We start from the raw sequence: 144,179 nt of genomic DNA, 5'->3' as shown, positions 1-144,179 counted from the left end.
TCTGCATGTGTAAGTCTCAGGTTTGATTCCTGGTCAGGGCACACAGGAGAAGTAACCATCTGCTTCTCCACCCTCCTCCTTTTCCCTCTCTCTCTCTCTCTCTCTCTCTCTCTCTCTCTCTCTCTTCCCTTCCTGCAGCCATGGCTGGAATGGTAGCAATTTGGCCCCAGGCACAGAGGATGGCTCCATGGCCTCCCCTCAGGCGCTGAAACAGCTCGGTTTCCCAGCAACAGAGCAGCAGTTCCCAATGAGCAGAGCATTGCCCCGGAGGGGGCTCGCCGGGTGGATCCCGGTTAGGGCACATGCCGGAGTCTGTCTCTCTGCCTCCCTGTCTCCCCACCTCTCACTTAATAAAATAAAAAATAATTCGACCTTTTTTTCCCATCTTGAAGATTTTTTTCTAAACTTCCTCCTTGAAAGGACACGTTTTCCCAGCCAGCCCTCGTGCTGTGTATGCCAAATATCACACACTAAGCTGCCATTGGTCAGCACGCCAGCTGTCTGTTAACCCTTCTTAAGTGTCTCTGCTTCCTTCAACATCAGGTTCTTAGAGCAGTACATTCTCACTGTCCCCATCTCCTCATGAGCCCCCTCACTTCTCCCTTTGCATTCTGAATATTTTTCCATCACAGGAAACTACTTGCTTGAGGGAGCAATATTTTCTAAATTTCCGCAGCCCTCTCCTCTGATTTCTACAGCATTCGGCGTGTTTGACTCTATTTTTTGAGGTTCCTAGGTTCCCCCAGGGCTGTGCTGGTTCAAATCCTCCCTCCCCCTGGCTGTGCCCCCACCCTGCAGATTCCGCCCACCCCGCCCACCAGGGAGGCCACCCCACTTCAGTCCTGGCTCTTTCGCTTTGCTGATTTCTGTGTCTCGGAAGCCACAGCTCTGTTTGGGGAGCCAGGCAGATGACAACAGTGAGAAAGAAGTTCCAAATCCAAGCTCACAGGCCCCAGAGAGGCAATCTCTCCTTCAGAGTCGCCCTTCTTGCCCAGGAGTTAGGCCTGGTGGTGAGAGGTGGACTGTGGCCTTCACGGGTCTGGAAAGGTTATGGTACGTGGGACGATCGTCATTTACTCTTTTTTTTTTTTCTTTTTTTACAGAAAGTGAGTCAGAGAGAGGGATAGACAGGGACAGACAGACAGGAACGGAGAGAGATGAAAAGCATCAATCATTAGTTTTTCATTGCGCGTTGCAACACCTTAGTTGTTCATTGATTGCTTTCTCATACGTGCCTTGACTGCGGGCCTTCAGCAGACCGAGTAACCCCTTGCTGGAGCCAGCGACCTTGGATTCAAGCTGGTGAGCTTTTTTGCTCAAACCAGATGAGCCCGCGCTCAAGCTGGCAACCTCGGGGTCTCAAACCTGGGTTCTCTGCATCCCAGTCCGACGCTCTATCCACTGCGCCTCCGCCTAGTCCGTGGGACGATCTTCAGACAAGTGAGCAGGCTCCCCATGGCACCTGTCACCCTCACAGCAGAAACCTGCCCGCCAACCCTAACACCAGCGGTTCCTTCTCCCCTGCGCTGTGCTATCCTGCAGCCTTTAGGTCTGCCCCCTGGCCTCCCCTTGCACCCCTTCACTTTGTGGAGTGGAAAGAATAAGGAAATCAAGGCCAGGAATTCTAGCTCAGGATCAACCCCCAGCTAACCGCCCCCGCGGGTCTGTCAGCGACCTGTGGTAGAAGAGGGGGCTGTCATCACTAAGGCACATTAGCTCACGGTAAGGGTCCTCATTGTCACCTTACCCGCCTGAGGGGTGGTGAGATGTCAGGGCAGACCACCAGCAGCTCATGGGCAAAGGATGGTGGAACTCTGTGAAGGTCCTCAAGGGAGGACATCATAAAGCTGCTGGGCAGAGAAGCTCTAGTAGAGGCACTTAGAAATCAAGAGTCTCAGGTTAACCCGAAGAGCTATGGGACCCAGAGAAAAGCCTGGCTCAGCAGGGCCAGCACAGTGCACCCGTGGAAGCAGGGGGAACAGCTGAGCAAACATAATTACAATAACTTCTAAAGTTCATAAGATAATCATTTATAAAAAGGAAACAGCCCACACCCCTGGAGTCCCTGTGGGTAGAATCTGTGCCTCAGAATTTGATCCTGGATTTTATTAAAGAACAACTGTTATATCAAAGTTTTTGCCAGTTCTTTGTATTTTTCTTTCTTTCTTTCTTTCTTTCTTTCTTTCTTTCTTTCTTTCTTTCTTTCTTTCTTTCTTTCTTTCTTTCTTTCTTTCTTTCTTTCTTTCTTTCTTCTTTCTTTCTTTCTCTTTCTCTCTCTTCTTTCTTTCTTTCTTTCTTTCTTTCTTTCTTTCTTTCTTTCTTTCTTTCTTTCTTTCTTTCTTTCTTTCTTTCTTTCTTTCTTTCTTTCTTTCTTTCTTTTCATGATAAAGCCATAAAACAAATAATTCCTCGTGAGCCTAAACTGAATTTTTTGTATATGCCGAGGCAGGACAAAACCTCATAGGAATAAGGGAGACAGCTGCAGTGCTTCAGGTGAATTTGAAAGGCCATCACCCTCAGAGAACAGGGTAGAAGGCCGGAAGGAATAGTTCAGGCAATGTGCAGAAATGAGCAAGTTTTCTTCTGTTCTCTTTATTACTGTTTGTCTTGAAGGGCTTTTTCTTTTCTTCCTGTTTTAATATTTTTTATAGAGTCTTTCCTCAAATGTTTGGGGAGTTTTGCCTGACTCTACATTCAAGACAAGACTTGAAAAGCTAACTGCAGACTGTGTGGGTGGGGTGGGGCTTATCAACTGACTGACTTTGCTGGCAGCTAATTGGTTGACAAACACCCACAAATATCAATGTCTAAACATTGTTTATCCAGAGAACAGACCCTCCCTTTTTTCCTGAGGAGGAAGGGCATAGGCCTGACTCACAGAAGGCAGGCAAGGGAAGAGGGCTGCTTGTGGAGGTGGTCTATGTGTTGGGGGGCAGGGAGGAGGGTCCCACTGTTTAATATGTGAACTTTGACCTAACTCCACCCCACTTTATAAAAAAAGTTTTGTTCCTCACTCCTCTACTCTTCTATACCTGGAATTTCCGGTTCTGTAGTCTTTCTTTCTACACATCACAACAAAGAAAATAAATGTCTAAAACCCTGAGGGTAGGCGGAAAAAGAGGCAGGAAGGGGGGGGCCATGATTCCCACGGCAGGGCGAGTGGAGACCAGGGGATTGGTTGCCTCATATACACTTAGCGCTCTTTCTTGTTGTCAGCCTCCCATGTCACCGCCACCTTCTGCAATACTGCAGGTGTCTCCAAGTGCTGAATCTTTCCAGGAATCCATGGGGCTACGTGACTGGCCCCCCTCAGGTAGCAAATTCCTCTGCGTCGCTGTAGAGGTCGCCTCTCCACAATCATTCCCGTTTCCCATGCTCTGTTTTCTAGTCTTCAGATCTCTTTAGCAACATGTTGAAGTTGATTCTCAGCTTTGCTATTTATCAAAATCTACTATTTGGCTTTAGCTCTGGCCTTTGAAAACTCAAAAATCCAAACATCTACTTCAACACAATTTCAGTCCTCTCAGCCTGTGTACCATCAAGGACCAGGTGACTGAATGAGTTACCTCATCATCTCAATGAGGTTAACCATGTCAGTAACATGATTCTAGTCATTAAGATGTATTGCTGGCCCTGGCCAGTTGGCTCAGCGGTAGAGCGTCAGCCTGGCGTGCAGGAGTCCCGGGTTCGATTCCCGGCCAGGGCACACAGGAGAGGCGCCCATTTGCTTCTCTGCCCCTCCCCCTCTCTTTCCTCTCTGTCTCTCTCTTCCCCTCCCACAGCGAGGCTCCATTGAAGCAAAGATGGCCCGGGCGCTGGGGATGGCTCTGTGGCCTCTGCCTCAGGTGCTAGAATGGCTCTGGACGCAACAGAGCGACGCCCCAAAGGGGCAAAGCATCGCCCCCTGGTGGGCATGCCAGGTGGATCCCGGTCGGGCGCATGCGGGAGTCTGTCTGACTGCCTCCCCGTTTCCAGCTTCGGAAAAATGAAGAAAAAAAAAAGATGTATTGCTGATATCTGAATATTCACTTTAAAATAGGTAGATGTAACTTGAAGTACAAAATGTCCCCTGAATTATGATGTGTTGGCTTATGATATTTTGTGAAAGCATTCAAGAGAAACCATATTTTGTTGTGAACCGTAAATGGCAAAAAGCCATTGTTAGATTCGAGGCTTAGCAAAAGGCTAAGTTCTCCCCCATATAATTCACCTCCATATTGGCTATGATGCTGATTATTTGCACCCATTCCACTTGCTTCCTGGGGTTGCTGGAAGCAATGTACATGCCCTTCCTCTGACTCTTTGTTTGTTTTCCGATGTTGGTAGATTTCACTAATGCATCCTGTTTATGCTTTGGGAGAGTTCCTGTCTTAGCCTTGGATGTGCAACTTTGTAACAGGATCCTTGATTTGCATATGGCTATATAATAAAGCAAACTGGGGCTATGGGGCACTCAGATACTGCCAGGCATTTTGAAGAGTCCTCCCGGTCCCATCGTTTTTGTTTTGATAAGTGTGTTTCCTTAATTCCACACTGTTATTAGGAACCGTGCTGGTCCACGGCAAGAGGTGCCCAAACAGATGACTTGAGTACGAGGAAACTAAAACTGAAGGAAGGTGACGGAACTCCCCAAAGTGAAGTGCGCACAGTGAGTAAAGAAAGTTTTTGGGGAAAGCACAGTCGGGAGTAAAAGATTATGGGACAGATAGGGTAAAAAATAAGGGAGCTTTATGTAGAAATGTTTCCATATGAAGACAAATCGTTGTCTGAAGAGTATCAGGGTGAGCTGGAAACAGAGGGATGTGAATATGAGGATAACTTGGAGTCTGAGGATGACAGGGGGGATGAGAAATTCGTGGCTATGGCTGCCTTAGCAGCAGGGCCTCTGCTGCCCTCAGCTCCTTCCTACATTCAACCCTCTGCTCCTCCGTTCCCTTATCGGGCTGATTGCAGAGTCTATAGCTCAAAATCTGGGAAATCTCCTCTCCAAAAATCTATAGACCAGGCTCAAAATGTAAGGGAAACAATAAATGATGGCTTTACCCATTTTCCTGTTGTAGAAAGACAGGATGATACAGGGAGACTAGTGCGAGAACATGAACCTGTACCTTTTAGAACTCTGAAAGAGCTTAAACTTCCTTGTGTTCAGTATGGGCCTACTGCCCCCTTTTCACTTGGTTTATCAGATACTATTAGTGCAAAGGATCTTCCCCCAAATGGCTGGAAGGCGATTGCTTGTGCTTGTCTCTCTGGGGGTGATTATTTGCTGTGGAAGTTGGACTTTCTTGAGAATGGAAAGGAGACTCAGGTATTAGGAAGATTACAGCTTTTCCTGTCATGATCTGATTTTCTTTAATGTTTTAACTATGATCTTCTGAACTATCATTTTGTTTCTTTCTTATTCTTTGCCTGGAAATTGAGGCAGGGGACCTGTGTTGGATCTGACTATAGAAAATATTCCAGCAGCTGCTGAGAGCAAATTTTCTCGGGGAGATTTTGTTTAGTCACATCCTTCAGTCCCTCTGTCAGAAAATGCCCTGACTAATATCAGGCAGGCATCTTTTTAATCTGGATGTGCTCTGAAATCCCAGGTTTCTCTCTGGTTTGTCTGGTTCGTCTAATTCTTGTCTCTGTTTAGTCTTTTTTTAATGTTGTCTAAATGTGTCTGTTTTTAAGGCCTGAATTAAGTTTTTTTGCATGCAAAAATTAGAAATGCTGGCTCTAATATTTAGAAAAAATAAAATGTTTTTAGAACTTGTAAGGAGCACTCATTTAAATTTAAATAGAATAGAATGTAGATCCTTAAGACTTACTAATTTGGTTAGCGCATTGTGAGTGTGTTCAGAGTTAGGAGCCAAATAGCAACTTAAGTATTAGGATTGATCAAAGTTATATGTTATACTTGTGTTTTTTGTGTGTAAATTGTCTTGTTTATGTGTAAGGTTATACTCAGTTAGGCAAAACAAAGGAATTCAGCAAAATTAAGCAAAAATAAGTCATTTCAAGAATTTGTCTCATGGCTAATTCAGGCACTTAGAAGAATAGTATAAGGATGCTAATTCTGCTTCTCAGGCCACATCCTGCAAAGGAGGCTCCAAGGAAATTGGTGATTTGGCTCCTCTGATTTTGCCAATTGGATTAAAAAAATAGGTCAGGAGCTCCCTTTAATGGAACTAACAATACAAGGGCATAAATTTAAAGGACTATTAGATACTAGAGCTGATGTATCTGTTGTTGCTAAGCTACATTGGCCTCCTTCCTGGCCCACTCATGCAGCAGCCACAGAATTACAAGGTATAGGGCAGAGTAAATCCCCTCAACAAAGTTCTAGTTTTTTACAATGGGAAGATAAAGAAGGTCATTCTGGATTTTTTCAGCCTTATGTGCTCCCTGGATTGCCAGTTAATTTGTGGGGTAGAGTTGTTTTGAAAAATATGGGGGCGTTGCTTGTCAGTCCTAATAGTTTAGTTAGCACTGAAATGCTTGATCAGGGATTTTTGCCCACCAAGGGTCTAGGAAAAGAACAGCGAGGAATTCTCACCCTCATAGAAGTGGCACCCAATACCAGAAGGCGTGGATTAGAATATCAAAATTTAGCATAGGGGCCTTGGTAGCTCTTGCTACCCCAATAATGCATTGTGCAGACCCAATTACGTGAAAATCAGATAATCCTGTGTGGGTAGACCAATGGCCCCTTTCTCAGGAGAAACTTAGGGCAGCTGCTCAATTGGTACAAGAGCAGTTACAGCTTGGGCACATTGAGCCATCTAATAGTCCATGAAATACACCTATATTTCTCATTAAAAAGAAATCAGAAACTGTTAGGAGACATTAATTCGCTTAGACCAGGGGTCCCCAAACTACGGCCCGTGGGCCACATGTGGCCCCCTGAGGCCATTTATCCGGCCCCCGCTGCACTTCCGGAAGGGGCACCTCTTTCATTGGTGGTCAATGAAAGGAGCATATTGACCATCTCATTAGCCAAAAGCAGGCCCATAGTTCCCATTGAAATACTGGTCAGTTTCTTGATTTAAATTTACTTGTTTTTTATTTTAAATATTGTATTTGTTCTCGTTTTGTTTTTTTACTTTAAAATAAGATATGTGCAGTGTGCGTAGGGATTTGTTCATAGTTTTTTTTATAGTCCAGCCCTCCAACGGTCTGAGGGTCAGTGAACTGGCCCCCTGTGTAAAAAGTTTGGGGACCCCTGGCTTAGACCTTCCTTGAAATTAACTACCGGGGAACTGAAACCACTCTTTTATATTCTTAGAGGCTCAACTGAACCAGCTTCTCCTCGGCTACTTATACCTGCAGGACAACAAGCTTTAAAGCTTGTTAAAAAAAAAGCCTTGCAGGCCCTGGCCGGCCGGTTTGCTCAGTGGTAGAGCGTCGGCCTGGCGTGCAGAAGTCTCGGGTTCGATTCCCGGCCAGGGCACACAGGAGAAGCGCCCATCTGCTTCTCCACCCCTCCCCCTCTCCTTCCTCTCTGTCTCTCTCTTCCCCTCCCGCAGCCAAGGCTCCATTGGAGCAAAGATGGCCCGGGTGCTGGGGATGGCTCCTTGGCCTCTGCCCCAGGTGCTAGAATGGCTCTGGTCGCAACAGAGCGACGCCCCGGAGGGGCAGAGCATCGCCCCCTGGTGGGCAGAGCGTCGCCTCCTGGTGGGCGTGCCGGGTGGATCCCGGTCGGGCGCATGTGGGAGTCTGTCTGACTGTCTCTCCCCATTTCCAGCTTCAGAAAAATACAAAAAAAAAAAAAAAAGCCTTGCAACAAGCACAAATAAAACGCATAAATCCTGAAGAATCAATTGCCTTACTAATGTGTCCCTCAACTTACACTCCTAATGGGACTATTGTGGCAAGCTTCAGGTCCTACTGAATAGATTCATTTGGCTGTCACTTCTAAAAAAGGTTTATCTTCGTATTTTGATCTTGTCGCCTCCTTGATTATCAAGGGGTGTAGGCGACTCTTACAGCTTATAGGTTTTGAGCCTCAAATTATTATTGTTCCTTTTTCAAGGGATCAACAACAATGGCTCTGGGAAACTTTCACTAAATGGCAAATTGCTTTTACAAATTTTAGAGGCCAAATTGATTCTCACTACCCAGCTGATAAAATAGTTCAATTTTCATTAATTACTACATTTGTATTTCCTAAAACAATTGTTAATGAGCCCATTCCTGAAGCACCTGCAGTCTTTACTGATGGGTCTAGCTCAGGAATAGCAGGCTTAAAATCAATGGACAAATTTATACTAAAATAATTCGCCTTGAAATCAACTCAAAGACTAGAATTACATGCCATTATCATGGCTTTTAGCATCTGCCATATTCCTCCTTTAACCTATATACAGACAGCAAATATTTACTTATGGTTGTTTCCACTATAGAGACTGCTGTCTTAGGGACAACTGCTGATGAACTATTTCAGCAATTTCTCCTTCTTCAAAGACTTGTACGTCAACTTAGAGCTCCATGTTTTATAGGACATATTTGAGCTCACTCCATGCTCCCTGGAGCTTTAGCACAAGGGAATGCCCTTGTTGATCAAGCTACCCAAAAGAAAATTATTTGGAGCAACCACGACAGATCGAGCAATTCAGTCCCATACTATTCATCATCAGAACGCTGCAGCCCTATGTAAACAGTTTCAACTTTCTCGGGAAGCAGCACAGCAGATTGGTAAATCCTGTCCAAGGTGTCCTATACTACAATCTGTCCCTGCATTTGGAGTTAACCCTCAAGGACTCCTACCAGGACAACTTTGGCAAATGGATGTTACTCATATACCTTCATTTGGCAAACAGTCCTATGTCCACGTTACAGTGGATACTTATTTTGGATTTATGGTAGCCTCTGCTAGGACAGGAGAGGCTGCTAAGCATGTTATAGCTCATTGTCTGTATGCATTTTCTACTATTGGACTTCTTGATGTGATTAAAACTGACAATGTTCCTGCATATGTAGCAAAAGCATTTACTGTATTTTATCAAACCTTTCAAATTACGAGTATTTCTTACAATCTTTAAAGTCAAGGTATTATTAAAGTGCACCCAGCAAATATTTAAGGTCAATTTTAAAAATATAAAAGGGGGAGTCATATCCTGGAATTCCTGCAAACCTACCTTATCTTTTAAAAAATTTTCTTTTGAATGTTGATGAACAGGAGACACCAAATCCTTTTCTCCTGCAAACTTCTACCCTCTTTTATTTGATTCAGCTAATAACACTGTTTTGTCTTTTTCCAAATAGCTCCAGATATACGGAAAAGGTTTATATAGGCGGATGGGGATCCTCAAACCCCTCAGCGAGATCTGAGCATGGCTTTTAAGGTATCAAGAGGCAGAAAAAGCCCAAAAGAGATCAGGTGAAATACTAGCTCTTGGCATACACCCTCAAAAGGCTCTAACGCCCCAACAGGGCCTCATAGGACTCCATCTGGGCCCTGCTTCAATAGTGGAAAGGATGGTCATTTAAGCCAAAGCCTGCCAGGCTTATATGCCTTTGCTGTGAGGAAGAAGGGACACTGGAAGGTAGGCTTCCTCCTTGCTCCTCTAAGGGAGGGTTCAGTCTCTTCCAGCCCTGTTCCAGCCAACTGTGACCTAACCCTGCCCAGAATGCTGGGATTTGCCACTGAAGGCTGAAGGTGACCAGGGCCATCGGCCCCATCTACGACAAAGTGGGTGAGCCTAGGGTCTTTCTTCCAAGTAGCAGGTAAACTGATCTCATTTACACAAGGGCCACTTAACTATGTCTTGCCTGAATATTCAGGTTTTTTATTCTTCCCTCGAAGATCTCTGTTGTAGGTGTTGATAGTCCTACTTTCTGCTGCTTTGTTTAATATATAGTTTTCCTTTATTCCTCCTGCCTCAATGCCCCATTCATATTTTAGGCTGGGACCTACTCCTAATTTAGAGCTCCTTTTTTCCTTTTTTGCCAACTTACAAATTTACCTCTGCCACCTAGCTTAGTGTATCCCAAGGTTTTCCTTACCACTCCATGACTGTAAAGCTCCAGTATAAGGCCCCCTAGGTTCATCTTTCCAGTTTAAAGAAAACGGAAGAGGCCCTGGCCGGTTCGCTCAGTGGTAGAGTGTCGGCCTGGCGTGCAGGAGTCCCAGGTTCAATTCCCGGCCAGGGCACACAGGAGAAGCGCCCATCTGCTTCTCCACCCCTCCCCCTCTCCTTCCTCTCTGTCTCTCTCTTCCCCTCCCACAGCCAAGGCTCCATTGGAGCAAAGTTTGCCCGGGCGCTGAGGATGACTCTGTGGCCTCTGCCTCAGGCGCTAGAATGGCTCTGATTGCGGCAGAGCGACGCCCCAGATGGGCAGAGCATCATCCCCTGGTGGGCATGCCGGGTGGATCCCGGTCGGGCGCATGCGGGAGTCTGTCTGACTGCCTCCCCGTTTCCAACTTCAGAAAAATACCAAAAAAAAAAAAAAAAAAGAAAAGAAAAAAGAAAGAAAATGGAAGTTCCGTCTTCATGCGTGCTGCGGATGGCTTTTCCAGTCTACCTGGGTCATTGCCAGATGGGAGCAGTGGTCATTGGGACTTTGATGCTAGCTGCAGAGTGTGGAAGTATGACAGCAATTCCAGTGCCATGTGGACTTTTCCTGGACTCCTGCTCCTGTAACAGCTTTTGATGGACTGAACTGGGGTGGGTTGCATTTGCAGAGATTTGGAATGGTGTTGGTGCCAACTTGGACTTAGTGAACAGATTAAGGACACTACTCTTTTATGGATTCTTGTTGTATTGGCCAAGAGTTTGCTTAAAGGCTTTAATCACTGTAATGTATGAGAATGTTTGTTTGGGTATCTGTTAGCATTGACTATACTAATTTTGTGTTAGTTCTGTATTTTTTTAGTCTGCTTCCAAATTAGAATCTGGGAAACTAGGAAATCAGATAAGTGCACACAAATTAAAAAGAAAAAAGAAAAGGGGGATATGTTGTGGACCATAAATAGCAAAAAGTCATTGTTAGATTTGAGGCTTAGCAAAAGGCTAAGTTCTCCTCCCTTCACCTCCATATTGGCTATGATGCTGAGTATTTGCACCCACTCCACTTGCTTCCTTGGGTTGCTGGAAGCAATGTATTAATACATGCCCTTCCTCTGACTCTTTGTTTGTTTTCGGATGTTGGTAGATTTCACCAATGCATCCTGTTTATGCTTTGGGAGAGTTCCTGTCTTAGCCTTGGATGTGCAACTTTGTATCAGGGTCCTTTATTTGCATATGGCTATATAATAAAGTGAACTGGGGCTATAGGGAACTCGGATACTGCCAAGCATTTTGAAGAGTCCTCCCGGTCCCATCGTTTTTGTTTTGATAAGTGTGTTTCCTTAATTCCGCACCGTTATTAGGAGCCACACTGGTCCGCGGCAATATTTGGAAATTTGAATTTGATATTTTCCTAGGCTAGCGACCTGCAGTGCGATACTCTCTCAGGATTCTGGGCAGAGGCTCAAAGATGATTTTGCCCAATTGTTGGCTAATGGAAGTGTTCTGAGCACGCTTAAAGTAGCCTAGGCTAAACTATGGTGTTTGGTAGGTTAAGTGTATTAAGTTCATTTTCAACTTGCAATATTTTCAACTTACAATGGGCTTATCGTGAGAGAACCCCACCATAAGTTGAGGAGCATCTGTATATTGTAATATATACAGTATATATGTATGTTTATTATTGTAAAAGCAAAATGCTACAATAATTGATGATTATGAAAGCTTTTTTTTTTTTTTTTTTATAGAGATAGAGAGAGAGTCAGAGAGAGGGATAGAGACAGACAGACAGGAATGGAGAGATGAGAAGCATCAATCATCAGTTTTTCGTTTGGACACCTTAGTTGTTCATTGATTGCTTTCTCATATGTGCCTTGACTCCGGGCCTTCAGCAGACCGAGTAACCCTTTGCTCGAGCCAGCGGCCTTGGGTACAAGCTGGTGAGCTTTTGCTCAAACCAGATGAGCCTGCGCTCAAGCTGGCAACCTCGGGGTCTCGAACCTGGGTCCTCGGCATCCCAGTCCGATGCTTTATCCACTGCGCCACCGCCTGGTTAGGCTCATTTTAAGTACAAAATGATTAAGAATTTTCAAAAAGTTAAATAAACTGGGAACTAGATTAACAGTGAATATAAATATTAAGAGGAAATGCATTAGCTGCAGAATTTTATGAAGTAAAATATGTCCTTTTAGAAACAACAAATATTTATGAAGATTTCAGTACTAATGTAATGCTGAATAATAGAAGTTTATAGTTCCAAACTTTGGAGACTTGTTTGGCACACATTAATGTGCAAAATTAGACAAAATAACTTAGAAAAATTATATTTAATTTTTAGTCATTTAATTCCATATAGGCCATGAGTCTTTCAAGAAAATGTTCTATTTGTGAATTTCACATGTTGTAAAAATGAACAGGAAGCAGAATATTAACTCTGCCACTTAAAATATTTATAAGGAAGGAAAAAGACTAGAAACTCTGAATTATAGCTTGCATAATGAGTCATCTCTTATCTGATCATAATAAAGAGAAAAGAAGCACGTGTAGAGGAGAATATTTCTAGTAATCAAACTTCAAAACAGCAGAATTTTCAAAACTGCCTTAAGAAGACAACACTATAATTCTGAGTCAATCAAGGCCAGAACTGTGTCAAAATGGAAATTTGACAAAATTTTGTACTGACAAAATATTTCATAGCTGAATACAAAATACTGTACTTTCTCCAATTTGCTTAAGCTATGGATGCTAGGTGCAAAGTTCCTCCTAGAAAAGCCAGGCATATCAGTTTAGTGAATTTTGGTACAGTTGGGCTGAAAATGTTACACATAAAGGTAGTATTAAGACTGCATTTGTTCAAACTGCTGCTTTAACATTGACTAGCTTTTATTTCAATCTTAAATCACCAAGAAGGATGGGTACATGGCATGGCAGCTCCTAATGCCCTTACATTGAGGTGGACTGATTGGAGGAAGATCAGCAGGAGAGCCCACTTTCTTCCTGTTCACACTGCTAAGGTGCCTGTTACCTTACTCTGGGTTATAACCTCCCTTTGAAGGCTATAAACGGAAGCATATATGCCTGTGGTTCCTGAAACATCCGTAGCCTCCACTGTGGTTATCACATTGTCAATGACAACTGCCTGACACTTTACTTCACCGATTTTCCATTACATAAATATTTCTACTGTGATTCACTGTGGTTTTAGCCATGTAAGACCTAAAACTCTCGTGGCAGTGAAGTAAAGTGGAAGCAAAGTTCAACAATAATCAGCACTCGTCCACCAAGCAGTCACATGGGACATGTCCAAGTATCTGATATAAAATGCAGAATCAGCACATTGTAAAATAACACAGAGCAGAATATAACTCAGGATTTTTTTTTTCAGCTTAGCAGGACCAAAATGCAATAGCTGCTTACAGAGAAGGTAGTTAGCATACTGAGTATGCTAAAGAGGACGTCAAACAAACATGCCTGGACAGGGAAGTATCTTTTATATGATACATGTTGTAAACAGCCTCCTATACTTCTGTCCAGGGTACATATCGAGGGCATGCAATGAAAGTCAAGATACAAAGAACAACTTTAAAGATCTTTAAAAACTTTCAGAGCCAATAATGTCAACCTATTGCCACATTTCCAGATAAGGATTTATGGACACATTTTTTTCAGGTGATAAACCATCAAATGCCTGCTGGCCTCCCAGAAGAGAAAGAGAAGGAGAGAGAGACATGAGGGCAGCAATATAAAGTCTTTTTCTAAAAATATTTCAGCATCTTTTTCAGAAAGTGATTTGCGTCAATAAAATTAAGTGTTAATGTGCAGAAACTAAAGAGGAGATAATTGCTTTAGGCAGCTCTGTTACAGAGTAGCAAAGACTTGATAACTTAGTGATAAGATCACACTGGTAGAGTTAATCAAATGACTACTCCTATGACTACTGCTAAGTCCTGCTACTCTCTCCACCTCAGTAACAAGTCAGCGACCTCATTAGCATTGCCAGTGTGTAGTGTAGTGACCCCAGGGGCCCTTTACAGATGAGTGTTGAGGGACTGTTTTTCTGCACAATAGTGTCAAATTTCTCATATTTGATTGCCAACATTTTTCATAATATCGTATAAAATTGAAATAATAAAAATTTGATAAAACTAGAGATTTGTTTTTGTATCCTAGAAATTCAATCAATGATGAAGTTTTTTGGTGTTGGTTTTGACTTTGGACAAATACTGATTTGGACAATCATGTACCATTTTCTTTGTGTCCCTTGTAGACTTTTACTTTTTTTTTTTTATAATTTTTTTTTTTTTTGTATTTTTCTGAAGCTAGAAACGGGGAGAGACAGTCAGACAGACTCCCGCATGCGCCCGACCAGGATCCACCCGGCACGCCCACCAGGGGGCGACGCTCTGCCCCTCTGGGGCGTCGTTCTGCTGCGACCAGAGCCACTCTAGCGCCTGGGGCAGGGGCCAAGGAGCCATCCCCAGCGCCCGGGCCATCTTTGCTCCAATGGAGCCTCGGCTGCAGGAGGGGAAGAGAGAGACAGAGAGGAAGGAGAGGGGGAGGGGTGGAGAAACAGATGGGCGCTTCTCCTGTGTGCCCGGCGCCTTGACCAGGCAAGCCCAGGGTTTCAAACCGGTGACCTCAACATTTCCAGGTCGACGCTTTATCCACTGCGTCACCACAGGTCAGGTGACTTTTACTTTTTAAAATCCCTTTGCTTAGAGGGGTTTTTTTGAAAGGGAGCAAAAATAAATACACATGATTATTTAGGGTATTCTATGTTTTTAAATCTCATCAATTTCCTAGAGAGTATGATCATAATAATAGTTGATATGTGCATGTTTCAGAAACTCTTCCATGAGCTTTACGTATAATAACTTTCAATCTCTTGTATGAAAAACTTGCCTACTCTTACTGAATTAGTCAGCAGCAGAGCCGAGGCTCAAACAAAACATTTTGGTTCCGGAGTCTACCCCTTTAACCCATAGGCTATACTGCTTCCCGATCAGCTTTCCTTATTGTGCTCTGCTTTTCAATAATATGCATGTAATCATTTGATTTATTTATTTTGTTACATACATTTTATTGTCTATAAATTATGAAAGTAACACAATCGTTTTAAAATGTAAACAATGAAAAATTAAATGTAAAAAATACAAACAAGTGTAAACAAGATAAATAAATAACCATGATAGTTTACATCCAATACACAGTGGAAGGTCCTATATAAAAGCATTTTCTTCTGGTTCATTAACAAAGGATGATATGCTAGGACGAATGTCCTTCTCAAGCAGGATAGTGACGTTTTGCACACTGCTGTATCTCCAGTGTTTACACATATTTGGCACTCGATAAACGATTCTTGCCTTAATTAACAAGTGGTTCTAAGTTGAGATAATGTGGTATTTGTAGATTTGCATTTCCCTTAATGTAGTATGTATAGATTTGTATTTCTCTTTATTTACCTATGTCATATAACAAACTATTTTCATGTGACTAAATATTTTCTAAAACATTTCATGTTCTGTTAGTCATTTATTTAACTATTTCTCTCTTGCTGCAAAGTTAATTTTTTCTAAAATCTCATTTTTATAAATGTTTAAGGAATAGCCTTGTGCATTAACCTACCTGCATATCCATGTCTGATTATTTCCTCAGAAGAATCTAAAATGTAGACTTACTTGATCAATGAGCATGAATATTTTTAAAGTAGCATTTAGTAGTTTATAATAATAATAATAATTGTAAAATTACAACCTATATTTATTGAGTGCTTTCTCTATATCAGACATTTTACTAAGAACTTCACTTACATGGTCCCTTTGACCTATTACAGAGACTTAGAATATTAGTACTGTTGTGATTCCCATTTTACAGATAAGAAAACCTAAGAGAGAGAGAGTAACTTTTCTGAAGTCACACAATTAATAAATGGTGAAAGCAGGTTTGGAAACAACCAAGATGACCCCAGGACCTAACTCCATCCTCAAAAGTGAAGGTTGGGAGATAAATTTGCTGTGTTTGTATTTCATGTCCATCATTTACTTAGTGGCCCTGAGGATAATGTTTTTAGCATCAAGTTGAGGTCTGGCCTGAAAAGAACCTGAATTTCTTTGTATCAGCTAGCGCCCTTAGTCACTGAGTTACCTGAGCCTTGCCTAGCTAGTTAGAGCAGGAAGAGTATTATAAAAGAGTATTTGGTAGCTCACAGATATGCAAGTTACTGTGCTTATTTGTGAGATGTATGCCAGTTACTTAATCTCTTTGGTTTTGGTCTTCTGTAAAATGAAGTTAACAAGTACCTTCTATTGAATGAATATTAAATGAGGTCACGTAAATAAAAATTTTACTAGTCCTGATACATAAGAGCTCAACACAAGTTAGCTACCAGATTGCTATCTAATTATATAAAACCCTGAGTATACCTTGCATATTTTCTATAAAATCCTTACAAATGACATTCTCGACAGTAGTGTTGTTGACAGATTATGTAGCTGCAGATTATGCTGGGTTCCAAGCATGCCAAGAAAAATAACACACCAAAGAGGTGACCTCCCTGTAACAGATGCACTTCCAGCTGTTTATACTCATATCTGCATCCTCAAGGTCTTACTTTGGATCCCTCCCCCAAGCTTTCTTCCTTTCTTTGCCATAGTATTTGTTTTGGAAAGAAGAATGTCAGTAAGTGAAGTGGAGAATTGACAGAATAATTTTGGAAAATCAAACTCTGAAAGTTAATTTGATATGAAACCTCTGGTTAATGGGGGCAAAACAGACTGCTTATTATCTTATGATTTTTTTTCCCTAAGCATATGAGATACTAGGGGAAGAGAAAAGAGAAATAACCAGGTACATTTGAGAATCTGGGAGATGTTTGTGTCACTGATAAAATAGAGACATTTAATTTATACATGTTATTGTTTCATTTCATTTTGATCATGTTCTTCTGTAACACCGTGGTTAGGTACTACTTAGCATTCTACTGCATGGATAAATAATACTTCATTTAATAACTCTCTTATCAGTGGGCATCTAGAGCATTTCCATTTTCCCCTATTAAGCAGTATTGAGCTGATTGTAATTATAGCCTATCTTTGTGCCATCTGATGAGTTCCTTAAATTAAGGATGTGCATTTTAACTGTAGGCACTTAGAACTGTCATAAAACATAGCACTACCCTCCCTCTAGGGCAGGCCCCACCCCAAACAAAGCTGCAGCTCCACTGGTGATGGCCAAGCTGTTCAGTTTCCTGTCCTGAGGTTTCACAGCACACCCTTGAAATTGTCACAGTGCTCCTTCCTCACGGCACTCACTACTGAACAGCACACATGTACACACACAGAGCTATTTGCCTTACTTCAACAACCTTCTAATTTAGCACTGAGAGAAGCTGGGTCAACAAACCAGGTCAATCACATTGCTAACTGATGCTGGCTTTCCCGAGCACATCTTGTTGCATCTCCTCCAGATGCCTTTCCATGTCCTGCCCGGAAACTGACACTGCCTTTTCTATTAGGTTCAACCACAAAGACCCACTGATAGTCAACCATTTTTGACCTACAAAAATGAAAATGTCACCTAGTTTAACCTAAAGAGTCTGAGATGTTTTCTTACCCACTGGGGAACATGGCAACCATCTGTCATGCTGTGAAGCCATTCAAACCTGTGTAAACCTTTTCTGTATTGGTGGAAATTTCATCTTTTAAATCCTGGTCTCCTTAATAGAATGGTCAAAAACTCAGTTTCCCAGACTTTCTTAAGGCTAGAATACATAAGTGAGTCACCAGTTTCCTCCTATCAGACACAGGAGTTTTGACTCAGAAGAAATGGACAGGAAGAGCTATGGTGCTTCTGAGGAGAGGTAGGGAGTGGAGGGGGAGGGAATTATAGGGTACTTTAAAGTTCTATGTCTTGACCTGGGTGGTGGTTATATAGTGGCTATGAGATAATTATTTTATGTTTTGTACATTGTTTGCATGTGTGTTAGTCTTTATTTTTTAAAAGTTTTAAAAATTCAATTTTGGCAAAGAGAGGGGAGAGAGGTGGAGCTTCCAGAAGGAGACAGACAGAGGTCCTAGTAGTTCTCAATCCTGTGTCAGCAGAGTGAGCTACAGCCTAGTGTTCAGTATGCTTGGTGGGAGGAGTCCTACAGGCAATTTGGACATAGTTCTTGGCATATTGGCTCCAAAACTGTTTCACTGGCTCCCCTAACATTCTGCGAGCTACCAAATACTCTTTTATAATACTCTTCCTGCTCTGACTGGCTAGAGAAAGTCCTTGGTTGGTGACTTAAGAGTTCTGGTGGATACAAAGAAATTCAGGTTCTTTTCAGGTCAGACCATGACTTGATGCTAAAAACATTGACTCCAGGGCCATTAGGATGCTGGCTTTGCAGAACCTCTAGACGGGTCTAGTCAGAGCACACAGAGCAAAACACATGTTTTGCTGCTTTCTATGAAAGTCATACATTTTTCTACATTAACCTCAACTATGATATTTTTTCTTTTTCCACTGCTCCCCAGAAAATACATGTAGACACACGCTGCCATCACACCACCAGCACCACCACCACAACCGCCACCACCATCACAACCTGGATACCCAGGAATGTATCAGAGTCATGGCAAACTTAAATCACTAGGTGAGCTTCTTGGGCAGAGATGTTTGTCTATTTAGTTCAGTACTCCATCACAGCATTCAGAATGGAGCCTAGCACATTTTGGGTACTCAATAAATACTTATTAAATGAAGAAATATCCAATAAAAACAATTGCTTGTGGAGACTGACATGTTGGTGAAGGCACCGGCCTGGCTGTTGGGTTGTCAAGGTGATTTAGACACGACTCTGCCCATGAGCCATTCAGAATGAGCAGCTTATTCCAGAATCATTGCTAACAACCCGTAGAATATATTTTGTCATCTCTTTAAGCCCATTTGGAGCTTCTCTTTAAGGGAAAAATAAAGCAGAGCAAATAAGATATATATATATTTTTAATTTATTATTATTTTTTAAATCAAGAAGCGATGCCTTCCCCTCTATTGATTTCAGTTTCAACGCAGAGTGGCAGGCAAGATACTCAGCTATGTGCCCACATCTTTTGTCCAGGCTAGCGCCCTGACTCAGTGGTAATGAACCAACTTTGACCATGAATAAGGCAATGTTAGGGTGGTGGACAGCAATCAGATACTATCAGTCCCCAATGCCTTCTCCTCAGACTGAGAATGAAGCCCACGCTCCTCACCCTACAGAGTCTGGGCTCGCCTGCCCCTGACCACCCTGCAGCTGCCCCCTCTGCTACAGCCCCGCTGGCCTCCAGCACACCAAGCCTGTCCCCACCCTCAGGCCCTCTAAGAATCATCCCTCTTCTAAGAATGTTCCCCCATTAATCGTGTTCTCATTGGTTCCTTTTTCATCCTGGCAATTCAATTTAAATGTCGCCTCCTCACAAAGACTTTGTTAGCCACCTAAACAAAGGTAATCCTTCTACCATTTCTTTCCCATTACCTTGTTTAATACGTAGCAGTATAGGACACATCTGCAGCTGCCCTTATTTATTGTGATTAATATTCTTCTTCTTTTATCCTTTCCCTTCATTCTCTCCCTCCCTCCTTCCTCCATTCCTTCCTTCTTTCTTTTTTGTCTACCTTTTCTACATGGTCTTAGCTCCATGAAAGCAGGGGCTTGTCTATCTTATTCACATATATCAGATGTGCAACACACATTTGCTTGAAGAACACATCAGTCCTGACCCTCTAGGGTTAACTATTGCCTGCCACGTGTTGAGCAACTTGGACCAAATTTCTACAATTTTAGAGAAACTATGTGCAATGTAAAAACTGAGCTTCCTGAGAAAAGTCACGTTGGCGTTATGGTCCGGGAGACTGCTGGCAGAAAGAACGTGAGAACAGGAAGTGGCCTGAACAAGGTAACAGCTAAAATTCACATTAATGTATCTATACTGCTCTCAAAAATTAGGGGACATTTCAAAATTAATATGAAACAACAAAAAAAGAAGCATTTGATTTTTTTTTATTAAACAAGAACATCAGAAAAGCAAATGACAAGTCAAAGAAAGTTGTTTGATTATGCAAATGAGATGCAAGACCAACTTTTTTTTCATTGGTGAAAATGCACTATACAAAAGGCTAAAAGTACTGGAGTGTCTGCACGTTCCCTGATCCCCTAATTTTTGTGGCCAAGAAGAAAATAAGCATTGCATTGCCTACTACATCAACTCAATCCCTTTTTAATGTGAAAATTAGAAAAACTCAATGTTTTTCATACACAGCTCCAGGGACAATCATCCAAACAAACATACTATCTTCCCTGAGAACCAACACATGCATTACTGCACTCAACCCTAGTAGCAGCCCTACGAGGAGGCCCTATTGCTATCCCCATTTTCAGATGGAGAAACTGAAATCAAGCAATGTGCTCAAATATGCAGAGCCAGGTCTGCCTTCAGAGTAATTAGGAATTCTTACTGGGCTCCGAAATGAACAGCAATAATAACTGTATGTGGGGATAAGGGCCCTGAGGTATATTTTTTCTTGCTTGCTTTTGTTATTGCTGTTCACAGCACAACTCCAGAAAAAAACTCCTAGCCACTCCAAGGCAGGAAATTTATGACTCTGTTCCTGGTTCTGCAGAGACCAGCTGTGACAGATTATAGATAAGAAATACCAGAAACAATAGGAAAGAATCTATTTGGCTCAAGATTTTTTTTAAGCAAAATGGTCAGAATATAAAAGTTCTTGGTCCATTCCTGGTTGATATTGAAAAGACCAGCCTAATCAAACAGACAGTGGCTTAGAGATTGGAAAAGAGAGTCTGAAATACCTAAGAATACAAGAAACATTTAGCAACTCTCTGGCAGAAAAATAGACTGTATCAGGCACCACCAAGAACGCGTTTCCCGTGTACCAGAGGTGGATTTACCATGACTGGAATGGAGTTTAAGCTCCAGGGGCCCTCGCTAACACAGGCACCTTCCAAGTCTCTAAACCTAGTTTTGTATATTTTCTATACTTTACCTCAAAGAAAGGCCCAAGGCTATAAGCGTCAAGTTCCACAAAATCCAGTCAGCTCAAACATGTCCCGAAAGAATAAGAACTAAAATTATATAACCCTAAGAAAGCTAACAGAAAATTAGCCCTGCTGAGGGACTGTGCCTTTATATCTCAAGTCTGCTTAGCCAGCTGTGTTGGTGGATTGGTTGGCGTGTTTATTAATCAAACATAACACAAAAAATGAAAATGTAAGTAAATTTTTGTTAGTCATTTAAGACAAAAATCACACAGTATTTTCATTTCAGATGTGAAAGCAGTGAACTTGAGTGTGCTGTCAAGTCTCAGTTCATACCCCAGATCTGATGGTTTGAATTGGCTCTCACACAAAACAGATTCCATTTCTTCTTCACTTTGTGTTCTACAATAAGTAATGGAGAAGACCTAGAATAAACTATTTTGTATAATCAAAGTGAATCTAACCTAGCTCATGTTGTATTAAATTTTTAAAACATTAACTAATGTCCATACCCAGTTATAAAGGCAGTGGGTAGGGAACATTCACATTCTAATTGTGCCCCAAATGACGAGTACAATATTGGATAGGAAAGGCGCGTGTGCGAGAGAACATTTGCCTCTCCAGTCAGATGAAAAGAACCAGCAGGGCAAATGTTACATGCAGAGGATCACCATATCCATCAAATTATGAGCATTCGTAACTTTAAAGTCTATATTTTCTGTATGCAAGTCAGACAGTCACCAGAGCTTTATGCCCTGAACAATGGAACAGGGAGCTTTGCTTTCCTTCTGGCCAGTCTAAATTGTGGGGGGGTGGGGGGGGGCGTGGGGTTCTCACAATCTTAGATTCACAAGTTATATTTTAGAAGTTTGAAAAAGTTGAAGATATACCATGTGTTCCCAGTACCTTTATCCATTTATGTTGAAACCTCAGTGTGTGTGTGTGTGTGTGTGTGAGAGAGAGAGAGAGAGAGAAAGAGAGAGAGAGAGAGAGAGAGAGAGAGAGAGTGTGTGCATAGGCTGAGTGGTCTATTTGAAAACTAATTTAACCCAGGCCTCAGTACCAACTGCCTTATCTCCATCTAATCACGATCTACATCACACTGCTCCCCACCCTTCACTTCCCACAAACTCAACAGCCCCTCCCACCCATGTCTCACAGTGGCTGTGGTTTCTCTCTTCTGACCAGGCGTGAATCCTAAGGAGGGAGGGGGCGGGAGAGAGAAATACACAAGGAATGCTATCACCATGACCATCGCCACCAACAGGGGCCACTTGCAGATTACACCTGGGAAGCAGCTCCCAAGAAAGTTGCAGACCAATAGGGTTAGGACTTCCCAATATGAATTTTAGGAAGGCACAATCCAATCCAGCTCAGAAGTTGGTACAGCTTTGGAATGAGGAGAAAGATAAGAATTTGGAGCTTCAGGGAAAGGAGGTGGGATGGGTTCAAGTGGGTGGGGTGGGTGCATATTCAGGGAGGACTGAAGAGAATGAGACAGGGAAAGGGGACAGTGGGGAGGGAATTTCCAGAAAGAGGAAGGGGAGTTGTACGGCCCCACCTTCTCCCACTTGTTTCCCTGTACACCATGAGCATGAGCCAGGGTGGGAGGGGGAACGTGCCCAGCCACCGAGCAGTCTGCAGACGCAGTGGAAGAAACAAGAGATGGGAGGCAGCCAATTTCCAGTTCCAACGAGGGGACAACAGTGGGGCAGGACAGCTGCTGCTCCCGACAATAATTCACCTCTTTAGGACAGCCGGAAACTCCCTGAATTTTGCTTTTAATATCATGACATTTTTATTTAATTTTTTAAAAAGTCAAACAAGTTTTAAAATGTTAATAAAATAACAAGAAGCCAATTGCTTTTTAATATTCTTTTACCATGGTAAATTTACTATGATAAGAAGAAAACTAATAAATCTACTTTAATTAGACATTTTTAGGGGTCTGGTTGAAAAGTGCATGTTGCATAATTATAGGGAATAAGATTTAAGACTAGCTGTACTTACTTTTTATCTAACTAGGACATTTTTTTCTGAAAGGCTCAAATAACTGTCATGTGTTCCCTCTTCTAGGCCGATCATACATAAAGATAAACAATATTAGTACCAAGTTTTATAGGTCCCCAGAAAGATCAAGCTGCCTGCCTAACTCATTAAGTCCCTCTGAAAGCTGTAATTCAAACATGCTGGGTGCTTTCTGTTACTCAAATAGATCTTTTATTTCTTTGCTATGTTTGTTTAAGTGGATGGAAGGATCTGAGATCCAAATGAAAATTCTAAGCAATTTAGGTCTGTTGGGCAGATAAAATGTATTATGCTCACTTTGTTAAAAATGGCGCTGCCCACGTGAGGCCGTCACCCAGGTGATATTAATGTATGTTGAGAATCCTTATAGCCTGGGGCTTGGTTTTGGGATTAAGCCTTTCCCACCCGTTTTGATGTGGGGTGGTACAATCCAATCATGCCTCAGAGAAGTGACTTTGTATTAGAGACTTCCCTATTTTGTATATTGGATTAGAGGTTGTGAAGCTACAATATAAAATGGGGGCAGAACGAGAGTTTGCTCTCTTGGTTCCTGGGATGATTAGCATGAGAGAGCAGAGGGAGCAGAGCAGAGAACAGAAAGAGGCCATGTGGCCAGGAGAAGCAGCCAAGATGGCGGAGTGCTGAGTGAGATGCCAGTTTGTGCAGTTTGTATCTGGGATAAGGAAGGAGATGGGGAACTGAGGAGAATAAGGCAGGTGAGCTAGAAACCTTTGATTCTAGGAAAACTCGGATAAGTCAGTAGCTTTGTGAGCACTGGATGTGAGTGGGTTTTGGAGCCCAGTGTGTGTTTTTTGCTTGCTCGCCAGTGCAAGCTAGGATTAAAGACTATGGCCCACCAGTTTTTGGCTCCGTTGTTTCTTTACCGACTGTCCGCATCCAATGCGAACCTGCATGGCCCTGGCCTTGGATACTGGCTTTACAAGGTCTTAGTTTCCATAAGCGATCAAGACATCAGTATAACTCCCTCAGAAAGATGGGAATATCCTTATATAATGGATTGGATAAAAAAATATACGGTTAGGAAAAACTGTGGAGTAATCAACAAGTATATATAAAAAGGCCTGTTTTCAGCTACTCTCCCTATTCTTTGGCCCGTCTTTTTTTTAAATTTTCTTTTCTTTTTTATTTGAGAAAGAGGGAGAGACAGGGAGGGGGAGAGAGAGAGAGAGGAGAGGGATGAGAAGCATCAACTTGTAGTTGCTTCACTTTTTTGTTCATTGATTGCTTTCTCATAGGCACCTTGACTGGGGGCTCAAACCAGGCCAGTGACCCCTTGCTCAATACAGCAACCTTTGGATCACATTGATGATCCCACATTCAGGCCAGTGACCCAGTGCTCAAACCGGCGACCTCAGGGTTTCAAACCAGGGACCTTAGCATTCCAGGTCAATGCTCTATCCGCTGTGCCACCATGGTGCTTCTATGAAGGATACTCAAGATGCTCACTGGTTTGGTTCTCAATGTAAGTATTCTAGCCATGTCGAGAGAGCCCAGTTATACAAAATATTTTTCTTCTATGAATACATATTTGATCTAGTGTTATTTTTTTTTGTTTGTTTTTTTGTTTGTTTGTTTGTTTTTGTCTGAAGTTGGAAACGGGGAGGCAGCCAGACAGATTCCCGCATGCGCCCAACCGGGATGCGCCCGGCATGCCCACCAGGGGGTGATGCTCTGCCCATCTGGGGCGTTGCTCTGTTGCAACCAGAGCCATTCTAGTGCCTGAGGCAGAGGCCATGGAGCCATCCTCAGCGCCCAGGCCAACTTTTTGCTCCAATGGAGTCTTGGCTGCGGGAGGGGAAGAGAGAGACAGAGAGGAAGGAGAGGGGGAGGGGTGGAGAAGCAGATGGGCACTTCTCCTGTGTGCCCTGGCTGGGAATCGAACCTGGGACTCCTGCACGCCAGGCCGATGCTCTACCACTGAGCCAACCAGCCAGGGCTAGTGTTATTCTTTATTGAGCCTTAAATTTTTGCACACTGCATGATGTTCGTTGATTATAAAAAAAAAATTGGCACTTCAAAATAAACCCAACTGTCTTTCTTAAAAGAAGAATTTAAATGATTAATTTGGGGTATTTTCTGTGATTTTTATTTGACTTCAGTAAGTTCCTACATTTCTTGATAAATAAATTAAACTTTTTAGGAGAAAAGATACTTTTAGATTACAAAAGGATTGTTTACAAGTGTCGTGGCAGCTCATGTTTGGGGAAGTGTTTTTTCCTGTGAAAATTCATTTTATGGTGCTCTGAGTGCTTTGAGTTTGGTCAGTACCAAGACTTTTCCTACAATAGGTGAATTCATTCAAGTCTAGATTTTTGTAAACACGTTACAAAAGATCTCCTAAAATTCTCTTTATCAGAAGGTTTCTAACTTGAACATGAGGATCACCTTTCTTGTGGCAACCTCTGTTTAAGGAAAGTAATTTTTAGCTGAGCATTTGTGGGTTCAAAGTTGTTAAAATTGGTTCAATATTCTGTTTCAATTCTTGTGGCAGGTGTCAGAGTAGAACAAACCTGTCATGAGTCATCCTTAGAACAGTGATTTTCAACTTTTCTCGTGTCCTGGCACACACTAACTAATTAAAATCCTGTGGCACACCAAAAAATATATTTTTTGCCAATACGACAAAAAAAAATAGGTATAATTTTGATTCGTTCACATCAGATGGCTATTGTGTTGACTGCTGTCATTTTCTTAAATTTGACAATCTAAGGGCAAAGAGGTCAGTGCCCCAACTAAATAGTCAGGTATTGCATGTTTTAAAAATTCTTGTGGCACACCAGTTAAAAATCGCTACTCTAGACGGATGAAATAGTAGAGTGAATGTTGAGTCAATATGCAGTAAACCTTGGTTTTGATACATACCATTCAGTCATTTGTAAAACATGAAATGTAATACAGCTCATCAAAGATAAGATTTGTACATGTGCATCTTTTTATTAAATGTGTTTGTTATTTTGGTTGAAACTACCTAAAGTAAAATTTCTCATGCTATGCATGCTCAGATACTAAACAGCTAGACAAGGCAAAGGTTCAATATCCACTTGAAAACTCTACAGGAAATTAAGCTGTTAAATTTTTCCAAACTAGATCTTGGTAACAAGAGAACTAGGCATGGAATCCACAGCAGCTCACAAAGGTAATACTACTTAGAGAATGTTTCTCACAATCTTAATCAGAGGCAGATTTAATAGTGAGTGCATGAGGCATGCGCCCTGGGCCCCAACTTCTGAAGGGCTCTGCAAAACCCCAACTTTACATTTTTTTCTAATGACACCAAGTTTGTTCCATATGTGCAATTTTAACATTAATAATACAATATATTTTTTGCCTGACCAGGCGGTGGCACAGTGAATAGAGCACCGGACTGGGACGCGGAGGACCCAGGTTCGAGACCCTGAGGTCGCCAGCTTGAGTGCAGGTTGATCAGGTTTGAGCAAGGCTCACCAGCTTGAGCCCAGGGTCGCTGGCTCGAGCAAGGGATCACTCAATTTGCTGTAGCCCCCTAGTCAAGGCACATATAAGAAATCAATCTATGGACAACTAAGAAACCGCAATGAAGAACTGATGTTTCTCATCTCTCTCCCTTCCTGTCTGTCTATCCCTATCTGTCCCTCTTTCTGACTCTCTCTGTCTCTGCCACAAAAAAAGTATATTTTTTATTTATTTAAAAATATGGTTAACATGTATTTTTATTTTCTCTGTCTCTCTCTTTTTTTTAAGGGGCCCAGTATTTTCTTCTGCACCGGAGCCTCAACTGACCTTAATCCACCTCTGATTTTAATTGATATGAATTTCTATAAAAGATATTAAGCAATCACTTAGTATTATGAGCAAGGTAGCCTTGTGCTAGGAATCTTCTTAATTTTTCTAATTTTTTACTAGTTGTTTTGGCATTCACTTATTCAGTACCACTAACTTATACAAACTTTATTTTATGAGATCTCGCACCACTGTGATTTTTGCTGTCTCTGCCCGAATGTGTACTTTAGTGAGGACTTTATCTTAACTATTGGTTCCATCTACCAGCATCTAGGAAAAATGTATTGACCAAATCATGTTTTTCCCTTATTTAAAAATGGGAAATGAAGTCATGATGTTTCTCCCATGTCTGTCCACTGAAAAGGTCTAGGAGTAATGGTCAATCCATTGAAATGAGAATACAGTGGTACCTTGACACACGAGCACTTTAAATCATGAGCAATTTGAGAGATGAACAGTCACTCGTGGGATTTTTTGCTTTAAGTCACAAGTGGATATTTGAATCACGAGCTTCTGCCACCCTCCACTAGGTAGCCTGCCGAATGTTCTGAAAGGGAGGAAGAAACAAACTTCCATGGAAAGGTTTTTGTTAAAATGGCCTCTAAGTGAAAGTGAGAAAAGTGTGGTGAAAAAGCTAAAAGTCAGTAAAGAAAATGATGATTTGGGGGCAAATGAGTTTATAAAATTTGTATTTTCTGAGTTTGCTCACTTTTATTGTTAAAAATGGTGCTGGGCAGCTGTCTGTGAAATTGCTAATTACCTTCCTGCTTGGGAAGGGCCATTGTTATGCTAATGTTTCTGGAAGAGAGCATTTTGTGCCAAAAAGTTTTGAAAAGAGCAGGAAAGGACAAGGGAAAGGAGAAGGAAGCCATACATGATGATTAAGCAAAGTAAAAAAATAGCAATTAAGTTTAGCGATAAAGTTACATATCATACATAATGTGTAAGTTAAATTTTGCAATTAAATGTAGCATTAAGTGTATAGAGAGTAAGTTATGTTAAGCAATAGTGCACAAAATGAAAACCTCCTCTGCCAGTTTCTGCCCCCTCTGCCAGCATCTTTGCCTGAACTTGAAAGTAAATACACTTCATAAACTAGTTTATTTCTTTACATTCTCTCTTATTATGTATATATAATGTATTTGTTATTTATAAAGTACATTTTATTATTTAAAAGCATATAAAAGAAAAAAATCTATGTGGTTTTTTGGGGGCCAGAACAAATTAATTGCATTCCCATTACTTAAATGGGGAAATTCGATTTGACACACGAGCAAATTGAGTCACGAGCTCAGCCATGAAATGAATTAAACTCGTGTGTCCATGTACCACTGCAGTTAGCACTCTCACTTTCCCATAAAAGTAATCAGTTCCCCTTGAATAAATAAATGCAGGTTCCAGTTCCTAGGCGAGAAATGTACAAGATGAATCTAGACCAGTGGTTCTCAACCTTTCCAATGCTATGACCCCGCAATACAGTTCCTCATGTTGCGGTGACCCCAAACCAAAAAATAATTTTGGTGGCTACTTCATAACTGTAATTTTGCTACAGTTATGATTCGGAATGTAAATACCTGATATGCATTATGTATTTTCCGATGGCTTTAGGCGACCCCACTGGGGTTGGGACCCACAGGTTGAGAACCGGTGATCTAGACTAGAAAGAAACACATCACATCAAGAAAGAAACAAAGAATATTAGAGATAGATTGAAAAGTTTCTTACTGGTTAAAAATGGGCCAATTTAAGCATCAAAAATAATGCAAGGTTTGAAATGTATCATGTGAGAATCCAGGAACCTATAATAATTTTTTTTAAAAACCCAGTGGTCACCTTTGGAGGTTGCTAAGACACTAATTCATTGATAAGAAAAAAATAAAAATATCAAAGCAAGCATTTGCACTGTCTTTCCTACATTAACTGAATGCCAGCTAATAGAGACAGAAGGAATCGTTCAGGTTCTTGTTCTCGTTCAGGTTCACATTCACAGTCACGGTCATATTCACCTTCAAGTTGCAGCTCAGAGTCAAGCTGCAGTTCCAGCTGATGCTGCAGGTGTGGCTCTGGCTCCGGCTCCAGTTCCGGTTCCGGTTCTGGCTCAGAATCAGGCTCAGGCTCAGGTTCTTATAATGAACATTTGACATCTGTTTAAGGGTCTGTCAATTTCACTTTATGGGTGAAACCCAGACTTCGCAGTACTGTTGCTAAGGCCACAAGTAATGTTACCATGACTTTGAACCTGACAGTGACTGTGAACTTGATCGTGGCTGTGATCACCAGCAGTTGAACAGGAGCTGCATGAAGATGCTGAGTATGCCCATCCTCAGAGCCATTTTGAGTATAATAAAATTAGAGAAAATAAGACTATGTTTTAATAGGTTGGCTTTTAAGGAAAATGGCCTTGTGGCTATAGTAAACAAAAGAAAGTCCTTGTCTTTTTTGTTTTGTTTCTCACTCCCTTTGATCACACTTTTATTCAAAATCAGCTGTCCAAAGTGATTTGACCTTTATGGAATAAACAGATTTAAGTTTATGCTGCAGGATTTTCTTCTGTGATGGGTTTCTTTTCTGCGGGCTTCTTCTCAGCTTCTAATTTTTTGGTAACTGCAGCCTTTTTTTTCCACTAAAGGCTTCTTTTGCATCGTAACACCAAGAGCCTTCTTTCCTTTCTTCCCCACCCCAGGCTTCTTGCCTGGAACTCCTTCTCATCTGATTCGGCTTCTAGCGCTGTTTCTCCCACTGCTGCTTGATCCACCGGAGCCCACGGTTTTTGGTCTGGAGAAGAATGGTGTTCCGGCGCATGGTCTCTGCGTGTGGGTTTAGCTTCCATGTGATTCTCGGGTTTTTCAGTGGATTCTTCTTCAGGACTCTGCGGTGAATCTTCTTGCATGGTGTTTGGAAGGCTCTTTGGATCTCTGGGCTTTTCAAGGTTCTGCTCAGGTCTGTTTTGAGCATCTTGTGCCTGGGGAGGTTGTAATTACTCTTGAGGGAGGCAGCTTTATGCCAAGAGCCATACAGATCATCTAACTTGCAAAAAGCACTTTCAGTCCAAATGCAGAAATGGCCCACATGCCCACCAGGAGCATGTTTTAAAATGTTCAGTTTGCTTACATTAAGCAGAGTAATTCCAGGGATGTTTCTGAAGGCTTTGATGATACTGTTATCTTCGTTATAGATGATCCACGGCCCCCTGACCTGGATACGATGACTGGTTTCTCATTTTGTGCTTGCCAGCTCTCACGAGCGAAGAAAAATAGACCTTTTTGATATCACTCCAGGCCTTAAGTTTCTTAAGAAGAAAACAATCTTCTTGGTTTTCTTGTAGCCTTCAACTTTATCTTCAACCACCAAAGGAAGTTCCAGGACTTCCTCAACACGACGACCTTTAGACATGACCAGTGCTGGTAAGGCCGAGGCTGCCAGGACAGAGCAGATCCCATATCGCTTCTGTGTTGTGTTTACTTTGTGAGCCAACGGCATTGGGTTTTGGGTGTTCCAAACATGTGGCCCCCACAACACATATTTTCAAAAGCACCCAGGCCAGAACAATGAGGCCCACCACCTCGAATTCTGGGAATTTGAGCCACAGCTCTGACAGCACCCCAAGACTCAGTGCTGGTTTGATGACCTGCCAATTCACTGACAGCACAGGGCTGTCTATTGTTTTTGCACAAGTTGTGGTGAGCAAAGTTCACACTACCTGGTTGAATGGGAACCTTGAACACGGCAGGCAAAGTGACATTTTTGCCAGATGATTCCCCCATTTCAGAGATCAGTGGACAAGCACACGCATGGTGTGGAGAGAAGGCCACACTCTTCTCAACCCAAGTGGCTCCCACGGGAAAAGGTGAACATTCTTGTCTTAATGGAGTTATAGATCGATGTGTTAATGGAAAAAATGTTTTAATATCTGAGATTTGCTTAAAATAATCTAGTTGAATAGGGAGAGTGTGAAGTTAGTTGTTAGATAACATGAGATGTATTATACTGCTTTCTCCTTGTTACTAAGAATGTTTAAAAATTCTATAATAAAAGTTTCTGAAGATGGACAAAATACTAATTCATTTACTCCTTCCTTTGACAAATACTTAAGGGCTGCCTTGTGTGTAAGGTTATAAACAAGATGCTGGGCATACTAACAAGATAAAGGCTCTTGGCATATTGCCTTTTTTTAAGTAACTCACATTTATTTTTTTTTGTGGGAGGAGAAGAATGGTAAAAGCAGATAAAAGTGAAGTGCTAAAGAGACATAGAGCAAGCAAGTCATTATGAAGGGGGATGGCTCATGTGCATTGGAAAATGTTTCCTAAGGGAGATAGCATTTGAACGGGGCCATGGAAGAGCAGCAGAGCTTGAACTGTCAAATCTTGTTTGGAGACATTGAAGAGCCGTTCCAGGCAGTTTCTCTTTATCTTTCTTTATTAACATACAATAAAATTTATTTTTTTTATGTCCTGGTCCATGAATTTTGCCAGTGTATAAAATTATGCAACTACTATACCATCAAAATACAAAATAGTTTCATCACCTTAAAAAAATTTTGCCATGCCACCCCTTCATAGTAAAGTCCTCCCCAATGTTTTATCACTGCCTAGCACCAATCTGTTCACATCACAATCATTTTGTCTTCACCATAATGTCATGCAAATAGAGTCATACAGTGTGGAACCTTTTGAGTCTGGCTTCTCTCACTTAGCACTGAGATTCATCCGTGTTATTGAAAATATCAATAATTCATTCCTTTTTCTTTTTTTCTTTTTTTTTTTCTGAAGCTGGAAACGGGGAGAGACAGACAGACTCCCGCATGCGCCCGACCGGGATCCACCCGGCATGCCCACCAGGGGCGACGCTCTGCCCACCAGGGGGCGATGCTCTGCCCCTCCGGGGCGTCACTCTGCCGCGACCAGAGCCACTCTAGCACCTGGGGCAAAGGCCAAGGAGCCATCCCCAGCGCCCAGACATCTTTGCTCCAATGGAGCCTTGGCTGCGGGAGGGGAAGAGAGAGACAGAGAGGAAGGAGGTGGGGGGTGGAGAAGCAAATGGGCACCTCTCCTGTGTGCCCTGGCCAGGAATCGAACCCGGGTCCTCCGCACGCCAGGCCGACGCTCTACCACTGAGCCAACTGGCCAGGGCCTTCCTTTTTCTTGCTGAAGACACTGCCATTATATGAATGTACCACACTTTGTTTATCCATTCCTTGGTTGATAGGTTTGGGTTGTTTTCTGTTTAGGGCTATTATACATAGATATAATAAATAGAGTGCTAGAAACATTCATTTGCAGGTTGTGGTGTGAATATAGGTTTTGGTTTGAATATAGGTTTTGGTTTCACGTGGCTAAATACGTAGGAGTGGAATTCCTAGGTTGTATTATAAATATACGTTTCACTTTTAAAAAGCTGCCAAACCATTTTCCAAAGTGGCTGCACTATTTTGCATTCCAAATTATCAATGTATGAGAGTTGCTCGCAGTCTTGCCAACATTTGGTATACAATTTTGTTTTGTTTATTTTAGCCATTATGATAGGCAAGTAGTGGTATCCATCTGTGAATTAATTTGTAGTTTTAATTTGCATTTCTTTGAGGATTATTGAGGCTGAGCCAGGCAAATTTTGCTCTTATCTATTTCTCCCGCTAGTTGTTTTTTGAAGGTCTACATTGGTTATTCCACAAGCTTCCAACTCCACGCTATTGCCCATCTACTCACCTGTTTCTCCAAAAACATTGAGGTGGTTAATTACAAAAGACTTAATTTTTCTCCCTTAGAATCCAAACTTTAAAAAAAAAATTCATCCCCAAATCTTTTTCAGAGAGGGTGATGTCTCTCCCTCCCCAGACCAGCCTGTCCTCTCTCATGCCTGAATGCTTCCCAGAACCCATCCCTAGGGCTCTTACTACTAACGTCCTTTCTGTCAGTCTCTCTGCTCTCTCCTGGCTCCTTGCCTATGGCTCACTTCCTCTGATGAGCCTTTTTTTTCTGTTGATATCAGTGATTCTCAAACTTTGCATACACAGAATCACCTGGTGAAGTTGTTAAACACAGATTAGTGCCCCTCCCCAATAGGACTGAGGTGGTGCCCTAATCTGCATCTCTAACAAGTTACGGTGATGCCGATGCTGTCAGGGGACCACAGTTGGGGAACCCTGCTGTACGGTGAGCAATGAGGTAGGAGATAAGTCAAAGGTCTCCCGACTGTCCCTGTTATCTCCACCTAAGACTACACTAACTGCAGCTCACTACCAGCAAGATGAGGATATTTGGGCTGTCTGTCACAGACACAGATGGCTTTGCCTGCAATACAGTCTCCAAGAGTGAAACCAAGTGGGAGGCCTTCTGACACTTTCTGTCACCTCCCAATCATAACTCCATCAATTTATTTGAGGCTGACTCAGTGGGGCAATACCTTGAGTACCTTAAATCAGGAAAAGGCCACATAGCTCACGGTCATTTCTCAAGCCTTTGTTTTTCTCTCCTCGTTACAATATGTATAATTTGTCTTTGGAGAAAAATGCACACAGATTTGTGTGTGTCCTTAAAAAAACAAACAAACCAATGGCCATATCTGGCTCATCTCATTTGTTTTCCAAAAGAAAGGAGAAAGAAATTGATTTCATCGTGAATATTAAGGCAGATTCCAGCTTATGAAGAAATATTTAGGCAAGGATCTCCCAACATAAACATGCTCAAAATTCAGAAGTATTTTGCTCAATATTCAGGAAAAAACATATCTATTTTATACTTGTATTGTTGAATTTACTGACATTTATTTTTTATAAATGCTATATATATACATATATATACATATATATATGTATATATATATATATATATTTATGACAGAGACAGAGTCAGAGAGAGGGACAGATAGGGACAGACAGATAGGAACAGAGAGAGATGAGAAGCATCAGTTCTTCGTTGCAGCATCTTAGTTGTTCATTGATTGCTTTCTCATATGTGCCTTGACCAGTATTTGGGGGGGTGGCTACAGCAGAGTGAGTGACTCCTTGCTCAAGCCAGTGACCTCTGGGCCCAAGCCAGCAAACATGGGGTCATGTCTATGATCCCATGCTCAAGCCAGTGACCCCATGCTCAATCTGGTAAGTTCATGCTCAAGCCAGATGAGCCTGCATTTCAAGCTGGTGACCTTAGGGTTTCAAACCTGTGTCCTCGGCATCCCAGTCCGATGCTCTATCCACTGCGCCACTGCCTGGTCAGGCCATAGATATTATTAAAGGAAGTCTAGAAAGGAGAAGCATACATGTTTTTACCTAAGCTCTTTTTGTAATTTGAGTTACAGGCAAATATATTTTTATTGTTTTAATAACACTGTACATGTGATTTTTGTATCCCTCATTTTTACTTGAAACTAAATGATACTATTTTATATATCTGTATAATAGTCTATGCTATAGCTTCTATTCTTTTATTCTTTCTTCAAGAGCTTTATTATAATTTGGGTACTTTGGCTGAAGAGTTGGTGATTTTAAAAAATAACTCTGTCTTTACATATATTTGGTTTTATTTCTGCTTGTGTGAATTATCTTTTCCTGATCTAAGGTTGGGTCTTATAACATCTCATTTGCAGCTGAAAAATCACTCACATCACAGAGGATTATTTTCTCAACTTTCCCCTTTTTCTACCTTCTGCATCCTACCCCCAAAATATGTAATCTCACCCATCCTTCAGGATCCAATCCAAATCTTATGCTCTTGATTTAACTTCACCAACACTTCTTCTGTGATCCTCAGGAGTACAGGATACACAGTGATGTTCAATAACTATGTAGGTTTGTTAACTTACAGTGAAATAGAACATGGGATTTGTCATTTTTAACTCAATACAAATTAGTTTAATAATGCATTATTGGAAGTTGTGAAGGCTTGGAAAAAATGTTAATGATTTCACCAATTAAATTAACCTTATTTTCCTTTTTATGAATGCAAAAGTGTATTTTATATAAAATAATTTGAATCTAATTCAAAATGATTGAAATTTTTTAATGATAAAATATTGTGATATAATTTCATTGACATCATTTTTATAGTAATAAAATAATAATGATACATTTTATCATTGATGGCATCTTGAATTTAATAAATAGGTACTTGAGGTCAGGTGTGGTAGGAAGAAGACAGTATACCCTGAGTGCCTAGGAAATTAGAAAGGAAGAGACAGGGAGGACCAGAAAATTAGAGAAATAAGGGCTTAAAAGATGTCAAAAGCAAATATCAAAATCTTGTGTCTGGGCCCTGGCTAGTTGGCTCAGTGGTAGAACATCAGCCTGGTGTGTGGATGTCCTGGGTTCAATTTCCAGTCAGGGCAGACAGGAGAGGCACCCATCTGCTTCTCTACCCCTCCCCTTCTCACTTCTCTTTCTCTCTCTCTCTCCCGCAGCCATGGCTTGATTGGAGCAAGTTGACCTTGGGCTGAGGATGGCTCCATGGGCTCTGCCTCAGGTGCTAAGAAAAGCTCAGTTGGAGCTATGGCCCCAGATGGGCAAAGCATCTCCCCCTAGTGGGTTCGCCAGGTGGATCCTGGTCAGGGCACATGCAGAAGTCTGTCTCTGCCTCCTCTTACTGAATTAAAAAAAAAAATCTTGTGTCTGGAAACACAAATAGAGGTCAGTCCCCAGCTCACTCAGGCAAGGGGAGGACCCTCATTCTCAATGAAAGCTGTTCTATATATATGTTCCACAGAGTTAACGCTGAATAGCACCCTCCCTTGCACGATTCCCTCCTGCCCCTTGTGTGCTAGTTCCATCTTCTCAAATAAATCAGAGTTTTGCAAATGGAAAAATGACATTTTCTCCCCTCAAAGAGTTAGCAGAACACACAAGCAGCAAGGGTCCAGTTGGTGATCAGTGACTGTGCATTGTCTCACTTAGGCACTAGAAAGATATTTCTGTTTTGGATTCTAATTGGAAAACCAAATTATCTTTTCAAATTTCTGATCTTCTGAGTTAATATAAATCAGTTGTGTTAGCATATAAAAGACATTGCTTTTTATTTAGGACCTCTCTGCTAACTGAACATCCCATGGACTAGCCTCTCCTGCCCCTTGATGGATATTTGAATATCACCCAAAGAAGCCCACACAACTTTGCTAATGAAGACATAGGAACTAATGCTGAAAAAGAGGAATGGATAGCTTTAAGTTTATCCCCAATTAGCTTATCATATGCTATATAGATTTGTTTTTAAGTTTTTTATAGATTTGTAAAAAATTCAACATATAAATGGGAAAAATAAACAGGAGAAACGGGAAGGAAGAGCAGTACAGGTAAAGAAAGCAAAGAGAGGATCTAGCCTCAGATCTGGTGATACCAGACCAAGGTCACATGCGGATTTGCTCACACTGACAGTTGCGGCCACACTAGAACATTCTGCGCTGTACAGAATGAGATTTCGGAGGAAAGGTCAGTCCCCAGCTCACTCAGGCAATGGGAGGACCCTCATTCTCAATGAAAGCTGTAGGCATATTCTGGGAATTACACTGTTTTCATTACTCCGTGTACTTTAAAACATACATGTGACTCAGGAAACAGATGCTATTAAGATATTTAGTTATCTGTGTTAAAAATGTCCATGCACTGCTGGATCTTATTTTTAAGTCAATATCCTCTTTGTAACAAAATATTTCTATCAATTTATAAGTATCTTTAAAATACAGTATTTGCTTTGGACACATGTTAAAAGTTGTTGGTAAAATCTAAATACATGAATTGTATTGACCAGTTCTTTGTCTACATTTCTAATTATTGCCTCCTAGAAGGGTAATAAAATTTTACTAAATCTTCAACACTATAAAAAATGGAATCTGAAGTAGGAGCAAGAAAGCAGGACAAACATTCCAGTTCTGAGTTCAGAAGCCCCACCTAAAGTCATTACCTTTCATTGACAACCACTGTGTTATTTCCCTTGAAGCTGTCCGTAAATGCACAAGACAAAAATTATGATTTTAGGTAGGGGATATTGAATGGGTGGGGGAGAACTTTGCAAATAATTACATCCCTTTTTAATAACATATGTATTTTATATATATGTACATATGTATATAAAAATGATACAACATAAATACCTTCTATACATAATAAATATATTGGTGTGTATGTATGTATGTATTTACAATGTGTGCATATCTTACGTGTGTGTGTATATATATATATATATATCAAGTGTGTGTATAATAATTGCGAGTTCACATAGGGAAGGGCTGGAGGCAGAGAAGAGGGTTGGGAAAAGGATCTGAGCGTGTTCAGGAAAGAGGGGGAATATGTGCAATGACATGGAGGGAAGAAATGACTTGTTTTCTGTGAACCTCAATTCAAAATGCCCTCCAAATGGACTAATCATCCACTGCTACTCCAGTGGGAGGATGGAAAGAAAATAACATTTTGGAAAGATATTTAGAAAACAAAATGACCAGGACTTGGAAGAAAGCATTAACACAGTGGCGAGAGTGCAACTTAGAGAATTACGCCTGGCCTTGAAGCCCAGCTCTGCCATTGAGCAGCCGTGCGACCCTGGGCAACTTAACTTCTTGAAGCCTTCATTTCTTATCTGTAAAATGTGTGCAATAATCACTCCTATCTCATTTGGCTGATGGAAATATTAAAAAGTCCCCACTAGATTCTACTGATTATCTCTTACCTGTGACTTTCATCTCTTCCTCTCTTTAGGCCCCTTCCACTTGCCTATAAACATGCTCAATCTTCTCCCATCCTCTATTTAAAAAAAAATAAAATTAAAAATAAAGACTCTCGTGAGCCTTGATATTTTCCTAGCTTTATGCCTCTCTTTGTTTTATGGTCCATTACTTCACTGTGGTAACTTGATACCATATGTTGATCAGCACTTTCCCAAATGGTTTTCTTGGAGAACAGTTTCCATAGATGTGAATGGAATAGGATTACTTAAGGAAAAGTGGGCCCTGTGGTCACATCAATTTAAGCAATGCTGGATGAAAAAAATTAATGGTTTTTTATTAGATTTCTCAGAGACTTTAAAATCCTAGTGGGCATTTTAAGTCTCCAAGAGAGGTGAATAGTATGAAATTTTTCACAAACTTAATTGACCTTATGGCTCTTTTTCCTGAAGAATAATATAACATATATAGTATTCCCTCAAGATATTTTTTGGAGAGGGACACAATGGCTCACACTCTGACTTATGGTTACCACATCCTTTCTCTGCCCTACTCCCTACCTTTTGGGAAATCCTAGTCTGGGGTTCCTGACTTTCTCCAAATGCCCCCTCATAATAGTCAGCTGGGCTATAACTGGCTGGGTTAAAAGATGTTTATTTAGTAGAAGAAGTCTTCCGTTAATATAAGAAAGTAAAATGAAGGTTGTCAATGATTCTTAACAAGAATGGAATAAAGATAGTTCTACTAGATGACAAAGGCTTTAAAAGATCAAACCTTGTTGATTCATAGTCTTGGGAGGCAGCAGGGAAACGGGACACGCACCACGCTGGTGGGGGACGCCGCTAACGCAGAGCTGTGCGTGCGGGGGCGGGGCGAGGGTGTGTGGGAAACGTGAGCCTTCCACTCAATTTTGCTGTGACCCGAAAGTCGCTCTAAAAAAATAAAGTCTATTTTTTCATTGAAAAATAATCCACAAAAACAAACAGAAGGAGAATTCTGACATTCTAATAAACAAGGACCACTGATGTTAGTAAATGTTAAGCAAACAAAAGCTCTTCGTGGATTATTTTTATTTTATTATTTATTTTTTTTAATTTTTTTTTATTATTTTTAAATCATTTTAAGGTTCCCGTAATTGCCAAGAACTGACATCATTTCAGAGTTCTTCATCATGACAATTTATTCTAGCCACAGGATTACTAATTGCTACCAGATCGTCAGTTAGAATTTTGAAATCTTAAGTCTTGAGGACTTGGGATATCTGCTGGTAGAACTGTTCAAGTCTTTAAAACGAGATCCCGGGAGGACATGGAGGAATAACTTTTATATTTTAAAACTGACTTTACTTATCTTGATGTGCTTTTATGATGAATGATTTATATATATAAACATGTTTAACAAGTTATAGCTAATTTGTTTCACTGACATTTACATAGGAGAATGGAAGATTTGGTCAATGACTTTCTCAACCCTTTTTAATAAGTAGAGTTTAACTCAAACCCAAACTCATGACATTATTTACTTTTTCTCTCAATGTCTCCATAAGAGTATTCTAGTTTCGCTGTCCTGTGGATTTCTGGGCTGGTTTGGGGGAAAATATCTTTTTTTTAATTCATTTTAGAAAGGAGAGAGAGAGAGAGAAGGGGGGAGGAGCAGGAAGCATCAACTCCCATATGTGCCTTGACCAGGCAAACCCAGGGTTTCGAACCGGCAACCTCAGCATTTCCAGGTCGACGCTTTATCCACTGTGCCACCACAGGTCAGGCCGGGGAAAAATATTTTTAACTCTACCATTGCAGCAGGTGTGTAGCCTTGACAGAAAGCTGAGGTCCTAACTCACCAGGATCTGGGTACTGGTGACACTTCTCAGTGCAGCTGGCCTGGGTGGGGAGGTACGCACAAAGCTCCCCCCTTCTCCGAGTCCCTCTTGCCCGTGCTTTGTATCCAGGGAGAATGAATTTCCATCTGCTCTGGCAGTTGTCAGGTACTGTTTCAACCAAATTTTCTAGTTGGTTCTGTCCACAGGGTTTAGAAGCCATAAAAATAATGCTCTCTTTCTTTCAACTCCTCTTTACTCTGGGCTGCAGGCCTACTCCAGGGTCTGTTCCCAGGGGCAAGGAGATCTACTTATCCTCCCCTTTCATGTGTGTGGGCCAGGAGTCGGCCCCAGCTGTGGCCTCAGCCAGCTCCATGCTAGGGACAATCACATCCACACCATTTCTCTCTGTGCTATCATCTGGCCAGGTGTTGGCAGGTGTTTATCGGTTATAGTCTTCAATCAGAGTTGAGATTGGAGTTAAAAGGTAACATTGAAGATGTCCAAGGGTGTTTGGGGAATGGTGGAAGAGGAAGTAATTGGTAAAGAAAGATCTGGTTCATAGCTTGCTTAGTTTGAGGCCATCCTGCCTGAGAGCTTACAGAAAAGGAGAGCTCCACAGAGCAGCCCAAACCCTGAAGAATGTATCAGAGGTCCTGGTGGCCGACAAAGACTGGCGTGAGTCTGTTCCTCAGCTGACACTAGACGGGGGAAGAATTCTCTGACTAGTCAATGACCCTCAGTTAATTGGGGTCTGACTGCAGATTTGGACTATTTTGGTTCTCAAGCCTGCATTCTAACATACTAGAGAATTCTGACAAGGTAAGCAGTCAACTAAACAAACTGGTGACCCCTGGGTACATTTAAATCACATATTAATTTTGAATGCCTCTCAGTCCCTTATCATAGAATGCATGAAAAAAGATCACAATTATAGTTTATTATTTCTTTTGCTCTCGGAACTGTTCTTTTGTTGCTAAAAAAAATTAAATGGGTATTAAGATGTTCATTAGCATTGCTTATAATGGTGAAAAGTTGGAAAACAATACAAATCATAAAAGGAATGAGTAAATAAAACATGATACGCTATATGATGGAATACTACACAATAGTTAATAGGAACAAACTCAGTCAATATACTGAACGTGTTAGAGCTAAAAAAAGATGTTCAGTGACAAAAGCAAGTTGTCCATCAATATGTATGGTGTGCCATATTTAATCCATTTAAAAACCACACAATACAATGTATCATATTGTTTGTGGAGAAATAAATCTATAGTAAAAAAAAGATTTAAATGTGGACTAGAAGAATCCACACCAACCTCATGATAGTAGATGTGCTTGGGCAGAGGCAAATTAAGGTTGGTTGAAGCCCCGGGTGCAGAATATATTGAGCCCCTTAAAAAAAAAAAAGAAACAGGAGAAATAAAAATACATGTTAACCATATTTTTAAATAAATAAAAAATATTATGTACATTTAGTGTTAAAGTTGCACATATGAAACCAAAGTTGGTGTCATTAGAAAAAAAAAGTGTAAAGTCGGTTTTGTGGGGCCCTTCAGGAGTCGGGGCCCAGGGCGCGCACCCCGTGCACCCACCGTTCAATTCGCCTCTGTGCTTTGGCAGGGAAGGAGGTGAAGGGACTGAGGAGAGGGGAGAGGGACTTTATTTGTAATACTTGAGTTTTGGGCTTAAAATATTTGAAGCCAATATGATAAAATATTAACATATGGCCTAGGTGGTAGGCCATATATAAAGTGTTCTCCAGATGAAAGAGACTATAGGAAAGAGAGAAAGAGATGAGAAAGGAAAAGACGGAAAGGGGCAGAAGAGATAGATCTCAATTTCCAAATAGAAAGATAAGGGAGTTGGCCACTTAAGAGGAAATTCGTCCCAGATGGCCTGTGTGTATAGAACTCCTTTAAGCCCTCACAGTCAGCTCAACCACACAATTCCTACCTGAGCGGAAACTCCCACCCAAACTCATCCTCAACAGCCTTGCTTTTTTTTTTTTCTTTTTTTTTTTTTACAGAGACAGAGAGTGAGTCAGAGAGAGGGACAGACAGACAGGAACGGAGATGAGAAGCATCAATCATAGTTTTTCATTGCGCGTTGCAACACCTTAGTTGTTCATTGATTGCTTTCTCATATGTGCCTTGACCGCGGGCCTTCAGCAGACCGAGTAACCCCTTGCTGGAGGCAGCGACCTTGGGTTCAAGCTGGTGGGCTTTTTCCTCAAACCAGATGAGCCCGCACTCAAGCTGGCAACCTCGTGGTCTCGAACCTGGGTCCTCCGCATCCCAGTCCGACGCTCTATCCACTGTGCCACCGCCTGGTCAGGCAACAGCCTTGCTTTTGAACAACTTAATTTCTCTATGCTTCGGAGCTGTCAGCCCTGCTCATCCTTGCCAGTGGCCCGTGCTGCTTTGCCCTCAGAGCCTATCATTTTCCTGGATCTTTTTTTTTTTTTTAATATTTTATTTATTCATTTTAGAGAGGAGAGAGAGAGAGAAAGGGAGGAGGAGCAGAAAGCATCAACTCCCATATGTGCTTTTGACCAGGGAAACCAGGGTTTTGAACCGGAGACCTCAGAGTTCCAGGTCGACGCTTTATCCACTGTGCCACCACAGTTCAGGCTGCCTGGATCTTCTTGATGAAATCCTGTTTTCCTCCCCAGCAGTGCTCTCTGCTGCTTCCGCCCAACCCCTTCCCCAGCACCCCAGCTTCCCGGGTGGGGCTTCCACCCTTCTCCCATCACACCTGCTTGGCCCTGAGAGGGACTGAGCTGCAGTCAGTCACCCAGGAAGTGGGACTTGGGGCACAGTTTTCCTGATATTTCTCTTTGTGCCCCCCAAAATCTGTTGGGAGATTCTGGCTTTGAATGAAAATTTTCTGGCACTGAGAAAAATCCATTTAGAAAAATATAATTATGGTACATTTGGATTTAGAATGAGTTGTATGGTTTGTGCAAACAGAAGAGGTTATTAAGTACTCTGAGAGTAAGGGAAATTTAAAACACCAGCTAATTTAGTATTTTCCTTTTTTCAGTTAAAGTAGATCTCTGTTGAGGCTGATGTTATCTTAATAATCCTAGCAACAAAGCAAAACAAAAAGAACACATATGTTTGCCTTATATTTGTTATACTATAATTGTCTTTCACTTAGGCAGCAACAAGGGTTAAAGTGGGAGTTTGTGGCTTAGGTGGGGAAGATAATCAAATCACTGATTAAAAATTTTTATGGAAAACATTTTCAGATTCTAGGGAAAGTGAATCACCAAATTATTACTAAACATACTTTTAATTATTATCCAATGCTCAATGATAAAGAAAGCCCCGGTTCTCAAGAAACCAATTTCCGTGCCAAAAAAAGCAAAAATGGAATTATTTTCTTAAGTATTTTTGAAATGAGATTGTTTTCTTGCTTGGGGCATTTTAAATGAAGACTTCCCGGATTTAAATTAACCATGTTTCTGAGCAGCCCGTGTGCGATGAGCTCATGAATGGGTAGATGAAAAACATTAGGGACGATCCCAGCCAGAGGAACACTTTAAAAACATTGTTGCTATCAGGCATACAGAAATAGAGATGGCAAATAAAATAAAAACCTAGCTTAAAAAATAAAATAGATAACACTGAAGTTCCTGCCACTCCTCTTTGAGCCCATTTCCTTCTCTCCATCTTCAAAAGAAATCCTATCTAGAATTCTGTGTTCATCATCCCCATGCACATTTCCACAAATCTGTAATACATGTGCCCGTCCACAGACAGATGCATGTATTCGCCGGTGACTTTCTTTCCTCTTTCACATTGCTGTGCAATTTAGCCATGTGAATACATTCATTGTACTGCTGGAGTCCACTGCTATTACTGCCACTGCTGTTACTACTACTATCGCTGCTGCCTTCAGTAGATTTCGTTTTGTGCTTGACACTGGCTTAGGTAATTTACAGTACAGACTCACTTTATCCTCACAAAAATCTTGTCTTATCAGATAGATACTATTGTGACCTTCATCATTAAGTAAGAAACAAAGACACAGAAGATTAAGCTTTAGATCACATGGCCAAAACATTAGTAGAAAGACACCACTATTATTTATTCATTCTTCTGTTAACGGACATCAATGTGATTGCCAGTTATTTGCCATTATAAATTATGCTGCACTGAGCATCCTGCATGGGCCTCTTTGTGCACTTGTGAAAGAGTTTCTAGGGTATACACCTTGAAGCGGAATTCTCAAGTCTTCTAACTTACACTTCCTGCTCCCACCCCAGCAGTGCTGTCTGCACTTACCAAGGTGGTCAGACTTTTATATTTTTACCAATAGGATTGGTGTGAAGTGGTATCTCAACTGTGATTCTCATTTGCATTTCCTTTATTTCTCCATGAATTGTCTGCCCATATCCTTTGTTCTTTTTATATTGTGTTATCTTTTCCTTGTTTTCTTTTTAGGAATGTTTTACATATTAAATACTAATCCATTGTCTATCACCTACACTGTAAATATTTTCTCCCAGTCTGTGACTAATCATTTCCTCCATGTTCTCTTTTATAGTAACAGAATTTTTTTAAAATCTTGTCAAATTTACCAATCTTTTTTTAATGGTTTAGACTTACTTTGTCTTTTTTTAAAAAAAAAATTTTTTTTTTTATGTCCTGACATAAAGAAATTCTCTGTGTAGGTGAGATGGGAGCTGTAGTTTTATTTTTCTTTTTTTTTTTCCTCTTTTTTTTTTTTTTTTTATAATAAATTTTATTAATGGTAATGGGATGACATTAATAAATCAGGGTACATATATTCAAAGAAAACATGTCTAGGTTATTTTGTCATTAAATTATGTTGCAAACCCCTCGCCCAAAGTCAGACTGTCCTCCGCCACCCTCTATCTAGTTCTCTGTGCCCCTCCCCCTCCCCCTAACTCTCTCCCTCCCTCCCTCCCATGTCCTCCCTCCCCCCACCCTTGGTAACCACCACACTCTTGTCCATGTCTCTTAGTCTCATTTTTATGTTCCACCAATGTATGGAATCATGTAGTTCTTGTTTTTTTCTGATTTACTTATTTCACTCCTTGTTATCAAGATCCCACCATTTTGCTGTAAATGATCTGATGTCATCATTTCTTATGGCTGAGTAGTATTCCATAGTGTATATGTGCCACATCTTCTTTATCCAGTCTTCTATTGAAGGGCTTTTTGGTTGTTTCCATGTCTTGGCCACTGTGAACAGTGCTGCAATGAACATGGGGCTACATGTGTCTTCACGTATCAGTGTTTCTGAGGTTTTGGGGTATATACCCAGTAGAGGGATTGCTGGGTCATAAGGTAGTTCTATTTGCAGTTTTTTGAGGAACCACCATACTTTCCTCCATAATGGTTGTACTACTTTACAGTCCCACCAACAGTGAATGAGGGTTCCTTTTTCTCCACAGCCTCTCCAACATTTGCTATTACCCGTCTTGTTGATAATAGCTAATCTAACAGGAGTGAGGTGGTATCTCATTGTAGTTTTGATTTGCATTTCTCTAATAACTAATGAAGTTGAGCATCTTTTCATATATCTGTTGGCCATTTGTATCTCTTCCTGGGAGAAGTGTCTGTTCATGTCCTCTTCCCATTTTTTTATTGGATTGTTTGTTTGTTTGTTGTTGAGTTTTATGAGTTCTTTGTAAATTTTGGATATTAGGCCCTTATCTGAGCTGTTGTTTGAAAATATCATTTCCCATTTAGTTGGCTGTCTGTTTATTTTTATATCAGTTTCTCTTGCTGAGCAAAAACTTTTTATTCTGATGTAGTCCCATTCATTTATCTTTGCCTTCACTTCTCTTGCCATTGGAGTCAAGTTCATAAAATGTTCTTTAAAACCCAGGTCCATGATTTTAGTACCTATGTCTTCTTCTATGTACTTTATTGTTTCAGGTCTTATATTTAGGTCTTTGATCCATTTTGAATTAATTTTAGTACACGTAGTTTTATTTTTCCTCCTTTCCCAAGGACTCTTTATCACAGGACCATCCTTCTCCTGCTGATTCGTATTGCATTTCTCTTACTTATTTAGCAAGTTGTCTTAAATGGATGGTACTCTAGGTACTCTAATCTGTTCTGTTACTGCCCTTGTCCATCTCTACTTACATCACACTGTGATAATTTATTTAAAACTTCATTATAATTTTTGATATCTGCTAAGGCATTTTTCCCTGCTTGCTCTCTTTAAAATTTCTCAATTGTTCTTGGCCTTTTGCTCTTTTATATAAATTTTAGAGACAGCCTATTAACTTTTACAAAAATTGATTTTTTGTTGTATTAACATTTATTAATTCAAAATTTATTGTAGTAACATTATTGATTTGCTAAAAATCAACCTTTTTATATTGAGTCTACCTATCCAAAAAAAAGGAATATTTCCATTTATTTAGGTCTCCTTTAATATCTTTAGATAAAAATTTAAGAACACTTCAAAGGCCTTACACATATTTGGTTAGATTTATTTCTCAGTGCTTTATGTTTCTTATTACTCTTAAAAACTATGTTTTCAAAAAATTGCATTGACCTACTTGGGGTAAAGGACTATAACTACTGCTTGGATAAGGATCTTTTATCAAGTAACTGTGATAAATTCCACTATTAATTACAGTAATGTGTTTGTCAATTCCCCTGGATTCTCTTTGTATAGAATTGTTTAATTTGCAAGTAACAACAGCTTTTTTCTGTTTTTATTTCTAATTCTTATATATTTCATTTGATTGACTGACTTACTGCAATGGCCAAATCTATTAGATGGCAACAGAATAATGGTAATGTGATCATCCCTGGTTTTTTTGTTTCTTCATCTAATAAAGAAATGTATTTAACTTTTCTCCATTTGGGAAGATAATTACCATTAGTTTTTGGCATATAGACTTCATGAAATTAACGGAGCTCTAATCTACTTCTTTTTTTAAATTTTTATTTATTGACTTTAGTGAGAGAGGCAGGAAGAGAGAGAGGGACAGGAACATCAGCCTGCTCCTGTATGTCCCCTGACCGGGGATTGAACCAGCAACTTCTGCATTTCAGGACGATGTTCCAAGCAACTGAGCTATCCAGCCAGGGCTCTCATCTATTTCTAGTTTCCTTAGAGTTTATTTGTTTGGTTTTTTAGGGTTGAACTTTATCAAACGCTTCTTCTATATCAATTAAAACAGTCATGTGATTCTCTTTTATTCCATTGAAGTGATGAATTATATTAATAGATTTTTTTATGTTAGACCATCCTTGCATTCTTGGCAGAACTACTACTTAATCACTATACACCTAAATACATTGTTGGTTTGACTAACTAAAGGTTTACTTAGGATTTTTGTGTATATATTAATAAGTGAAAATGGGCCTATAACTTTCTTTGCTTTTCCTTTCTTTACGCTGTTTTGAAAACAAGGTTAGCTAGAATGGCTCTGGATGCAACAGAGTGACGCCCCAGAGGGGCAGAACATCGCCCCCTGGTGGGCATGCCTGGTGGATCCCGGTCAGGCGCATGCGGGAGTCTGTCTGACTGCCTCCCCGTTTCCAGCTTCAGAAAAATGAAAAGAAAAAAAAAAGAAAACAAGGTTAAATTAGCCTCATAAAAATAGTTGGAGCATCTTTTTCTTTTTTCTTTTCTCTTTTGAAACAACTGGCATTAAATAGGTATTATCTATTCCCTAAAAGTTTAGTGGACTTCTCTATAGAACTGTGTGGGCCTGGAAGATTTAGGGTGATTGAGGCAGATCACTGATGACTACTATTTTAATTTCATGAATGATTATTAGTCTATTCAATTTATCTTTTTGTGACAATATCAGTATTTTATCTTTTTCTCAAAAATTCACTTTTAGAGATTTTAAATACATTAACATATAGTTGTTAAAAAAATTTTTGCCATATGGATGCATTTGTCTGCAAAGGAGACTGAGAAATATGATTTTTATTCAGGGCAATCATGTGTCTAGCTAAAAGATAAATTTTTTTTTTCTTCAGCTTAGAAAGCATTGAGAATGAATACAAGTAGACAACTAGCCGTTTCCAGAACTGCCTTCATTTAAAGTCTGCTCCACCGGATGGGCTGATGTCGGGGCCTCAGTGCGTGCCCCAGGCAGGTTAAGAGGCAGGCGTGAGGGCAGACCTCAGAGCCGATGGAGCCACAGATGGGCATTTCCACTCCTATTATTCCCCTTCACCGGACAGTTGGGCCCCTCAACAAACTCCACTTACCTCTTCTATCCCAAAGCTGTTCTATTTAAAGTTTTCTCCCTCGCTATACTTTCCTGGGCCCCCAGGAATGGAGGGAGAAGAGGGATATTCAGGGTTGAATGTCTGCCTGCTTTCTGTCCTTGCCCCACACCCAAGTTACATTCCCCTGAAACTCTGCCTTAGGGTTTCCCTCAAATCTTCTCTCTTTTTTTGTCAACTTCACGCATTTCTGCCTCCCTCTGAGCCCCGACAGAGATAGGTGTGGAAAGAAGTCAACAGCCCAAGCTTGTACATGCTCAGGGATCAGAAGTACCTCGTGTCTGTTTTACTTTAAGGGACTGAGAGGCCCCAGAGAAGGCTCTTTATGTCCCTCAGGGTGACGAGTGAGTGAGAAGATCAGAGCTGTTTACCCTCCCAAAAGAAGATGAGGATTCAACCAGCAGCTGAAAAGGGAGATCGCTGGGAAAAGCACATGAGCCGAGACGGAGCCCCAGTGTTGTAGGGCTGATGAGAACTTTGTGGTAAGTTTGAGGGACTCCAGAGCAGGAGAGAGTTGTTCCTCCCTTCCCAGCTGTGGCCTAAGGAAAGTGAGGGAAGGGCCCCTAGAGAAGCTTGGTGCATGGCCAAGCCCAGAGGGAAGAGGCCAGTTAGGACCTGGCCAGCCTGTCTACAGGGTCAGGACACTGTGCCAGTTCACCCAGGGAGAAGGAGAGCAAAAGAGGGGGAGGGAGAGTGACAGAAGAACAGAGCTACTGAACAAAAGTAATTAGGCTTTAAACCAGAAGTCACTGAATTAAAACTGAACTGGCAAGCTGAAGTTTTCTATCATTAGTAAAGCCTGAATTGAGCCTAGGTATACCTTTTTTTTCCCCCTCCAAACCCAGAGTGAGAGAGAATGTTACGTCTGTAATAACCTTCCAATTTGATTTTTATCTTTTTGGTTTAAACACTTCTTTACCATTTAAACTTTTTCATTCTGTTTTGTTCAGGTTATTGATCACTAAATTATTTCCTTGTTAAGCTTTCTGCCTTTTCCATTATATCCTCTCTTCTATTATTGGTTCATTTTTATCTTTTCTTTGGTTAAATGTTTATCAAACTACTGTCTACTTGTTTTTTTAGAGTTACATAGATTTGCATGAGGTGTAAATACTATATAGATCTGTAAGGTAATATCTTCCACTTATCAGTTCAATACTTTTTGTTGTTGTTGTATTTTTCCAAAGCTGGAAACGGGGAGGCAGTCAGACAGACTCCCGCAAGCACCCGACCAGGATCCACCCGGCATGCCCACCAGGGGGCCATGCTCTGCCCATCTGGGACATCGCTCTGTTGCAACCAGAGCCATTCTAGCACCTGAGGCAGAGGCCACAGAGCCATCTTCAGCACCCGGGCAAACCTTGCTCCAGTGGCGCCTTGGCTGCAGGAGGGGAAGAGAGAGACAGAGAGGAAGGAGAGGGGGAGGGGTGGAGAAGCAGATAGGCGCTTCTCCTGTGTGCCCTGGCCGGGAATCGAACCCAGGACTCCTGCACACCAGGCCAATGCTCCACCACTGAGCCAACTGGCCAGGGCCTCAATACTTTTAAAAAGAAAATAGTATAAAAAATATTTTAAATAAAAGACAAGACAATTCAAGATAGATCTGTATAGCTTAACTAGCAAATAGTTTTACCCTTTCCTTTTTTATAACCAAATTTATATATCAATATAAAATTTAATGTACAACAGTAACATTTGATATTTAAATGTTAATATATAGATAGATACTGCATTTTATAAACAAGAGATTATTTATTATTTAAAATTTATATAATAGAGTCATTTTTTATTTTATTTGCAAACTACCAGATCAGCGAGGTCATAGTCAGCTGTTAGTGAGTCAAACTCGTATGGTTTACAACTTTAAGTGAACAAACATAGTTTACAACTTTGAGTGAACAAACCCAGTTTTTTACAGCGCATATTTTTAACAACTCTCAACAGTCCTTAAAACTGTCAACACAAACTTTCAATATCAAATGAAGCTCTTTGCCCTTTTTGTACACAGACTTAAATGAAACTGAAAATTTATGATGATAATCAGACTAATTATAGGCTTAATTTATATTTTATGGCAAATTAGATTGTAAATATTCACTCATCACCTTTCTTCTCCACCTAAACAAATGCCAATTGGTAATCCAGTGACTTTAATTTACAAAAAGCACTTAAATCAATGGCTTTCTAAAGTTTTCTTACAATTTCTTGTTTCAGAACAATTAGTTCTCTGATACTACCTGTATTTTAAATCCAGGCTGAGTCAAAAACATGGCAGTGGTGTGGGTGGAGGGACTGAGCAAAAGAGAAAAAAGAAGAGAATAAACTCATGGACACAAGATAACAGTGTGGTGATTGTAGGGAGGTGTGGAGGAGGTTTTAGGGGGAATAAATGGTGATGGACAGAGACTTGACTTGGAGTGGTGACCACTCAATATAGTGTACAGATGATGTGTTATGGAATTTTGCACCTGAAACCTGTATATGATAATTTTGTTAGCTAGTGTCACTCCAATAAATTCAATGAAAAGGAAAAAGTTAAAAACATAATAAATGTTTTTTAAGTGAGAGGAGGTGAGGCAATAAGACAGACTATCACATGTGCACCAACTGGGATCCAACCAGCAACCCTATCAGGGGTGGGTGCTCTAATCAACCTAGCTATTTTTAGCGCCTGGGGCCAATGCTTGACCCAATTGAGCCACTGGCTTTGAGAAGGGAAGAGGGAGAGAAGGGGGAGAGGCAGGGGAAGAGAAGCAGATTGTGGCCTCTCATGTGTGCCCTGACGAGGCATTGAATCTGAGACATCTGCTCACCGGGCTGACACTTATTCACTGAGCCAACTGGCCAGAGCCCATAAATTTTTTAAATTGAGGTAGGTAATAATTTATTTCCACAGATAATGTCTGCAAACAGTTTACCAACACAATATTAATTTCATTAGTTGTATCTCTAAGTCAAAGAGTAGATTATATAAGATTGTGTTCATTTTACCCTGTCCCTATTATTGTATGTGCATATATTATGGTTAAGAGTACTCAAATATTGATAATGTAATTCTATCATCTCTTGTGCCCTTGAAAACCAGGAATTTGGGTGTAAACAAAAGGGGATATAGACATAACAAAATGAAGAAATTAAGCCCCTAGAGTCCTGAATTTGAATCAGAAGTATGATTATGAACACATGAAGTATTCTTTTTTATGTTATATATAGAATGTCCCAAAAGTTTTAGAGCAATTTTAAGGATTAAAATGTCAGAAGTATAAACGTTACAGATTTACATGCATATCATTTAAAACCCTAACGCTTTAAATTTATTTTATAGTAACCTGGTTTTGTGAATTTTGAACAGTCAAATCGCCATATTCAATTAGAGGGACTCCTGATGAAAGGAGAGTACAACCTAGAGAACTTGTCAAGGGCTTTGAACCTGAGACAGATCAAGTCTCTAAATTCAGTTGCCAGTTTGCAGGACATACGGAGGACAAAGGGACATGTTAAGGTTCACTGTGAACATGCGGTCAACAAGGTCCAGACTGTGAAAAACTATTTCAAATGACTCAGGTTCTTCAACTGCCAGGAATAAAACAGGACAGAAGGAAACCCTATCGATTATGAGACTTAAATAAACTTAAAAAATAAACAAGTCTAAATTATAGTGACTTGGAATACATACAAGTGATAAAGCTATAAGGAAAGACAAGGAAGTGATAACTATAAAAGGACTGCCATTATCAACAGTGGGAGAGACACCTTGTGATTGGATGGAGCACACCAGAGACTCCTCAGGGAGCTGGAAAGACCTACTTGTTGGTTACAAAAATACTTATCACTTATCTTGTAATAACTAATTGAATTATGTGTCTGTTTTGGGTGGTTTTATGTATCGGTGTTTTATTTTAAATTAAAACAATAAAGTAAATATTAAAATAATTTAAAAATATAGGCCCTGGCTGGTTGCTCAGTGGATAGAGCATTGACCCAGTATATGGACATCCAAGTTCGGTTCCCGGTCAGGGCACATAGGAAAAGTGACCATCTGCTTCTCTCCCCTTTCCTCTCCTTTTCTCCCTCTTTCCCTCCCACAGTCAGTGGCTCAATTTATTAATGCGTGGCCCTGGGCACTGAGGATAGCTTGGTTGGTCTGAGTGTGTCAGTCCCAGGCACAAAAAATAGATAAGTACTTGAGCATTGGCCCCAGATGGGGTTGCCAGGTGGGGCATATGCGAGAGTCTGCCTCACTATCTCTCCTTCTCTCAACTAAAAAAGTGTGTGTGTGTGTGTGTGTGTGTGTGTGTGTGTGTGTGTGTGTGTGTAATTAAAAAAGAAAAGAATACCTATGTATAGCATCTGTCTTATAGGTTGTATTCTTGCAGGGTTTTAATTTTATTCAATTTTTAGCTTTGGGGTTTTCTTTCCTTTAATTGCATTTTAATTTACATACAGTCAAATTTATTCTTTTCAGTTTAAAGTTCTATGTGTTTTGACAAATGCCTCGAGTTGTATAACCATGGCCAGAATCAACATGCAGAACACTTCTGTTACCACCAATATTCCCTTGTGTTGCACTTAGTAGAAATCCTCCCCTCCCTCAGTCCCTAGCAACCACTGGTCTTTCTATTCTTATCATTTTCCCTTTCCCAGAATGTAATATAAATGGGAAAGCTTAGTGCATAGCCTTTAGAATCTGGCTTCCTTTGCTAACATAATGAATGCATTGTAGATTCACCCCTGTGGTTGTATATGTCAATAATCGTTTCCTATTGTCTGAATAGTAGTTTTTCCTACTTTCACTGCTGAGTAGAATATTTATCCATTTAGCAGTTGAAAGACTTTGGCTTGCTTTCAGTTTTTCATGATTATTAATAAAGTTATTCCAAATATTTACATACAGCCATATATGTGGAACATGTTTTCATTTATCTTGAGTAAACTTTAGTAACTTTTTAAAAAATTGTTAGTCTTCAATTTTTGTCCTTTTACTTATCAAATAAAATGTAGAAAGTGCAGAAACAGAGGGACAGCTATGAGAGGATAGTTCAGGTAACTAGAGAAGAGAAAGGTGAATAATTTTCCTTTTCACTCCACCCTGTGGCAAACTTTTTAAGCTCCCCAGAATTTATCTCTGATTTTCTTTAGAATTATACCCCAATCTCTTTTGGATATAGAAAATTACAGACACATATTTTTTAATTCAGCCTTGGCTAGAGACGGGCCAGAGGATATGAGCCTCAATTAGCTGTTTATTGAAGAATGGCAGGAAACCAGACCCTGTGGACGGCTGCTTTAAAGAGACAAGACTAAACCAATCACTTAGTCTTATTCAATAAGAGTAAAACTCTGGAGATTATTTAGATGACTTTACCTTGAAAACATTATGAACATAAATATTAAAATCCATAAGGGCAATGATTCCATCTTGTCAGATATATACATATTCTGTATGTTATTTTCATATGTTTTTTTTTATCTACTATTTATGATTGCTAGAGTTTCCCTTTAAATCCTGAGTTTTAAGTAATTAGTGTTGTCTTAACCCTTAACCATGTGTCCAAGTTATATTCAGTTATTTGTTACAGAAACATAAATGTACTCATCGGTTTGTTATAGGAAATTAAATTTGTTAAAACATTGTTTTCGTAGCATATTAAATTTAAATAAGCTGCTGTATGAAAGTGACCTAGATATGAAATGACTCAAACAAGAGAGAAGTTTATTTCTCTCTCAGTAACAGTCTAGGGCAGTGGTTCTCAAACTTTTTGAAGTCGGGTGCATTTATAATCCTACAAATAATTGTAGGCACACTATATACAAATTTCTGAGAAATATGTTATAATAATTAAGTCAAATATTAAAGAAAAAAATATAAAGTCCAAGTGTGCTTTTATGGTAATTAAACAAAATAAATATGACAAAATTAAATTTATTCTGACATTAAAATCATTTATGTTACATTTTTTGAGTTATGCTTGTTAGAATTCATTAAAAAGAGGGGTTAAAAAATTTAAAAACAACAAAAAAGTTATCTTTTTATATATATAGATACATTCTTAGTAAAATTTAGTAAATTCAGCAGGTCCCGCCACGAATGTGTTAAGATTTTTCATTCTTGTGTTTATGAGAAACAGGAGCCTGATGTGTCCTAGCGATTTCTTTAATGTTTGGGTATATATTTGAAAGGCAAACTCTCGTTTCCTTGTCAATACATTGAAGAATTCCTCTCTTTTTACTCTTAATTGTGTTGATTGCAGAAAACCCCCACCATACATATCATCTTAACTTTACACCAAAGGATAGAAGAAACTTGCCTCCAGTCTTTCTGGGGAACATGAGGGGTAGTATAAACAATCTAACACCACAGCTTAACAGCCTTTTGCAACCCCATCAGGCAAGTGAGTAGGAAGTTGGGCAGACTGTCAGCTTACAGCCAATTCCCCATACCTCTGTCCCCCAAAAATCTAAACTGCAAAAACCTTGTTGGTTTTTTGGTCCCCAACAGGCACATATGTCTCTGGAATACCATAGGGCGCACCTGGAAATCTTCTAGGGTGCACCAGTGCGCCCTGGTGCACACTTTGAGAACCACTGGTCTAGAGGTAGGCAGACAGTCTGGGCCAACACACAGGGTAATGAGACCCTGTCTCATTACACAGGGTCATCAGGGAACCATGTTCCTTCTCTCCTGTTCCCCTTAATCACCTAGAACAGGAGTTGGCAAACTTTTTCTGCAAAGAGCCAGATAGTAAATATTTTAGGCTTTGTGGGACATATAGCCTTTGTCATAACTTCTCAAGTCTGCCACTATAGCAGGAAAACAGCCATGAACAAATATATTAATGAATGAGTATGACTTTATTCCAATAAAACTATATTTACAAAAACAGGCCAGATTTGGCCCATGGATCATAGTTTATTTTAACAATTCCTGTCCTAGTATGTGGTCTTCACGGTTGAAGCTCTATTCATGTTCTGGTTTATGGGAAGTGGCACAGATAAAGAGGCAGTGGAATGCAAGACACTACCAGAAGTGGATACATAATTTCTGTTAAGATTCTATTGACCAGCCTGACCAGGCAGTGGTGCAGTAGATAGAGTGTCAAACTGGGACACAGAGGACCCAGGTTCAAAACTCCAAGTTCACCGGCTTGAGCACAGGTCGCTGGCTTGAATGTGGGATCATAGACATGACCCCATGGTTGTTAGCTTGAGCCCAAAGGTCACTGGTTTGAAGCTTAAGGTCATTGGCTTGAGCAAAGGGTCACTCACTCTGCTGTAGCCCCCCTCTGTCAAGGCACATATGAGAAAGCAATCAGTGAACAACTAAGGTGCAGCAACGAAGAATTGATGCTTCTCATCTCTCTCTTTTCCTGTCTGTCTGTCCCTATCTGTCCCTCTTGCTGTCTCGCTCTCTGTTTGTCACACACACACACACACACACACACACACACACAAGATTCCATTGACTAAAACCAATGGATATGGTCACATCCATCTAGTCCCAATAGAGGCCTGAAAATGTCCCTAGCTCAGTAGTCATGTGCCTAGGTAAAATGTGGAGAGTTGATTATCAAAACAAAAAATGGAGAGAGTGTTTATTAGGAACCAATTATTAGCCTCTGCTACTCACACAAACTAGTACTGCATTCTCTAAATTATAATTATGCTTTTATGAATTATTCTGGAACTTAATCCAGTGTTTGTCTTTACTTGTCTGTCAGAATATATTGTCTTGATTTTCTCCCTGCCAGCACCAGAAAAGTCAGAATCCCAGTCAAGCCAGGCTCTGAACAGGAGCTGACAGACTCACAGAATTAATCTGTGCTGAGAGGAGAAAGAAGATGTGCAGAGATGAGACCAGAGCTCCAAAAAAAGAAAACTAGAAAAAGATGATGACTTTCTCATTCCTGAGCCCTAAAGGTGCTACCTGCTTTGCATCCTATTAATTTCCTTGAACTCCCTCTTTCAATGGACATCCTTAGGTATACCTCTGCTACTCCCAACAGAAGGATCTAAAAAGCATTTACCAACCTGTTTCACTGTATTTGATATCAAGTAGAAATTTTTATTTCCAACAGGATTACAGGAAGATTCTCTCTCTCTCTCTCTCTCTCTCTCAAAAATCTTCCCACATACCTCCCTCTATAAGAAAAGCCAATTGTTTATCTTTGGATTATACTTAACATAGTATTTTTATGATTAAGTAAACAGTATTTATTATTGAGCTACTTACAGTATTATGAATACTTTTCCTTTCTTGTACAACATTATCTTTTCTGGCATTAATTCATTGCTTCATTTTGACATTGTTTTCTATACACCCACTAATTATTCTATCACTAAAACCTCCAGCAGAACTTTAACTATCACTCCCTTCCCCCATTTTTTCTTCTTGAGCCATTTCTCCTGGAGCCTTTGTCCCCCGGCCCTTTCAGTCATTGTTGCTCTCGAGGATTTCTGGTTGTTTCTTCTCTATTTGTTGTTCAGGGAGTCTCATCACCCATTCTTATGTTGAATCGCCTCTCTTCTGCATCCCATGCCCTCCTTTTGCTGTTCTCCCCATGAGTCACTGAGATAAACCCTCGATTAGCTCCCTGAGAAAAGGTGTATGACATCAAATTTTTGAAAAATTGCATGTCTAAATCTTTTTATTCTATACTCATACTTAATTGATAGTTTTGTGGACAAAATTTATTTTCCCTCCAAATGTTGAAGTCATTGTTGCATTTTCATCTAATTTCCCATGTTGAAGTCAAGAAGTCAAAACTTACCATCATGAGCCTGACCAGGCGGTGGCGCAGTGGATGGAGCATCGGACTGGGATGTGGAGGACCCAGGTTTGAGACCCCAGGTTTGAGACCCCGAGGTTGCCAGCTTGAGCGCGAGCTCATCTGGTTTGAACAAAGCTCACCAGCTTGGGCCCAAGGTCGCTGGCTTGAGCAAGGGGTTACTCGGTCTGCTGTAACCCCTCCTCCCCTGGTCAAGGCACGTATGAGAAAGCAATCAATGAACAACTAAGGTGCCGCAACGAAAAATTGATGCTTCTCATCTCTCTCCTTTCCTGTCTGTCTGTCTCTATCTATCCCTCTCTCTGACTCTCTCTCTGTCTCTGTCAAAAAAACCCAAAAAGTTAGCATCATGAAGTTTTAGGTTTATCTTTAGTGATCTAAAATTTCATAATGGCATGCTCTTCATCTTTCTTCAACCATTTTGCTGGGTACTCAGTGGAATCTTTACATCTAAAACCTTTTATCCTTTCATTCTAGAAAATAGGCTTGTATTCTTTCTCTGTTCTTGCTTTGCCTCAGTGTCTATTAAACTGATGTTGGATCTCCAACATTGATCTTCAGTTTTGTTTTGTGGGGTTTTTTTCTCTCTTTTTGTCTATCAGTCTTTTTGCTACACTTTTGATTTAAAGTTGCTGGTATACTCAACTGTAAGTTCCAATCCTTTACATTTTTATTTGCTATCTCATTTTTAATTTCTAACAAGCTCTTTACTTGCTGTTTTTGAATAGTCCCTCTTTATGTAGCACCTCAGTTATTTTAGTACAGACGTTGCATCTTCTCTAATCGGAAGTGTGCTGCTGCTGCATTGGCTCGGCCTCCTTCAGGGGGTTTCTGCTTGATGATTCTGTTTTCTGTCTGAAGTGCTGGAGGATTTCCTCAAATACATGGGTGTCTCATGGATGTCCATTTACATTTAAGAGTGCGACACTAAAAATAAAGCAATTGGAAGCTTTGTGTATACAAGCAGGGCTTGTCTGCTAGGGAGGGGCTGCTTCCCGGAAAGGTGACCTGGGGACACCGCTTTCACTTCAGAGAATCACCACGTGTCTGAGTTTATAGGTCTTTTCTCCTGAGTCTGTGCTAGAATGAGATTCTGGGCTGTGTTTTAGAAATGAATATTTTATAAACACCACTTTATTTTTCACTTATACAACCACAAGGAGGAAATGTCTAAGGAATTCACATGGCTTGTATACTGGCAGAGTTAAGGGTAACAAGACAAATGTGGTGATAATTGGTGGTTCAGTTATAAGAAAAATCAGTTTCCTATGATAAATAACATTTATAAGTTAAGTGAGCAAACAATTCTCTCTAGCAAATAGAATCTTCTACAGTATACATAGTATCATGATTAACAATGACAACTATTGTAGTTGGAAGTTAAATATTATGGAGATGCTCTACCCTTTGTAAGCAAATGAATAAGAGGAAGTATATATTAAAGAGTCAAAGCAAATGTAAACTAAAAAATAAACTTATAGAGCTTAGCTCGTTTGGATTGAAATTTTTATCCAGCCTGACCTGTGGTGGTGCAGTGGCTAAAGCGTCAACCTGGAATGCTGAGCTCTCCAGTTCAAAACCCCAGGCTTGCCTGGTCAAGGCACATAAGGGAGTTGATGCTTCCTGTTCCTCCCCCCTTCTATCTCTGTTTCTCTATCCCCCTCTCTCTAAAATGAATAAATAAAATCTTTAAAAATTTTTTCATCCTCTGTGCTCTTGATACAATTAAATATAAAAATTCCTTAATTATTCATATCTCATTAAAATGATGCCAATGACTCTAAATTTGGATTATTTGTTTCAACCAGATTCTTCTTTCTCCATGTTTCTTACTACTTATATTTACACCTTGTAACCTAGTTTTCTACTTTCATTTTAATCAGGGCTAAACTGAAATATTTTCAAGTTAATATATTTTTCACAAGACAGTCTTTTTCTCCAGAAAGACTTCTAACCTCCTGTCTGGTGAGGGTGGGGGTCTGGGTAATAAATTTATTATAGGTAATAAATCTGACATCCCACTTCTGCAGAGCCAAGAGTAGAAAGGGAATAAAAAGAGCTCTCACCATTCAATATGTAATATTTCCCTCATCCCCCTGATTTCACTTGCTTTTGATTTTTTTTTTTAAATGTCATCCTAATGGAGTTTTGGGAGAGCGCAGAAATAAGTCTGTGTTCAGTCTGACATATTTAATTGGTAATCCTAATAAAAAGTTTTTGAAATAGAAAGTGGTTTTTTGTTTGTTTTTTTATAAATAATTTTTTATTAATTTTAATGGGGTGACATCAATAAATCAGGGTACATATATTTAAAGAAAACATGTCCAGGTTATCTTGTCAATCAATTATGTTGCATACCCATCACCCAAAGTCAGATTGTCCTCTGTCACCTTCTATCTAGTTTTCTTTGTGCCCCTTCCCCTCTCCCTCCTTTCCCCCCCCCCCCCAACCACCACACTCTTGTCCATGTCTCTTAGTCTCGTTTTTATGTCCTACCAAGGTATGGAATCATGCAGTTCTTGTTTTTTTCTGATTTACTTATTTCACTCCGTATAATGTTATCAAGATCCCACCATTTTGTTGTAAAAGATCCAATGTCATCATTTCTTATGGGTGAGTAGTACACCATAGTGTATATGTGCCACATCTTCTTTATTCAGTCTTCTGTTTTTTTCTTACAGTGCCTTTAAGCAAACTCTTGGCCAATACAGCAAGAATCCATAAAAGAGTAGTGTAACATCTCTACCCCACAAATTAACTGGCCATCCAGGGAGCACATAGGCTGAAAAAATCCAGAATGACCTTCTTAATCTTCCCAATGTAAAAAACTAGAACTTTATTGAGGGGATTTACTCTTCCCTATACCTTGTAATTCTGTGGCTGCTGCATGAGTGGGCCAGGAGGGAGGCCAATGTAGCTTACAATAACAGATACATCAGCTCCAGTATCTAAAAGTCCTTTAAATTTATGCCCATGTATTGTTAGTTCCATTTCAGGGCATTCCTGACCTATTTTTTTAAATCCAGTTGGCAAAATCAGAGGAGCCAAATCACCAATTTTCTTGGGGCCCCTTTTGCAGGATGTGGCCTGAGAAGCAGAATTAGCATCCTTATACTATTCTTCTAACTGCCTGAATTAGCCGTGAGACAAATTCTTTTGTTTTTTATTAATTTTAATGGGGTGACATTGATAAATCAGGGTACATATGTTGAGAGAAAACATCTCTAGGTTATTTTGACATTTGATTATGCTGCATTCCCATCACCCAAAGTCCAATTGTCTTCCGTCACCTTCTAACTGGTTTTCTTTGTGCCCCTCCCCTCCCCCAACTCCCTCCTTCTCCTCCTCCCCACCCTGTAACCCCACACTCTTGTCCATGTCTCTGAGTCTCATTTTTATGTCCCCCCTATGTATGGAATCATATAGTTCTTAGTTTTTTCTGATTTACTTATTTCGCTCAGTATAATGTTATCAAGGTCCATCCATGTTGTTGTAAATGATCTGATGTCATCATTTCTTATGGCTGAGTAGTATTCCATAGTATATATGTACCAAAGCTTTTTAATCCACTTGTCCACTGACGGACACTTGGGCTGTTTTCAGATCCTCACCACCGTGAAGAATGCTGCCACAAACATGGGGGTGTACCTCTTCTTTTCAAACAGTGCTATGGTGTTCTTGGGGTATATTCCTAACAGTGGTATAGCTGGGTCAAAAGGCAGTTCTATTTTTAATTTTTTGAGGGATCTCCATACTGTTTTCCACAGTGGCTGCACCAGTCTGCATTCCCACCAGCAGTGCAGGAGGGTTCCCTTTTCTCCACATCCTCGCCAGCATTTATTCTGTGTTGTTTTGTTGATGAGTGCCATTCTGACTGGTGTGAAGTGATATCTCGTTGTGGTTTTAATTTGCATTTCTCTAATGATTAGTGATGTTGAGCATTTTTTCATATGCCTATTGGCCATCTGTATGTCCTCTTTGGAGAAGTGTCTATTCATTTCTCTTGCCCATTTTTGGATTGGATTGTTTGTCTTCCTGGTATTAAGTTTTACAAGTTCTTCATAAATTTTGGTTATTAACCCCTTATCAGATGCATTGTCAAATATGTTCTCCCATTGTATAGTTTGTCTTTTTATTCTGTTCTTATTGTCTTTAGCTGTGCAGAAGCTTTCTAGTTTGATAAAGTCCCATTTGCTTAGCCTGTCTTTTATTTCACTTGCCTGTGGAGACAAATCGGCAAATATATTGCTGTGAGAGATGTCAGAGAGCTTACTGCTTATGTTTTCTTCTAAAATGTTTATGGTTTTACGGCTTACATTTAAGTCTTTTATCCATTTTGAGTTTATTTTTGTGAATGGTGTAAGTTGGTGGTCTAGTTTCACTTTTTTGCAGGTAGCTGTCCAATTTTCTCAACACCATTTGTTGAAGAGGCTGTCTTTACTCCAATGTAGAAAGCAGTTTTCTAATTATTCATAGAAATTTAAAAAATAGACGCTCAACCATTCATGTGGTCAAGAAAACTGAAGCACCACAACTTGATCGTGTAAACTTAGATCCCATGTACAACTCAGTCACATTGTTCTCAGGTCCTACAAGTTTGGCCCATTAATGTTCTCATTCAAACATCAATTCCAGACCCATTAGCCCATAAGCTGCACCTACTGGTTTTTCTTTAGCCAGTACTCACTAGACAGTGCCTTTCAGTGACTCAGATTCTTCTTCTAGAGTGTAGGAAGCATTCTCAGTTACCTACCCACACCTATTCCCTCTTCATTCTAGGTAACAGAATCTCAATTTTGTTTGAGAGCTATCTTACATAGTTTACTATTGCTACTGTAACAAATTACCATGCACATAGTAACACAAAGTGATTATCTTCCAGTTCTAGAGGTCAGAAGTCTAAAATGAGTCACCAGGGCTGCATTCCTGCTGGAGGATCTAGGGGAGAATCTGTTTCCTTGTATTCTCCAGCTTCCAGAAGCTGCCTGTATTTTTCAGTTTGTGGCGCTGGATCACACCAACGTCCGCTTCCACCATCTTCTTCTCTGACTTCAATCCACCTGTCTCCCTCTTATAAAGACCCTGTGGTTACACTGGATACACAGGATAATTTCAGATAATTTCCTCATCTCAATATCTTTAACATAATAATATTTACAAAATCCCTTTTCCATGTAAAGTAACATATTCACAGGTTCCAGGGAGTAAATAATAGACATACTTGGGTAGGGGGGATTATTCTTCTACTGCAGGAGGCAATGAACCCAGAGGATAAAGCATATTTAGTTCAAAAAGAGAGAGTTCCACTTTTCTGGTCACCCCTCTCTTATCTTTTTAATGTTACTATGTGAGGACTAATATTTAAAGCTATTTCAACTGTGTTGTGACCTTAAAGAAAAGGCTAAGGCAATTATAGAGATGATGACTTAACAGCCTGACACTGTTGGGCCACCAATCTAACTCTTGAGTCACTAACCCTTAGAATTCTTCTTAAACTGAATAATTGATGTTTTTAGTTTAAGCAACTGTTAGGATATTTTATTACTTTCAGCTAAAGGTATTCTCATTAATACATACTTTAATTTTTTTATTTATTGGTTGATTTTTAGAGAGAAAAGAAGGGAGATAGAAACATTGATTTGTTGTTCCACTTATTTGTGCATTCTTTGATTGATTCTTTTTTTTTTTTTTTTTTGACAGAGACAGAGAGATAGTCAGTGTGAGGGACAGATAGGGACAGACAGACATGAAGGGAGAGAAATAAGAAGCATCAATTTTTCATTGAGGCATATTAGTACATTAGTTGTTCATTGATGCTTTCTCATATGTGCCTTGATCAGGGGGCTACAGTAAAGCAAGTGACCCCTTGCTCAAGCCAGCAAACGGGCTCAAACCAGCAACCTTGGACTCAAGCCAGTGACCTTGAGGCTCAAGCTAGCAACCATGGGGTCATGTCTATGATCCCATACTCAAGCCAGTGATCCCTCATTCAAGCCGGCAACCTCAGGGTTTCGAACCTGGGTCCTCCGTGTCCCAGTCCGCCACTCTATCCACTACGCTACCGCCTGGTCAGGCCTTTGGTTGATTCTTATACTTGCCCTGATGGGCATCAAACCCACAACCTTGGCAAATGGGGACAATGCTCTGAACAACTGAGTTACCCAGCCAGAACGATTTATACTTCTAAATAATAAACTCTCAGTTGAATATCACTTGGATTCTGTTACCTGTCTGCAAGAATCCTGGCTCTTATGCATCTCCAGGCATACAGAAAAACATCAACAGGAAGATGGACATATTATTGATCTAATCTCAGAGGAATCATATTTGAGCTTCCAGACTCATGTAATAACAAGCTATCTTTTTTTAAAATCTTGTTTCATATTCTTCCCACTGAATTACACACAGATGGTTTCTATGTCTGGTCTCAATTACACAACCTATTGGATGGTAAATTAAACAAGATAAGGCCTGGAAAGTACCTAGAATGAAGCTATATATAGTAGGTGGTCAAGTCAATAAGTTGTAGCTATTATTATCATCTATTCTCTGTGCTTCATAGATAATATTTTATTTGGGCAGACAAAGTCTTCTGATTAATGTCACCAAAGCCCCACCTTGAGACAAGCTGGACTGAGAAGATGCCTTCTCCATATTCTAATCTTCTCTTGTAGGATTAATAATCATACCCAATATTGAGGGAGTTAATTTCTGGTGAAACTCATTTATTTTTCAATTAGGACTCTATGTTGTAAATTAATAATAAATATTTTAGTTAACACTAATGAAAGATGGATATTTTCCATAATGTTGAAGCCAGGTATCTTTCTTTGATCCTCAAATAGATCTGCGTATCTGTTTATACCCTTAGCTGAACTGTCCCTAGCCTAAGAGGTAATAAGGAGGCTCTCAACTCCATAAAAATCTATGTTATCTAGTAAGCTAATGCTCCTCTAAAAATAAGCCCTGAGGAGAACTTTCCCAGTCTTTCATACTTATAGACTATTCACAGACTGGAATCAATACGTCTGTCCCTTCTTAAGCAAACATGGGCCTTGTCCTTATTATTCTAAGTTGACTTAAGACGGGTAAGAAGAATTCATCATCCCACAATAAAACCTAGCAAGGGTGTAAAACAGCACCCAGAGAAAATGCTGCTCTGAGCCATGCACAGAAGTCTAATTGGGTTCTGTTTACAGAACAACATAGAAACATGGCCATTGTTCCATGAGCAGTGACAAGAGAAGGGACATTGGCCCACTTTAGAGAGCTATACCCGAGTCGGTTATACCAAAATACTGAATAGTTCCCCTGGGTGCTTTGTCAGAGCCTACAGTGTAGCTCATAACTATAAATAATACATTTTTAATGGATTGCTTAACACTTACAGCAGCGATTTTCAACCAGTGTGCTGTGGCAGGCACACAGGTGTGTTGCAAGAATTTTTAAAACATGCAATACCTTGGCCCTGGCCGGTTGGCTCAGTGGTAGAGCATTGGCTTGGTGTGCAGGAGTCCCGGGTTCGATTCCCAGCCAGGGCACACAGGAGAAGTGCCCATCTGCTTCCCCACCCCTCCCCCTCTCTTTTCTCTCTGTCTCTCTCTTCCCCTCCCACAGCCGAAGCTCCATTGGAGCAAAGTTGGCCCGGGCACTGAGGATGGCTCCATAGCCTCTGTCTCAGGCACTAGAATGGCTCTGGTCACAACAGAGCAACGCCCCAGATAGGCAGAGCATCGCCCCCTGGTGGGCATGCCGGGTGGATCCCAGTCGGGTGCATGCAGAGTCTGTCTGACTGACTCCCCACTTTCAACTTGAAAAAAATAAATAAATAAATAAATAAATAAATAAATAAATAAATAAATAAAACTTATGTCTTTGTCAGATTGGCAAAATATATATTTTTTTGTTGGGCCGCAGAATTTTAGTCATTAATTTATGTGTGCCATGACATAAAAAAGGTTGGAAATAGCTGACTTAGAGGAACCAAGAGGTTGCACTTTAGTGATAGCCTGAAGTAGACTCTGAGACCTAAAGCCTGTTTTTGAAGCAAATACCTTATTACTATACTATTTTAAGCTAATTTATTCATCAAGTTCTCTCATTAATGTTTATCTTCTTTGCTAACTTATCCTCAATCCTTTCATTTCTATTACATTGCATTATCCCTTAAGAAGAAGGACTCTGCTTAACTTCCTACATGTGTTTTAAGTTTTTTTCATTTTCTGAAAATTGAGTTTGTGTGGCTACTGGAAAAATGGACATCACCATTCATTTGTTGGTTGTATATTTCACACAGCACAAACAAATCATGTCACTTAACTTTTCTATTGAATCGTCCACTCAAGGAACCACATGGCAAAACCTTTTCCTCGATGCATCCAATTGAACTCGAATTCAATCCACACAATACTAGGCATTTGAAATTCAAAGCACTTACCCACCTCTCCACACTCTCAGAGAAGCATGAGCCCAACAGATAAGCTACTCGAAGAGCATCACTTAACTGAAACCAGAAGAGAATCTTTCCCCATCCATTTCTGAGAGTGCAGCTCACAAAGAATTGGGCAAGATGGCGTTGCACTTCCCAGGCCGTTCAAAACAACTGAGATGTTGTCAGATCCGGAATGGTAGGTGGCCAGTCCCTACTTGGCCGCACCCCACCCCAATTGCGGTCATCACAGATTACGTGCTCGGATTCCTGGTCCTGGTCCAGGAGCCCTGGGAACAGCTGTAGAGGCCCCGTGTCATGGCTGGGAACAATGAGCTGTCACACTGCCATTCGAATATTAATGGTCTGATATTTTTGCCACATTTTTAGTCCTCTATGCAAACCCCAGCCCCTTTCTGGCTGTGTCCTGGTAACCAAGATGAGTATTTGCAGTGCTGGGACTGCAGCAGGGTGTGAAAAACTCAACTTTTCTTCTATTGCTGTGTTACAAATCTCCAGGCTCAGCCTCAGGGGGAATTCAAATTATTTTTCTCACCCCGTCAGGGAATTTAGGTCTCATGGGCTTCCAGGAAACCAGCAGAGTTTAGGTGTGGAAAACTCCTCCAAATCCATGTTTTCTGAGGTCTAGGCATTAAGTATTCCTTTTGCTCCCCTTTCCGTCTCTGCTCCATGAAGTTAGGCACGGCTAAGTGACTTGCTCTGGCCAAAGCAATGTGAGCAGGATGGAGTGTCACTTCTAGGGGGAAGCACTTAATTGCAGGGATTCCACCTCCAGTCTGTTCCTTTCCGCCCCTGTCACCAGGGTGGCACATGTGGAAAGGAGGCCTCCCTCAGCCTCAGCCCCTGTCCCTAAGTGACTGTGACAAGCAGAGTCCTTGAGCCTAATCAGGTCAGCCATGAGGGACTAGGGAGAAATAAACTTTTGTTATTTTAAGTCACTGAGATTTTTAAAAATTCCGTCACAATCTAGTTCATTCTAGTAAAGGGACATCAAGAACTAATGTCGGGTGGGGGGAGGCCAATGAGAAGAGCGTTTGTGGGTGAGGACTAAAGGGAGAGGTACTGGGCCTGTGGAGAGGCTGCTGGGCAGCTAAGGAGTGGGCCCTGGGTCTCTGGTCCCGGAATGGCGGAATGGGCGCTTGGGCTCTGTCCCTTTGAGTGGCCATCTAGACAGTTAGTAGCCAGAAAGTGCTGGGGCCAAGAAGAGGACACTTTATAAGGAAACTGTCCACATACCCAGGAGCTGAGTAGAACCAGAGCATGGACCGAGTCCAGAGGGCATGTGCCAAGGGAGCTCCAGGGTCTGGGCAGTGTCGTTGCTGACAACTCCAGGTGCTGTGGGACATTCTCAGGAAGTTGAATTCAGGGTCTGAATTACTCTGAGTCTCTAAGAACCAGACACTAAAATGAGATTAAGGCCTGACCAGGCAGTGGTGCAGTAGATAGAGTGTCAACTTGGGATGCTGAGGACCCAGGTTTGAAACCCTGGGGTCACCTGTTTGAACGTGGGCTCACTAGTTTGAGCATGGGGTTGCCAGCCTGAGATGGGATCACAGACATGACCCCATGGTCGCTGGCTTGAACCCAAAGGTTGTTGGCTTAAAGCCCAAGGTTGCTGACTTGAGCAAAGGGTTACTGGCTTCACTGGAGTCTCCGGGTCAAGGCACATATGAGAAGCAATCGATGAACAACTAAGGTATTACAACTATGAGTTGATGTTTCCCATCTCTCTTCTTTCCTGTCTGTCTGTCCCTGTCTGTCTACCTGTCTGTCTCTCAAAAAAAATGAGATTAAGACAGGCAAGCTTGATCAGGTGGTGGCGCAGTGGATAGAGCATTGGACTGGGACACAGAGGACCCAAGTTCAAAACCCTGAGGTTACCAGCTTGAGCCCAGGCTTATCCTGCTTGAGCGCGGGCTCACCAGATTGAGTGCAGGGCTGCTGTCTTGAGCATTGGATCATAGACATGACCCTCCATGGTCGCTGGCTTGAGCCCAAAAGTCACTGGCTTGAGCAAGGGGTCACTCGCTCTGCTGTAGCCCCCTGGTCAAAGCACATATGAGAAAGCAATCAGTGAACAACTAAGGTGCTGCAATGAAGAATTGATGCTTCTCATCTCTCTCTTTTCCTGTCTGTCTGTCTCTATCTGTTCTTCTCTCTGTCTCTGTCACAAAAAGAAAAAAAAAAGAAAAAAAGACAGGCAAGAGGTTTGTCTTAAGAGATGAAGACAGAGGACACCAGGGGAGAAAATGAGGAGGGAGTTAGAGAAGGCAGGGGAACCATCAGACAGCAATGAGTCTGACTTCTCTGAAGAAAAGAGAAAGGGGGAGAGAGGGAGGCCTGAAACTGCCACACTTAGCCATTGGCAGGAAGCAGTCCCTGGCAAGCATGGCCTGATGCTGACACTGTGCTGACCTTCAGAGCCCGGCAGCGGGACTCTCAGTAAATTCTACTCCCACCGGAAATGTGGAAAGAGAATTTTCACATTCACCACACAGCTGCCATGTCATCTTTACTATGGTTATAAAAGGCTCACGGGGAAGAAGATCAACAGTTACACATTACATGTACAATATTATTTCTTGGTGGTAACCGTAATGTCTTACATTTGTTTCATTGTTTACAGCTTACCAAGTGCTTTTAAAAATCTCCTCTTGGCCCTGACAGGTTGGCTTAGTGGTAGAGTATCAGCCTGGCATGTGGATGTCCTGGGTTCAATTTCCCAGTCAGGGAACACAGGAGAAGCGCCCATCTGCTTCTCTACCCAACCCCCTCTCCCTTCTCTCTCTGTCTTTCTTCCCTTCCTGCAGCCATGGCTCAATTGGAGTGAGTTGGCCCCAGGCACTGAGGATGGCTCCATGGCCTCTGCCTCAGGTGCTAAGAAGAGCTCGGTTGCTGAGCAACAGAGCAATGACCCAGATGGGCAGAGCATCCCCCGTTAGTGGAACTGTGGGTGGTACCTGGTCGAGGAGCATGTGGAAGTCTGTCTCTGCCTCCCCATCTCTCACTGAATTAAAAACAAAACAAAACAAAACAAAAAACAACTCTCATTTTAAATAGTCAGGGTGACCTTATCCCACTGTAAGAATAGGACGCCTGGAGCTCACAAGGACATGCAGCCATGCAGAGGAGAGCTGGCCCTAGCTTTGAACCCTCTCACTCTTTGACCAGGGTTTAGCCCACTATACAACAAAAGCTCCCACTGAAACCCACTGCCCAGAAGTGTTTATGATGTCCTTAAGTAAGAATTAATCTTGGCCCTGGCTGATTGGCTCAGTGGTAGAGTGTGTGGATGTCCAGGGTTTGAATCCCAGGCAGGGCACTCAGGAGAAGTGCCCATCTGCTGCTCCACCTTTCCCCCCATTCTTCCTTCTCTCTATCTCTCTCTTTCCCTCCCACAGCCAAGGCTCTACGGGAGCAAGTTGGCCCCAGGAGCTGAGGATGGCACCATGGCCTCTGCCTCAGGTGCTAAAATGGCTCTGGTTGCAAAGGAGCAATGCCTCAGATGAACAGAGCATCGCCCCCTAGTGGACTTGCCAGGTGGATCCCAGTCGGTCTCTCTGCCTCCCTGCTTCTCACTTAAGAAACACATACACACACACAGAATTAATCTTAGGTCACTTGTTTAAAGACTGTTCCAGAAGAAATTTCACTCCAAAGGAGGCTCGTCCTGTGTTTATCCTTTCACCAGAGGTGGCATTCACAGGATAGGAACAGATTTGTCTCTAGCAGAGAAACCCAAAGACTTGGGTCACAAAATGTCCTGTTCACCAGGAAATGACTTTAGGAGGTGTCCACAGGCTGCAGAATCCAGTTGCCAGAGCAGCCCGGTGTGGCATCAGGACCAGGGAGGAGAGGCCTGGGATGAGATGTCTCCATGTAGGTGGAGAGGAAAAGGTCTGACTTGGTGATGCAGATACCGTGGAGAAAGTCCTTCAATGTGGTGTGCCTTCCTCAACCTTCCTTGTTTGTGTGGGGCAAGATTAGCATATACTTTTCTTTCTTTTTTCTTTTTCTTTTTTTTTTGAGAAAGAGAAAGACAGGAACATTGAGCTCCTTCTGTATGTGGCTTGACCAGGGTATCAAACCAGCAACCTTTGCACTTTGGAGCAATGCTCTGACCAACGGAGCTATCTGGCCAGGGCTTAATGTGTATTGATTTTTAGAAAGACAGAGAGAGGAAGGGAGACACGGAAGGGGGAAGGGAAGAATTCACATGTTGTTCGACTCAGTCGTGAATTCTTTGGTTGCTTCCCGTGTGTGCCTGGACCGGGGATCCATCCTGCAACCTTGTTGTTTCTGGAAAATGCTCTTAACCAACTGAGCTAATTAGCCAGGAACTACTTTTAACGTCAATGAAGATTTTCTTTTTCCCAAAAAGAAAGAACCCAAACTGGTGAAGCAGGAATTACCCAAACAGCAGAAAACACCCAGACCACAGTTTCATTCCCAGAACTGGCACCGCTCAGTAAGGAGGGAGAAGGGGCAGACTCTGTGCAAAGTTTCAGGATTTCACCTAAAATCAAAAAGACCGGGTAAAGCCTGTCCAATACTGTAGCTGTGGCACGTACGATGAAAACAAACACGAAAGCTTCAAGTTCTAAGAAGAAAAGATGACATGTCCATTTTAGGATCATTGATTGTATGGAAACCACTGAAAGTACTAATATTTTCATTGGGCATCAGAAAAACACTCAGGGTCAAAGTCCTTCTTAACCACAAAATCATCTCCCAGGGGAATGTAATGGGAAACGTTTCCACTTCCATGTGCCTTTCTCCAAGCAACTTCCTCTAGAGTGGGATAGAATCGAATCCACATTAGACCTCGTTGGGCTTGCTTCCAGTAGGAGGAAATGCTCTGGGTGGATCAGTACCCCATTAACAGCAGCACTGGAGCTGACTTTTATTTCATGCTTAAGAATTGTCATTTGGAGATGGGAAATTGCTTTGCTTTCTTTTTGTATTTTTTTTTTTTTTTTGTATTTTTCTGAAGCTGGAAATGGGAAGAGACAGTCAGACAGACTCCCGCATGCGCCCGACCAGGATCCACCTGGCACACCCGCCAGGGGCCACGCTCTGCCCACCAGGGGGCGATGCTCTGCCCCTCCGGGGCGTCGCTCTGCCGTGACCAGAGCCACTCTAGCGCCTGGGGCAGAGGCCAAGGAGCCATCCCCAGCGCCTGGGCCATCCTTGCTCCAATGGAGCCTTGGCTGCGGGAGGGGAAGAGAGAGACAGAGAGGAAGGGGGGGGGGTGGAGAAGCAAATGGGCGCTTCTCCTACGTGCCATGGCCGGGAATCGAACCCGGGTCCCCCGCACGCCAGGCCGACGCTCTACCGCTGAGCCAACTGGCCAGGGCCGCTTTGCTTTCTTGGGGGAAGCAACCGCCCCCAAACAGCCAGGAAGGAAATAGCAGGGTGGGGAGTCTAAAAAGGGGGTCTCTGAGTTCCAGTCCTAATGCCGTCATCAACTAGGTCTTATTGGGCAGGTCACCTAACTACTCACAACCTGTTCGCTTATTTCTAAAATGAGTTGATTGTTAACGGTCCAAAGCCTTTTTGCTCCTCCAGTTGACATGGCGAGCTTTGGGATAGGTGCCTGTGACCTTCCCCAAACCAACTGAATCAGAACCTCTGGGAATCCAGGAGGTTTTAAAGCTCCCCCTGGGATTCAGATGCAGTCAGTCACTCCGTGGACTAATATTTTAGGAGCAACTAAATGTTCAAGATCCATTCCAGTTCTAAAATTGCATGATGGTCAGGAGGTAGGAAGAGGAGGTTAGGGCAAGGTTGTTCTGTGTTGCGGAGTACCAGCATCTGTGTGACCTGGGAGTTAGTCAGAAAATGCAGAATCTCGGATCCTATCCAGAGACCTACTGAATTAGAGTCTATATTTCAACAGGATCCCCAGTGGTTCATAAATACATGAAAATTAGTAGGCTTGCTCTATTCCACAGAACCAGGAGTGAACCTGCCTACCTATATGCCAGTTGGTCATTTTCTTACCCAGTCTCTGTGGCTTGACCAACCAAGGTGCACACCACAAGGAAAACAGTCAGCTTCAAATTATACCTCTGGCCCTGGCCGGTTGGCTCAGCGGTAGAGCGTCGGCCTAGCATGCGGAGTACCCGGGTTCGATTCCCGGCCAGGGCACACAGGAGAAGCGCCCATTTGCTTCTCCACCCCTCCGCCGCGCTTTCCCTCTCTGTCTCTCTCTTCCCCTCCCGCAGCCAAGGCTCCATTGGAGCAAAGATGGCCCAGGCGCTGGGGATGGCTCCTTGGCCTCTGCCCCAGGCGCTAGAGTGGCTCTGGTCGCAACATGGCGAAGCCCAGGATGGGCAGAGCATCGCCCCCTGGTGGGCAGAGCGTCGCCCCTGGTGGGCGTGCCGGGTGGATCCCGGTAGGGCGCATGCGGGAGTCTGTCTGACTGTCTCTCCCTGTTTCCAGCTTCAGAAAAATGAAAAAAAAAAAAAAACAAAAAAACAAATTATACCTCTGACTGGCTGCCATTCTCCTCAAAGAATCAGAATTTGGAGTCCTGGCCAGTTTGCTCAGTGGATAGAGCATTGACCTGGTGTGCAGACATCCTGGGTTCAATCCCTGGTAAGGACACAAATAAGAAGACACCATCTGCTTCTCTCCCCCTCCCTCTCTCCCTTCTCTCTCTCTTCTCCTCCTACAGCCAGTGGCTTGATTGGTTCAAGCATCAGCCCCAAGCGCTGAGGATAGTGTGGTTGGTCCAAGTGTCAGCCTCAGGCACTGAGGATAGCACGGTTGATTCAAGAATCAGCCCCAGATGGGGTTGCTGAGTGGATGGGGCACATGAGAGAGTCTGTCTCTCTATCTCCCCTCCTCTCACTTAAAAAAAAAAAATGGGAATTTGGGATTTTGCTACCTCTCTGTAAGTCTCCTTTCAAACTGGTCTTAAGTGCCTGTGAAGACAAAATGCTGAAGGGATAGAGAGCTAGGCTGTGTGGGGTGTGTGTGTGGGGTGTGTGTGTGTGTGTGTGTGTGTGTGTGTATGAACATGTATGTGGCATTATTCTTCCACTTACTAATTGGGCAATATTTTCCAGATGAATTTCCAGAGGCAGAGTTGACTTACAGTCTTGGAGAGAAAGCAATTTTAACTTAGATTTGGCAGCTAGTCTTTGTGAAATAAAATGAATTGCAGCTCATTTTTTCAGGTGTTTGCTCTTTTTTTTACCTGTCTTGAGAGCTGATTCTCAAAGAAAGACAGAAAATACTACTTACCCAGAAAAGACTTATTTTTGCTATTGGAGGAGGGAGAAGAGTCCAATTTATAAAATTCCAATAGGGCACATGAAAGCCAGAATTTAAAAAGCAGGGGAAGTTTTCTTTTTAAATCTTCCCAGATGGAAAACAATCTATTGGTATTTTTTTTTCTCAAGAGAAAAAGCACACAGCTTCATTCTTTTATAAAATCCCCCTGAAATAAAATTCTTAGAGAAACCCTAAGGCCTCTGCATGTTTTGTTAGTGTGCATTTCTTCCTCTGAATATAAATATTTCTTCTCCTACTTTATAGATGTGCCATTTTTACTTTCTTTTCCAAGCTAAATTGAACCTTATCTGGAAATTTAAAAAATAACTTTTGACTTATTATTCATAGAAATTATTCCTGATATAAAACAGAAACAATGTATATAATTTGCCTAGACTCATAAAAGAGAGAAATCTGTGGCTAAAAAGTGTAGCACTTTTTTTTTTATCTCTACATCCATAAATCAGAATTTGTCAACCTTTTGCACATGGGTGTGCTTCCACCTTGCTTGGCCCTAAGGACAGGGGACAAGACAACCTTCTCATGACCTCCAACTCCTGACTCACTACATCTATTGCAAACCATCCCCACCTATATTCTTGTTTCCTAAGAATAGGGGAGCCAATGGCCAATAATGCAAACATATATTTCTCAGGTTCTTATCTTTGGAGACTAAGCAGAATGGAAAGTTTGAAAAGGAATCTGGAGAGAAGGATATTGGAGAAGGGAAGGGCAGAGTAATAGATATAAAACACATGTCATTCTGCAGCAGAGACCCTGAGGGTGGGGTCAGGTTTGGACTGCAGACAGAAAGCATAATCGTTTGGAGACTTCAGGGTCAATGAACGGGGTTGTGAGAGGCAGGAAAGAGCTGCAGATAGGTTGGAGGACATCAAAGATCCACACTGCATTTTGCCTGGGTCTTTTGATGGCTGACCTAGACTCCACCTCTGGATGCACTTGGTAGATTGCCAGTCCTATTCTAAACCATTTTTCCTTAATGATGCTGAGCAGTAGGTGTGAGAAATAGAGATGTTACAGAACGTTACCCATGTCCTGACGTGTGAGATTCAAGCCTCAACCTTGGCTGCACTCACTTTTCTCATTTCAGATATTTTTTTCAGTGAAGAAAAATCTAAGTTCTATTTTGTTTATTTATTTTTTCTATTTTTTTTTTTATTCTTTTTCCTAAGTGAGAAGCAGGGGAGAGGCAGACGGACAGATTCCCGCATGCGCCCAACCGGGATCCACCCGGCATGCTCACCAGGGGACGATGCTCTGCCCATCTGGGGCGTTACTCTGTTGTTGCTGGAGCCATTCTAGTGCCTGAGGTGGAGGTCAAGGAGCCATCCTCAGTGCCCAGGCCAACCTTGCTCCAATTGAGTGTTGGCTGCAGGAGGAGAAGAGAGAGAGAGGAAGGAGAGGGGGAAGGGTAGAGAAGCAGACGGGCACTTCTCTTGTGTGCCCTGGCCAGGAATCAAACCCGGGACTTTCACACGCCAGGCCGATGCTCTACCACTGAGCCAACCAGCCAGAGCCCTATTCTCTTTAAAGTACTGTTAAATATGCATTTAAAACATATGTATGTACTTAAACATGAGTATTCACATCATAAAAGGTATTATGCTAAGTGAAATAAGTCAGACAAAAAAAGACAAATACCATATTTCACTTATATGTGCAATCCAAAAAGCAAAATAAATGAAACAAAAGCAAACTCACAGATACAGAAAACAAATTGATAGTCACCAGAAATGAAGGGGTTATAAAAGGGATTAAAAAGTACAAATTACCAATTATAAAAATAGTCACAGGTGGTTCTGGCCAGGTGACTCAGTGGTTAAAGTGTCGTTCCAGCACACCAAGGTTATGGGTTCAGTTCCCAGTCAGGGCATGTTTGAGAAGCAATCAATGAGCACACAACCAAATGGAACTAAGTGGAACAATGAATTGATGCTTCTCTCTCTCTCTCTCCTTTCCTCTCTCTCTCTCAATGGAAACATTAAAAAAAAGTCACACCAACTTGGACTTGGTGAACATGTTAAGGACACTACTCTTTTATGGATTCTTGCTGTATTGGCCAAGAGTTTGCTTAAAGGCTTTTAATCACTGTAAAAAAAAAATTAGAAGGCTGGATAAAGAAGATGGGGCACATATACACCATGGTATACTAGTCAGCTAGAAGAAATGATAACATCGGATCACTTACAGCAGATTGGTGGAACCTTGATAACATTATGCGGAGCGAAATAAGTGAATCAGAAAAAAACAAGAATTGCAGGATTCCATACATTGGTGGGACACAAAAGTGAGACTAAGAGACATGGACAGGAGTGTGGTGGTTATGGGGGGTGGGGGGAGGGAAGGAGGGAGGAAGAAGGGGGAGGGGTACAAAAAAAACTGGATAGAGGGTGACGGAGGACTATCTCTCTTTGGGTGATGGATATGCAACAGAACTAAATGACAAAATAACCTGGAAATGTTTTCTTTGAATATATGTACCCTGATTTATTGATGTCACCCCATTTAAATAAAAATTAATTTATAAAAAAAGAAGTCACAGTTGTAAAATATAATAGCAGAGGGAATATAGTCAATAATATTGTAATAACTATGTATGGTGTCAGATGAGTACTAAATTGATCAGAGTGATCACTTCATAAGGTATATAAATGTCTAATCACTATGTTGTACACATGAAATGAATATTGTATGTCAAATGTAATTGGAAAATAATTATTTTTTAAAAAGGATCTCAATACCTTTTGGGATTGCCAACTCCACCCTTGGACAGCATTTTGTAAAGATAACATCTCACCCCCTTATATTGAGTGAAAATATATCACAATGTAACATTTCACTTTTTTGTTGTTGCTGGGTTTTTTTTAAGACTTTATTCAATTTTCAGAGAGGAGACAGAGAGGGAAAGAGAGAGAGAGAGAGAAAGAGAAGGAGGAGGAGCTGGAAGCATCAACTCCCATATGTGCCTTGACCAGGCAAGCCCAGGGTTTCAAACCGGTGGCCTCAGTGTTTCAGGTCGACACTTTGTCCCACTGTGCCACCACTGGTCAGGCCAACATTTCACTTCTTTAAATTTTAGATTTTTATTTATTTGTTTTTAGAGAGAGAGGAAAGGGAGAGAGAAAGAGGGGAGGGAAGAAATAGAACAGGGGGAGGAGCAGGAAGCATCAACTCCCATATGTGCCTTGACCAGGCAAGCTCGGGGTTTTGAACCGGTGACCTTAGCATTCCAGGTCGACGCTTTATCCACTGCACCACCACAGGTCAGGCTAACATTTCACTTTTGATCTTCATTCTGCCCTCTGTCTCCAAAGTATAAATCTAATTTTCATTCTATGAACAACCCTTCAGATACCTAAAGAGGGTAATCAACTTCTCATAAAACTATCTGTTGCTATTCAGTAAATCAGGCACTAAACCATCTTTTGTTCATATGACTAAATGAAAGGCCTGATTAAATCATGGAAAATTTCTTATGAAAGCCTGAGCAGGCTTTCTCCAAAAGCACACTTTACCTGACAAATCTAGCATGGTAAAGCTTGTTTATAACTCCTGGCCTTCTCTTTGACCAACTTTATTCATTAACTGTCACAACCTGTCTTAGTTCAGTCCGCTATAACAAACATACTATAGACCAAGTAGTTTAAACAACAATTATTTTGTTTTATTTTTTTTTCTCACAGTTCTGAAGGCTGGGAAATCCAGCATGGCCAGGTTCTGGTAAGGACCTTCTTCCACACTGTCTTCTCATTGTATCCTCCCATGGCAGAAAAAGGGTGAGAAATCTTTGTGAGGTCCCTTCTATAAGAGCACTAATTCTATTCATGAAGGCTCCACCCTTATGACCACAGCCCCACCTCCTAGTACCATCATATTGAGGGGTAGGATTTCAACATAGGAATTCTAGGGGCACACACACCTTCAGTTTATTACATCCCCACAGAATGAACGCCGTTTTCTAGGTTTAGGTGCCTACGAGACAGCTCCACAGCTGGACTCGAAACTACACTTACAACAGTTCTGACCCTAACGTCTATTTAAGGCCCTACGATTCTAGTTTAAGCTTGCAACTTTTTCCTAACAAAGCAAATAGATGAACATGATTAGCAGTGCTCTCTCCTGTTGGGGACCGAAAAGCCAATAGGTTTTTGCAGTTTAAATTTTGGGGGGACAGAGGTGTGGGGAACTGGCTGTAAGCTGACAGTCTGCCCAACCCCCACCTCACTTGTTCTGTGAAGTTGCTAAAGGCTGTTAAGCTGTGGTGCTGGATTGTTTATACTCATCCTTCCCCCCATGTCCCCCGTAAATACTGGAGGCAAGTTTCTTCTATCCTTTGTTTTGTGAAGCTAAGATGTTATGTATGGTGGGGGTTTTCTGCACTTGGTGAAATTCTTGGGTTGTCCTGGAAATGTGATCAGAGATCTCTGATTTGCTAATGGCCCACTTTGCCCTCTAAATAAAGCAGGAAGTGGGTGCTGAGTGCGCTCTGTTCTTGCCATCAGCAGTGCAGAGCCCTTCCGAGCCCATTCTTTGACTGTAAGCATCTTTTCCTAATTCCGTGCCATTCCCACTCAGGACTTGGAATTACTAGCCACGCTGGTTCACAGCACTCTCCTTCAGTGAATTAGACACTGCATTGATCGTATTCATTTTTGAGTTTAATAAATCTCAACCTTGTTAATAACAGAAGAATTACCTGGGAGCTTTAAGAAATCATGATGCCCAGGCCGTACTTCAGAGTGTTTAAACCAGAATCTCTGAAGTGGAAGTTAAACGTCAGTATTTTTTTAATACTCCCCAGATAATTCCAATGAGTGTTGAAGGTTCAAAACCACCCAGCAGGGGATAAAATGGAGAAAGAGTTCTATGTGAAAGGCCAGACACTGGGAGCAATTTGAGCTTCTGGCCAGTTGATCTGATGGCTGGATGAATGAATGGTTGGTTGAGGGGAGGGAAGGCACTGCCCTCGATGTGATTTTGGGCTTAGACCAACGCTGGAAAGGCTATCAGAACTGCCACTCTCAGAGTGCATGGAAAGAGCGTGGCTACAGGTACCTGCACGTATCCCCACTGGGTCCTGTTCAGAGCCTGTCCTGGCTGGGAGAATTTCTCTCCTTGCCTCTTGTTCCCTCCTCTGCCACTGCAGGCCTTTCTGCCAACACCTCCACCTGCCAGCTTGAGGAGGCTCCCGCAGTTGCTCCTGCTGCCCCCACCCCACCCCCCAAATGGCAGTCCATGTAATGGGTGGCTCTAATGGCAGCAGGCAGTAGGAAGACAGGAGGGAAATTTCTGATTCTGCCTCCCTGGTGATCTTTGGCTCAGGTACCAGAGAGGCCGCTGGTTCACCCCTGATACCAGAAAGCCCCTACATTTTAGCAGGCTCTCAACTCCTCGCACAGGCACCCCTGCTGATCCACTTCCCAGTTTATGCAACTCCAATACTTGGCACAAAGCAGGAGGTTGCTGAGAAATGTGTGTCGAATAACTAAACTGACAACTCTTTTTTTATAGCGTGTGTAAATTTATGTTTGCCAGCCCTGCCATACCGAAAACGTCGTGCCTAGTTTCTTCCTAGTACATTCCCAGCACCTAACAGGTGGCTCTCAATAAACACTGGCTGAGCGTGACTGGTGGTGGCACAGTGAATGGAGTGTTGACTCGGGACGCTCAGGGCCCCAGTCCAAAACCTCGAGGTCACCTGCTAGAATGTGGACTCATCGGCTTGAGCACGGGTTTTGCAGCTTGAGCGGCACAGGGTTGACAGTTTGAGCGTGGGATCATCTACATGATCCCAAAGTTGCTGGCTTGGAGTCCATGGTCACTGGCTTGGCTGGAGCCCCCCCCCCCAATCAAGGTAAATATGAGAAGCAGTCAATGAACAACTAAGGTGTCACAACTAAGAGTTGATGCTTCTTATCTCTCTCCTCCCCACTTCCTGTCTCTCTAAATAAATAATAAATACTTGCTGAATGATGAATGAATAACAGCACAACATCCACTGTAATACTAACTCTAGATAATATTGGGTTAATTAATGTTAATCCAAAGCAATGATGTTATTGGAAACTGAGACCTTTTTGGAAATCACAATGCCATGAGTCTCCATTATTTCTTTGTTTCCAGCTCACTGGTCATATTTTGCAATTGCCTCAAAAAAAAAAAAAAAAAAAAAAAAAAAGAGTAGTGTCCACAATGTGCATTAGACTGATAGGAGCATTAATAAAATTAGTGTGGGTGTGAATTTTAAAAAAACCATGCAGCAAAAGAAACCACAGAGCGCTAACTGATGGTCAGTGAAGGATCATTTCCTGCTGCTCCCTGCCCTTGGATACATGTGCAGCAAAGAAACATGGGCAAAGCCATACTTTAAGAGAGAATGTGCTTGAAATACTAATGCCAAAGCAAGAAAGACTGATTAAAACAAAGGAAATAACGTTTTAAGAGTTGTATATTATTGTGCAAAACTATGAGATGAAGACAGCAGTACTTTGGTTCCTGACATTCATAAAAAGTCCCCAAAATGCAGGTTAGTCTGCATTAAAGGTTCAAGTTCATGTGATTATAAGTTAGAGAGCCCCTAAAGCAACCAGCTGGGTTTTGGACCCTTCCCTTAAGCAGGATAAGAGCAGGAAGGGTGGGGAGAGAAGGGAGAGACAGTTCAGACATTAAAAAAAAATTACAGAATAGTATTTAACCTTTTCTTTGGAAGTATGCTTTACTCCTTAATCAAACATATATATATTTTTAAAAATTCTTTGTTTTTGCTTAACTGAAAGCCATGTTGCAATTTAAACCTCTTTGCTCATTTGGTTATCAATAGCAGTGAAAAATAACAGGCTAATTTCTTTCTCACAATACATCAAGCTAATAAAAATAACCCTAAACTATTCAACCTTTTCCTATGAAATCTTTTGCGTAAGATTTTTAAAAAATTCTGAATTAAGATTGCACTCTGAATACTAAAATCCTAAATCTTAAAATACTAAAAAAATATTAAAGTGTTTTTATAATAACTCATGACTTGGGAAATAAGAGCAATGAAAACATTATTATACGTATAATAAAAAGGATGTTGAAAATAATTTATAAAATGTTAAGGTCCACATGGGATTTTTTGCCTATTTGATATTAAAACATTCTATCACCATAAGAAATTAAAGCAGTATGGTCCTGGCACAGGTATAGATGAACAGATCAACAGGATGGAATACATTCTCCCCAGATCCACTTATTCCATTACTCCTACTAAGTCATAATGATACCCAACACAATGGCATTAGTATATGCCCCTTCGGTGCCAGTGCTGCAGATAAATTGTCCACAAGAATCATGCCATCAGAGAAGAGGCAGAGCTGGTATCTAGCACGCACACCCAGACCTCTCTGACCCCAAGATCTGTGCTGGTAATAAAATATGTCCGAGCCTGTTTCAAATGAGTAATATTTAAAATTGAAGAAAAGGCATTGGAGCAATTGGCTTAAAATGTGAGGAAAAACTACAGTACTTCCATCATTTAAAAAAGTGTTAAGTGTACTAAAATCAGAAATGTATTAAAAAAATATAAAATAAAGCATACTATATGAAATATAGCACAGTTTATATCTTCTTAGAGTGAAGAAGGCCATTCCTAGAATGACACCAAGACCAGAAACCAAAAAGGAAAATGGACATATCTGATGACTGAGTATTGGTGTTTCCTGAAGCTGCTGAGATGGACAGCTAGGAGCCTAAAGAGCAAAGAAATGGGATTTATATGTCATCGTGAGAAACCTGAATTTTATTCTTTGGGTTACTATGAACCACCAAAGGATTTTAAGGCGAGAAGTAACCTAATCAGAGTTGCACTTGAGAAAAACCACTGTGGGGCCCTGGCCAGTTGGCTCAGTGGTAGAGCGTCAGCCTGGCGTGCAGAAGTCCTGGCTTCGATTCCCGGCCAGGGCACACAGAGAAGCGCCCATCTGCTTCTCCACCCCTCCCCCTCTCCTTCCTCTCTGTCTCTCTCTTCCCCTCCCGCAGCGAGGCTCCATTGGAGCAAAGGTGGCCCGGGCGCTGGGGATGGCTCCTTGGCCTCTGCCCCAGGCGCTAGAGTGGCTCTGGTCGCTGGGAGGGGCAGAGCATCGCCCCCTGGTGGGCAGAGCGTCGCCCCCTGGTGGGTGTGCTGGGTGGATCCCGGTTGGGCGCATGCGGGAGTCTGTCTGACTGTCTCTCCCCGTTTCCAGCTTCAGAAAAATACAAAAAAAAGAAAAAAAAAAAAGAAAAACCACTGTGGGAGACTCATTCACAGTGAGATAGTAGACAGACAACCAGAAAAAAGTCCCCGCATGAAAACAAGAAATGGATAAAAGTTTTAAAAATAAGTAAAGCATAGTTGATAAGTAAATAAGTAAAATAGTTGATAAGTAAATAGGTAAAAATAAGTAAAGCATAAATCACAAAAAAGCAAAGCAAAATTCCTAGACGCCCAACACAAAGAAGGAACCGATAATCAGAGTGTTGAGTGTCTGAGCCGATGCAACACTGTAGAGGGTGGGGGATTTTGTCCTGCTTCAGGGACTTGATTGTAGTGCAGAGGCGGATTTAAGGGCAGGTGCACGGGGAGCACACCCTGGGCCCCGACTTCTGAAGGGCCCCGCAAAACCCCAACTTTACACTTTTTTCTAATGACATCAAGTTTGGTTTCATATGTGTAATTTTAACATTAATAGTACATAATATTTTTTATTTATTTAAAAATGTGGTTAACATGTATTTTTATTTTCCCTGTCTCTTTTTTTTAAGGGGCCCAATATTTTCTTCTGCGCCCCGGGCCTCAATCGACCTTAATCTGTCTCTGGTGTAATGAACGTGGGCCTGGGAGGAGCAAGGAGCTGGAGCAGAGGCTCTCTGAAGAGCTTCCCCCTCGGTGGCCTCCTCCTTTATCACCTACTCAACAACATCATCCCAGTGCTGCTTACACCATCAGTGGCTCACCTCTCACCGGATCATTCCTGTCAGCACACTGATATGCTGTTATCTCTCACATCTGGAAATCATTTCTTTGACTTCAGTTCCCTTGCCAGCTCTTGCCCCATTTCTCAGTTCTGCTTTGCAACAGATCTCAAAAAGTGGCCAACCCTAGCATCTCCAATTCCTGTTCTCTCACTGTCTCATAAACATACTCCAATCAGGAGTATGTCATCCACACCAGTCACTAACACTGTTCTTGTCTAAGTCACCAATGCGCTTCTCCTGGTTAAATCCTGTGATCCTTCGCTAATGTGTCCTGGCAGCCTCAGCGACAGGCATTTCTCTTCTTGGGTACACTTTCTTTACCTGGGGTCAAGAACACCGCATTCTCTCTGTTTTCCTCCTACTTTACCAGCCACCTCTTGTCAGCCTCTGTTGTTAATTCTTTCTCTTCTCTTTTATTCTGAATGGGAGAGAGCCCTGGAGCTCAGTTCACTTTCCATTTCCATCTGCACTCACAGTCTTGCCAATATCAAGTGAAATTTACAGTCCTCCATGAAATAGATGCCAAGATGGGACTGGCGGTGCAAGAGCTCTCTATGTTGTGGAGCACAGAGGAAGCAGGGGGAGGCTGGGAGCTCACGGTGACTCCTATGAAAAGAGGAGGAAGGAAGGAGGTTTGAGTAAAGAGAGTCTCAAACTGTAGCGCAGTTTCTAGGAAAGTTTGGGCAAGCTGATGGGGACTCCTGGAGCTTAAGTTTCCCATTACAGTTACTCCATGACCTACAGGAATAGGTCTGCACTATACCCCAGCTGTGCCCGATCAAGGCTGGAACAGCTGGAGGAATCAAGGTCTCCGTATGAACAAGGTAATGGTTGTCAGCCAATTACACTCCCCACAGTAGGAGATTTGAGCAGTTCGTTTCCATGGCAGCCACGGTCCATCTCCTAAGGAGCATAGATCTACTACTCCATGTAGGTTTGGGGAACAGCTCTTCCATGGTTCCCATGGCCTCTAGTCTTAAGAGAAAACCTAGAGAAGGCAGCATTGTTGGAGTTCTACCAGGGCATAACTAGTACTCATGATCTCTCTCCACGATTGTCCACTCTGAATTTTCCTCACCTTCACTTATTATTTCAACAAGTCTCGGTGGTTTCCTGAGGGACATGACCCAAACTGTCATTGCTGAGGTTGGGGTTGCTGCATGTGTCCATGTACAGTTACATTATAAGGGGCTGGGTAGCACCAAAAGGCTTCCAAGTGGATCGTCTATTCCCACCAGTATTCCTCCTGTCTCCTTGTGTAACAGCAGCTCTGCCTTCTGCCAACAAGGTGACACCTCTTCTTGCCTGTGTGGTGCAAGGTGCACAGAATCCAGAGGACTTTGACGGGGCTATAATTTGCAGTTCAGTAAGCCCCCAGGTGAGGATGCTGTCTGAGGCTCACTTTAAGGACAGGAAAGGCAAGTTGTGCCCAGAATAAGCATCTATCACTGTGAAAAACAACCGTTAATCCTTCCAGGAAGCCTAACATAATTGACCTGCCACTAGGTGACTGGTCTTCTCAAGGGATAGAACCACATTCAGGTGCTCAGCATTGGTCTCTATTGCTGACAAGTCAGACATTCGTGGCAGCAGTAGCTAGACCTCAACAGTAGCCTCCATCTCAGTGACCACAGCCACTCCTTTCATGTGCCCAGCATGCCAGTTCTGGGCTAGCTGATGATGAAGGCTGGCTAATGTCAACTGGCTGAATCAGCTTGTATACTTAGCTGTTCAGAGCCTTTCTATGGTGAATGCTTTCTGGTGGGCATTACATGTGACCACGTGACATAAGGATTTTCACACTCATGCTCACTCCCATAGATCCATCTATATACCTCTACAACAGACCTCCACCTCCTTGTCTCTGATCTTCTAGTACACCTCCTGTACAGATAACCAGGCCATTGGCCATTGCCCAAAAATCTATATGCATTCTCACCTAAAGGCCACTTCTTCAACACGAAGTAGATGATCAGGCGTATCTCTCCCAATTTAGTCCATCGGGAAGATTTTTATTTTCCTCTTTCAAGTTCACTTCTAAATGGAGCTATGAAATGCGGCCACTGTTCATTTTCAGCTCATATAACATACTAAACCAACTCATCTGTAAACCAAGCTTGGGATTATGCCTCCTCTTCAGCTGATCATATGGGTTCCACCATATGGACATAAGTGTGAACTGGGGCAGGGGCACTGATGCAATTCTGGAGGTGACATGGGGTCTGGAATACCTGCTTTAACAGCTTACATATGTGCCCTGGTGCTACCTGGGCTTGGTCCCAGACATACCATCTCCCTCTTACAATGGACCGTTGCTGGGCTCACCTGGTAGTTAAAACTTGGTGGGTTTGATGACAAGAACCTTGATCAGTTTTATTCACGGATTTATTTCAAGTGCCTAGAATAGTACCTGGAATAGCATAGGAGGTCAGCAAATATTTATTGAGGAAATTATAAACAGAAATGAATGTAATAGAAAACAAAGAAAAAATTCAAAGGATTTTTAAAAAGTTAGTTTGCTGAAAAGACTACTAAAATCAATAAAACTTCAGCAAATTTTATCCATTTAAAAAGAGACAGTACAAATAAACAATATTATGAATCAAAAAATGAGACAGCCTGGCCTGTGGTGGCACAGTGGATAGAGCGCTGACCTGGAACACTGAGGTCGCAGGTTCAAAACCCTAGCCTTGCCGGGTCAAGGCACCTATGACAAGCAATTAATGAATAACTAAACTGAAGCACCTATGGGTTGATATTTCTTGCTCCACCCCTACCTCTCTGTAAAATCAATAAATAAAGTCTTTTTTAAAAAATGAGACAGAGATACAGAAAATGAATAAACTATTTTCATCTTTCGTGCCACCACCGTTACTCTTCCACACCACCTTTTGTGAATTCTACCTGCTTTCCTGTGTGCGGTCTGCCCCCACCCCACCTACTTTCTACACAGCTACCAGAGTAAGCTCTTCTTCAAACTTTCAGTAAACTAATTTTAGACTTACAGAAAAGTGGCAAAAACAGAAGAGTTCCCGTATACTCTTCACACAGCTTATCTCCATATTACATAACCATAGTATAATGATCAAAACTGAGGAATTAACAATGGCACAATGCTACTGAGTGAATGGAGACCTTATTCAAATCTCACCCGATTTTCCACTACTGTTCTTTTTCTGTCCCAGGATTCCACCCAGGCTCCCACATTGCATTTAGTTGTTATTTTCCCTCGTCTCCTCCTATCTGTGACAGTACCTTAGTCCTTACTTGTCCTTTCTTTTCTTTTTTAATTCTTTTTTTTAATTACAGTTTACATTTCATATTATTTTGTATCAGTTTCAGGCGTACTGATTTGTCTTTTTTGACCTGACATTAAACAGTTTATCGAGTACATTATACCAACACGTGTATGTTATATATATAAATACATTCAGCGGTAGGATTCAGCTGGTTTGCCCCAGTTCAACAGAACTGATACCTAATTTTTTGTTGAGTTTGGTGAACCAGTTGTTAAAATGGCACTTGTAATCAGGGTTCTCTCTAAGGTGGGCGCCTGGGCAGACGCCCAATGTAGAAATCACAAGTTTACATTCCTTACTCTGTTTTTTTGTTTTTTTGTATTTTTCTGAAGCTAGAAACTGGGAGAGACAGTCAGAGAGACTCCCGCATGCGCCTGACCGGGATCCACCTGGCACGCCCACCAGGGGGCGACGCTCTGCCCCTCCGGGCCTCGCTCAGTTGTGACCAGAGCTACTCTAGCGCCTGGGGCAGAGGCCAAGGAGCCATCCCCAGCGCCCGGGCCATCTTTGCTCCAATGGAGCCTCGGCTGCGGGAGGGAAGAGAGAGACAGAGAGGAAGGAGAGGGGGAGGGGTGGAGAAGCAGATGGGCGCCTCTCCTGTGTGCCCTGGCCGGGAATCAAACCCCGGACTCCTGCACGCCAGGCCGACGCTCTACCACTGAGCCAACCGGCCAGGGCCCCTTACTCTGTTTTAATATTCATCTGTGCAACAGCGTATTCTAAGCGCCCATAGTACTGTTCATTTTATCATTAGGTGAAAAAAATTGCAAGTGAGGACACCGATCAATAAGCAATATGGAAATATCTTAAATAACAGTTTTATTGTTTTTTGTCAGGTATTATTTAATATTTTTTCATTAATAGTTTAAAACTCTTTTAACAATCTAGTTTTGTGTACTTCTTTTATTGTTCTTATTTAATTATTAAATGCATAAAATAATAAACTACCTATTGGTATATTATTTTTTTATACTTAAATTAGTCATTAAGGCAGAGAACCAGTTGTTAAATTATTTGAATCCCAACACTGAGAGAGAGAATTTGGATTCAGAATCAATTCCTAGACAAACAAATTAGTCAAAGCAGACTTAAAAAGAAATCCTGCCTGACCTGTGGTGGCGCAGTGGATAAAGCGTCAACCTGGAAATGCTGAGGTCGCTGGTTCGAAACCCTGGGCTTGCCTGGTCAAGGCACATATGAGAGTTGATGCTTCCAGCTCCTCCTCTTCTCTCTCTCTGTCTCTCCTCTCTCTCTCTGTCTCTCTATCTCTCCCTCTCCTCTCTAAAAAAAATGAATAAATAAAAAAAAATTTTTTAAAAATTTTAAAAAAGGAAAAAAAAAGAAAAAAAAAAGAAAAAGAAATCCTGACTAGTCCCAAAGCTATTAAAGAAAATAAAATCTACTTCCTAGAAATAAAATAACATAAACACTAGGTCTAGTCAGTTTTATAGGTGAGTTCTAATACTAAACCTAGACAAGTGCAATATGAGAGAAGAAAAATGTAGAATGTTTTTCCAAGTGAATAAAGAAGAGGACAATTCTTTCTAATGTATGTGGGTCAAAAAGTTATGATTATCTTGAGAAAAACATTTGATAAAAGATGACATATATATTTGACATTTAAAATTTTTTTCTTAGCAGACTAGAAATACATGATAACTTCCTCAATTTGATAGTGATTATCTACCAAAATCCTAGAGCAAAACATTATACTTAAAAATGAATTATTAGAACCATTCGCTTTTGAGAAGGAAACCAAGATGTCTGTCATCGTTATTTTCATTTAACATTTTACTGGAAGTCCAAGGAAAATATAAAAAGGCATACTGATTAAAAGGAAAGAAACAAAACCATCCTTATGCACAGATGTTATTATTTTCTGCAGAAGAATTCAAGAGACACTATGGAGAAATTACTAAAATAAGAAAGTTTACTGATTTTAAAAATTAAGAAGCAGATCTGATTAGGTGATTGAAGAAATAATAATAATAATAATAATATCTGGTTCTCTTGCTTGGAGAAAACATATGATGAGGTACCATTCACTGAGATTGTTAATTCTTCAGGAAAGTTAGCCTGGAGTTAGGGCAGAGCCATAGTAGATAGATAGCTTCCTGGACAACTTATCCATTTGGAGCCCTACACATCATTGGAAATATAAGGAGATGATAAAAACTGTCCTCAGAACTTCTATGAAAGAGATTACTACAGGTAGTTGCAAAAAAATACTCTACCACTTGAGAAAGGGACAAGAATCCTCTTCCCCTTTAAGGAACATTTGAGTAAAGGTGGCAACTCACTTGATTGATTTCAAAGGAGGAAAGTTCTGATTAGCCACATGGGTTTTGTTTTTCTCAATAAAATATCCAAGTACTAGACCAAGCTGATTTGGTCAAGAAAAAAAGAAGAGAGGTGAGGTTTTGGGAACAGTAACAATTCATTCTTTATCTTTCCTCTCAACAACTTTTACCCCTATTCTAACTAAATAAAGGTAGAAAGGGGGGAGTGGAGTGGCAAATTAATAGCTAGTTAAGTGGTCCATGTATCTCAGACTCATGCCCGGTGGTAGAAGTCAATGAATTCAGCTCAGTATGCAGAGAGGTGTAAAGATTTCATGGCTGTCTGGAGCCTGGAAATGCACATTTGAGAGTTTCTAGCGTATGAAGGACAGTTGAAACCGTGGGCGTGGGTGGGTAGGTCAAGTAGAAAGGATACAGGAAGCAAAATGAGAAGAGACTCGCCCAAGGACAGGATGCTGAGGAAGAGAAACTGGAAGTGGGTGGCAGGAGAAGTAGGGCAAAAATGAGGGCAGTGTCTTGAAAAAAATAAAACAAACCCAGGTCAAGAGAGAACACAGGAGGGAAATGTGCATCAACGACAAATATTAGCTGAGTGAAAAGTCAAGCTGTCAAAGCCACATAAAGCAAATTAATCACATTCAATCTACTCTTTTTGAAAATGAGGATCTTAAAGCAATAGGATCTTACTCTGACAAATACACTCCTTAATTCATTGTTCCCTCATATTCAGTGAAGACCCACTGTGAGTAAGATCTGTCAAAACCTATCTTTCCTCCCTTGTCATATTCAAACTCTCTCAGTTGTTTCCTGAGCTTCTGAGGAGAGGCATGGACTCAATATATAAACTTCCTTTTCTCACTTGAATAATTCCTAAACCCCTTTGACTCAGCATTTCATTCCTGTATATGTTCAAATCAAAGAGTTTTTCTGAGGTTATGACCTGAGGTTTCTTATATATTTTCCCCAGTGTTTTCCATTCAGTAAACAGAAACGAAGAATTCTTGTGCTCATTCTTTTTTTGTGGTAAAATTGGTATGCAGGATTACATCTATTTCAGGAATGCAACAATGTCATTTGCATTTTTACCCACTACACAGTGACCGCACTGTAAGCCCAGTTACCATCCATCAGCATAGAATTGATCCCCTTCATTCATTTCACCCCCAGCGCCATTCCCCCCAGGTGACTGACAATCTATTCTCTGTATGTATTTATGAGTTTACTTTTGTTTTCTTTGTTCATTTGTGTGTTTTTGTTGTTGTTTTGGATTCCATATAAAGTGAAATCACATGGCATTTGGGTATTTGTCTTTCTCTGGCTTATTTTATTTAATGTTGCCTTTTTTTTTTTTTACTTTTCACATTTTCCCATGGAATCTTATTTTAGAATTCTTTAAAAATATTTTGTCCAGTATTCTCTTGAGATCATTTATACATTTTGTAAGACACTTCCATTGGATCTAATGCAATGCTTTCCTCACTGAGTTAGAATGAATGGTCCCATATTAATCTATTTATGGCTATTAAATATTCAACATCTACTAGGTGATCTTTTTCCATCATAGAACTTAAAATCTTGTAAGGAGGAGAAATTATAGAATTAAATAATTATAATGCAAGGCAAAATATGCCAGAAAAATGAGCAAAAGACTATGATACTTCAGTGGAGAAGAAATCAGCTTTGGCTTAAGTAATCTGGGAGGGCTTCATGGAAAAGGTGACATTGAGGTGGGGTCTTAAAGGAGAAGTATTTCAATAGGTGAAGTTGGCAGGGGCACCATCCAGGGAGAAGCAATCGTGTGAGTAAATCAACAAGTCAGGAACGTGTAGAGATAGTCCAAAAAATTATGTATAGTTATGCTTAGTTGAATAAAACATGTCAGACAAGAGGAGAGAGAGAAAAATTCTGACAGCTAACTCTGATTGCTTATGACAAGCTAGGGAGCCTACAAATTGCTTTATGTTTACCATGCCATTGAATCCTTCCACAATCTAAAGGGACAGATACCTGTCCCATTACCACTTAACAGATGAGGAAACCAAGGTACAGCAGGATCTCTTACCCAGCATTGCACAGATAAGAAGTGGCTAAGCCAGGATTTGAACCCAGTAAGTCTGATTTCAAAGCCACAACATGCCCGGTGTTACTGGAGAAGGTGTGGTGAGAGGTGGGCAGAGATCCAGGGACACTGGGTCACAGATCTGAAGAGAGGAAAGGGTTTCAAGAAGGCAAAGGGCATTAGAGTTATAAATCTCTCCAAGAATCCATAGCCCCAGATGGAGCGAAGCCTCTAAGAGGATGATTAGTTGGCCCCGGGAGACTTCATGAGTGTGTGCTCAGCACAGCAGTGACCAAGAAGCTGAAATGAAGAGGATAAAACAGGGATTAGGTGGTGGGACTGGGAGGCAATGACCATAAACCCTTTTTTCTATGATTTTGGTTCCAAAGGTAAGGAGAGAGAAGCCAGTACCTGAAAAAGAGCAATCCAGTTGTGGTTTTGTTTTGCAGGCTAACTATATTTGTGCTTATTCACAGTGGAAAGTATTAGAGAAGATAATTGAAGTGCAAAATACTTTGGGGTGCATGGGGGCCATGAACAGATGAAGCACACAGGGAAAGCTCAGAGAACTAGAGAAGTGGAAAGGTAACTTTTTTTCAGAGGCAGAAGAATGAAAAGACAGGAAGTGTGAACACATATTCTGAGCTATTGATGCAGAGACTTAGCAAGTCTACATCTGAGGACCTCATCCCTCTGGTGAAGTAGAAGGCTTGGTCCAGTGCAGAAAGATGTAGATTGCGCTGTGTAGAGACTTCAGCATTGCAGTAATGATTTGAAATAATGAGTTGGTGCTGGTCTGGCATAATTAACCGAACAGGCCAGGCTATGACACCAGCCCCTGTAAGATCTCACCTGTAAGAGTCACGCCCTTGTGCCCTTCCTTCTGAATCAGCCATCTCCACCACTCCAGCCCTCTATATCATGTCATTCCTGCTCTTCCTACTCTAACTCCTTTACCCATTCCTCTAACAGCCTCACTCCTTACACGTAGGCTTGGTATTACTTCTGTAGGGAGCTCTGACTTCTAACTCCCCTACTCCTTATAGCTCCACCTCATCCCTTGAATTCCTTGTTTTGTAGCTAATCACCTTGCTCAGTCCAGCCTGAGCGCTGGAACCTTTGATAGCATGTGCTCAAGAGGCATGCCCTATTAAAGAATAGCACTGGAAGGCTGTGCAGAAGCTCAGAGAGCCTGGTTTAGACAGCCTCTGTGCTAACTAGTCTGCTTGTCTCTCCACTCTCCACGGTTTTCACTTGCTCCATGTCACAGGAAGCTGACCTCTATGGATAGTATCTAACGGTTTCCCTTGCCCACTGATTTCCAATGGAAAGGCCTGGGAGGAGTTTGGGGGTAGGTAGAAAAGAGAGAACAGGAAATGTATTCCTCCAGCTCCTTCGCATGTGGCTGCTGGCTGCTGAGGCTGCATCCCTCCAGCAAAAACCACAACTCCCCAGCAGCTCCTCCTACAGCTATTGCTACAACCACAGCTCCAGCTCCACCCTCATAAATTCCAGTAACCACCCCTTACCCTCTTGGGACCAAGAAAAGTATTGCTAGTCCCTGGGTGTTTCAATATCCCTGTTATTTTTCCGTAACACCTTTGTACATAATCCACTCACCCCTCTTCAATTTTCCCACTTAAATGTAGTATCACTTTCCTGCCACAATGTAACTGAACTTACAGTCCCAACCTTGAATGGGTTCAATTAACACCACTACAAGACTTGAGTAACAGGACTGGGAATCCAGGAGTGTCAGGGATAACCTAGATGATGGAGAATCCTAAAACACCTGAATGTCTCACTGGTACCCTCAAATCTGATGTATCTAAAATCAAATTCATGACTGCCTTTCCCTTATCTAAATTTGCTCCTCCTCCAGTCTTCCCCACTTTTTCCCATTCCTTAATTTATTCAACTGTTTACTATTTATAGATTATTTCCTATTATGCTAGGCACTGGTGATTCAAAGTTTCCCAAATCAAAGTTTCATCTCTCTTAGGGACTCACTTCTAGTTGGAGGGGAGGCTAGAGTTGACCACAAAATGGTACGTTACATGTCTTCTTCTTTCCTTCCTTCCTTCCTTCCTTCCTTCCTTCCTTCCTTCCTTCCTTCCTTCCTTCCTCCCTTCCTCCCTTCCTCCCTTCCTTCTTCCCTTCCTTCCTTCCTCCCTCCCTTCTTTTCTTCCTTCCTTTCCTTCTTTCTTCCCATCTTTTTTTCTTTTTTTCTTTCTTTCTTTTCTTCTTTCTTTTTTTCTTTCTTTCTTTCTTTCTTTCTTTCTTTCTTTCTTTCTTTCTTTCTTTCTTTCTTTCTTTTCCTTTCCTTCCTACTCTTTTTTTAATAGTAGCAAACACATGCTGGCAAAGCAAATAAAAGGACTCAGGAGGTTGTGACACAGGCTTTCCAAGGAAGTAATGTATGAACTGAGCCTTGAGGAATAAGTAAGCTTTCAGCAGCAGAGGGAGGAAGAGGGCAGGAGAACATTCGAGGCAGAGACAGCATGAGCAAAGAATGCAGGCATGGAAGTGTAGGGTGTGTTCAGAAAATGAAAAGCCATCCCCTTATCAGGGGATCACTGCATAAGTTATATAATCATTATGTTGCATAACTGAAACTAAAATAATGTTGATGTCAACTGTAATTGAAAATTTAAAAATAAGTAAATTTAATTTTTATAAAAAGCAAAGAAAAGCTGTCCCACACAGCTGGACCACAAGATAAATGGTGAGTGGGCAGGCAGGCTGGTGGCTGTGTGGGACAGGGGGGGAGGAAGGGAATGAGTAAGTGATAAGGATGGAAATAAAAGTAGGCGTGACCAGATTATGAAGGATGTTAGTTGTAAAAAATAAGTTTAAATGTCATGGTGTCTAATGTGGTGAGACACTCTTCTGAAGTCTGTACCTTTTGGTCGTCCCCCAGAACAAACAGAAAGGCTTATCTTCGCCTTCAGAAGGGGATGGGAGGGTAAGCATCAAAGAGCAAAGAAAGCAAGACCTGACTTTTTAAGTTGTAACAGGATTTTGAAACTCATGTTACAACCTGTAGTTCTGAGTGCGGGGACGGGGGGAGAAGGGCTTCTGAATTTCTAAAACCTTGGTGTGGTTTATGCCACAAACTTGACTTTTGGATCAACATTTGGAGAGTCACATGGGCTGGCCTTCGAGTTACTCCTTTTTCGTTGCAGATGCCAGAGGCCCAGGCTGCAGCCGGGAATGGGGGAGAGGAGCCCAGGAAGCCCCCAGTGAAGGAGACCTACTTCCCTGCTACAGTGCCTTAGTCAGCAGGGGAGGTCCACGTGACAGAGCAGGCCGAGAGCCGTCTGCTGGACAGGATGCAGACATACACGTGAAGGAAGAATGAGAAAATCACGACAGAAACTTTTTTCAAAGATTTCTTTCTTTCATACTTTGGGATAGCTATTTGGAAAGTCATAAATTACTATAAGCTGATGTGAACTTTAATCAACATGCAAATATACCTGTTAGACACCAACTATAAATGTCTCCTGAGAAGAAACAGTGGGTAAATATAGCATAACGTTTAGCACCTTTCTCTTTTTTTTTTCATTTTTCCGAAGCTGGAAACAGGGAGACAGTCAGACAGACTCCCGCATGCGCCCCACCGGGATCCACCTGGCATGCCCACCAGGGGGCGATGTTCTGCCCCTCTGGGGCGTCGCTCTGTTGCATCCAGAGCCATTCTAGCACCTGAGGCAGAGGCCACAGAGCCATCCCCAGCGCCCAGGCCAACTCTGCTACAATGGAGCCTCGGCTGCGGGAGGGGAAGAGAGAGACAGAGAGGAAGGAGAGGGGGAGGGGTGGAGAAGCAGATGGGCGCTTCTCCTGTGTGCCCTGGCTGGGAATCGAACCTGGGACTCCTGCACGCCAGGCCAACGCTCTACCGCTGAGCCAACCGGCCAGGGCCCATGATGCCATTTTATTGTGTTTTTGCTAATGGACTGGTTTTGAACAATTGCAACCTAACAACTGAAAGAAACTGAACTTCCGAATAAATGACCAGACACGAAGAAAGCATTTCTATCTCAAAAGCCATCAACTTCTCCTTCAATGCATCTCCTAATATGTGTCATTTGAAATTCATGTTTTTAATTTTAGAATATCTTCTTTGAGTAATACTTGAATCTCCTTAAGTGTTATTTTTATTTAATTTTTTTGTTTCTGTTCAAATAATCACCATTCTCCTTCATGCCTCTGGTGTGTTAGAGCCTGTTCCTCACCAGGAATGCTTGGCTATTGTGCTTTGCTGTCATTTCTCTTGGAGCTGCTCTTAGGGACTCTTACCTGCATGCCCCCAAGTAGTCTGCTGCTATTTAAAACAAGCAGCTTCCTGGTGGTAACCATTTTGTTCCTTGGTTTTCACTTTATCTCTCAGGGTTAGTCCCAAAGAATCTAGGATGCTCCCACAGGTTAATATTGTTATTTCCTTCAGCATCAAGATACCTTAGGCATAAATGCTTATGATTGTTTGGTTGGGACTCTTCTACGGTTCTCCCCAAGCTCTCCTTTGGACCATAGAGAAGAGAGCCCAATTATAGTTTGCAACAACTGGAATTTGAAGCAAATGAATTATCATCATCACCATGTATTTTTATTTTGCTTTTTACAAGGCACTCATTTTAAACCACAGATCTATTATATGAATGGCTCAATACTTTGTGTACCCCAAAGTACAGATTTAACAAATAAGTCTCTGTTGAGTTTTCATTACTAAATTTACTGCTGATAAACCTTGTAAAAATGGAATGCAAGATCTATAAAAAGTGTCTACTCAAAATATGAATATGGGCCCTGGCTGGTTGGCTCAGCGGTAGAGCATCGGCCTGGCGTGCGGGGGACCCGGGTTCGATTCCTGGCCAGGGCACATAGGAGAAGCGCCCATTTGCTTCTCCACCCCCCCCCCTCCTCTCTGTCTCTCTCTTCCCCTCCCACAACCAAGGCTCCATTGGAGCAAAGATGGCCCGGGCGCTGGGGATGGCTCCTTGGCCTCTGCCCCAGGCTCTAGAGTGGCTCTGGTCGTGGCAGAGCGACGCCCCGGAGGGGCAGAGCATCGCCCCCTGGTGGGCAGAGCGTCGCCCCTGGTGGGCGTGCCGGGTGGATCCCGGTCGGGCGCATGCGGGAGTCTGTCTGACTGTCTCTCCCCGTTTCCAGCTTCAGAAAAATACAAAAAAAAAAAAAATGAATTTGGAAGTAGCCACTGCCTTGAAGGCTCCATTGGGTTCTGAGGGCCTACAGCATTATGTGCCATGCAGTGAAGCGATTCCTCCACAACTTTCTTGTGATGGGAAAACTGTGATTCATTTATTCTACCCTGTGCCATGCGATCAGAAGGCCTTGGTACAGATGTGATGATGAACAGAAACATATAGGAAGAGCCCTAGGTCACATTGACTACGTAAGCCAGAATACATTTATGTACCTTTAAAAAATTATTTAAATGAAAGCAGAAAATTCAAAGTTTTTATGAAACTGGTTAATTGTAAGGAGTCCAAGTTTGAGGAACTTGAAGAAAGATTGCCTCCAAATGGTCTCAGTCTAGCCATGAGTCCCATAGTCTTCACTCAAAAGTGATGTGCTAATGTCTAATTTCATTTCTTTTTTTCAATATCTTTAAAATAATAATTACGTATTCCTATTCAAATCGTTGCACTAGCTATAAAAAAGAAATTTCTAGAAGTGAACATGTTAAAGAGTTGCCAGCCCTTTTCCTTAATTCACTCTATCTCCTCACTGCTGGTTGATGTTTCAAAACCTGGGAAACCTCATCTGAAAATAAAAGGGGCAGAACAGATGTCTGATTTATCTGTAGTTTGCAAAAAAAAATATTTTGCTTTTAACCTCATTGTAAATGATGCATGGATAGATTTTATTTTTATTAGTTTCACTGTACCTTCTAGATGCTATGTGCTGTTGTTACCCCGTGAGAAGCAGCTTTGGTTTTTTATTTTTTTCAGATTAAAAATGTGTAATTATTTTTGTTCTTTTCCATTTCATATTATTGACAATATGTTTGAATTTATATTTACCATTTCACTATTTGGTTTGTTTTGTTTTTTTTTCTGTATTTTTCTGAAGCTGGAAACGGGGAGAGACAGACAGATTCCCGCATGCGCCCGACCGGGATCCACGCGGCATGCCCACCAGGGGGTGACGCTCTGCCCACCAGGGAGTGATGCTCTGCCCCTCCCGGGCGTCGCTCTGTTGCGACCAGAGCCACTCTAGCGCCTGGGCAGAGGCCGAGGAGCCATACCCAGCACCCAGGCCATCTTTGCTCCAGTGGAGCGTTGGCTGCGGGAGGGGAAGAGAGAGACAGAGAGGAAGGAGAGGGGGAGGGGTAGAGAAGCAGATGGGTGCTTCTCCTGTGTGCCCTGGCCGGGAATCGAACCTGGGACTTCTGCACGCCAGGCCGACGCTTTACCACTGAGCCAACCGGCCAGGGCCCTATTTGGTTTTTTTTATTGGTGCCACCTGTTTTATATATTTTTCTCTTTTCCTTCTTCTGAATTAGCTAAATATTTTATGTGATTGCATTTCCTTCTTTACTAACTATATATACTTATACTATTATTTAGCAGTTACTTTAGAGATTATGAGATGCATTCTTGACTTATAGTTTTATAGTATGTATTAATATTTTTAGTACTTCCTAGAGAATGTTAACACCTTAAAACTGTTTAACTCCATTCCACCCAACCCCATGCATTTGGTTTACTGTTGTTATGCATTTAGTTCTATCTATATTCAAACTACATAAGGCTCTGTTATTGTTTTGTATAGTGTAGGTTTATTTAGATTTACCCACATGTTAACTCTTTCTTCCCTGCATTTCTGTTTTTCTATCTGGGGGATCATTTTCCTTATGCCTGAAGAATTCTCTTTATTATTTCTGCTGGTTGAGTCTTCTGGTGATGAATTCTCTGAGCTTTTCTTTGTTGAGAAATGTCTATGTTTGGTCTGTGATTTGAAGAATATTTTCAGTAGGTATAGAATTCCAGGTTGGCACCCAGTGATATTTCTCAAACTTCTTTCCCTGTTTCTGGGATTGAAAAAAACTTGGCTGTGCCCTGAAAACTTCCCTCGGGCGTGTATCTGCACACTGCTGCCCCGCAGCTCAGCTGTCTGCCCCCGCAGCGTCAGGAATGCCGAAGCAAGACCCGAGAAGACTGCTCCCGACCCTTCTCCTTTCCCAGGGCGACCTTCCAAAAGCCTGTCATATACTTCCCCTCCCTTTCCTTCTAGCAACTTTTCCATTAACCTTTAATATTAGTGACTTGAAACCCACATACGCATTACCTGAATTTTCCTAATTGTAAAAAAGGTATTGAGAAGTAAAGGGAAAAGTGAGATCTACTAGAATTTATATAAATAAATGTGAAATTGGGAAGGGTTTGCTATATTTCAGACGAGGTAACTACATGATTATTAAGGAAAGCCTACTTCCCAACTGACTAATAAATTGATTAGTTAGGAGAAATGCCAGCTGGATGCTGTAAGAAACAAACCCCAGAAGCTCAGAGGCTAATAATGCATGTGTACTTGGCACTCATGTAGAACTCAGCTGGGTTCCAGTGGGCAGCCTTCCCGGTGGAATCAGGAATCATTGTCTCCTTTCACCTCTGGGCTCCGGGACCTCCACGGGGTGCCTGCATTCAGCCAGCAAGACAAAGAAGTACCTGGAGGATCACAGATGGCTAGTTTTCATGGGCTGAGTCTGCAACTGGCACACATCACTTCCACCTACATGTCATGAATTAGAACTCAAGTCAATAGCCACATCCAGCGGCTACTTTCTAACACGATAATGAATGGGAATTCAATTTAAAATCATTAACTTTTTCCCAACCAAGCTCAAGAAGTTAAAAATTCCTTAATGTACATTAATGTGTGCTCAAATTAATTCAGATATGAGAAAAATGAATGTTTACTAAATACTGTGAAGTTTATTCCTGTTAGTGTTTTTTTTCCTCAACAAAAATAATAACACCAGTGGCTTTTAAATAATCTAGTTCAGGGGTCCCCAAACTTTTTACACAGAGGGCCAGTTCACTGTCCCTCAGACCGTTGGAGGGCCGCCATACACAGTGCTCCTCTCACTGACCACCAATGAAAGAGATGCTCTTTCCGGAAGTGCAGGGGGGTGTGTGTGTGGATAAATCGCCTCAGAGGGCCGCATGCAACCCACAGGCCATAATTTGGGGATGCCTGGTCTAGTTCATTGAATGTTCACTTATTCTGACCATTATTACAAATTTTATATCAAAGACAGAATACTGCCTTTACTGACCCAAGTGTTTTCTTTCATTCCTGCCTATAAATTGTGTTTTCTTGCCATTTCTGCTTGGGGTCACAGAGTGTGGGTACTGAGAAATTAAAGAACTATTTCTCATTGTAAACCATCATCCCCACCACCACCACCCAATCATCTCCTAGAGAAGCCTTAGTGCCTTGGGCACATTGGCAGCTACTTTCTCCTCCTCATTCCTCATCCCCCTGACGTTCCTTACTTTCAAGACAAAGTCATCCCTCCACTCTTCTTGTTTAATTTTAATTTTTTGGTCAATGATCACCTCTCTCCTTTCTAAGAAGGCAGGAAGCATAACTTCCATGTTCACAACTCCATCTCCAGTGATACTGGGTGAAGGACCACCAATGAGGCTATTCAGGTCAGCTCTATCATGTATGCAACTTTTCACCTCAAAATATCTCTGTCTCTATATACAACACTTCAGGTTCTTAACTCCTGTCATGGGGGAAGATCTTTCTTTTCTTTTTATGGCTCATTTCTTCTTCACCATTGTCCCATTCCAATATCTTTGAGTCTTCTTCTCTCAACCATCTCCTCTTTCTCCAGCATCTTTTTTTTTTATATAATTTTTTTTAATTTTTTAATTTTTTATTTATTCATTTTACAGAGGAGAGGGAGAGGCAGAGAGAGAGAGAGAGAGAGAGAGAGAGAGAGAGAGAGGAGAGAGAGAGAGGGAGAGAGAAGGGGGGAGGAGCTGGAAGCATCAACTCCCATATGTGCCTTGACCAGGCAAGCCCAGGGTTTCGAACCGGCGACCTCAGCATTTCCCCAGCATCTTTACTCTCTCCTTTTCCACTGGTTTTTCCTTGTCACCTCTCAAATTATGGATAATTTTCCACAAGTTTGTAAAAGTCTTTGTTTTGTCTTTCTGCCTCTTAAATTTTTAACTTCTTTCTTTCCTTTCACAGCTAAACTAATTGCTGGCTGCCCTGACTCATGTCCCATGCATGCCTTCATCTTCTGCAATCTGATCATCTCTCTACTGTGGGCTCTCAAAGGCCATCAGTGACTTCCTAGTTACCAAATTCAATGATCTTTCTCCAGTTCTCATCTTCCTTGATCACTTTGCAATATCTGAACTATTACAGGCTATGGAAGAGAGATTGCTGGTTGACCATCACATATTCCATTCACCCCTTCTTACCAACACATTCCAAGTAGTAATGTGTCCAACTAAATGACAATATTTCCCAGCCTCTTGCAGTAGAGATGGACTTTATGAAATGTAGGCTGGCATGCCTGTATTCATTAGGTTAATGCCAGATCTACTACAATAGATAAATTCTAAATTCCCATCAGCTTAGACATAACACCCTAAATGTGTATTCCAAGCCTTGTACATGGTCATTCTGGGACCCAGCTTCCTTCCATATATTGGTTCATCCTTTTCTGAGACCTCGAAGTCCTTGACACTGAGCTAACAGATGGGAAGAGGGTATAGAAGAGAGCATGTGGGAGGCTAGAACTGGGCTATATGTTGAAACATAACTGCAAGTGAGGCAGGAAAATGTAATTTATGGGACTTCCCAGGAGGAGGAAATGGATTTGGTGGGCAACTAGCCAGTTTCTGCCCCACAGCTAAGCCATTAAAAAAGGAATTCTGGCCCAGACAAATCAGCAGGCATAATTGGAACAGGCCATAGCCACAGCGCCCTAACTGGGTACATTCTAGGGTAAAACATCTCGTTTGATCAGTCTTTCAGGTGACAATCAACATTTCTTCTTTACTCCCTGCCATAATAAGTTTATTATGAGTTCATTTGCATCCTACCATAATAAGAACCATTACCAATCATAATCAGACTTATAAGTCTTTCAGCTGTGAAAAGTGAAGTTTGAAAATACTGAGATCAATAAGTAGAGGAGATAAGTTGTAACATGAATATTTTTAAATCCCCCAACACAGCTAAAAATGCAGAATTTGAGTTACATTGTTTATTGTCAAAATAAAGTTTTTTGCCAAGTACAAAAGAAGTACAGACAAGATTTATAAGACAGAGAAATCAGTGTCTTACTGCTCAGACCAACAACCCTCCTGTTAGTTTCATTCACTCTGTAGATCCTACATCAAAGTTCTTCCTAGCATTCCTGGACCATGTATGCTGATGCAGATAACATTTCCTGTCTACTCTTGATCCACTGGTTAAAAGAGACATGCCTGTAGATTACTCTTTTTTTTAAGGTTTTATTTATTGATTTTACTGGGAGGGGGGCACCAGAAGTATTAACTCATAGTTGCTTTACTTTAGTTGTTCATTGATTGCTTGTCATTGCTTATTGTGTGTGCCTTGACCAGGCAAGCCTCAGGTTTTGTTTTACTTATTATTTTTATTTTACAGGGACAGAGAGTCAGAGAGAGGGATAGATAGGGACAGACATACAGGAACGGAGACAGATGAGAAGCATCAATCATCAGTTTTTCGTTGCCGTTGCGACACCTTAGTTGTTCATTGATTGCTTTCTCATATGTGCCTTGACCGTGGGGCTTCAGCAGACCAAGTAACCTCTTGCTCAAGCCAGCGACCTTGGGTCCAAGGTGGTGAGCTTTTTTTTTTTTTTTTTTGCTCAAGCCAGATGAGCCCTCACTCAAGCTGGCAACCTCAGGGTCTCAAACCTGGGTCCTCCGCATCCCAGTCCCACGCTCCATCCACTGCACCACCACCTGGTCAGGCTGTAGATTACTCTTTATTCAGCTCAGACTACTCTCTAATTTGGAGACATTAATGAATGTATTTAAATTCAGGGTAATCACATAAACATTTGAACCAGATAATTTCTTCTCTTCTCTATCCAATAGTAATGATAATAATAATAATTCATTTGCATGCATCCAAGAAAGTGGGTCACTTAGGTTTGGGGATAAGGGTGGGGAACTTCTAGGAGGAATCTGAAGAAAACCATTGGGTGAAAGGTGAAATTAAAATCCAAGACTATGTTGAGGGAAGCTAGATCAAAAAGGGCATGAATATGTTTATTGCAGCATTGTTCACAGTGGCCAGGACATGGAAACAACCAAAAAGCCCGTCAATAGATGACTGGATAAAGAAGATGTGGCACATATACACTATGGAATACTATTCAGCCATAAGAAATGATGACATCGGAACATTTACAGCAAAATGGTGGGATCTTGATAACATGATACGAAGCGAAATAAGTAAATCAGAAAAAACCAGGAACTGCATTATTCCATACGTAGGTGGGACATAAAGTGAAACTAAGAGACATTGATAAGAGTGTGGTGGTTATGGGGGGGAGGGGGGAATGGGAGAGGGAAAGGGGGAGGGGGAGGGGCACAAAGAAAACAAGATAGAAGGTGACAGAGGACAATCTGACTTTGGGTGATGGGTATGCAACATAATTGAACGACAAGATAACCTGGACTTGTTATCTTTGAATATATGTATCCTGATTTATTGATGTCACCCCATTAAAAAAATAAAATTATTAAAAAAAAGAAAAAAAAAAGCATGAATAAGAAAAATAGAAAGCTGTAACCTAGGCACTGGCCTAACTTGCCTGGGGTCACCAGACAGGTGTTTGTGGAGGCTCCTTTAAACCTGAGGTAAGTACAGCCCACAGGAAAGTGGGCTGAAGGGCCCACTGCTCTGGGTCTCCCTGAGACACCACAAGCACGATCCTGGTAGTGGACGCTGCATGCGCCACGCAGATCCCCTTCAGGACTGAAGAACGGATCCCCCAGCTGCTGGCACACAGGCCTTTGCTGTCAGCCCCTCCCAGTATCGCCTTGTTTGAAAAGAGTTGCTGCTCCTGAGGCCATGTGCCCTCTCCTGCTCCCCACCCCGGGTCTGGCCCACCCAATGGTATAAAGGCCCTCCCCGCCCCCCCCCCCCCAGGACAACTGTGAGGGCCCCTTTCAGCTTCTGAGCTTCTAGTCAGGTTAGTTAGGGCCTTTTATTAAAACCGTATCACAGCCTGACTTCTTTCTCTGCACAATCCTGCTGCTTTTCCTTCCCTTTCCCAGGTGTTAATCTGGAACGCACTCCTTAATAAATATCCTACACGCTCACCTCCATTTCACAATCTGCTCCACAGGGAACAAATCAGCCAGACCTGCCAACAACTTCCCTTAGAACACTAGCAAACTGCTAGAAAATATTAGTCAGCGAACCACCATTTATTACTGCCTGGTCATTATCTATAGATATTTTTGTATTTATGCTGATTTCTACATTTTAAACTCAGTCAAGATAAAATTGAGAGCATGTCTCTCCAAGTCATAAACACTCAGGAATCCTGATCTGCTTTGCACATGAAAACGGAAGGTCAACCTAGGTTGGCCAAGACATATCCACTCCCCGGAATCTTTGAGGATTTAATCTCTCTCACTTCAATAGCAAAACATATCAAAATGGAATTTCTTGCTGAACAAAAGGTTGGGGGGAACCCTACAAAGCAGGAATTAGATTTTTACATTTACAAAATCATAATATAATTATATATTCAATTCTGTCTGTTCACATTATGCCATATATGTTTTTCTAAAAAATTTGTCTTATAACTGAATTAAGCAGCCCAGTATATCCCAGTATATCTCTGTAGATAATGAAGATAATTTGACCATGTAACTGGGCCCAACATATTTTTATTAAAAGCTTCGCTCTTAACCATATGACCCAGCAATTCCACTTCTAGGTATTTATCTGCGTAAACCCAAAGCACTAATTTGAAAAGATACATGCATCCCTATGTTCACTGCAGTATTATTTACAATAGCCAAGGTAAGGAAGCAGCCTAAGTATCCATTGATAGATGATCAGTGGTACCGGTCCGTGGGCCATTTGGTACCGGTCCACAGAGAAAGAATAAATAACTTACATTATTTCCGTTTTATTTATATTTAAGTCTGAACGATGTTTTATTTTTAAAAAACTGACCAGATTTCCTCTGTTACATCCGTCTAAGACTCACTCTTGACGCTTGTCTTGGTCACGTGATAGATACATTTATCCGTCTCACCCTAAAGGCCGGTCCGTAAAAATATTTTCTGACATTAAACCGTTCCGTGGCCCAAAAAAGGTTGGGGACCACTGGTCTATACAATGGAATAGTACTTGGCCATAAAAAAGAATGAACTCTTACCATTTGCAACAACATGGATGGACCTAGAAGGTATTATGCTATATAAAATAAACATAGAGGCCCTGGCCGGTTGGCTCAGTAGTAGAGTGTCGGCCTGGCGTGCAGGAGTCCCAGGTTCGATTCCCAGCCAGGGCACACAGGAGAAGCGCCCATCTGCTTCTCCACCCCTCCCCCTCTCCTTCCTCTCTCTCACTTCCCCTCCCACAACCAAGGCTCCACTGGAGCAAAGTTGGCCCGGGCGCTGAGGATGGCTCTGTGGCCTCTACCTCAGGCACTAGAATGGCTCTGGTTGCGACAGAGCAACGCCTCAGATGGGCAGAGCATCACCCCCTGGTGGGCATGCCGGGTGGATCCCTGTGGGGCGCATGCGGGAGTCTGTCTGACTGTCTCCTCGTTTCCAACTTCAGAAAAATACAAAAAAATAAAATAAAATAAAATAAACATAGAAAAATACCATATGATTTCACTTATATGTGGAATCTAAAAGAAAAATAAACAAACAAGCAAAATAGAAACAAACTCATAGATACAGAGAACAAATTGATGGTTTCCACGTGGGAGAGGGGTTGGAGGCTGGAAGGAAAAGATAAAGGGGTAATAAATACAAGTTGGCAGTTACAAAATAGTCACAAGGATGTAAAGTACAGCATAAGGAACACAGTCAAGTCAATATTGTAATAACTATATATGGTATCAGGTGAGTATTGGAAATATCAAGGGAAACACTTTGTCAGGTATACAGTTATCTAACCACTATGCTGTACACCTGAAACTAATATAATATTAAATGTAAACTGTAATTTTAAGAATGTAAAAATAAAATATAAATAGAATAAGGGAGAAATATTAATCCACAGTTTTGCCATCCCAAATTAAAAACTATTTTCCTCTTAGGAAAAAAAAACTTAGTCTTATTATTCTGAAAGCTGATATAAAATGTATAACCATGTAAAAGTCACATGGCATGTCATGTGCTTTCTCTTATTTGCTGTATACTCCTCAGTGCCCACACTAATCACCCCAGGCCTGGCACAAAGTAAGAGCGCAAACCATACTTGATGCATGAACAAAGAACATGGGTTTTTGGCTGAACAACAGATTTGTAAAATAAGATTTCTTAGGAGGTGGGACAGAAGACTCCAAACTGAAGTCTGAGAACAGCACAGGATGAACAAGAGCAAAGCAGGCAAAAAGAAATCGGAAACCCACGGTCAAGACCAGCTAAGTTGGCCAGGAGTAAACACGTGGTTTCCATAATTGTACTTGTTCAAACCCATCAATTTGAAGTATGACATATATATATATATATATATATATATATATATATATATATATATATATATATATACACACACACACCGTGTCAGGGATCTACTACTGTCCTTCAGTCACACTTCAGAGTGACTTACTTCAAAAGGGTTATGTCCAGTCCTGGGCGTTGCTCTTGGGAGGGGTATGGAGGTGGAGGCACCTGTCATAGAAAATAAGCTGCAAAGAACCGGGGTGGGTACCCTTCAGAGAATCCCACTTCCATATCCTTAGAGGAGGATTCTTAAGCTAGAGTCACTGGGCCTCCTCTGGGTACCATAGTGGAATTTTGGGAAACTCTGAACACCCTTTAGTTGGTGTAAATTGTGAATGTGTGTGTTTGTGTATGTGTGTCTGTCTGGAGAGGAGACCTCAGATTTCATCAGATTTTTGTCTCTTTTGGTTGTAGGACCATCTCCTTTCACTTCATCAACTCAAGTCTATCCCCATCATTGTTCAATAGGGGCTGGAGGAGGGTGGTGAGAGGTGGAGAGGGAGAAGAGGGAAGACAAGGGAACTAACCATGTGAGAGGTTTTCTAATAATTGAGTGAATAGATGTGGAAGGATTAGAGTGTCCAGTATATATAAGGGCCTTTAAATGTTTGCTCTTACTCTATGCCAAAAGCTTTATGCTTTTAGAACTTCAAAACAACACTCTGAGGTCAGCTTAAGTCCCATATCCCATTTATGAGAAAACAAACTCAGGGATAGAGTAAAATAACCCAGGGTCACAAAGCCAGCTAGTGACAGAATTCAGAACTACTTAATTCCAAAGCTTGGACTCTGCACCTTCACCGATGGCCAGGCTTTTAGTCTGGAGGCAGCCTCTCTGATGACTCTTAAGGCTTTTACATCCAAACCTCAAGGCTCTTGCTCTCAGCCTGAGTCCACCCATCAGAACAGTCACCGAACCTAAAAATTAGCTTCCTCAAGCCAAGGCATGATCTCCTTGCTCATGTATTATGGCCCTAGCCATTCCACTCAAATTCTGCACACAAGGTAATGTCTCTACGAAGGTATCAAGTGATAATTAAAGAAATAAATTACTGCCATGGACCAGCGTAGCTCATAATTCTGGGTCTTGAGTGAGAACGGTGCGGAATTAAGAAAACAGACTCATTAAGATAAAAGGATGGGATCGGGAGGGCTCTTCAATGCTGATGACAATATCGGAGTGCCCCAGAGTCCCAGTTTACTTTATTATATAGCCATATGCAAATCAAGGAAGTCCTTGATAGAAAGTTACACATCTGAGGCAAAAACAAGAACTCTCTTAAGGCATAAACAGGAATCCCCCTACCATGCACAAGCGAAATCAACCAACATCTGAACAAACAAAGAGTGAGAGGAAGGGCATGTAAATTGCTTCCAGCAACTGAAGCAAGCAAGTGAGGTGGGTGCAAATACTCAGCATCATAGCCAATATGGAGGTGGAGGGGGGAGAACTTAGCTTTTTGCTAAGCCTCGAATCTGCAAAGGCTTTTTGCCATTTACAGCCCACAACAAATTACACTTATCACTCCCTTTCCTCTGTGATGCAGCCAAGTCAAAGGTAGGAAGGCAAGAAGTGTTTTCTAGTCATCATAGACCAGAGTAAAGAAGCTCTGAATTCAGCCTACTATTTTCTGGTTTCAAATCTATGTTAAAAACTGCAGCTAAATATCAGCAACCAAAACAGCTTTGCTGAATGAAACATGTGAGAATCCCGACAGTTGCATTGTTGGGAGCACTTCTTACATGTCCGCACCTTACATGTTATTCCTATGCCTCAAAGAGCCAAGCAGACTGCCCAGATATTACTTCTTGAGAGATTAAGTCCCTAAGGGTCACACAGGCAGTGAGTAGCAGAACTAGGACTCAAAACCAGGTCTGATGACATCAGTGATCTTAATCATACTCCTCCCACCTGCAACCACTGGGATTCATGGTACCCAGGGCCAACATCTCCCTTGGTTTTCCCTGCAGCCTTTCCCCTGAAATCTGACCAACCTCTTGGGAAGAGAAGCCAAGACAGATGGACTCCATAAAGAGAAGATCCGGGTTCCAGGTCCAGCTTTGCCACTTACTAGCTTTGTCACTTTGAGCGGATCACTTAACCTTCTAAAGTCTCGGTTTCCTCCCCTATGCAATGAAGGTCCGTGTTCATTGGTGCACAGAAGAGAATACAAATGGTAGTTACCTTACCCACTCCTTAACCCACTCATACAAAAACGAGGCGGTGCCCTTTCTCAGCCTCGCCACTGCCTCATCTTCAGCGTTGTTCTTGGCCAACACGGTTGTTCCACCACCGCCTCCTCGCCCACCTCTAGTAGCTTCTGCTTACTTTCCCCTCCATTTCAGTAGTTCCCTTCCCTCAGGGGAAGGACTGGCCAGGGAGTGCTCAGAGTCTAGCAACTTTCCTTCTTTCTATTCGACTCTGGGCACGAGGGTCTGTCTCCCCTCAGGATCCGGAGCATCGGGGCGGAGCTCCTCACTGGGCCTCCCGCACTCCGCACTGCTTGCGCCCGGTGAGCAGCTGGCCACATGTCCCTCCCCTCGGGGAGGAGTATGACTAAGAGTTTAGATAGGAGGTGCCTGCTGTCGGGCACACCCGGCGGTCCGCAGAGCTTCCTCTGCGGCGCAGGCTCTCCGACGTGCGCGCAGGGCGGCCAGGGTCTCCTCAGCACCGGGGCGCCGAGGCCCTGGCCCTCTTTCAGCCGCGCCACCCGCCATGAAGCCGTCGTTCTACCGTTGCCAAAACATCACCTGGGTGGAGAAGGGACACTCAGCCACGATGAGTTGGATGCTCTTCAGCACGGGCCTCCTGGGCAACCTGCTGGCCCTAGGGCTGCTGGCGCGCTCGGGGCTGGGTCCGTGCCCGCTGCGCTCGCCGCGCCCGCTGCCTTCGGTCTTTTACGTGCTAGTGTGCGGCCTGACCGTCACCGACTTGCTGGGCAAGTCCCTCCTGAGCCCCTTTGTGCTGGCGGCCTACGCACAGAACCAGAGCCTGTGGGGGCTGGTGCCCACGCCGGGCAGCTCTATGTGCCAAGCCTTTGCCTTTATCATGTCCTTCTTCGGCCTTGCCTCCATGCTGCAGCTGCTGGCCATGGCCCTGGAATGCTGGCTATGCCTGGGGCACCCCTTCTTTTACCAACAGCACATCACCCTCCGCCGGGGCGCGCTGGTGGCGCCCGTCGTGAGCGCCTTCAGCCTGGCTTTCTGCGCGCTGCCCTTCACGGGGTTCGGGAAGTTCGTGCAGTACTGCCCCGGTACGTGGTGCTTCATTCAAATGACGCACGAGGAGCGCTCGCTGTCGGTTCTGGGCTACTCGGTGCTCTACGCTAGCCTCCTGGCTCTGCTGGTCCTCGCCATCGTGCTGTGCAACCTGAGCGCCATGCGCAACCTGTACGCGATGCACCAGCGGCTGCGGTGGCGCGAGCGCTGGGTCACTAGGGACCGCGCGGCGCCCAGCGCCTGCGAGAGGGAGGCTCCCCCGGAGGAGCTGGATAACCTGCTATTGCTAGCTCTCATGACCGTGCTCTTCACCGTGTGCTCCCTGCCTTTAATTGTGAGTCGCTCCTGCCAAGGCTGCGGGGGACGGGAGTGTGTCGGGCCGCGGGTGCGGGTGCGGGTGGATGGAGCGTGTTGGACACCGCGCAAGAGACACTGCGCCCAGGGCCAGGAGGGCTTGCTGCGCTCCGCACAGCGGGCTCCCTCCCTCCATAGCTCCACGACTCGTAGCCCAATTTGTTGAGCGAGAAGAGTGAAAATCAGAGAAAGCAAAGGGCAAACTGAGGTCCATGGTGTTCCCGTAGCCCCGCGAAACCTCTCCAGCTGCCAGACCCCGCCTCCTCTCTGCTTTCCTCTGGGAGGATAGGAGTTATTTTTACTACTCAGAACTTTGAGGCACAGAAATTGGTTTCTTTTTGGCAATACGAGCCCTCTCTTACTTCCCGATGGCTAGTTAATGTTTTATTTTGTTAGACCTGCCCATGATTTTAGTGGCATCAGAAATGGTCGAATGGCATCTAGGAGTTTTTCTCCCAGGTTTTGGCGCAGAAAGGGACTAAGGGAAGGTGTAATTCTGCCAGAGTGGTTTGCGGAGGTGAGTGACTAAAAGCACAGGTTTAGTTTCTCAGAACTCCTGTGTAAACTTCGAGGAATCTGGATGCTGTTTCTGGCGCTGCCGCCACAGAGGGCAATGTTTGGACAGGCAGGTGTGAAAAAGTACAATTCAGCCACAGGTGTCGTTTTGATAACCTATCTTGACAGGTTGGGGTGTGTGTGTGTGTGTGTGTGTGTGTGTGTGTGTGTGTGTGTGTGTGTGTGTGTGGTCGGGTTTCAATTTACTGATGAGGGAGGTAGTAGAGATTGAATTTCCTTGTTTTGAAATATTTCCTCCTGCAGCCCCCACCAAGACATCTGTAAGTGTGGCTGAAGCTTTAGAAATTTTTTTCAGTATTACCCACATACACACACACACACCCATTTGCATTAACAACATTTAAACAAATGCACAACCAATTCAACGTCTTTGGAGTATTGAGACTTCTGTGAATAGGAAAGTTAAGTTTTGTATGGCAACATAGCAATTTTGGGTGTTTCTTTTAAGGGTGGGTGAAAGTGAAATATAATGTGATTTTCCCTTAAATGAAGGCTTTAATTTGGGGGAGGGGAGTTGTCTGTAGCTTCATCAGGCAGAGTTAGGATTAGAACATCCAAAAGTAAATAAATAAAACTATAGCTATAGAAATAGATATGGCTATAGGGATAGATACTTATCAGTGGTTCTCAAATTATACCACACTCAGAATCATCAGCAGGGTTTTTAAAAAACAGATAGCTGGGCCTCATTCCCCAGAGTTTCTGATTCGGGCAGTTTTTGAAGAATTCTCATTCTTAACAAGTTCCCAGGTGAGGTGGAAGCCGCAGATCCAGGGTCACAGTGAGGGAACCACAGCCCCAGGCCACATCTGTCCTGCCCGCTGTTTTTGTACAGCTATGGAGTTAAGAACAGTCTTTACAAATGAGCATTTGCTATCAATTTGATGATAGGACACATGAACTCTGAACCCCAATTAAGCCAAATATGACTCCAAGAAAAAAAAATTATTCTTTTCCTTAGTAGACATGTATTACAAAAAAAAAGTCCATTATTATTATTACTATTATTACATCTTTAATTTCATCATTAAAAGTTGTGGAAATGTGTTTTCTCTCACCATATAAGGACCCACCAAATATTCACTATTTGCTCCTTATCTTATAAGCCACTGCCTTATTTACTTTTGCTGTGATAAAAGCAGACAGTAGCCAACTGTATGGAGATTATATCCTGAGTTTGAATGTTTTAGGAAGAACAGTGGCGAGAACAGCATAATTACAGTGGAAAAACTATTGCATTTGGACACATCTCTAAAGGGATTCAAATAACTCATATGGGATTATGAGAACTGAAAGAAATAATGGATTTTAAAATGATTTCCTTAAAAAAAAAAAAGTGTGAAGTTCCAAAGATATGTAATACAAACAGCATACCACAAAGGAACTATCATTTTCTAGAAAGGATAAGGGAGTCAGCATCATACATGAGTTTGAATCAGGTTACATCACTTACCAGCTACACTGTGGCTTATTTACCCCTTTCTAACCACAATTTCTCTCAAAGATAACCATATTTGCTCTGTAAGATAGTTATAAAGATTTGAAGTTATATATCACCCCAACCAGGTTCCTGTCCTAAAAAATTAGTATCTCTATTTTCACTATTATTTCCATTTATTATTATCATCTACTGGACATAGAAAATTAAGAAATATGTCCTGATCTGTGGTGGCGCAGTGGATAAAGCATTGACCTGGAATGCTGAGGTCCCCAGTTCGAAACTGTGGCTTCCCTGGTCAAGGCACATATAAGAGTTGATTCTTCCTGCTCCTCCTCCCTCTAAAGTGAATAAATAAAATCATTAAAAGAAAAAAGAAATACGGCCTTTTCAGAAGACAGCATTAGATTCAAGGCCGTAGTTCACAAACTTGTTTTTTTAGTCCAAGGGCCCCTTCTTACTCTTAAAAAATTATTAAGGACCCAAAGAGTTTTAATTTATATTGATTATATGTATCAGTATTTATCATATTAGCAATTAAAGTAAGAAAATTTTATAATATCATTGCAAAACAAGTTTTTAAAATGTACTTCTTGTATCTTTGCAAAGGTGCAAAGAGAATTCTGGAATTTCAAGAATGATTAAGTGAATGATAATAAAGTCCAGCGATTATAGCAGGTAAAACAGAAAAAAAAAAAAACATGTTAAGAGCACAGACATACTGAGAACAGTCTTTGAAAATGCACGTTTATATTTCCTAAGCTGACTACCGTAGGAAGGGCTAGAAAAACACAAGAATGCACAAGCACATATCTCATTAGCCACGGCAATGCCGATGTCACTGCATGTCAGGTAGCCTCCAGAAAACTCACTCTACACCTATGAGAAGATGGAAGTTAAAAAGCAAACAGTATCTTTTCATGAAAATAGTTTTGGGCCTGCAGACACAGTGAAAGGGTATTGGAAACCCACCACACTCTGAAAATCACTCTTCAAGGACTGGATCTAGTGGAGGGGGGTGCTTTATAAAAAAAACCTTATTCATCACATCCTTAAAAATAAATAAGTCCACCTTATTCATCACATCAGTATTGTATTTCATTAAGCTGGTGAAAAGTTTGTTGGAGTCAGATTTTTACTTTGCTGTAATGTTGAATTAGAGCATGATACTTAACTAGATTGAATTTCAAATTTTCAATTTGATATGGTAGGAAGAATATATAGAGAATCTGAGAGGAGATTCAGAGGCAGTTTGCAGCACATTTTCTTTTTATAAATTTTTATTAATGTTAATGGGATGACATTAATAATTCAGGGTACATATATTCAAAGAAAACATGTCTAGGTTATCTTGTCATTAAATTATGTTGCATACCCCTCGCCCAGAGTCAGATTGTCCTCCGTCACCCTCTATCTAGTTTTCTCTGTGCCTCTCCCCCTCCCCCTCCCCCTAAATCTCTCCCTCCCTCCCTCCTGCGTCCTCTCTCCCCCCACCCCTGGTAACCACCACTCTCTTGTCCATGTCTCTTAGTCTCGTTTTTATATTCCACCAATGTATGGAATCATGTAGTTCTTGTTTTTTTCTGATTTACTTATTTCACTCCATATAATGTTATCAAGATCCCACCATTTTGCTATAAATGATCTAATGTCATCATTTCTTATGGCTGAGTAGTATTCCATAGTGTATATGTGCCACATCTTCTTTATCCAATCTTCTGTTGAAGGGCTTTTTGGTTGTTTCCATGTCTTGGCCACTGTGAACAGTGCAGCACATTTTCTAATGTAGATATATTTTCATTAAAATTGTTTCTACCTTAGAAAACCACAATGTGTTGGAAGTTGGTAGGGAGCAAGAGTGAATAAGAGAGATTTAGAAGCCAGGTGAAGATAAGTAATTGCATATGTCAAGATCCGTGGAGTGAGAGAAGTGGTAGAGGACATCCTGCATTTATTGAGATAACGTGTGTGTGTGTGTGTGTGTGTGTGTGTGTGTTTCATTGTGATGCAGAAAGAATGGGCAGGATGCTCCTTCCAACAGAGGCTGTTAGAGGCATTAGGAATGGTAGGCAAGAGACTGGCCCAGGTGAAAGGGTCGGAAGTGGATTTAAAGGGCTTGAGTAGAGGGCAGAGTATTGTGATGGATGGACTGGTCAGAAGAGGGCTTTAGAGTTGTGAGAGCTTCAGAACAGGAATATGGGAACAAGATACCTGAAGGTCTTCAGAGAGTTGGCAGCAGCAACATTTTCTCATGGACCCCTAAATCCAACAGAGGGCGCACTTCTCACACTGATTCTCTGTGTAAATTGACCTACTTTCAAAATGCCAGGTGTATATTTTGAAGTTATTGGTTATGTTAGCCTCTCTTAAAGAAGCAGTTGATAAAGTATGAGAGAACACTGTTGATGGACAGAGATTTTTCAAAAGTCCAAATTGTGTTCAAATTAATACTTTGTGAGGATAGAAATGTACTTTGATTACTCTCATAAACGAATTTGTTGTATTTTAGTAAACTAAAAAATAAAAAATATATTAAAAGTTCAGGTGTAGATCCATACACTTCTATTACAAAGCAGGTTACTTGAAAATACAGTTAATCTAATAATATGCAGTAGGACTGACTTGGACAAATACTGCTTAAAAATAAAATGTATTGTTTTAATTATATAAGTATCGTTCGGTTACCCAGATCCCAGCTAGTCAAGTGTTTTCAAATAGTTGGAATTAAATTTCGCTGCACTGTACTTTGAGGAGAAAGGAGCAAGTATAAAGACAAACTCATATTAAGTGTTTGCTTTTTAAATCAACCAGAGTGCATAGCTTATTGTCATTCATTTATCCATCCAACATGTATCTGTTACTTACGACATTCAAGACACTAAGTCACTGGGGGGATATAAATTGAGAATACATCACATCTACCTACATAAGCTGTAATACCATGGTGGGAAGGAGTGATTAGGCCTATAAGAGAGTTTAGAGTCACTCCTAATTGATAAAATAATAATTAATTCTTGAGTTCTCATTATATAGTAGGACCTGTTGTCAAGGTTTTATTCATACCATATTATTCAAATTTCATTACAATCCTGTAATGTAAGTAAATTAACCCTATTGTATAGATGAGGAGATGGAATAACTTGCCCAAAGTCACAGAGCCAATGAAGGGACTCTATCTAACCAAGAGAGCCAAACTCTAAAGCTGATGCTTATCCATTACCATACTAGGACTTCCTGTAGGGGATGACACTTGAGGTTGATGCTGAAAGGAGGTAGTATTTGGGTGTGCAATCAGTTTCCACATCTGCAAAATGGAAATAATAGTCATACTTCCACCAGGGGATTATTGTGAGGATGAAATGAGGTTTTCAAAGTAAAATGCTGAGAACAAACAGGTCCTGCAAACAGGCATTAGCTATTATTATTCCTACTCGTATTATTAGGCAGTGGTGATAGGAGAGGGTCTTCCAATTTTGGTATCAGTGTATCTTTCTAAGTGCACTAGATGAGAGTAGCTGAGCGCACCGCAATGCTCTGCAGAAGAGAGAGTAGAAAGGTAAGGAAACAATTATGGGAAAACACATCTGCTCCAGCAGATACTCCTTGACTGTCCTAAATGGGTCTGGTCTGTGCACTTATTCATAACCCCTCCTACTAATGTTGACTTTAAATATTTTCTGTCCCATTAGGGTCCATTTCATCCCCTCATGGGTTTAGCGTCAGTAGGCACGGGGAGTATAATAGCATCAGGAAAAAGTGGCTGGCCTCCAGTGGCGTGCGAGGCAGTAGGAGTGCTGGGCTAGGCAGCTGTGTTGGCTGAATGACAGGAAAAGCCACAGGAGAAAGCAGTTTCTAGGTCTCTGAGGGAGCCACAGAGACCACGGGGTCAAGATAATAGGAGTAACTGGGCACAGGTAATAGGCTTAGATTTCTATGCGTGTGTTTTGTTTTTTCTTAGTCTGAAAAGAGGATGACAACCACAGAAAGGTAACCATCTATGCTGAGAAGTGGTACGGTAATTTACAGGAATTGAACAGGTCCTTTTGCACATCTCCTGTCTTTTCATTGGAGTATTTTCTTGTCTCCTCACGTCCACTAAAAGCTGCTGTTTCGGTGATGTTACTGTACATGTGACATTTCACCAGTGTGACTTACTTCGAAGCTAACTAATAAGAGGGGATAGGAAGCAGGCAGAGGAAAGGAAAGAGAATCTCTGCATATATGGAAGTGCGGTGATCCTGTTTGTAAAAGATTCAGTGGACGGGATTAGTCCCACCTCCTCTCTTCCTCTGCACGGCCTGGCAGGGACCTGGAAATTCCAGTGCTCACAGTAGGTAGAACAGCCTCCAGGGACTCAGACAGGATCTCCCAGGAGGTCTCCAGATCCAGAGAGCCTCCCCGGTCAGCCCTGCATCTGTCTACCAGGCTCCTCACTTATACCTATGAGCTGCAGCGGCCTTAGCTGTTTATACATTTGCCAAAAATGAGTATTCCATGCTGAGCTGCCATGTTCTTACAGAAAAGTAATGTGTTCTAAGTGAAATAAGCGAATGTATCACTGCGATATTACAATGGATTTTGTTTTTCTTCAAAACAGTACCGTGCTTACTACGGAGCATTTAAAGCTGACTCTAAGGAAAATGGAATTTATGAAGCTGGAGACCTCCTCGCTTTGCGTTTTTTATCTGTCATCTCAATCATGGACCCTTGGATTTTCATCATTTTCAGAACATCAGTATTTCGGATGTTTTTCCACAAGATTTTCATAAGGCCGCTTATGTATAGAAATTGGCACAGCAATCCCCGCCGAACTAACATGGAATCCAGTCTGTGACAATGTTTTACAGTCTCCGGTAAGCTGAGGAATGTAACACATTTTCCAACAAAGAACGATGACAAAACAAAACAAAAACTTATCATTTAAATCTTTAACAAATGTTAGCTCCCATTAAAAAAATATCTAAATGTATTTTCAAAAGTATTTGATATCTTAACAAGGTATTGTCAGTCTAAATTCATGAACCAGTTAGGTACTTTTTTATTTTGAGGTATTAATAGCGACTAAAATTTCATGTATTGTAAACAATGTTAGAAGTCTTAAAGCAGTGATATTAATTCAGCAATTTTCAATGTTTTTCATGTCATGGCACACAAAAACTAATTACTAAAAGTCTGCGGCACATGGGAAAAAATATATTTTTGCCCATCTGACAAAAAAAGAGGTATAATATTGATTCATTCACACAGGATGGCTGTGGTTGTGTTGGCGGTTATTTGTTTTTATTTGACAATCTAAAGGAAAGGAGGTCAGTGCCCCTGGCTAGTCAGGTATCGCATGTTTTAAAATGTTTTGCGGCACCCCAGTTGAAAATCGCTGTATTAATAGTCACAACATTTGGACGTGGTGTCCCTAATTATTTAAAGAGGTCTTGACACTTCTGGGTCTTTATTTCAATCTTGTAGAAACACCACTGTTTACAATTATGTAATGGGTGTTCTTGAAATTTCTTATCTTACTCATTTCAAGGAAACCTGATTTGTTTACTTTGTGTCGCAATTTAATTGATTTCTTTGCCAGCCAATCTAAGTACGCCTGAATTATAGATGCTCTTCAAAGACGTGAGGTGGGCAGTGCAGCCAGCTCAGGAGTTTGGAGGTGCCTTCCCCAGCCACTGTTCCGAAGGCATCACTGCCTCCCATGGGGAGGCGAAGCTATAAACAAGTAGACATAAGGCAGGATGTAGCTATGCCCACACCCAGAGAAGAAGATTTAATTTTTATCTTTTGAGGTCCAGTTTCCTGTGTATATTAGTAGGGATCAAAATTTGGGAGTGACTACAAAATATAGTTTCAATTTTGGGCAGGTGCATTTTATAGGTTTATCATATTAATGGATTTGGGGAAGAACTTACGCTTCTTTGAAAACAGTGATGTGAGACTTGCCAGAGAACTTGTTTACCGCCTGTGGGTACGTTAAACAGCAGGGCATCCAGCACAGCGAAGAGCCCACCCAGGACTCAGTCAACCCCATTGGAGGGTGGTGGCAACAGCCTTAACATCTGCCCATTAACAGCAATATTCTGCTCTTTATGAGGACAGTAAGATCTTACTGAGGTTCTGGAGAGCTGTGCATGTTTAAAACTGGAGTAGGATGGCCTCAGGTGGAGCACAACTGAGCACTTTAGTTGTACATTTAAATGTTTACAGAGGTTAGCAACACTGTGACCAAAAGGGAAAAAGTGGGAAAACACGGCTGCAGCTGTTAAACCAAATGAGAGACTCTAACCCCAGCACACAAGTAAAAACTTTTACCTTTGGTGAAGAACAGATGGAGGCATTAGCGGGGCTTCAGCGTCTCAGAGATGGAGAAGTGGCTGCGTCTGAATAGACCCCAGGCCCCACTAAGCCATCCCTTCCAGAAACAAGAGTATTGCCAACTTAGCAGCAACCCTATTTTTCACCTCTGGTTTATATCAATGGTGGTGCTAACCTGGATGTGTGTGTGTGTGTGTGTGTGTGTGTGTGTGTGTGTGTGTGTGTGTGTGTGTGTGTTTAGCAACACTGTGAGATGGCCAATTTAGGAATATGTGAATTATAATTTGAGAGTATGATGTGATGAAAATGCAGTCATTGTCCAAGTTTACTTTTCACTTGTATATTTAATGTGTAAGTACCTATGTATTGTATTGTCAGAGGAAGTGCATGTTTTCTTGTATTCTCCTTTGGAAGGTGTGTTATGATAACTGTCAAGGTATTTTGAAAAGGTCCTAGATGAGTCAATAAACATAACTTCATAATATTTTCCAAAGGAAATTACTTTTCTTCAAAAAAAAAAAAAGGGTTTAGTTTTCTTTTTTCAATAAACAGTTTCCAACAGTATTCCATTCTCTAGCCGTTTCATAGGCCGCTCCACTAGCATTTTATTACTTTAAAGAAGTCAGCAGAGGTTATCCAAGGACTTAGCGATCCTTTCTCTTTAACACAAAATGTAGATATGCTATCCTCGTGAAGTTCAGGTTAAGTTTAAAGTCAACTTTTCACTGATCTTCATTGATTTATTCATTTGTTCAATAAGTGAGTCTTACTGGACACATACATTGTGCCAGGCTGTGGGTTAGGTACTATGGAGAAGAATACATGTGATTCAGAGCTGGCCCACGAGCGAGGGGAAGACAGGCACGTACGCAGAGTGGAGGACAGAAATCCCGGTAGTGAATGTGCACACAGTTCTATGATATTAGAGGAGGAGGACTTCGCCAGGCGTGATGCAGGCGTTGCCAGAACCTCACAGTGAGGAGGTGCCTAAATCAAGTATTGAGAAGGAGTAGGAATCTTGACACCAGTTGAAAACTGGACAAAGGACACAAAGATGCGGTTTACATAAGAGGAAATTCATACGGTTGATGAATGTAGAAAAATTTCCTGCCCAATCAGAGACATGCAAAATTAAAATCAAAATTCTTAAGGATTAAACAAAAGAAGTCTGACTCAATCATAGAGGCTGTTGCTAAGTAAAAGCACCATGAATATTCCCCTGGTGAGTTTGTAAATGTGTCCACCGTTTCTTGACAGCGAACTGACAGTGGATATAAAGAGCCTTTAAAAGAGTTCTTTCCTACTGTTCCAGTTATCCCACTGTCGAATTCTCTCCCAGACGGTCATCCCAGAGGCTGTCATAGTTACGCACAAAACCCTTCTTTGTAGCATTATACATAATAGCGCAAAAAATGAAAAGGAAACCATGCAAATGGCCAAAACAAGGATTAAACAAAGTTTTTAGATAAATACATGCACACACAAACATATGAAAATTATGCAGCCATCAAAAATGTTTTCAAATCATTTCTAAAAAATGAGAAGCTTACAGTGTCATACTAAATGAAAGAAGCATGATGCAAACTGAATGTGATACATAAATATACATGCATAGGAAATGCCTTGAAAAAATAAAGTGTGAACCATGGTTAACTTTTTAGCGTGGACATTTCTTTCCATAATTATTTGTATTTTCCAAGTCCATATTTCTTTTACATGATATTACTGTTTATTTTTCTCCTTCCTATCCCCACCAAATTTTTTTTTTTGAAAGACTGAATAGAAATGGACCAAGCAAACAAAGGGAAAAGGCAGAAGGCAAGCTCTCTAGAGTGAAGAATGGAGTGTGAGAAGTCACCCAAGCACAGAGGTGTGGGGCATGGCCAGGCTCCAGTTAGGAGCTCCACTGGCTGAACTCTGGGAATTATGAACAAAGGTGGCTGGAAAAGAAGCTGAAAACAGAGGCAGATTTCAGGTCATAAAGGGTGCTGGGTGCAACAGAGAAGGGTTGGAGCGCCGTGAGGCCTGGATATGCACTGGAGACTTTAAGGCAAAGTGATCAGCATGGAGTTTGAGGACGGTTGTACTGGTGGCACAGATTGTGGATGGGACCGGTGGGGGCACCAGGTGGGTGAGCGTGGGTGTGCTGGGGCCTGTGCAGCTGTGTGGTCAGTGCACTAGACCAGGGCGCTGGCTAAGGAAGTGAGTGGGGCTGAAGTCCAGCCCCAGCCCTGCTCTCCTGGCTGTGGGCTGCAGCAGCTCAGAAGAAAGGGCCCCTTTCCCGTTATCTTTCTATCTGGAGGCACTCAAAGACACTGTGTATGCAGTCCCGTGGTGCCCTCCTGCAAGGGAGGGGATGAGGTGAGGAGCTGCTGAATCAAGGGGGGGAGGGGGTGCTCGCTCCCACAGCTTTAGCTGATGGGAGGGATTCCAACTTACGCCCCAGTCATGCCTTTTGTTCTTTCAGCTGCATATATTTGACCATTTTCTGCTTCTTAGTTTAAAAGTTTCCATATATTCAGGAATAAGTTAAGAAAGGGAAATTTTCTGAAAAGAACTCTTTTATTTTCCTTTTATATTCCCAGTATATCTGGACAAAAAATTGCGGCATTGAATCCAGTGAAGTTTCTGGGCTATCTCTGGGTTTTAATTATATACTACCCAGCCAAGCTTATAAAGCGCCGACTATTAGGAAGGTTTACTTTGTTCAGAAATCCATCAAAGGCTGACTGGGTCAGGTATTCCTGAAGCTTTAGGGGAAAGAAGGTATCCCATAAATACCAAGCGCTTGGAAGACCCCAGAACTCACCAGTCACACAGCCTCCTGGCTCCTGTAAATGAAGATCTCCATGCTCCAGGCCAGCCCTTCTCCAAGTGCATGGCCTGGACCAGCAGCATCTGCATCACCTGGAACTTTTTAGAAATACAGTTCTTCTGCCCCACCCAGACCTACTGAATCGGAACCTAGGGGGGTGGGGCCTGCAAGCTGTGCTTTAACAAGCCCTCCAGGTGATTCTCATGCATGTTAAAATTGAAGAGCCACTGATCCCTGAGAAAGAAAAGAAAAAAAGAAAAAGAAAGGAAGGGAGGGAGGGTGGAAGAGGGAGAGAGGGAGAAAGAAAGAGGGAGGGAGGGAGGGAGGGAGGGAGGGAGAAAAGAAAGAAAGAAAAAAAGATAAAAGGAAAGAAAAGAAAAGAGCATATGTAATCGACTCCATTCATAAAGTTTCTCTGACCTCTGGTTCTCAGAGCTAACCTCTCACACCTGACTCCCAGGAGTATTTTATCGGGTGTTCTTAAGGCAGTTCCAGCATTTTTACATGGGCAGCCACCATTGGACGACAGGCCAGTGTATCCACTACATACCATGTTTAAGATTCCGCCTTGCTTCGTGTGAGCTGCATTCATACATTTTCATTGCCAAATAGTAGTCTATAGCATGAATATATCCTACGCTGCTGATGAACTTTTGGGTTGTCTCCAGATTTGCCTGTTACAAATAATTCTTCTTTGACTGTTCTTATGTTCTGTAGTGGACACGTAAAGCAGTATGTCTAAGGCATGTACCTGGGAGTGGAATTGCTGGGTTGCAGGCATGTGCATCTTCAACTTTATATTATAAAAATTGTTTTCCAATTTACATGACCAACAGCATTGTTTGATAGCTCCCATTGCTCCACATCTTTGCCACTTTTTATTTTCGCCATTCTGGTAAGTTTGTAATGGTTTCTCATTGAGGTTTTAATGGGTTTTGCTTGCTAATAATAATGATGGTACATAGCTTTTCATACATTTATTGGCTGTTTGGAAATTGTCATCTTTTTGTAAAACTTCTGTTCAAGTCTTTTGCCTAGGTTTTTCATATAATGTCTGTCTTTTCTCATTGATTTGCAAATATCCTATCTGCTGTTACTTTGTCAGTTATATGTGTTGCAATGATTGTTTCCTATTTTATCATCTTTCTTTTCAGTCTATGGTGACTTCTAATGAATAGAAATTTTAATTTGATTAGAATTTAATTTATTAAGCTTTTCTTTTATGGTTAAGCTTTTCTATGTCTTGTTTGAAAATTTTATTTTTTAACCTGGAGCCATGAATGTTTTCTATATTATTTTATAAAAACTTTATAGTTTTGCCTTTCACTCTTGGGTTTTTAATCCACCTGTAATTTATTTTGTGTATGATGTGATGTAGGATATCCAATTACCATGTAAACAACCAGTTGTCTCCAACTGAACAGCAGCTAGAAGGGAAGAGAGAGAGAAAAGGGAGAAGGGGAGGGGAAGAGAAGCAGATGGTCGCTTCTCATGTGTGCCCTGACTGGGGATCGAACCTGGGACATCCTCACATAGGACCAATGCTCTATCCACTGAGCCAACTAGCCAAGGGCTCTTTTAATTTTTAAAATTTATTTATTTATTTTAGAGAGAGAATAAGGAGATAAAGAAAGAGAAATACCTATCTATTGTTCCACCTATTTATGTATTCATTGGTTTATTCTTGTATGTGCCCTCCCCAGAAAGGGAATTTGCTAACACTCAATCAAGTGAGCTACCTGATCAGGGCTTCTGTATAAATTTTAAAATAAGCTTTTCAAGTTACACCAGAAACAAACAAACAAAAAATGCGGGGATATTAGGATTGCCTAGATCTATTGATCACTTTGATATATTCCCAAGTTACTTAGGTCTTTTTCAATGTCTTTTTATAAAGGTTTCAATTTTTTTTTTGTATTTTTCTGAAGTGAGAAGCAGGGAGGCAGAGAGACAGACTCCCATGCCCAACTGGGATCCACCCCACATGCCCACTAGGAGGCGATACTTTGCCCATCTGGGGCATTGCTCCGTTGCAATCAGAGCCATTCTAGCACCCGAGGCAGAGGCCATGGAGACATCCTCAGTACCTGGGTCAACTTTGCTCCAATGGAGCCTTGGCTGTGGGAGGAGAAGAGAGAGAGAGAAAGGAGAGGGGGAAGGATGGAGAAGCGGATGGACACTTCTGTGTGCCCTGGCTGGGAATCAAACCCAGGACTTCCACACACTGGGCCAACCGGACAGGGCCGTGTGTGTGTGTGTGTGTGTGTGTGTGTGTGTGTGTGTGTGACAGAGACAGAGAGAGGCAGAGAGAGGGACAGATAGGGACAGACAGGCAGGAAGGGAGAGAGATGAGAAGCATCAATTCTTTGTTGAGGCTCCTTAGTTGTTCATTGATTGCTTTCTCATATGTGCCTTGACGCAGGGGGCTACAGCAGACCGAGTGACCCCTTGCTCAAGCCAGTGACCTTCGGCTCAAGCTGGTGAGCCTTGCTTAAACCTGATGAGCCCGCACTCAAGCTGGCGACCTCTGGGTTTCAAACTTCGGTCCTCCGTGTCCCAGTCTGATGCCTATTCACTGCACTACCACCTGGTCAGGCTAAAGGTTTCAATTTTTATTAAAATATAATGGAAAGTATACAAATTATAAGTAGACAGTGGAATTTTCACAAAGTAAACACTTAAGTAACCAGCACCCAGCTCAAGAAACAATACCACCAGAATCTCTCACACCCCTCTTAACTATTAACCTCACCCACACAGTGTAACCACTTTCTTGACTTCTAATAATGTATTAATTTTGTCTGCTTTGGGCATTATGTAAATAGAATCACACAGTATGTACTACTTGGTCTTTTCTTTGTTTTAAATTATATTGACTGATTTTTAGAGAGACAGGAAGGAAGAGAGAGAGAAACATCGATCTGTTCCTGCATATACCCTGAGTGGAGACCGAACCTGCAGCCTTTGCACATCTGGATGTGCTTTACCAACCGAGCTCTCCGGCCAGGGCATACTTGGCTTTTTTCATGCAACATAATATTCATTAAATTATCCAGGTTATTCAGATAGTTATATTTATTATTCTTTAGTTATGTTTTATTTATTCTCATTGTTAAAGTGTGTTGTGTTCTACTGTATGAATTTGCTACAACAGATTAATCCATTTTATTGTTGATGGACATTTGAGTTCTTTTTAATTGGGGCCATTATAAACAATAATAAACATTGTTGTACACATCTTTTGGGAACATGTGCATGCATTTTTATTAAGGCTATACTGTAATTGTGAATGTAATTGCTAGGTCACAAGTTTTGTCCTTAGTAAATACTGCCAAGTTGTTCTCCCAAATGGATTGTACTAATTTACACTTCTTCAGCAGTGTATGACAGTTCTAGTCAATCTACATGTTTGTTAATACTTTAGATCAGTGGTCCCCAACCCCTGGGCTGCGGACCGGTACCGGACCATGGGCCATTTGGTACCGGTCCGCAGAGAAAGAATAAATAATTTACATTATTTCTGTTTTATTTATATTTAAGTCTGAACGATGTTTTATTTTTTAATAAATGACCAGATTCCCTCTGTTATATCCATCTAAGACTCACTCTTGATAAATTCGACAATTGTATTTTAAAATACCACACTTTTTATACCAGTCACATAATTTTATTTTGTGCATTTATCCGTCCCACCCTAAAGGCCAGTTCATGAAAATATTTTCTGACATTAAACCGGTCTGTGGCCCAAAAATGGTTGGGGACCACTGCTTTAGATTGTCTTTCTATTTCAGTTTAGCCATCCTGAGACTATATAGTGGTATCATATTGTAGTTTTAATTTGCATATCCCTGAGCTACACCTTTTCATATGTTTATTGGCCTTTGGGTATCCGTGTCTGTGAGGGATCTATCTGTTCAAATCTTTTTGCTTTTCTAAAAGGTTGTCTGCCTTTTGCTTATTGAGTTTTATCATCTGAATCTATTAAGTTCCTGAGTTTGGGGCTTTGGGCAGTATGTGGCAAAATTTTGTACAGTGTGGAAATTCCAGTAAATCCAAATCACTTGGTTCCTGAAATTCAATATGAGACTTTAGATAAAGAAGGCTACCTGAAGCCATTGTAAATGTGTTTCTGCTGATTCTGGCTTATGGCACCCCATTTCCTGGTGAGCTATATCTGCTAACTGCTCATATTTCAGAGGTTCTATCATGCCGAAGATAAAGAATTTGCATTCATCAGGCACGTTGGTCAGTGCAGGATTACTTTAAACAATTCAGAGCAGAAGACATTTTTTGGACCATATAGGTGAGGTGAATTGGTTACAAACACAGGGACTGCGAGCATGTGGTTGTAGCTTCCCAGAGATAGGGTTTTTCTCTTTCCTTTTCTTTTTTCTCTCTGCATTATTCAACATCAAAGAATTTTAATTTTTTTACAGTCCCCTGGGGATGAAGGGGGAGTTGATTTAGTTCAGATTCATTCTCAACCTGAGGAAGTAGTCCTTTGGGACCCTAACCTTATGGGGTAAGGTTTCCTAATACAGTCTCCATCCTTGCCAGAACTTAGACTTCAGTTTCTGAACTTGTGGCCCTGATAGGGCATAAAAAATAAAATCCAGGTTTCCAGAGTTGGCAGATGTCCTCAGAGGCCAAAGCAATGTCAGGGTTCTGTTTCTTCTTTAGATTCCTGTTTTCACTTAGATTTTTGGCCTGATAAACCCTTACTATCTTATCTTTTTCTTGTTTTTCAGACTTTCAAAGTCTTTGCAAATTTTTTAGTTGTTGTCAACTGGAGGATTAGTCTGAATAGTCTGGTCTGCTATATTACCCAAAATATGACTTTTTTAAAGTTCCCATACTATCAAACAACCATGGAAAGAGGAAGGGAATCCCTTAAATGAAGTAGCTAAAATTGTCTAGTAAATAATCAAAACAAGATCGGTTAACATAAAAAAAGTATAGGGCCTGACCAGGCAGTGGCGCAGTGGATAGAGCGTTGGACTGGGATGCGGAAGGACCCAGGTTCGAGACCCCAAGGTACCAGCTTAATTAAGCGCAGGCTCATCTGGTTTGAGCAAAAAGCTCACCAGCTTGGACCCAAGGTCGCTGGCTCAAGCAAGAGGTTACTTGGTCTGCTGAAGACCCGCGGTCAAGGCACATATGAGAAAGCAAGCAATGAACAACTAAGGTGTCGAACACGCAACGAAAAACTATGATTGATGCTTCTCATCTCTCTTTGTTCCTGTCTGTCTGTCCCTGTCTATCCCTCTCTCTGACTCTCTCTCTCTCTGTCTCTGTAATAATAATAATAATAATAATAATAATAAGTATAGGAGTTAGTACTGTATTTTAAAGGTAAAACCCATTGTAACAAGTACTTTGAATATTAAAAAGAGAAAGATTACATTCTTTACAATTTTAGAAAAAGCACAGAGATACTAAAAATGGAATTAAAATGATAAAAAAATAAATGAAAGAATGAGAAAAAATGTAAGTAAACTATAAGCTGATTCTTGGGTGAGGAGGATAGGAAAGACCCACTTAACCAATTAATTAGGAGAATAACACAAAACCAAATTAAAGATAAAAGAGATGTGACACTGATAAAAATGTGCAATTGTAGGAAGATACTAGGTACCAAGAACTTTCAAAGTCTACTCCTCTGAGCCTCAGGGGAGTAAGGCAGGAAATCCTATCAGGAGGCATCCAAACCTTTCTCCATCTGAGCCATCCTGAGAAGGTCCATTTATATCGACATTGACGCCTAGACTTGACAAAAAAAAAAATATATATATATATATATCACAAAGAAGAGATAGACATCACAAATTGTGTCAAGGGTCCTCAAGTCCACCCCCAGTTTCGAGTATTTTCTAGAAGGACTCACAAGACTCAGTCTAGTTGTACTCATGGCTATGTATGACTCACGACAGGGAGAAGACACAGAGCAGCATCAGCCAGGGGGAGAGGCACATGGAGGGAAGTCTGGAGAAAACCAGGCACAAGCTTCCCAGAGTCCTCTCCAGTGGAGGCCCGCAGACCTACTTAATTCTCCCGGAGAAGAAATGTGACAGCACCTGTGCTCTAAGGGATGCTTAGTAGGGACTCGTTGCCCAAGGTTCTTATTGGGGATTGGTCACATACCTCTGCCTGGCACATACCAAAATTTCAGACTAGTAGAAGGACAGCAGGTATTCAGCATGAACCATATTGTTTGCACAAACAGTCCAGGCATAGTAGATAATCCTTACCACTAAGGCCTGCAGGCGTCCCCAAACTATGACCTGTGGGCCGCATGCGGCCCCCTGAGGCCATTTATCCGGTCCCCCACCGCACTTCCGGAAGGGGCACCTCTTTCATTGGTGGTCAGTGAGAGGAGCACTGTATGTTGTGGTCCTCCAACAGTCTGAGGGACAGTGAACTGGCCCCCTGTGTAAAAATTTTGGGGACCCCTGATTTAGAGACTGGTGGGAACCCTCCCAAAATCCAAGCTGCCAGATATCAACCACAGGCCAACAGCCTTGCAAGCTGCCTTCCTAAGGATAACAGTCTTGGGCCTGCTTTTTCTACACACAAAATTTTATAAGAGGGAAAAACCTCATTATTAACTGATACTGTGTATCTAGAAAACTAAAAGGAATTATCTGATAAACTATTAAAATGAGTAAGAGTTTATAAATATGGTTTAATGTAAAATATATTCTAAAAAATCAGTAACATTTTTATATACTAACAGCAACCTATACAAAAACAAATTTAAAAAATAAAAGTCCTATGTGCAATAGCAACTAAAATATGTATGAAGCTTGGGGATAATCTTAGCAAAATAAGTAGTGATAGCATGAAGAAAAAATACAAATTATGTTAATAATATAAAGTAACACTCAGAAAAGTAACCAGATGTTTATTCTTGGTTAGGAAGACTGAATATAAAAATAACTATGTATAAGTTAATTTATAGGTTAAATGTAACTCCAATTAAAATCTCTACTCCTCTAAGTTCCTTCTTTAAAAGAAAACTTTTTTTCCCCTCCACTGGCAAAGTGATCCTAAAGTTCACTTGGAAAATAAAAAGAGAAGAAAATTATTTTAAAAAAATTAAGTTGGAAGAGAATTAGTCCTATTCTGTTTTAACCATCTTACAAAGATATGGTCATTAAAACAATGTATTTGTACAAAGAAATGCTAGACCAATAAAATAGACATTTAACTATATGAATGACATTTTATTATAATAATGCACCAAAAATCAATGAAAAAGAAAAGATTAGTCAATATATAATATAGGAATAACTGTTTAACAATAAGGAACACATTACCCTAGGCCCTAATTTGTTTTTTAGAGAAAGCCAAGTATGTCTTTATTATTATTATTATTACTTCTACTGGTCATTATGTAACACCCAATTAAAGCCAAGACATATTTGTCTTTGAAAAGGATTTACAGTTACAGTACTTTATGCCACTTCTGTGTTTCCAAAAGTAGCTAACATAAAAGGGCGAAATGTGGCTAAACAAAAGAGCAGAAAGGCCTGGGCAAAATATTGCAAATATTTTATATACTATCAGCAACCTATACAAAAACAAACTTAAAAAATGTAAGTCCTGTGTGCAATAGCAACTAAAATATGTATAAAGCTTGAGGATAATCTTACAAAATAAGTGGTGAGGGCATGAAAAAAATACAAATTATATTAATAATATAAAGTAAGACTTAGAAAAGTAACTTAGAAATGTTAATATATTTGTTATAAAAATAAAGATATGTCATATGTTTATATGAGGCAGAGATTGGAGTAGAAATGAACTTGCAGAAGGCCATGTGGCCTAGGAAAAGTTATTCAGCTTCTCTGAGACTCAGTCTTCTCCCTTTTTGCCAGGATTGTAGCAAGGATTTAAAATGTATGTAAAGTTCTGGTGGAGGGAGACTTAACGTGGGGTGTTGAACACATAATGCAATATACAGATGATGTATTGTGGAACATTGCACCTGAAACCTGTATAATTTTATTAACAAATGTCACCCCAATAAGTTCAATAAAAATTAAATGTATATTTATAAATTAAATATATATACATATACATACATATATATAATAAAGTTCTTAGCACAATTTTTGACATATTATGGTTGCTCAACAAATGAGCAATACTCACTACTGACTGTTAGTACCACTACTAATGGTGGGAGTAGTGGTCGTGACAGTAAGAGCTCGCTAACTAAGAAAACATTAAATTTCCCCAAAATAAATGCACAAAGAATGTGAACAGAGAGTTCTCAAAAAAGCGACTATAACTCATAAACTTGGAAAAATGTTCAACCTGACCAAAAGTCAAAGAAATGCAAATAAAAATGTGATAGCATTTTTTTGTCTACTAAATTATCAAAACATTTTAAAAACAGTATTATTATTATTAGTAGTAGTAGCAGCAGCAGCAGTACTAGTAGTAGCAGTATTAGTTGTAGGAGTAGCAGCAGCTGCAGTACTAGTAGTAGCAGTATTAGTCGTAGGAGTAGCAGCAGCAGCAGTACTAGTAGTAGCGGTATTAGTCGTAGGAGTAGCAGCAGCAGCAGTACTAGTAGTAGCGGTATTAGTCGTAGGAGTAGCAGCAGCAGCAGTACTAGTAGTAGCAGTATTACTTGTAGGAGTAGCAGCAGCAGCAGTACTAGTAGTAGCAGTATTAGTTGTAGGAGTAGCAGCAGCAGCAGTACTAGTAGTAGCAGTATTAGTCATAGGAGTAGCAGCAGTAGCAGTATTAGTTGTAGGAGTAGCAGCAGTAGCAGTACTAGTGGTAGCAGTATTAGTTGTAGGAGTAGCAGCAGCAGTACTAGTAGTAGCAGTATGAGTCGTAGGAGTAGCAGCAGTAGCAGTAACAGTAGTGGTAGTGGCCAGTGCTGGAAGAGTGAGTGAAATTGGTATTTTCATACATTACTGAAAAATGTTAAGTTGATACATATATGTAAGTGAGATGGAAATATGTACTGTCATTTCAGAAACAATCACATTCTTTAATTCGACAATTTTACTGCTGAAACTCAATCCTAGAACAGAGCCCCAAATATAGAAATGCTGCAGGCATAAAAATGTTCAGTGTAATTCTTATTGAATAATTGGAAACAACCTAGCCATCCAGCAATGGGAAGACTGATTAGGGTTCACTCAGTGGATATGGCGATTACACTAATACTACATACATAGAAAATACAATGAGAGACGGGGAAAGCAGGCAAATCTGTGTATTAATGTATAGCACACAAATCTGCAAGGACATTTCAAATTCAAAACAGGAAACATATTAAAGTGGTATAATTATGGAGAACTACTCCTTTCATAACTTAAAGGTTATAGGTAATTAAAACTGTTTTCCTGATTATTTCCAAGTGGGTTCTTTCTCTTTTAAATGACACCAAAATTTAACTTCAAAACTCTTGACAAAAGCCTACAGCCCTGATTTTTTTATGTTGCTCCTCTAGAGGGAGCACGAGTACTTAAAATACATTACCATAACTTGATACGTTACTACAATAGTCAAGAATTTTAAACTTACAAGGGACTACAACAATAATATGTGTTTTCTTTAGTCTTAGGGATATACAGAAAACAATCTCTAGCTATAAATCATTTCATTCCTATTATTAGTGCTGCTTTTAAATGACACAGACACTCTTGCATTGAGTATATGATCTTTTGGGTTGAAGTTCCCAAAAAGAGAGAAAAATGGTAAAAAAAAAAAAAAAAAAAAAAAAAATCAAGGGTGCAAACTATTCTCAAAGCCCTAATCTTTCTGCTATGGAATAATCTACTAGCTATCCCCTGAAATTCCAAAGAATAGTGCTATGAACCCATTTAATGGTTTTGAGTTTTTTGTTTGTTTGTTTTTTGTATCTTGTTAAAGTTGGATTGCACAGAGCACCAAGATAAGGAAAGAATTTGCAACTTTGACATGTGGTTAATTTGACTGAGGCAGGAAATCTAATTAAGGGTCTACTTGGGGACCTGAAATATGTGTCCCCTGCTAGGCTATTTTGCAAGAAGAGATGGGGTTTAGTCCTTGAGTTACATCTGGGCTCTCTAGCCCACTCTCTAGCTCTGACTTCTTTCTCAAAGTTTTTTAAATTTCAATCTCAAAAGCTCTGATTATGGTGCATAATCACTTTCTTGGAACCAAGAACAAAATGAATGTGGCTTCTCCAAAAGCCCTTCTTCCTCCCTCAGAGTTTACGGACCTAGACGGCAACCGCGGATGGGGATGGTGGCAGCCTGAGAACTCTTTCTGCTACTTGACCTGAACAGCAAAGATCTCAGGTAATTCAGTAAGTCCTAGCAGCTTTCTAGTCTCACAGACAGAAGGAGCAGCAGGCAGGACTATTTCTCATGGAATCCAGAGATGGACATGGCCGATAAAATTCTTCTATTTGGGATAGCTTGCCCAGGAATCTTATTCCCTCTGTTGGCTGCAATATGATGGATGAATTAAAAGGTCAGGATCCTGGACTTTCATCCCAGATGTGGAAACTTTGCCCCAGATGGAGTTGCTATGCTGCACTATCTCCCACAGGGGCCTCCTCACCCATCTTCTTTGCACTTTCAGTCACCACCACCTCCGCCTCCTGTTCTTCTTCTTCTTCTTCATCATCATCATCATCATCATTTAAAAGAATGTGTGCATTGTAGAAAATTACAAAAAAAAAAAAGGTAAAACTGAAATAACACACCATATTCCCACCACCAAAAATTACCATTATTAACAACTTAATATATATCCTTCCAGATATTTACTTGTACCTGTGTATGTTGCCAAAATGAGCCATATTATGATGCTTTATCTGCTTATTTTATTAAGAATAATAAACATTTTGTGTCAATACATTCTCATCTTGTCTAATACATGATCAACATTCAAAGTCCACAATTTATCCCAAAATGTCCTTTACATTTCATTTGTTCAAACCACAACTTAATCCGTGACAATGCTTTGCAGCTGATTGTAATATCCCTTAAGTCCCTTGATCTAGTACAGTCCCTTTTTTTCTTTTTGATGAATATATCACTTGTTGAGGCAACAAAGTCAATTGTCCCACTATTGGAGGTTGTCTGCTTGCCAATCTGTCATGCCATTCAACTTCAAAGTTTGAATCAGAAAGTTAATACTAAAGACTTACGCATTCAAGGTAATTTTTGCTTTGCCTATACTATATCATAGAAGATGTCACACTGTGAATTTTCATTGTATCAGACAAGATACATATTAACTGGTTGCTAAGATTCACCCCTGGCTTAGGGTTATAGTCTGAGACTTTTATTGAACAATTTATCCCCCTTGCACCCAACAAGAAAGTGATCTCTGTGGTATTATTTTATGGTCTTATAAGAATGTTTACTTTCCACCAATTATGTAATTAAATGTTTTAATAGCAATCGAACATCCTCAGTCTATCATTTGAATAGGGATGGCAGACAATGGTTTTCTAATTGGGTCATTCCTTCCACATTCCTGGCTAGCATTCTTCCATGAAACAGAACTTTCCCGCATCAACTCATGCTATTTGGTTACTCTAAGATATATTTATTACAGGAGGGAAGAGAACCTGGACACTCAGGAGAAGGGATAATGGGGATTTGGTATTTCTTAGTTTGTGGTCCTGGGGGCAGGTAATAGAAATGGAAAAATGGAAGTGGCTGACTCTCCAAGGCATAAATTCAATCATGATAGCTACTTTCTGAGAGTGAAAAGTCATTCAAGAGCTCCAAGTATGGTAGTGTGGTCAAGGAGAGCGGAATTTTCCATGAGTAATACTTTTTGGTTTAATGTTAAATAAAATAGAACTGTTGTGTTAAATATAGTGATTGTAATAACTATAGATTTCATAGTAAAAGTGGCAGATTGTTTACAAAATGGAAAAGACCTCCCTCCCATGTGACCCTATCTCCTCTTCTCAGGGCATAGGGTCCACTTCCCAGGCCTTCAGGCCCTTGAGTCCAGGTTGGACTTGGAACTGACTTCGACTAATAGAATGTGGTGAAATGATGCTGTGAACCTTCTACGTCTTGACCTGACAGCTTCCACTTTCACCCTGTTGGCATACCATGCCACCACAGGAGCCAGCTCAGGCTAGCCTGCTGGAAAATGAGACAAGCAGTACCAGAGGGCTCCTAGACCAACCACTCCTCAGTCTAGCCACCAGATGGTGTCAGTTGCTAGAATGATTCCATAGAGAACCAGCACAGAACCACCTAGCTGAGTCCAGCCACACATGACTGACTCACTAGTCATGAGTAGATAACAATGACTGTCTTAAACCATTAAACTTCAGAGTGGTTCGTTACACAGAAATAGGTAACTGATACAATAGGTGTTAAATATTTATTACTTAAGATGGTAACAACTCATTGTTTTAAAATTGATCATTTAATAAGCCAAATTTTAACTAGTTTAATTTTTAAGAAGGAAAGTTAACAGTGGGGAATATACACTAGAACCTATTTCTATGAAAAGTTCACAAGTCACATATCTCAGTAAGTGTTTACTTTTCCAGAAATTAAATCATATTATACATAGCATCCCATGACTCACTTCATTCATGTAGTATTGTAGACATCAGCCCATATAAAATGAATGCAGAGCTATGTTTTTAAATAGTTGCAAAAATATTCCACTGAACAGATACACCTAATGTATTTATAGAACACTCTTGTATTGGACATTTCATCAGTTCCTAAAGCTAACACATAAACAACACTAAACTTCCTTATACTTACAACTTTGAGCATTTATCCTTTCAGCCTCAGTTTGTTCATCTGCAAATGAGACTTCTGGTCCTTCCTACAGAATTTTAAAAATTAATGAAATATACAACAAAGGTGTTATAAAATCATGTGCTTTACAGAATGGTCCCCCAGCTGCCCACCTGGCCCCCCACATACTCATCCGGGTATCGCTGACTATATTCTCCAGCTACCCCACCTGGCCCTCCCATATACTCATCCGGGTATCACTGACTATATTCCCCAGCTGCCCACCTGGCCCCCCACATACTCATCCGGGTATCACTGACTATATTCCCTATGCTGCACTTCACATCTGGTGGCTCTTCTATAACTACCAGTCTGTACTGCTTGGTCCCTTCACCTTTTTCATCCAGAGTAAGAATGTATATATTAAATATGTACAGCCAATCATACTTCAATTAAAAAAAATACAAGCTTTAAAAAGACAAAGAAAAGAAGTTAATGAAATAATATGTATGAAGACTTCAACAGTTTAGGGACTATAACACTGGGGAACAATTTTTTTTCATTTTCTGTTGCATGAGGTTTTAGAACTGTTTCTATATATTTCTGCATCGCTGATTCCAAATCTGAAATCCATTTTTTTTTGCACACTCTAGTTTTTATGCAATTTTAATTTCTTTTTGTTACAGTTAATGGCATGCATTGGTTTTTAAATTGGAGTTAAAAGGCAACTACTCTTGGATTGAACATAACCACAAGGCAATTAATGTTTTACAAGCACCACTTTTACATAATTGTAGTTGTTTTAAAATGTAAAAAATTATTATCTGATAAAGATACCCTCTTATTTTGCTTTAAGATAGAATCATGGCTTCTTCGAGTAGGCGTAAATGTAATAGTCCTGACACCTTCTGTTATATATGTGGCTGTTACACGCTTCAACATCAAAGGCGCAATATTTTATCATTTGTGACATGTGCATATATTGCTTATTTTCAAGTTCCCCTTGGTGATCAAGACAAGAATCAGGGTGACATCAGAGAAATGGCACCGTAAGGAGTGATACCAATAAATCTCCCCAAAAATTCAACAAGATCTTCAACCAGAGACAGAAAAATCTATCCTTGGAGCCTCCAGAAGTTCCACACTAAACATGAAGGTATGATTGAGCGAAAACTTGACTAAATATATAATCAACCCTGAGGGAAATAAGAAGGAAGAAACACTCTGTCTTCCTCACTACCCTAAATAAGGTCTGCTTTCACTGGGAACTGAGAGTATAGGAACTAAGGCGGGCATAAAGTGTGAATAGAACCAGACTGCGGCACAAACGTCTGAACCAGGCTGTGGCATGGACATCCAAGCCAAGGAAAAACTGTGCTTGTGGCAACCCAGTCAACACAAGCTAACACTCACACCAAATCCAGACAAAGAAAGGCACTTGGGACAGCCATCCACCCCGATCTCCTGGTCAGGGCATGCAGATAGTGGGCGAGAGATTCCTCCTAGAGCCCCGGGAGTGGGCGCACGTGTTACTAGACAGAGGGGCAGAGTCAGAGGCCTTTGTGTGGGCCGAAACCAGAGTCTTGGGGTTGCCCCTGTGCCCTGAAAAGCAGCGCATGGGGAGGGAACGGGAGCAAAATTCCCTACGCTCAAACTTTTCCATGCGGGCGGGGCGCCTCACTCAGAGTGGGAGGCAGCTGGCCTGATATCCTGGTCAGCAAGCGCGGAGAGTGGGCGAGAGATTCCCCTGGGAGTCGGTGCCCGTGTTCCCGGACAGAGGGGCAGAGTCAGAGGTCTTTGTGTGGGCTGAAGCCCCACCTGATTATGCCAGGGGCTCTGACTGATTGAGCTTTACCCAGAGCCCTGTGCTGAGTGGGAACAGAGTGGGGATTTGCCAGCTCTTTGAGACTCTTACTCTCCAGGAAGAGGCAGCAGCAACCCCATAGCTGAATCATCAGGCTACTAATTCAGGAAGGAAAGATTAGGAGAGAGGCTCCAGGAACACGGACTCTCTCATTGGTGGAGCCTGCAAATGCTAATGGCCTCGACTGCCAATGAGACTGGAGCCCAATATATGACATCGCCATAGAGACTTATCAACTGCAAACCTCTAACTAAGCATGCCACAGGGGCAGAACCCTGGGCACAGAGTCACTGACCAGGAAGAGGGAGAGAAAAGAAAAAGCAAGAAGATAACCTCTCGGTCCTGGCCGGTTGGCTCAGCGGTAGAGCGTCGGCCTAGCGTGCGGAGGACCCGGGTTCGATTCCCGGCCAGGGCACATAGGAGAAGCGCCCATTTGCTTCTCCACCCCTCCGCCGCGCTTTCCTCTCTGTCTCTCTCTTCCCCTCCCGCAGCCGAGGCTCCATTGGAGCAAAGATGGCCCGGGCGCTGGGCATGGCTCTGTGGCCTCTGCCTCAGGCGCTAGAGTGGCTCTGGTCGCAATATGGCGACGCCCAGGATGGGCAGAGCATCGCCCCCTGGGGGGCAGAGCACCGCCCCTGGTGGGCGTGCCGGGTGGATCCCGGTCGGGCGCATGCGGGAGTCTGTCTGACTGTCTCTCCCTGTTTCCAGCTTCAGAAAAATGAAAAAAAAAAAAAAAAAAAAAGAATAATCCACAGACTTTATAACCTATCTCATTTTATTATCTTTGTTTGTTTCTCTTATCTTCTTATCTTGATTATTTTCTTCCTCTTCCAAATTGGTCGTTTAATTCTCTGCCGGTCTTACTCTCTCCTCTCCTTGAACTACACTACCCATAAGTGTAACATCTCCCATTATCTTTTATCTTTTCTTTCTTCTTCCTTTCTCTCTATGAGGGTTGCACTTCAAAACCCTTAACTCTTTCTCTCTCTTTCTCTCTCCTTTTATTCTCTTTTCTTCTTTTTGTGTTTTCCTCTTTCTTTATTTTTTCTCCCTCTATATTAGTTTCTCCTTTTCTCCTTTACTTTTCCTCTCATTCAATCCTCAATCACGAACAAACTATTTTATCTAGGACTCAAATTTTTCTTTGTGGCACTTTGGGGTTTTTTTTCCTTCGCTTTTTTAACTCACTAGCAGTGCTCCCAACCCTGGCTCTCCATTTTATCTAGTTCTTGCGCCACTAAATAGAATAGTAATTTTTAAATTTTTTCCCCTTTTTCCCGGTTCCCTCTTATTCTTCTCATCATAACTCTTAGTCAACCATCACCTAAAAGCAAATCATTTTATTCTTGACCTAAATTTTTTCCTTTATTGCATTTTGTGGGTCCATACCCCCTTTTTTGCCACTTTATCACTTCTCCCCAACTCAGGCCCTCCATTATACGTAGTTCTTGTTCTATTTAGCACAATATAATTCACAGTTCACCACAAGATTTTCTCAAGAAGGAGGGGAGAGGAGAAAAGAAAAAAAGGTGGGGGGGAATAATAATTTTTTTATTCTTTTTTTATTTTTTATTTTTATTTTTTAACTTTTTATTCTTTATTAAATCTCATTAATACTATCAACAAAACCACCCTCAGATGCCATTAAGGAAAAGGAAATAGAATATCATGAATACAAAAGACAGAGAGGTAGCACAGATAGATGAGGAAAATCTATGGAGAAAAAATTTAATATATTGGAAACCTTGGAGCTAAATGACAGAGAATCTAAACTAGAAATCCTAAAAATACTCAGACATATACAAGAAAACACAGAAAGGCAATTTAGGGAGCTCAGAAAACAACTCAATGAACACAAAGAATATATTACCAAGGAAATTGAAACAATAAAAACAAATCAAACAGAGATGAAAACTCAATTCACAAGCTGAAAAACGAGGTAACAAGTTTAGCTAATAGAACAGGCCAGATAGAAGGTAGGATTAGTGAATTAGAAGACAAGCAACTTGAGGCACAACAGATAGAAGAAGAAAGAGACTCAAAAATTTTTAAAAATGAGAAAGCCCTACAGGAATTGTCTGACTCCATAAAAAAGACTAACATAAGAATAATAGGTATATCAGAGGGAGAAGAGAGAGAAATGGAATGGAGAACATATTCAAAGAAATACTAGATGAGAACTTCCCAAGCCTGTGGAAAGAACTAAAGCCTCAAATTCAAGAAGCAAACAGAACTCTGAGTTTTCTTAACCCCAACAAACCTACTCCAAGGCACATCATAATGAAATTGGCACCAACCAATGACAAAGAAAAAATTCTCAAGGCAGCCAGGGAAAAGAAGAATACAACATATAAAGGAAGGCTCATTAGATTATCATCAGATTTCTCAGCAGAAACTCTACAAGCTAGAAGAGAGTGGACCCCAATATTTAAAGTCCTGAAAGAGAGGACCTTTCAGCCACGAATACTATACCCATCAAAGCTATCCTTCAAATATGAAGGAGAAATAAAAACATTCACAGATACAGAAAAGATGAGGGAATTTATCATCAGAAAACCCCCACTCCAGGAATTACTAAAGGGGGTTTTCCAACCAGATAAAAAGAACAAAACAAAACAAAACAAAGCCACAAGTAAAAGCTCCAAGAAGAACACAATAAAACCAAATTTAAACTGTGACAACAAAAAAAAGAGGGGGGGGGGATGGAGATTAACAGTAGGAAAGGACGATGGAGTACAAAAGTACTCACAAGATAGTGCACTACAATGAACAGGGTAGGAACACTTTTCATTACTTAATGGTAACCACCATTGAAAAAACCACCACAGAAGCACATGATTTTAAAAAGATAGCAACAGAGGAAAGCTGTATGGAATACAACCAAACAAAAACAAAAGCTAGAAAAACGAAAGAGAAGAATCAAACAAGACACAAAACTAACAGAAAGCAATCTATAAAATGGCAATAGGGAACTCACAAGTGTCAATAATTACACTAAATGTAAATGGATTAAACTCACCAATAAAAAGGCACAGAGTAGCAGAATGGATTAAAAAAGAAAATCCAACTGTATGCTGCCTACAAGAAACTCATCTAAGCAACAAGGATAAAAACAAATTCAAAGTGAAAGGCTGGAAGCAATACTCCAAGCAAATAACATCCAAAAAAAACCAGGTGTAGCAGTACTCATATCTGATAATGCTGACTACAAGACAGCAAAAGTACTCAGAGACAAAAATGGTCATTTCATAATGATTAAGGGGACGCTGAATCAAGAATCAAGAAGACATAACCATTCTTAATATATATGCACCAAACCAAGGAGCACCAAAATATATAAGACAGCTACTTATTGACCTTAAAACAAAAACTGACAAAAATACAATCATCTTGGAGACCTTAATACACCGCTGATGGCTCTAGATCGGTCATCCAAACAGAGAATCAATAAAGATACAGTGGCCTTAAACAAAACACTAGAGCACCTGGATATGACAGACATCTACAGGACATTTCATCCCAAAGTGACAGAGTATACATTTTTCTCCAGTGTACATGGATCATTCTCAAGAACTGACCATATGTTGGGCCACAAAAACAACATCAGCAAATTCAGAAAAATCGAAATTGTACCAAGCATATTTTCTGATCATAAAGCCTTGAAACTAGAATTCAACTGCAAAAAAAAGGAAAAAACCCACAAAAATTTGGAAACTAAACAACATACTTTTAAAAAATGAATGGGTCAAAGAAGAAATAAGCGCAGAGATCAAAAGATATATACAGACAAATGAAAATGACAATACGACATATCAGAATCTATGGGATGCAGCAAAAGCAGTGATAAGAGGGAAGTTCATATCACTTCAGGCGTATATGAACAAACAAGAGAGAGCCCAAGTGAACCACTTAACTTCACACCTTAAGGAACTGGAAAAAGAAGAACAAAGACAATGCAAAACCAGCCGAAGAAAGGAGATAATAAAAATCAGAGCAGAAATAAATGAAATAGAGAACAGAAAAACTATAGAAACAATTAATAGAACAAGGAGCTGGTTCTTTGAAAAGATCAACAAAATTGACAAACCCTTGGCAAGACTTACCAAGGAAAAAAGAGAAAGAACTCATATAAACCAAATCCAAAATGAAAGAGCAGAAATCACCATGGACATCATAGATATACAAAGAATTATTGTAGAATACTATGAAAAACTTTATGCCACTAAATTCAACAATCTAGAAGAAATGGATAAATTCCTAGAACAATACAACCTTCCTAGACTGAGTCAAGAAGAAGCAGAAAGCCTAAACAGACCAATTAGTAGGGAAGAAATAGAAAAAACTATTAAAAACCTCCCCAAAAATAAAAGTCCAGGCCCAGACAGTTATACTAGTGAATTCAATCAAACATTCAAAGAAAACTTGGTTTCTATTCTACTCAAATTCTTCCAAAAAATTGAAGAAGAAGCAATACTTCCAAACACATTTTATGAGGCCAACATAACCCTCATACCGAAACCGGGCAAGGATAGCACAAAAAAAGAAAACTACAGGCCAATATCTCTAATGAATACAGATACTAAAATTCTAAACAAAATACTAGCAAATCAAATACAACAACATATTAAAAAAATAATACATCCTGATCAAGTGGGATTCATCCCAGAATCTCAAGGATGGTTCAACATACGTAAAACGGTTAACGTAATACACCATATCAACAAAACAAAGAACAAAAATCACATGATCTTATCAATAGATGCAGAAAAGGCATTCGATAAAATACAACATAATTTTATGTTTAAGACTCTCAACAAAATGGGTACAGAAGGAAAATATCTCAACATGATAAAGGCCATATATGATAAACCATCAGCTAACATCATATTAAATGGCACAAAACTGAAGGCTTTCCCCTTAAATCAGGAACAAGACACGGTTGTCCACTCTCTCCACTCTTATTTAATGTGGTGCTAGAGGTTCTAGCCAGAGCAATCAGACAAGAAAAAGAAATAAAAGGCATCCATATCTGAAAAGAAGAAGTAAAGGTATCACTTTTTGCAGATGATATGATCCTATACATCGAAAACCCCAAAGAATCTACAAAAAGACTACTAGAAACAATAAGCCAATACAGTAAGGTCGCAGGATACAAAATTAACATACAAAAGTCCATAGCTTTTCTATATGCTAACAATGAAACATTAGAAAACGAACTCAAAAGAATAATCCCCTTCAGGATTGCAACAAAAAAAATAAAATACCTAAACATAACAAAGAATTTAAAGGACTTATATAATAAAAACTATAAACCATTCTTAAGGGAAATCGAAAAAGATACAATGAGATGGAAGAATATTCCTTGCTCTTGGATAGGAAGAATAAATATAATCAAGATGGCCATATTACCCAAATTTAATGCAATTCCCATCAAAATTCCAATGACACTTTTTAAGGAAATGGAACAAAAAATCATCAGATTTATATGGAAGTATAAAAAACCCCGAATAGCAAACAATCCTAAAGAAAAAGAGTGAAGCTGGGGGCATTACAATACCTGACTTCAAACTATATTATAGTGCCACGACAATCAAAACAGCATGGTATTGACAGAAAAATAGACATTCAGACCAATGGAACAGAATAGAAAGTCCAGAAATAAAACCACATATATATTGTCAAATAATTTTTGATAAAGGGGCCAAGAACACACAATGGAGAACAGAAAGCCTCTTCAACAAATGGTGCTGGGAAAGCTGGAAAGCCACATGCAAAAGAATGAAACTCAACTACAGTTTGTCCTCTTGTACTAAAATTAATTCAAAATGGATCAAAGACCTAAATATAAGACCTGAAACAATAAAGTACATAGAAGAAGACATAGGTTCTAAACTCATGGACCTAGGTTTTAAAGAGCATTTTATGAATTTGACTCCAAAGGCAAGAGAAGTGAAGGCAAAAATAAATGAATGGAACTACATCAGACTAAGAAGTTTTTGCTCAGCAAGAGAAACTGACAACAAAATAAAAGAGAACCAACTAAATGGGAAATGATATTTTCAAACAACAACTCAGATAAAGGCCTTATATACAAAATATACAAAGAACTCATAAAACTCAACAACAAACAAACAAACAATCCAATAAAAAATGGGAAGAGACTCTTATTTAATGTGGTACTAGAGGTTCTAGCCAGAGCAATCAGACAAGACAAAGAAATAAAAGGCATCCATATCGGAAAAGAAGAAGTAAAGGTATCACTTTTTGCAGATGATATGATCCTATACATCGAAAACCCCAAAGAATCCACAAAAAGACTACTAGAAACAATAAGCCAATACAGTAAGGTCGCAGGATACAAAATTAACATACAGAAGTCAATAGCCTTTCTATATGCCAACAATGAAACAACTGAGAAGGAACTCAAAAGAATAATCCCCTTCACAATTGCAACAAAAAAAATAAAATACTTAGGAATAAACATAACAAAGAATGTAAAGGACTTATATAATGAAAACTATAAACCATTGTTAAGGGAAATCGAAAAAGATATAATGAGATGGAAGAATATACCTTGTTCTTGGCTAGGAAGAATAAATATAATCAAGATGGCTATATTACCCAAAGCAATATACAAATTTAATGCAATTCCCATCAAACTTCCAATGACGTTTTTTAAAGAAATAGAGCAAAAAATCACCAGATTTATATGGAACTATAAAAAACCCCGAATAGCCAAAGCAATCCTAAAGAAAAAGAATGAAGCTGGGGGCATTACAATACCTGACTTCAAACTATATTATAGGGCCACGACAATCAAAACAGCATGGTATTGGCAGAAAAATAGACAATCAGACCAATGGAACAGAATAGAAAGTCCAGAAATAAAACCACATATATATAGTCAAATAATTTTTGATAAAGGGGCCAACAACACACAATGGAGAAAAGAAAGCCTCTTCAATAAATGGTGCTGGGAAAACTGGAAAGCCACATGCAAAAGAATGAAACTGGACTACAGTCTCTCCCCCTGTACAAAAATTAACTCAAAATGGATCAAAGATCTAAACATAAGACCTGAAACAATTAAGTACATAGAAGAAGACATAGGTATTCAACTCAACTCATGGACCTGGGTTTTAAAGAGCATTTTATGAATTTGACTCCACAGGCAAGAGAAGTGAAGGCAAAAATTAATGAATGGGACTACATCAGACTAAGAAGTTTTTGCTCAGCAAGAGAAACTGATAACAAAATAAACAGAAAGCCAACTAAATGGGAAATGATATTTTCAAACAACAGCTCAGATAAGGGCCTAATATCCAAAATATACAAAGAACTCATAAAACTCAACAACAAACAAACAAACAATCCAATAAAAAAATGGGAAGAGGATATGAATAGACACTTCTCCCAGGAAGAAATACAAATGGCCAACAGATATATGAAAAGATGCTCATCTTCTTTAGCTATTAGAGAAATGCAAATCAAAATGGCAATGAGATACCACCTCACACCTGTGAGATTAGCTATTATTAACAAGACAAGTAATAGCAAATGTTGGAGAGGCTGTGGAGAAAAAGGAACCCTCATTCACTGTTGGTGGGAATGTAAAGTAGTACAACCATTATGGAAGAAAGTACGGTGGTTCCTCAAAAAACTGAAAATAGAACTACCTTATGGCCCAGCATTCCCTCTACTGGGTATATACCCCCAAAACTCAGAAACACTGATATGTAAAGACGCATGCAGCCCCATGTTCATTGCAGCATTGTTCATAGTGGCCAAGACATGGAAACAACCAAAAAGCTCTTCTATAGAAGACTGAATAAAGAAGATGTGGCACATATACACTATGGAATATTACTCAGCCATAAGAAATGATGACATCGGATCATTTACAACAAAATGGTGGGATCTTTTTTTTTTTTTTTTGTATTTTTCTGAAGCTGGAAACGGGGAGGCAGGCAGACAGACTCCCACATGCGCCTGACCAGGATCCACCCGGCACGCCCACCAGGGGGCAATGCTCTGCCCATCCGGGGCATTGCTCTGTTGCGACCAGAGCCAGTCTAGCACCTGAGGCAGAGACCATGGAGCCATCCCCAGTGCCCGGGCCATCTCTGCTCCAATGGAGCCCTGGCTGCAGGAGGGGAAGAGAGAGACAGAGAAGAAGGAGAGGGGGAGGGGTGGAGAAGCAGATGGGCGCTTCTCCTGTGTGCCCTGGCTGGGAATCAAACCCGGGACTTCCGCACGCCAGGCCGACGCTCTACCACTGAGCAAACTGGCCAGGGCCTGGTGGGATCTTAATAACATTATATGAAGTGAAATAAGTAAATCAGAAAAAAACAAGAACTGCATTATTCCATATGTAGGTGGGACATAAAAATGAGACTAAGAGACATTGATAAGAGTGTGGTGGTTATGGGGGGGGGGAGAGGAAAACAGGGAGGGGAAGGGGCACAAAGAAAACTAGATAGAAGGTGAAAGAGGACAATCTGACTTTGGGTGATGGGTATACAACATAATTGATTGACAAGATAACCTGGACATTTTTTTTTTGAACATATGTACCCTGATTTATTGATGTCACCCTAGTAAAATTAAAAAAAAAAAGACAAGAATTGGGCTCCTCATATTGTGTGTCATGATTGTGAGGAAATGCTTTGTGACTGGACAAAAGGAAAAAGCAAAGGAATGCCTTTTGGTATTCCCATGGTTTGGCATGAACCTAAGGACCACAGCAGTGACTGTTATTTCTGTCTGATCCATACAAAGGGCATCGGCAAGAAAAAACGGCATATGACTGCATATCCTAATATTCCTTCAGCAATACGACCTATCCCACACTCTGAGACACTCCCGGTTCTAGTTTTCAATGGTTTTATTTCTTCTAAGGATGAAGAAAGTGAACATGGTGATCAAGTGTATTTTGATAAGATGCATGAGGAAATGGTTGTAGAATCTGAAGGGTCTTCTTCTGATGCCAAGCAGTCATTAATCCCTCAGCAGTTCAGCCAACCCGAATTGAATGACTTAGTAAGCATAACATAAAAATTTTCCTCGACTTTCTGAAGTATGAGGAGCATAACTGGATCATTTGCGTGGATCTTAAAATGTTAAATTTCCTGCTAGGACAACAGAGAGGTTTCACGAAGTATCTTTGCTTTCTGTGTTTGTGAGACAGCTGAGCTCAAGAGAAACACTGGACACAGAAAGAGTAGCCAAAACGTGAAGCTCTGGAAGTAGGGTGTACAAAGTATTGTGAATAAACCTTTAGTTTATCAAGACAGGATCATTTTTCCCCCACTTCACATTAAACTTTGCTTAATGAAGCAGTTTGTTGAGGCTTTGAATAGAGAAATTAAATGCTTTCAACATACTATTTCTGCTTTTCCTGTCTTGTCTTTCGAGAAGATAAAAGCAGGTATATTCAATGGACCTCAAATTCTAACCCTCATACGTGACGAAGAATTTGCCAGGAAGATAAATAAGGAGGATAAAGCAGCATGGCAGTCTTTTGTGGCAGTTACAAAGAACTTCCTTGGCAACAAAAATGCAGAAAACTATGAACTTCTGGTTCAAAGGATGCTGTTGGCTTTCCACGACATTGGATGTAACATGAGCGTTAAGATTCACTTCCTGAACAGTCACCTTGATAAGTTTCCCGAAAATCTTGGAGCTGTTAGTGATGAGCAGACTATTGCTGGAGCATCAAACGAGATTGTCCTCAACAAGTACACAAACACAAGAGCTACAAATGCATATTTTTGCCTGAATAGAATTTAAATAAGTTTTGTGAAAATTTTATGATTAAAATAAGTGTTTTAAATATGTTCTATTTCGAAATTGTAGACAAATTCTGTTGCAATCATATCTTATAGTGTATTAGTGTATTTACTGCATTATGAAAATTATTATATTTTCACAAAGAAGATGCCCAAGAAGATGTTCTATTTCATTATGTTAAACTAAATGTTGAAAATTTTACAATAAGATGAAAACCTAAAATCTTGAATTGCAAAAAAAACTGTAGCTTACAGAGAAAAACTAATGTCAGATTTGAGATCAGCACACTCGAATTAGGTAAGAACAAGTGTTTTTGTGGGTACAACAAAAATTTTCTTCCCCATTGTAAAAAGCCCTTAATAAATTGTATTCTTTTTTATTATTACCATCTCATTGTGAGCTTCATTATTGCAGGGATTATATTAGCATAACTCAGGACCTGGTTCTACAGTAAAATAACTGACATCTGCAGAGTGATTCCTATGAGAGAGGCCCTTAGTTCAAACGCAACCTTTGGGGTAAGAACTGTTATCATTGTCAAACTACAGATGAGGAAACTGAATAACATAGAAATGAGGTAACTTGCCCAAGGACAGAACTAAAATTTGAATTCAAAGCAATCTGATTCCAGAACCTATGCTCTTAAAACTATACTGTGCTGCCTCAGTAATATATGCCTTTAGTAAATTGTTACTGAGTAAATAAATTAATAGATTATAGATGTCTAACAATACAATTTCTGGGTTGCAAAGCATACACACATTGCAATGTAAGTTATTTGTTACAATTTTAAGTTTTTAAAAAGCAGTATAAAAATTATCAATAATATTATCACAACTATGGAAACAAAAGTGTATAAAAGAAAAATTGAAGAAAACATCAAAATGTTAGGCATGTCCATTTTCAATGGATACATTCATGGGTGACTTTTCTTCTTTTTTTCTTCCAAAATTTCTGATTTGTTGTCATTCTATACAAGCAAATTGAATAACCATAGCTTATTTTTGTGTTGTATGTGCTTTACTGCCTTGCAGTTTGTTCGTCCCTAGAAGCAAACCTTTCTAAGAGAAGAGAATTTTCATGATTATATTGGGTTCTTTGTGTTCTATAAGTCTTATAAAGAACTCGAATCCCAACTCATTTACCTTTTTAACATTATAGGAGTGACTCATTTGATCTAACTCGTGGTCCTAACCAGCAATAGTGTAGATTTCCCTTTCTGATATTTCCTGTCTGAAGACAAGAGAACTGTTGTACTCTTACATCCATTTGTAAAAACACTTTTTATTGACTCGGGGTTTTGCAAAGACTTTATCGGGTTGCTTCTCAAACAATCCTGTGAGGCTTTCATAAATCCCACTAACCCTTGAATACACATAAACATGCCTACATGAATGGAAAGGTAGCCGATACTAACTTGACATACTAACCTATGTATTTTTTGCTCAGTACTTCCTGATACTCCAGACCTTTCCCAGGTGTTAGCAGCAGGTGCAGTGCTCTATGCTTACTGGCTCAGAGAAAGGACAATGTAACAGAACATAGGCATCAATTCTTGGCTTATGACTTGAAAGACTAGGCCCAGAGGATACTAGACTGGAGATGAGGAAGAGCAAAGTTGCACTCCAACA

The 144,179-nt window shown here is 41.0% G+C and overlaps 1 protein-coding gene and 1 pseudogene across 1 annotated transcript; one reads left to right on the top strand and one right to left on the bottom strand.

Moving 5' to 3' along the window:
* Positions 1-29,353: 29,353 nt before the first annotated feature.
* On the bottom strand, positions 29,354-106,162 carry LOC136377060 (large ribosomal subunit protein uL4 pseudogene; annotated as a pseudogene).
* PTGDR (prostaglandin D2 receptor) lies at positions 106,152-116,821 on the top strand. The gene is made up of 2 exons (XM_066342213.1): positions 106,152-106,997; positions 113,629-116,821. The coding sequence occupies exons 1-2, from the start codon at positions 106,161-106,163 to the stop codon at positions 113,863-113,865; spliced, it is 1,074 nt and encodes a 357-aa protein (XP_066198310.1). The 5' UTR covers positions 106,152-106,160; the 3' UTR covers positions 113,866-116,821.
* Positions 116,822-144,179: the final 27,358 nt, after the last annotated feature.

Source organism: Saccopteryx leptura, chromosome 6 (assembly GCF_036850995.1).
Source record: "Saccopteryx leptura isolate mSacLep1 chromosome 6, mSacLep1_pri_phased_curated, whole genome shotgun sequence".
NCBI classification, from domain to species: domain Eukaryota; kingdom Metazoa; phylum Chordata; class Mammalia; order Chiroptera; family Emballonuridae; genus Saccopteryx; species Saccopteryx leptura.
Note: the sequence above shows the minus strand (reverse complement) of the source record. Positions and strands in the feature narration are given on the sequence as shown.

Coding starts and splice junctions, on each gene's coding strand:
- PTGDR (XM_066342213.1), top strand. CDS start 106,161: ATGAAGCCGTCGTTCTACCGTTGCCAAAACATCACCTGGGTGGAGAAG. Junction 106,998..113,628: donor TGTGCTCCCTGCCTTTAATT/GTGAGTCGCTCC, acceptor TCTTCAAAACAG/TACCGTGCTTACTACGGAGC.